The sequence below is a fragment of the Dromiciops gliroides genome, chromosome 2 (genome assembly GCF_019393635.1).
Source record: "Dromiciops gliroides isolate mDroGli1 chromosome 2, mDroGli1.pri, whole genome shotgun sequence".
In the NCBI taxonomy this organism is placed as follows: Eukaryota; Metazoa; Chordata; class Mammalia; order Microbiotheria; family Microbiotheriidae; genus Dromiciops; species Dromiciops gliroides.
This window is the reverse complement of record NC_057862.1, coordinates 120,031,146-120,175,324: the sequence shown is the minus strand read 5'-3', so window position 1 is coordinate 120,175,324 and position 144,179 is coordinate 120,031,146. Positions and strand designations below refer to the sequence as shown.

The window sequence follows — 144,179 nt, the reverse complement described above, 5'->3', positions numbered from 1 at the left end:
CATGCAGTGCACTAAACTCTGGATTGGGAAGTCAGAGGACCAAGGCTTATATCTCACCTCTACGACTATCAGATATATGATCTTTAACTACCTCCTTTTCCCCATTCCTCCATCCAATGTTTTTTTCACTTTGCAACTGTATCCAGTGGTATTCTCTGGAAAGCTGTGAAATGTTTAAATGTTCCCTTGGGATCAGGCCCAGATAGATTTTTCTCTTTCCTCATACAAGTTTGTTACTCATTTGAGTGAGTCACAGAAGAAGTTTGTAAATAATTTTCTTTGTAGTTGCTTTTTCCAACTTCCAGCTCCTGGCCCAGTCCTGGTTTGTGGGAAATTCTTATCAGTCTGAAAGATTCTTAATATCAAAGGTCCTTGCTTTTTAGACTCTAGAAACTTTCATCGATTCTTAATGGATACACTAAATCGATATGATCATTATGAATCAACTTTAATTCTCAATTTAATTTGAAGGATGGAAGCACCTACCCTTGGGTAAGAGGACACAGGAAAGACAACGATGATAATAGATTACATTTACATAATTTTGGAGTTTGCATAGAATTTTATATATTTTTAAATTGAGCCTGCAGGTTAGGAGTTCAGGTGTATCATCTCAATTTTAGAAGTAAGGAAACCTAGGCTCAGGGAATCTAAGTCATCTTGACTTCATCTGGAACTCTACTCATTGTGACCTTATAACTCTCTAGGGGTGTGTACAATTAGGTAGTAGCCAGTGGGAGATGTTAAAGTCTTTAGTGGTGTCATAGATATTTTAATTTGTACATTTTTGCATTTAAATATTTAATGTATCTTTTGATCACCATGAGAACTAAGAGAAAGGAAGAGCAATTTGAAAACAAGTGTAAATAAATACAAGGGCCCCTGCTTGGTAGTTTTGTTCACAAAAAGAACAGTGTATTCAATCCAGATTTGTCTGGAGCAGACAATAAAAATGAAGCAAAATAATTATCTGCCTGAAAAGATCAGGTTCTGTCTAGAGAGCTAATGCCAATTATTTTAAATTCAGATTCACTGTTTGGCCTAGATCAGAGCAGCATTTGCCAAGATCACAGTGTGTTGTTTGTGGAGATGTTTTAAACAAAAGCAGAAGTCAGAACATCTTATATGACAGAATGTAAACTCCTAGAGGGCAGTGACTTTGTCACTTATCTTTGTATTGAACTGATTAGTGAATATTTTAGTGAATATTCCCTACAGCACAGTTCATCCATATTTCCTCTTGCACAATTTACAGTTCATCCATGTCATTAAAAAAAAAAAAATTTAGAGCAATGAGAGTTAAGTGACTTGCCCAGGGTCACACAGCTAGTGTCAAGTGCCTGATGGCAGATTTGAACTCAGGACCTCCTGAATCCAGGACTGGTGCTTTATTCACTGCACCACCCAGCTGCTCCCCGGCCCCCCCCCCCCGCCCCCAACCATATGTCATCTTAAACAATTTTTGTCCATGATTTCCTATAGACCTTTTGTAGAGGATTGACTTGATGCACTGGGGGCCTTCTTCTTGGTTATGTCATGGGAGGATTATGGGCCCTGGTTACCTGAACAGTTCTCTGGGGGGTTCAAGGAACCTTTTCCTTGAAACCTCAGGGGTTTTCCCTTGAAATCAAGTGGGCCTCTCCTTGAACTCAATCAAGGACACACACACCCCCCCAATGGAGATAAGCGGCACCAGATTGAACTGAGCATGCTCCAGGACCACCACTGTACATTCCAGTCCTCCTAAGCACCTGGATGAGGTAATCCAGGAGAAGACCACCTGGAACCTCCCATCAGCAGACTGCATAGACCCATCAGGACAAAGTTGACACCCACCACCAGATCGGTCACTAGGGATTCCTCCTACCCCAGCACAACGCGGGAAGACCACCAGCCCCTCACCCAATAAGAGACTCTTACCCACCCCATCTAAACCCTATAAAATGGCCCTCCACAAGCTAGTCGGGGAGGAAAGCGTTTTGTTCTGGCAAAACTTTTCCTCCCGGCCGGTTTCTCTTGTATCCCAATAAACCTGTTCTCTTATTCCTAATTAGGTCTTGTGCGAGAGTGTAATTCTTTACAGAGGAATCCTAAGGACCCACATGCTTTCTCCTATCAGTTTCTCCCCCATATCAGTTAGGAGTTCCTAACCTGGGGGGCACATATCCATGGTGGGGTTGAGAATCTCAGAGAATAATGAGCAATATTTTGTTTGACTGTGTTCTGACTATTTCATGATACTAAAAATGTCGTGTATTGAATAGATTTTTCTTTCTAAAAATAAATTTCATTATTTTATTTATTTCTTCTGTGCATATGCATGAGAAATTCTACAATTGTTTTTCTTTTCACATTGAACATTGGATTCATTAACGTTTTACTAGAAACCAAGGGGCAGGGAAACTAAAAGATTGAAAACTTTATTCTAGTTTGTTTTACACCCTGAGAGGATATCACCGGGAGACTAAATCCTTACTGATGTTTTTAACTTTCCTGAATTCATTTGGCAATGATTAACCAACTTCTACCCCAGTAATTCTTAACCACTGACTGTCATTATACAAACCTCATTCTCCCCACCCCATCCCCCAAAGCCTGTTCCTTTATTCTTATCCTCCCAATGTCACATTCTAGAGCTACCTATGCCTTCCACTGTGCTCTCTGCTTGGGATAATGCTTTGAGGGTAACAAACTTCTTTTTATCTTAAATCCATTCCTTTTCCACTGCTTTCATTTGGCTCTCTCCTGATGATACAGCCTTCCTGACTACCCTTTCTCCTTGGTTGCATTTTCTCTTATTCCCCTGATTCCCTGGTTGGGATGGGAGAGTAGGAATTCTCCTTGCTTTGCATTGCCACTTCCAGGCTCTCCCTCTCCCTCCTTTATTCAGGAAGCTTTTCTCTGTTGAGGTTCACTCAATCTACATCTACCACCCAATAAAGATTCTTATAGCTGTTGTTAAAGGGCCTCTAGGACAATCCCCTTCTTTCCTCAGTAAATTCAATGCCTGGCTCACCATCTTTCTCCCTTCCCCAGTTCCTGCTCTCCTAGCAGGGTACTTCTTCTCTTGGATATTTTGGTTCCTTATCCTATTTCCAATCCTACCCTGCCAAACCTCAACCTTGGATTATTCATATGGTCTGCTGCTTTCACTTCTACTCATATACTGCTAAACAAAGCTGGAAAAAATAATGAAACTGTGCTGACTGGATTCAAATTTACAAATTGATATCATGATCTCAACTAGTCCCTCACTGCTGCAAGGCAGTCATTTCACAACTTTCTAATTGAATCACTCACCATGGAGGCTTTTCCAGACCTTTTTTTTTCTCTTCAGATTGCCTATATCTCTCTTCCCTCATCCTCTCAGCTAAGAACCTGGCCTTCACAGATCAAATTGTGAAGAGCTTTCTCTTCTCCTCAACTCACAGTGCCTTCTGCCACTATCCCCTCCTTCACCTTGTCTGATATAAAGATGAGATCCTTCTCTTTTCCAAAACAAATTTCTTTACTTGCACATGTGATCTCATTCCATCCTGTCTTTTCCTGCAGTTTGCCCCTTCTGTCATTCTCATCCTTATGCTTATCTTCAGTGTTTCCATATCTACTGAACTTTTCCCTAGTGTCTTTTCTCCAAATATGTCCATATCATTTAGTCAATAGATAGCCAATAAAAATTTCTTAAGTGCCTACTATGTGCCAGCCATTGTGCTAAGTGCTTACAATTTAATGGGGAAAGATAACACTACAAAGGAAGCTAAGAAGAGGGGAGGTGTGGAGTGGGGAAATCCCAACAGGGGACATGATAGAGAAGTTCAGATGAGAACAGCACCTGGATGGGAAATGAAGAGAGAGCCGGCTTGGGAGCCCCCCTTAAATGGAGATTGGGAGATAACTTTAATTCCTCTAAGCAGAGGGATGGAGGGTCTTCAGGGGCAGAGGGTACAGATGAGGTTTGAGTTCTAGGGCTGAAATGATCTTGTAAAATGAAGAGATTCCTGGGGCAATTCAACAAAGTGGAAAATGTCTCCCCATCCTCAAAAAAATCCTTAATCCACCCAATCTCCTCTAGTTTTAGTTCCATTTCATTTCTACCTTTTTTGTGCTTAAAATCATTGAGAAGGCTGGCTATAATAGATGCCTTCACTTCCTTTCCTCTCACTTTCTTCTTACCTCTCTTCTATCTGGCTTTTGTTCTGACCATTCAACTAAAACTCGTTTTTCCAAAGTTACTATCAGTCAGTTATCAGATCTAAAGGCCTTTTCTCAGTTCTCATCTTTCTTAACCTCTCTGTAGCCATTGACACAATCTATTACCCTCTTATCATTTATATCCCTTCTCTCTAGGTTTTTGTGATGTAATTCTCTCCTGCTTCTCCTCCTACCTTTCTTATCCCTTTCTCTCTATCTCCTTTGCTGGATCTTTAACCAGGCCATGCTCATTAACCATGGCCATCTCACAGGGCTCTGTCCTGGGATCTCTTCTTTATACTATTTTACTTGGTGATTTCATTAGCTTCCATGGATTCCTTTATCACTTCTCTGTTGATAATCCTAAAATCTACTTATCCAGAGTAAAATTCTCTCTGACCTCCATTCTCAAGTCTCCAAAGATCTATTTGGCATTTCAGACTAGATATCTGATTTAGCCAGTCATTAACTCAAGTCCAAACCAAACTCATTATCTGCCCTTTGACAACCTTCCCTTCTATCTAATTTCCCTATTTTTGTTGGGGGTACTATTATCCTCCTAGTCACCCTTGGTCACAACCTAGGTGTCATCCTTGACTCCTCATTGTGGTCCACCATATCTAATCTGTTGCCAAGGCATGTTGATCTTACCTACATATATTACCTTCATTTCTTGTGTATTCCTTCTTCTCTGACATTGCCACCAGTACAGGCCCTTATCACCCCACTCCTGCACTATTGCAATAGCATGATGATTGGTCTCTCTGCCTTAAGTCTCTCCCTACACCTCTCGATCCTCTACTCAACTGCCAAAGTGATCTTCCGAAGCACATGTCTGACCTTGTCACTCTTCTACCTCTCCCCTTTAATAAACTCCAGTGACTTACTATCACCTCCAAGTTCAAATATAAAATCCTCTATTTGTTGTTCAAAATCCTTAATAATCTACTCCTTAACCCACATTTCCAATCTTCTGTCTTATTATACCTTAAACCTTATACCTCATAGCAACCAGATTCCTTGCTGTTCTTTACATGAGGCACTCCATCTCTGGACTCCATACATTGTTTTTTGTTGTTGCAGGGCAATGAGGGTTAAGTGACTTTCCCAGGGTCACACAGCTAGTAAGTGTCTAGTGTCTGAAGCCGGATTTGAACTCAAGTCCTCCTGAATCCAGGGCTGGTGCTTTATCTTCTATACCACCTAGCTGCCCCCTGACTCCACACATTTTCACTGGCTGTCTTCCATGCCTGGAATGCTTTCTCTCCTTATTTCTGCCTCCTCTGGCTTCCCTGACATACTTTCTTCAATTGATCAACCAATGAACATTTAACCTTAAATTCTAACCTTTCACATCCCAGATAAAATTTTTCCTCTACAGGAAAACTTTCCTGTTGTCCTTTAAGTCTGGTGCCTTCGTTCTGTTTCTACATAGTTGTTTTCATGTTGTTTCTCCCATGAAACTGAGTTTCTTGAGGGCAAGAGCTGTCTTTGACCTTCCTCTGTATCCTAGTGCTTGGCACACAGTACCTGGCACAAAACAGGGACTTAGTCCCTGTTTACAGACTGGGTAGTGCATTTGAGTTATTTATCTCTTATTCTTACTTCTCACTATATAACCATGAACTTGTTCCCTTCCCCTAACCCCCAGCCTGCACAAGCCCAATGAAACTTTTTTTATACTGTTACTTTATGCTGCTTCTTATGAATAGTTAATCAATGGGCATACGCTATCACTGGCTTCTGCCCATGAAGCATTCCCATTGCCCTTTGGGTCACCTGCTGCTGTAAATATTTTTAGATTGTAGTGTTTAAAGAACTGTAACCATTCAGGATCACCAAAACTGCATTTGTGGTCAAATGATGGGGTTTTGAGCTGGGGATCAGCACTCAAGTATTTGACTGCAATTGACATTTAGGACAAAACACTGAGAATTTTTTTAAAAAATCAATGCTCTGTGTTTGAACAAAAATATTTTGAAATGGAATGCCAAAGTAGTTCTTTTAAAGTGTTTATTAGTTGAAAGTTATGTATGAGGACTGTAATTACGTTGTGACCTGTTGTCAGCCAAAACACATTTTATGGAAGCAAAGAAACGAGGTCTTATCCAGCCTTGCTCAACATTTTATTCATATTTTAAGTCCAAATATCAGTAAGTGGAAATTCAATTCAGTTCAATTCAACAAACACTTATTAAGCATACAATGTGGTTAAGACAGTGTGGCATCTAGTACATGTACATAAATGCGATACAAGGTAGGAAATTGTAATAGCAAAGGATAGATCTAAAGAAAATGTATAATTACATTTTGAGGAAGAAATGGATTAATGTTTTCATCATAGGCATATTGCAGTTATGTACACTTGCTTTGCTTTAGTGATAAAGAATTTTTTAAAAAATTACTTTCAGTGGTCTGTAGAAGAGAATTTAGAGATTTTACTTGTATAATGGTGGCTGTGGTAATAGGAATGGTTGTATGTAGTAGGAGTCATCTAATGCCAGGTAAAGTTAGATTCCAGATATAGTGCCAAAAAGTGGGCACAAGGAAAACCACACCAACCTTTAGTCCCTCTCTCTGCTCATAGGCTCATTTGTTCAATAATTTAGCAGCTGCAAGTTTCTCTTTCCATTTACCACCCTCCTCTTCCTGGTTGTTCTGAGGAAGTGAGGGAAGGGATGGAGAATTAAATTCTGGATCAAAATTTTCCTTGTGCCCTTGATTGGACTTTACTGTTATTAACTACTACAGCTCTTGGTTGAGCCTGTTTTGCTTTACCTGTTTCACTGGCATCCATCCATTTATTTATCTATCTAACTACTCATTCATTCATTCATTCATGTATCTATCTGTCTATTCATTCATTTATTTATTTATCTGTTTGTTTATTTATTTATTTACTTGGTGAGGCAATTGGGGTTAAGTGATTTGCCTGAGGTCACACAGCTGGTTAAGTGTCAAGTGTCTGAGGCTGGATCTGAACTCAGGTCCTCCTGAATCCAGGGCCAGTGCTCAATCCACTGTGCCACCTAGCTGCCCCTATCCATCCATTTATGATATATTGATGCCACTCTTGGCTCTCACTGTCCCTTTTTACATCTGCTCTTCTATGAAGACTCAACTTCACTTTCTTTTGATCTGAGGGCAGCACCACATTTCCTGTTCCTGTTCCCTGCAATTTTCATAGGAGAAGAAACATGAGAACTGGTACAATTTTCAATTGTCTTCTATTTTTCTAGGTGAATTCTTTTTTTTTGGTAAGGCAATTGGGGTTAAGTGACTTGCCCAGGGTCCCACAGCTAGTAAGTGTCAAGTGTCTGAGGCCAGATTTGAACTCAGGTACTCCTGACTCCAGGGCTGGTGCTCTATCCACTGCACCACCTAGCTGCCCCTCTACGTGAATTCTTGCTAGAAGTTTGATCTTGGTGTCAAAAAGCTTGAGAAACATGAGGGACTCTGGGTAATATGTGTATACCTGTAGTCTAGCCCATCAAATTTCTTTGACATTTGGTCTTCTTGAGTCTCTGTGGGCTACATTCATCTACATCACATTTTCAATTGCAAAATATTCATGTAATGTTTGTTTAACGTCTTGAGGTCTCTGCTATGCAATGATTCTATGTATAATTAGTTAATTATAAAATATACTAGATTTCTCTGGGAAGGAACAGATTACATCAAGCCAAAAACCCTGTTCTTAGCACATAGTAGGTACTTAATAAATACTTGTTGCTTAACTATTGCAACCAGTATCAATACATTTTTAATGAATACCCAAAGTCCCTGACCAGGTGCTAATTGTGGTTGCATCTAGACATATACATTCAGTCAACCATTTTTTTTTTTGGTAAAGGTCTTCTTTATCTGATTTCCTAGTAATTTGACTCCTTATGCAGTTTTTATATTCTAATTTGCATTTTATTTTTTCTGTGCATATTTTATCACCTTTATGGGAATGTAAGTTTTATAAATGGCTAAAGAATGAAATGAGCAGAACAATTTATGCATTAACATGACTGTAAAGACAAACAACTTTGACAGATGTAAGAACTATGATCAATATCCAAAAGATTGATGATGAAACTTGCTATCCACCTCCTGACAGAGAGGTAATAGATTTATATATATATATTTGTATTTAGCCAATGAAGGAATTTATTTTGCTTGACTATGAATATTTATTATGAGGAATTTGTTTTTCTTTTCTTTCTTTCCAATGGAGTGAGAGATGGAAGGGAGAGAAAATAGATTTCTGTTAATTAAAAAAAACACAATGAAAACAGAGAAGTTAAGGAGGTACTTCAGATGTAATGTGTATACTTTCAGATGAGGCCACTCTATTGTTATTTTTGCTAAATTGTTTTGGTTTGTTGTAAGAGAGCTCTTACAACGTGGGGTAATCTGGATACACATAATGTAAAAACAAAATACATCCATGTAACCTTAAAAATAAAAAAAAATATGATTATTTTTACTTAAAATAACATGCACATATATTTATAAATATATGTATATGTATATGTATATCTAAATATCTATCTATCTAGAATTTGTGTGATCTGAGCCAAATCACTTGATTTTTTCTGCATTTCATTTTTTCTTATCTGTAAAATGAAGAGGTTAGATCTGATGATTTATAAGATCCCTTGATCTATGATCCTAGATATTATTACCTTTCACTTATCTTCTGATGCTTACTGATGCTAACTTTCTTTGGAAGATTCTACATCTCTTGGCACCCTCTCCAAGGCTGGCTGCTCTTTCACATGAGTCCTTGACAAATGATGCCAAGAAAAGAAGTTGGCACATTCTTTGCTTCCCAATACCACTTTCAGATACTCATATTGTCACCACCACCCAGCAGCTTCTTTTTTCTTTTAAAGTTCCCTTCACTTTGTTAAGATCCTGGCTCACAATCTTCTATTCCATCCCAACTCATGTCCCCTAAAAACATCCTATCTTCCCAGTTATTCAGACTTCTCATATACCATGACTTCTATTAGTTAGTTAGTCAGTCGGTCAGTAAGTCAAAAAACATTTATTAAATGACACATAGCAGGCACTGTGCTAAGGATACAAAAAGAGGCAAAATCTAGTTTTCACCCTCAAGGAGCTTACAATCAATTATCTAGTTTACTTCTGTCTCTAGATAAACACAAATATTCATACCTTACATGATAGGTAATAAAAACAGTTCGTACTACAATACCCTATGCATACATTGACTCTTTTGATTCCTACAACAATCCTATGAGGTATGCCCTCTTATTACCTCCATTTTACAAATGAGGAACTGAGGTTCAGAGAAGGTATGACTTGCCTTGGTTTATACATCTTGTATGTGTCTGAGATGGGATTTGAACTGAGGTCTTCTTGACACCAAGTCCAGTGCTATATCCATTATAATACATTACCCTTACCTCATACTGCTCCATGTAGTTTGCCATAGATAGATATATCGAAAGTTAGATCTAGACTCCATAAGCATGGAAAGGGATCAAGAAACCAAGCAGACTAAGTCAGCTAGATGGCATAGTGGCTAGAGCTCTGGGAGTGGAGTCAGGAAGATCTGAGTTCAAATCTGACCTCAGATACTTACCAGCTGTAACCTTGGGTAAGTCACTTAACCTTGATTGCCTCAGTTTGCTCATCTGTAAAACGAACTGTAGAATGAAATGACAAACCACTCCAATAACTTTGCCAAGAAAACCCCAAAAGGGGTCATGAAGAATCAGACATGACTGAAATGACTGAACGATATCAACAATAAATTTGAGAAAGATTAGTGAACATTTTATAGTAAAATTTCTTCAGCTGAAGGTATTTTTCTTTGTTTGGTAATATAGGTACAAGATTGCATTAGACCTTCTCCCTTCAACAAGATGAAGCTTCTCCTTCTTATTCTGAGACATTCTCTAGAGTATCATTCATTTAGTTTTGGGCCTTACTAATGTATAATGTATAATGTCTAGCCAGTTGAAAGGACAGGATAAGGATAGGAATTGTGATTTCATAGATACAGATAACTCCCCCATGAGAACTCTATCTCTGATACTGATTCTCTTAGGGAGTAGCTAGAGCACTGAAGGATTCAGTGGCTTGCCAAGTGTCACTCAGCTAGTAAGAGAGGCAGGGTTTGAAGGAGACCTTCCTGGCAAGTTCTCTGACCACTATATCACACTGTCTCTCTATTTGAAAGAATAAAAGAAGAAATGAATATAACTATTTTCAATCATAGAGTCTTAGAATGAAAAGAGACTTAATAGTCCTCTAATCCAGTGGTGTCGAACTCAAATAGAAATGGATCCCTACAGTTTGCATATTGACTTAAAACCCCACAAATTAATATTATATATGTTTTGTTGTATTTTAATTTATTTTGCCAAATTTTCCACAATTACATTTTAAGTTGGGCTGAGTTCAAGCCACTGGTTGTGGTTTAACATTTCTGATTTTGCTCCTTACCTGAAGTATGAATTATCTTCATATTAAACTGATACTTTTTTCCACTAATGTTGTCAGGTTCTGTTTATTTAATCATTAATAATATTTGCTAGTCTTATAATAATAACCAAATGACAGTTTGGTAACAATGTTCTATAATATGAAGCTGTAATCTACTTCAATGATAATAAAGGAAGAAACATGTATTACTGACTTTTAAATGTTTTATTTAACAATTATATTATTTCTTTACATTTTGACACTTTTCACTTTGAACTTGTACTGATTCAATGTTGTCTTCACTACTGTTACCTTTACTCTCTCACTAGATGATTTGAAATAACAGATCATGGGCAGTAGGGTAATCATCTTTACGGTGCTTTCGCTAGGAATTTAGTGAATCTGAAATCAGGGATAATCTATAATCTAATTTAATGAAAGACAGTGATCAAAGAAAGCATGATTTTTATATAAATATAAATCTGTTAAAGGGAAAAGAAACCTGGGGTGGGTTGCATGTATGTGCTCAATATTTAGAAATTCAAAGGCCATTTCCCTAAAGAAATGCTTTTGGATGATGGGTACATAGCAACCAGACTATAGACAGAGTTTTCCTTTAGCTCATGTTTCTCCTTGAAAGGTTGTTATATGAAGCAGAAACATCACAAACTTTTGTAACCTTACAAGTCTGCTCTTGAGGACCTATAGAGTTTATTAGTAAAATTGTGGGTCACCTCTGTTAAGTACATATTTATATTTTTAAAAAGCTGGCCTTAAAATATGGCTTCATAAGTGATGTACTTGGAAGGGCTCTGAATAAATAACCATGTCTGTTCTACCTAGTTTTGCCTTCCAATATCCTAAATTCTACCATTAGAGTTTCATTTCTTTGTAACTTGGGAGCTAATAGATCTCCAAGATTCTCTGGTTGAAGAGAGACAGTGTGGTCTAATGAAAAGAATGCTGGATTTGGAGTCAGAAAATATGGGTTCAAAAGCCCCACTGCAAACAGATTCTTGCTGTGTGATCATGGGCAAATCATGTGACCTTTTAGGGTTTCCATTTTCTCATCTGTAAAACATAGATTATAATAATTGCACTATGAACTTTACAAGGTTATTGCAAGGAAAGCCCTTTGAAAATCTATAAAGGGCTATGGAGTTATTAGAAGCTAGTGAGTTATGATTAAAGTGAAAATGCTTCTTAGGAAAGATAATAACATGCATTTTGATCAGCTAACATTTTGGAGTTCTTCCTAGCTGATATAGAAATAGGACTTTCTGCACATCATTTCCAGCCTATTTATTTAGTCCTAACTTCTGTATTGATCTCTAGTCTTATATCACCAACTGTTTCTTGGGCATCTCGGACTAGACGTCTCATAGACATCTCAAACTCAATATGTCCAAAATAGAAATCATTATCTTTCCTCACAAACCCTCTATTCTTTCCTTTTCCTCTATTACTGTCAAGACCACTACAATCTACCCAATCAACCAGGCTCACAACCTAGGAGTTAAATTCAGACTTCTTTCTCTCACTCACTCACTCCACATGACATATCCAATCTGTTGTCAAGTCTTGTTGTTTCTACCTTCACATTGCCTCTCATATACATACATCCCCTTCTCTTCACTCACATAGCAAACACCCTGTTCCAGGTCTCATCACTTCTTTCTTGGACTAATGCAAGAGTCTTATAATTGCTCTCTTTGCTTCAAGTCTCTCCCCATTCCAGCTCATCCTCCATTCAGCTGCCAAAATAATCTTCCTAAAAGGCAATCTGGCTATTACTCCCCTCTTCAATAAATTCCATTTGCTTTATATAATTTCTGGGATCAAATATAACATTCTCTGTTTGGCTCTTTGAACTTTTCATAACCTAGCCCCTTCCTACCTTTCCAGTCTTCCTATACCTTACCTCTCTTGCTAGAGGTGAGTGAGCCCTAATGGAAATCTTCAATTTATGCAATGAACTCAAGGCAATCCAGCCCACATATGTCTGAGTCTAGATCTGAAGAGGATATGATCCATGGCAAAACTACAGTTTTTAACAAATGCATTCAAGAAATAAAAATTGGTTACAAGAGCACCTTTAGTGAATGTTTCTTCTATGTGAAATGTAGGGTTAAGAACAATTTTGATTTTGATTTTTCTTAATTCTTCTCACAATTTTCATTTAATGCATTGCTAGCATCAGGGCAGACATGAGCAAAGTAACCAACTGCCAGGATGGTATTTGTCTCTTTCCCTGGTACTACTATTTCTGCTTTATGAAGTTATTTGTGTATGGTCCTTATCTTTCTTAGTAGACGATAAGCTCCTTGAGGGCAGAGACTATCTTTGTTTTCTCTATATTCCCATCAACACCTAGCAGTGCAACTTGGAATATAATAGGTGCTTGTTATATTGTTGTTGGCATAGTAGTTGTGTGATTTTAAAGGCTACAAGAAAATCCCAAATGTTCTTCCTCTCCACTTTCCTGGCTACCCCTTCCAAAAGAAAAATATCTCTATTTATTGATAGAAGCCTAACATCTGATTAAAGTTTTAAGTCTTTTAATTTAAGAGTAACTTTTAAATAGTTAGCAATTATTTACATGTTCATGAAAATGAGTTTCAATATCTTTCAGAGAGTAGGTTTTGATAGGGAGAAGTATAAAAAAATTATGAGGGTGAGTGTGTGTGTGGGGTGAGGTTGGTAAGAAGAATGTACCACCAAATGTAGGAAGGGTACTGAAAGAGAACATTAGTGGCTTTGGAGAATGAGTGCATCTACTTCATAATTCAATGAAGGGTTGTTCATACTGCTCTCATGCAACACTGAGAGAGGTTCTTATTTTTTCTTATGGGTAAATGAAGTCATGTTGTAAGTTTCTTTTTTTGCCTTATTTCCTCTCCCTTCCCCCACTATAGATATGGTTACCATTAGACACAAATTGGTATATATACATGCATATATATATATTTATTCTATACAAATTTTTCTTAATGAGTTATTTCTCTATATGCAGATAATCTTTCTTCATATATCCTTTATAGTGAATTTGGATATTTATAATAGTTAAAATGATTTATTTGCTCAGTGTCATTCTAAAATAATATTGCTGTTACTGTATATGGTGTTCTCTTTGTTCTGCTCATTTTGTTCTTCATTATTTTGTACAAGTCTTTCCATGTTTTTATAAGACCATTAAGCTCATCATCTTTTATAGCATAGTTATTTTTCATCACAATCATATACCACAACTTGATCAGCCAAATTTACACAATAACTTTATTATATATTTAAGAGGAATAGCAAATTGTACATAATAGATTTGCAGTTTCATGTATGCATATTTTTATTATACTAAGTTATGGAAATGCTTGTTTTATTCCACAAATTAAAAATAAAATAAAGAAATGGGAAAAAACAAAGGCATGTTGTGATACATGTATTACCACTGCACTTTTCTAGCATGTTTCCCTTTGCCAGCTATATACTCTCCTATACCTCTTCTGGTTGGAATGCTGTTCATATTTTAAGCTCTACCTCCTTCGTGTACCCTTTATTAGCTTCTCATCACCCTAAATTGAAGTGATTTTCTCTGAATTGGCATATCATTTTTCCTGCTCCTCTCACATTAAAATATGTATCCTAACTATTTGTTCACATTGATTGCTACAAGATTATAAGTTTCTTGAGGGCAGTGACTGTATTGTGCTCTTGTGTCATTGAATCATAGAATGTTAAAGCAGGGAAGGACCTTGGAAATCATCTAGATTGATCTCCTCATTTTATAGCAGGAAAATGAGATGTCCTGATATCTCCATCCTCCCCTCTTTTCACTCTCCCCTCTTGTGCCTGGCACAGATCTTTGTTCACCTTAGGTATGTGATGTTTTTTGAATCTTGTTCAATTTGAACTAGAGTTTAGATTAGAGTTTAGACATGTTTAGACATGAGGAAATTCAGAGAGTGTAAGTGACTTGCTTGAGATTATACAACTAGTATCTGGGGCAGGACTTCACTCAAGATCACCTGGTTCTAAGTCTAATGGAGGGAGAAACACTGAATTATTAGTCAGAACATCCGAGTTTTGACTTTGCTACCAAAAGGCCATCTAATATTGAGTAAATTACTTCTTGGGGCTTTAATTTCTTTTTCTGTAAAAATTAGTGGCTTGGACTGGGTGACCTTTAAGTTTTCTTATAGTTCTAATGTTCCATGAGTTTGCCATGTGAGAAAATTGGATCCAAGTATGTCTTAACTTTGGATCATTTCATTCTAGGGAAGGAAAGATTCCATTGAGCAAGAAAGAAGGAAATGCTATGTTGTCTCTCTTTGTTGACGAAGAAATTGAGGCCTAGAAAAGGCAAATTAATCCATTCTTTAAAAATCACTCAGCTAGTGAAATTTTGCTATAATAATTTGCCAGATAATTTTCTCAATCACCCACAACACTTGAATGGCTTAGAGTAGAGCAGCTCTTTATCAGTGTGTTCAGAAAGGAGATCAGACCTGAGGATTTGAGCATCCTCAAACATAAAAATAATTTCCACAAGATTCAGAAGGGGGATCAGCTATTTTGGCTAGACAAGACAGAAATTATTCTTCTGTGTACCTCTTCATGTCTAGGTTTGCCCAACAAGAATGGGATATGTCCCAACACAATAAATCCTTCTAGGAAGGAATTTATTCTCTACTTTTTCCTAGAGCCCTTTATTTAAATCTTTCCTTTGTCCTATCACACTCTGCCTTACATTAATTCGTGAATGTCATATCACATCTTCCCCTTCAGTACTACTCCCCAATGAATATTAAGCTTCTTGAGGTGGATTTTGTTGTTTTTAATCTCAGTGTTCCCAGTACCTAGCACAATGAATAGTGTAAGGGCTTAATAAATGTTTGTCTGAATGAATGAATTCTGTTGAATGGAATACTCTTCTCCTCCCCCCAACAAAGGAACAGAATGCTCATAGATCACCATGTTTTCTCATCAGAAAACCCTTGGAGAGATGTATCATCCAGTAACTAATCATGAGCCACCTATGAAGAATCTGAACATGATTCACAACTTAATCCTTTTTTTAAAGGTAGGTACATTTTCTCTTCTCTTTCCCACTGCTTTGGATGGTCATAAGTTGATATTCCTATCTCCTTTTGGAAGGGTTATGCAACAAACTCATATAATATTAGACTGTTAGAACTAGCAGGGGGTTAAAATAATATATTCCTCAATTTATATATGAGGAAACCAAGGCTTAAAGAGGGAAAGTGACTTTCAGGTTTCTTTCTACCACATTTTCTGCATGGCCTATGTAGGTAGTGGGGGCTCAGGAGGGAGAAAGGGATAAAAATGTATTTCCCATGGTGATGCTATTACTGAAATTTCAGCAATGGAAAAAAAAGTTTCTCACTTAGCTGTCCAAATTAGAGGTAGGTTTCAAAGACATCCTGGGATGGCATTCTTTGTCCTGGGAATATGTTTCCCTTTGTATATTTTTTGTTGTCAATGTTCCTAATGACCCTTTTCCTGCTGGATCAGTATGTTCCTGACCCTATTCCTTCATGGGAAGCTACTCTCTCTCATTGAGCCTCCATCCTGATATTCACAGGGCTCTTATGATTGAAACAATTTCTTCACTGATAATTCTTCTTTTCTCTTTCTTTTTTTAAGGGAAAGACAGTATGTGATAAATGCTGGTTTTTGATTATCTTTGACAGCAGGCATCCTAGCTGTCATGCTTTAATCTATCTTCTATGATACTATTTTTAAGAATATGGGAGAAGGACCACATTTCCAAAAGCTCTTACATTTTTAATCTAGTGTCTTGGTGACCACTGTGTGTGTGTGTGTGTTTGCGTTTGTGTGTGTGTGTGTGTGTGTGTGTGTGTGTGTGTGTGTGAGAGAGAGAGAGAGAGAGAGAGAGAGAGAGAGAGAGAGAGAGAGAGAGAGAGAGAGAGAGAGAGAGAGAGAGAGAGAGAGAGAGAGAGAGAGAGAAGGAAAAAAAGAAGAAAGAAAGAATTTATTAGACATCTGGATGGTGTATGGTGGTGGTGGTTTGGGCCATTCTTTTCCTTGTTCTCAAGTATTGTGTTTCATAATTATGTAGTACTACAATAGTTCAAGTATTCAACTTTCTAACTTCTATGTCATATATGTACATATGCATTATATATACCTCATATCCTCTGTGAATTATATTGGAATTTTAACTTTTGGAAGAGATTGCTCAAAATAAATTCAATATTTGTGCTCCATTACCATTCCTTCCATCCACTTATTCATTAGACAACCAACATACTATATGTGTGGCACTATTAGTCAATGAGTCAATTAATTAGCACTTATTAAATGGCTATTATATTCCAGGCACAGTGCTAAGTGCTGGGAATACAAAGGACAAAAATAATCTCTGCCATTGAGGAGCTCACAATTTAATGGGGGAGACAATATGGAAATAACTACTTATAAACAAATTATATTTATGATAAGTAGGAAATAATCAACAGAGGTCAGGTGCTAGCATTAAGGGGTATTGGCAAAGGCTTGCTCTAGAAGGTGGGATTTAGCTAGGATTTGACAGAAGCTAGGGAAGCCAGGAGGCAGACATAAGAAGAGAGAATATTCTGGGCATGGGGATAGCCAGTAAAAATGCTCACAAATATATTAATGTTGCATGTATACCAGACTACATTTTTGTTATAGTTATGTATGAAAAAAAGCTAGTCACTTAAATGAGGAGAACTTGATTATTTAGTCTGGAAGCAAGTAATTTTTTGAAACTATGTAATGAAAAAGAATATTAGAGCCTGGATTTCTTTCTTTCTTTCTTTCTTTCTTTCTTTCTTTCTTTCTTTCTTTCTTTCTTTCTTTCTTTCTTTCTTTCTTTCTTTCTTTCTTTCTTTCTTTCTTTCTTTCTTTCTTTCTTTCTTTCTTTCTTCCTTTCTTTCTTTCTTCCTTTCTTTCTTTCTTTCTCTCTCTTTTTTTGGTGAGGCAATTGGGGTTAAGTGACTTGCCCAGGGTCCCACAGCTAGTAAGTATCAAGTGTCTGAGGCCAGATTTGAACTCAGGTCTTCCTGAGTCCAGGGCTGGTGGTCGATCCACTGTACCAACTAGCTGCCCCTAGAGCCTAAATTTCTTAAGTAATTGTAGCTCTACAGACATGGCCTGAAAAGTACTCATTGATTCAATGTTTAAGTGAACATTTGTTGTCTCCCAGGTCACTCTCCTTCCTTCCTCAAAGAGTTTGTTATCTTGTTCACAATTTTTCTCTCCTCCCCAACTCCTACCCTCATAGCAGGATACCACTCAGTTATTCAATTTACTCACTCCCTGTGAGCTAATCCTCCATCCAATCTCAGTCACACATAATGATTTTAAGTGCAAATAGAACATATTTTCCATTTAATGATAGTCATACCTTTGCTCTTGACATTACCCACAAATGTACTACCTCTATTCAAGCATTTTGAAATCCCCCAATCCAACAAAATCTTTGGGTTTTCACCTCTCCCCCTGTCTTCCCTTACAAAACCCTACTCTTACTCCACACCATGACTTCCAATAACTTGATTTCTCAATTTTTAAGGTTATCTTCCCTCATACAAACTGTTATCTCCTCTTTTCCCTGTCTTGACCCCTTGGTAAACCATTTCAGCTCTACATTTTCCAACTCTCTTGAATCTGTAGTCTCCTTATCATGTCACTGACTATACCAGGCTGAGTCTCAGCCTTGCATCACTCATCATTCTTTGCCTTCACTGCTACACATGTGCTGCTAGATAAATATGGAAAAAATCTTGGAACTTGTCTGACTGAGTCCACCATAAATTTGAGTTATACAGCCTCATCTGGGCCCTACAGAATTCTACTATTATTATTATGTTTTTTAATCAAGTAATTATTCTACTCTCCACAACAGCTCTTTTAAACCTTTTTTTAATCTCTCCTCAAATTTCCTATGGCTCCCTTCCCCCCATTTTCTCATCTGACAACCTTGCCTCATATTTTACTGATAAAATGGAGGGCATTGGCCATGAGCTCCCTTCTTTCCCCTCTTTTTCATCTCATCTTTTATCAGATACCTTCTGCCAGAATTTCCTCCTTCACCCCATCTCACATGATCAAGTATCCTTACTCCTTACCAAGTCTAAACTTTCTACTGCTTTTTTCCTGGGCAATGAGGGTTAAGTGACTTGCCCAGGGTCACACAGCTAGTAAGTGTCAAGTGTCTGAGATGAGATTTGAACTCAGGTACTCCTGAATCTAGGACTGGTGCTTTATCCACTCAGCCACCTAGGTGCCCCAAACTTTCTACTTCTTCAAGTGATCCCATTCCATCCTGTCTTCTCCAACAGATTACCCCCTCAGCCATCTCCACTCTCACTTATTTTCAATCTCTCTGTCTATTGGCTCATTTTCTTGTGTCTACAAACATGCTCATGCTTCCTTCATACTGAAAAAAAACAAAACCAAAACAAAACACACACTCATTTGATCCCTCCTTTCCCACTATCATCCAATATATATTTTCACATCTGTAGCTTAACTCCTTGAAAAGGCTGTCTACAATAGGTGATTCTACTTTTTCCACTTGCCCCACCCCCACCCCCAGCCCCACTCTTAACCTTTTACAATGTGGCTTCTGACCATAATACTCCACTGAAACTCCTCTCTCCAAAGTTTCTAATGATTTCTTAGTTGACAAATCAATGAACTTTTCTCAAACCTCATTATCTTTGACTTCTTTGTAGCCTTTGATTCTGTTGATTAGTCTTTCCTTGAAACAGTCTTCTTTCTAGGTTTTTGGGACATGTTACTTTAGACTTTTCCTTTGTCCTTATCACATTTTCACATGCATTGTATTTATTTCTAAATATGTCTCCTCCATTATAAAACTGTAATTTTACCTAAATCATTCCATCATTAGAACTTCTCAGAGAAAGCAATCTTGCCTTTTGAACTCTAAGCACCTGAGGGAAGATGGTAAAATAAGCTGGAATCCCATGAAAATACAAAGGAGGAAGTATCACATAGGAAAAAGAGTATAAGCTCTGGAGTTGAAAGCCTAGGTTCAAACCCCACCCCTATTAGGGTCACCTGTGTGACCCTAGTAAGACACTTATATTTTCTGTACTTCAAATTCCTCAACTGTCAAATGAAGAAAATTGGGTCTGAAGTTCCTTCTAGCTTTAACTCTAGGATCTTAGGATTTGATCTACTAGTTTCTCAGGGAGCTCAGAGCAAAATAACGATTCTTCAAAAGCATGAATCAGTTTGTCATGTAAGAGAAGGGGACACTGAGATGAAGGAATGGGAGAAGCAGAAAGATGCAGTGGAATGAATTATGGATTTGTTTTGCTTGACTATGAATATTTGTTACAAAAATTTTGGTTTTGTTTTCCAATGGGAGAGGGTGGGAGTTGAGAGGAAGAGAAAATATGTGCTTAATAATCTAAAATATTTAATTTAATTAAAGAATAAATATGGATTTGGAATCAGAGCAATTGAATCTGACTCCTGACAGCCACTTATTTTTGTGTGACCTTGAATAAGTCATTTAACTTTGCTAATAATGTTTCCTCACCTCAAAAGGAAAGGTGTTATGCTAGATCAAATCTTTGACGTATTTTACTTCTAAATTTTGTGACCCTAAATGTTAAAACCTATAGTCCAGTAATTTAAGAGCCTCTATCCAGACTTCAGCTCAGTGGGAGATGAGATCCCTGAAGGAATGGGGTCAGGCTGTAGAGCTAATGGAAAGTCACCCTGACTGGAAAGGTATATAGAGCAGTATTTTCCAGGAAACAACACCAATGAGGAAAATTCTGTAAACACCTAGGAAAAGTTTCCCATTGATTTTCTTTTTTTTCTTTTTAAATAATAAATTTTTTTTATGGTTTTGGGTTCCAGTTTTTATCCCTCTTTCCGTTCCTCTCTTCCCCCTCCATGAAGTGGCAAACAATCAGATATGAGTTATACATGTATGATTATGTAAAACATTACCATATTTGTCATTTTGTAAAAGCAAGCAATTAAAAGAAAAAAAAAAGAAAGAAAAGAGAAAAATAGCATGCTTTCATTTTGTTCCATCAACATCAGTTCTTTCTTTGGAGGTGGATAGTATGTTTCATCAATAGTCCTTTGGGATTGTCTTGGATCATTGTATTGTTGAGAATAGTCAAGTCGTTCACAGTTCTTCATCACACAATATTGTTGACTCTGTGTACAATATTCTCTTGGTTCTGCTCACTTCACAATATATCATTTCATATATGTCTTTCCAGGTCTTTCTGAAGTCATCCTGCTTATCATTTCTTATAGCACAATAATATTCCATCACCATCTTATACCACAGTTTGTTTAGCCATTCCCCAATTGATGGGCATTCCTTTGATTTCCAAATCTTAGCCACCACAAGAAGAGCAGCTATAAATATTTTTTGTACAAATAGGTCTTTTTCTCTTTTTGGGGATGTCTTTGGGATATAAGCCAAGCAGTGGTATTGCTGGATCAAAGGATATGCACAGTTCTATAACCCTTTGGTCATAGTTCCGAATTACTCTCCAGAATGGTTGGATCTTTTCACAACTCCACCAACAATGGATCAATGTCCCAGCTTTCCCACATCCCTTCAAATATCTAATATTTTCTGTTTTTGTTATATTTGCCACTCTTATAGGTATGAGGTGATATATCAGAGTTGTTTTAATTTGCATTTCTTGGATCAATAATGGTCTAGAGCATTTTTCATATGATTATTGATAACTTTGATTTCTTTGTCTGAAAACTTCCTGTTCATATCCTTTGACCATTTTTCAATTGGGGAATGGCTTGTATTTTTATAAATTTGACTCAGTTCTCTATATATTTGAGAAATGAGGCCTTTAAGAGAGATATTTGTTTCAAAAATTCTTTTCCAGTTTTCTAATTCCCTTGTAATCTTGGTTACATTAGTTTTGTTTGTGCAAAAACTTTTACATTTTATATAATCAAAATGATCTATTTTACATTTAATTTTATTCTCTATATCTTCTTTTTTTCTTTTGCAACAAACATTTATTTTCTTTTTTCCAGTTAAATTTAAGAGTAGTTTTCAACATTCATTTTCATAAGATTTAGAGTTCCAAATTTTTCTCCCTTCCTCCCTCCTTCCCTCCCTCCCTTTCCTCCCCCCTCCACAGCAACTAGGTTATATATGTATAATCCACAAGGGCTCTATTCTCTGTATCTTCTTTGGTCCTAAATTCTTCCCCTGACTATAAATCTTACAGATAAAACAATTCCATACTTCCTTAATTTGCTTATGGTATCATCCTTTATGTGTAAATCATGTACCCATTTTGACTTGGGTTTGTCTTGGGAGGTAGACTCCCAAGTATTTTATATTGGCCACAGTTATTTTATATGGAATTTCCCTATCTGTTGTTGCTGGACTTTATTGGTAATATATATATGATTTATGTGGATTTATTTTGTGTCCTGACACTTTGCTAAAGTTGTTAACAATTTCAAGTAGCTTTTTAGTTGATTCTCTACAATTTTCTGAGTATAACATCATATCATCAGCAAAGAGTAATAGTTTTTGTTTCCTCATTACCTATTCTAATTCCTTTTATTTCTTTTTCTTCTCTTATTGCTATAGCTAACTTTTCTAGTATTATACCAATCAAATTACCAGGAGATATTTTGTATAATTAGATAAAATAATAACAAAATTCATATAAATTAACAAAATGTTAGTAACATCAAGAAAAATAGACATGTAACTTGTGTGCTAACACATACTAAGCTCTGGGCTTATCCAAAATGGGTCCAATTTTAGGAGTTATCCCCTAATGGCTCTTATTGCTACCATCCAGAGTTTGCTTTGGGAAAAAATTCTTGATATAGGTAATTTCTAGGCCTTCATAAAGTAGGGTAAAAGAGTTTGTATAATCATATGAGGTGGCAAATGCATTTCAGAATAGGTGCCTTTTGTTTGTATATCTCATTGTGTCTATATATGACCTTCGCTTTCTATTCCCTTCTTTCTAGAGGGTCTTCTCTTGTAATAAAGATTATATTTTTAAAAAGGGAAAATACAGTTTGGCAAATCACTTACCACATCATCTGCATTTGACAGTATATGAAATATTCTATATATGACTGAAAAACAACAAATATAATACTACCCCATATCTGGAATAAATGAAAATACTTCAGTTTGTTTACTTTTTAGGTTCTTGTTTATACTTTTAAATATGTATTTTCACTTTGTACAAGTTTACACTTGTTGACACTTTTTTGGTGGTTGTTTTTATATATTATTTTTCTTGTTCTGTTTCTTTTAACCTGAAGAAATCTGTATAAATCTTCTTATGTCTCTTATGGAACATTTCATAATATTCATATACCATGATTCATTTAGCCATTCCCTTATTGATGGCCACCTACTTTTGTTTCTAGTTCTTTGCTACTTCAAAAAAGTACTTCTTTGAATATTTTGATGTATGTGGGAACTACATGTCTTTCATTTTTTGAGCAGGGTATATGCTTCTCGATCTGATCCCTAGGTTAAAGACTGTGGTTGTTTTAGTCATGTTCTTAGAAAAAATTCAAATTCCTTTCTAAAGTTGATGAACAAATTCATAGCGTCACCAAGGATATATTAGTGTTCCTATGTGTCTACAACCCTTCCAATACTGACTATTTGAATATTTTCACTACTTTTAACATTTTTTTTCCTGGGTATAAACTGAAACCTCAGAAATAATCTGGATTTTTCTTAGTATTAATGACTTGGAATAATCTTTTATTTCATTTCTAACTGTTCACAATTGATTTCTTCTTTCTGGAGAAATAGCACTTGATCTATATTTGCATTAGTCCCCTAAATATCAGATCCCAATGAGACATATTTAATGCAAAAGCTTCCCCCTATCAGATCAACTATTTTCCTTCTTATCCTACCTGGCCTGATTGTGTTAGTGCAAAAGCTTTTCAATTTCATGTAATTGAAATTATCTGTTTTCTTTTGTTACCTTGTCTATCCCTTAGTTGAATAAATGAATACATGCAAAAGCACTTTACTTACTACTACTTAGGGCAGTGCCTCATATATGGTAGCTACTTAATAGATGTTTACTGAATGACTGACTGGCTACAGGCTAAAACACTGTGCAAGGTGTTGGGGTGGGGGTGGGGAATACAAAGTAAAGAGAGTCCCTGCCCTAAAGAAGCTTAAATTCTAACAGGAGGGCACATATAGGAAAGTGGTGACCAAGGAGTGATATTTTTGCCTGAGAAGTCAGAGGAATAGTTAGCAGAGCCATAGGAGAGTTGATTCACTCATCTTTTCCAAAGCAATGGCAGTGATGATTTGATTACAATTATAGAGCTGGAAAGGAGTAGATGATATGCACATGCTAGCAGGATGGGCAGGTCAGATTTAGTGTGCTATGTTATGTACTCATCTATAAGAATGGCAATAGGCCTCAGAATGGGAATAGTTGAGCTGAGAAGGTGAAATTCCAGGGCACTTTTTTTTTCTGGTTTGGAATATATTATATAGGCTACATGATCCAGAATTTTTCCATTGGCATATTTGTGAAAGAGACATTTAGAATTTATTGTTGTATATGATGTAAGAACTCTCTCTCTGTCTCTGTCTGTTTGTCTCTGTCTCTCATACATTTGCTAATTTTCTGAAAAGCTATTCATAAATAGAAAATCCTTATTGGACAATGGGGTGCTGAATTTGATTCTTGATTAGTTCCACCAATCTACTTTGCTATTTTTAAACTAATAGCAAATATTTTTTGATGAGTGCTGCTTTATAATATGAGGTCTGGTAGGTCTGCCTAATCCATTCTCCTTTAATATTTTTCCCCCTTGAGATTCTAGATCTTATGTTCTTCCAAATGAATGTATTGTTATTTTATTTAGATGTATAAACTACCCACTAGGTAGTTTGGTATAGCACTAAAACCCTAAGTTAATTTAGATAATATTGTCATTTTTATTTTTTTGGTTTTTATACAGCCATGAGCAATATAAGTCCAGTGTGTCTTGGTAGATTGCCTTCAAGATATTTAATGCATTTTGTAGTTATTTTGAAAGATAATTGCTGCTCTATTATTTCCTCCTGATTTTTTTGGTTATGGCTCTGTAGAAATGCTGTCTTTTATCATGTATTCATTTTGTATCCTTCTTTACTGAAGCTATTAAATGTCTCAATTAGATTTTTTTTGTTGACTCTGGGGATTTCTAAGTAAATCATCATGTCATCTGCAAAAAATGATAATTATCTTTTCCTTTTGCTAATGTTTATGCATTTAATTTCTTTTTCTTGCCTTAATGTTATTGCTGACACTTTATAACTATGTCAAATTGCAGAATTGGAAGGGAGTATCTTTGTTTTACCTCTATATTTATGGGGAAAGTTTCTCATGCTTCTCTGCTGCAAGCAAGCTTAGCTTTTGATTGTAGAAACATGCTTTCATTATATTAAAATCCAATGAATATGATCTTTTAGAGAATTTTTAAAAAACATAATTCATTTTGTTTATATTTAAAAGTTCTGTGAAATTTTCCTGTATTATTTCCTGAAAATGGTATTGTGACTTTTTTATTTTTCACGTTTTTCCAAGAGATCAATGATCTTTATCCCTGTGCTTCTTGTCTTTGCTTTATTTTCTATAGAATTAAGGTGTTATTTTTTACTTTTATCATTGTCTTTTGATTGAAGTCTTATCTATCAAATTTTCTGTATTTTTACCTTCCGAATATGTCATTTTGGAATCTCTACTTTACTAGATAGATTCTCTATCACCTTTCTATTTTTTTCTATCTTATTCTCTTCAATTCTGTATTGAGATTTGATTTTTTAACTTAATTTCATCCCTAAATTCTTTGATTTTTCCCCCTCCTTTGTAAAATATCCCCTTTAGGATCAGGAAGTTTGTTTTGCTTGATGCTAGTCTTCTTGTAGTATTATTTTCTTCCTTAAACCTATGCCCACACCTCCTTTTTTCCTTATTGAATTTGATTTATTTCTACATCAACTTTGTGTTTCTGGGTGCTCAACTTTCCCCTCTTCATTTCAAATAATAATGCATTTCAAATATGTGGTGACTACACCACCTCTTTCATGTTTGCATACTCTTCCCAAGGTCCCAAGTTATAAAAATTAACAAGTTCTATCATCTTCTTCCTCCTTTCTGAACTAGTGTCTTCTTCTTCTTCTTCTTTTTTTTTTTTTGCAGGGCAATGGGGGTTAAGTGACTTGCCCAGGGTCACACAGCTAAGTAAGTGTCAAGTATCTGAGGCTGGATTTGAACTCAGGTACTCCTGAATCCAGGGCCGGTGCTTTATCCACTGTGCCACCTAGCCTCCCCCTGAACTAGTGTATTCTTATCCTCTGTTCTCTTTCCCCTCTTAAAACCCTCAGAGCAGACCCAATTCATCACCAGATCTTCTATTTTTCTTATTTATTTCCTTCAATAATCTTTGGAGACATTAAGGTTCTGAAGGGACAACTTCCTTCTTTTCCTGTATTAGAATGTTAGAATTACAGTATCATGTCTTACTAATTGTTCAAATAAATGTACCTTTGTAAGTTTTTCTTGACTCTTGAGTTTACTGTTTAAAGTTCTTACTAAGTTCTGGTCTTTTAATTAGAAATGCCTTAAAGTTCTCTATTCCATATATATATGTATATATATATATATATATATATATATATATATATATATATATATATAATTTTACTTAATTTTGCAATATTTGGTTGTATTTTTTTCCTTTTGGAATATTGTATTCCAAGTTCTCCTTTCATTAATGTGAGAAATTGACAGTTTTGTATGATCCTGAATATAGTTCATTGGTACTTGAACTGCTTCTTTCTAGATGTTTGTAGTGTTTTTCTTCTGACATGGGACTTCTGGATTTTTGCTATGATATCTCTGGGACTTCTTCTTTTGGGGTTCCATTCAGGAGATAATCAGCAGATTCCTTCAATTTTGGCCTTTGGTTCTAAACATCTGAACAATTTTTATTTGTGATTTTTTGAAATTTAGTATTCAGAATTTTTTTTTTAAATGACAGTTTTGAGGGAGTTCAATGACTCATTATTTCTCCTACACCTGTTTTCCAGGTAGATTGTTTTTGACATCAGATATCTTACATATTCTTCTTTTTTTAATCTTTTGATTTTGTTCTAATATACCTTGCTGCTCAGAGTCATTGATTTCTGTTTCATCTATTCTAGTTTTCAGAGGACTCTGTTACCTTGGGTAAGGTTTACCACTTTATCTTCTAAGCCATTTTTTCACCTTTAGAACTTTTATTTCATTTGTCATCTCTTGCTTCATTTCTCATAGGTATTCATGTAATCTTTGAAAAAAGTTCACTTTTCCCTTTTTAGTTTTTACTTAAAATTGTTACAAAATTACTTTTCCCTTCATTTGGGATATCTCTAGATTTGCAATAATTTTTACACTGTTAAGTACCTTCTTTGTTTTGCTCATATTTCCATCTTCACTTTCTGAATTTATTCCTGATAATTTTTCAAGGGTCAGGCTTCACCCTTTGGCATGCTTTTGGGTGTGATCATTGGTACTGTTTGGTCTCACCCTGGTTCACCTGGATTCCTTTGTTGGCTTCTTTCTCCTGGAGTTAGTGCCCTTGGAGCTTTGTTATTCAGAGTACTAAGTATTCTAGGACTATACAACATCTTAAAGAAGAATGCTAGGAACTTCAGAACTCTGAGGGTATCTCAGTCCAAGCCATTTTTTTTTTACTGGTCCCTGCCACATTCACACTGGTTACTGCTGCTCTATGGGTCCCCAAAGGACCCCCATCATGGCTTTACAATAACCTTGGGATTTTTCAGAGGAGCCTTCTGATCTTTTACCCTTCAAGCAGTAGTGCCTGCAGGCTACATATCTCTGACTTATCTATGGTCACCCCAGGAGGATGTAGGCTTGTTTGTTTGTTTTGGTACCAGTTTTATGGATGGACTCCTTTCTTCTTGCCTATGGGCTACTGAGTGACTTTTTAGTACAATTCCAAGGTAGGAGCTGCTTACCACATTTTCTCAGAATTTCTTGATAGAATAATTGGTCTGATGTGAATTTCAGGTATTTTCTGGAGTTGGTAACTGGGCAGGATGCCTGCAATTAGGCAGGCATGTTGGCCAGTTCTTTTAAATATTGCATTGATACTTTTTTTGTTCTTCCTTTTTTTGTAGTGTTCTTACTATATACCAATTCCCCATCCCACTCTTAACCCCCAAAGCCTTCCCCAATGCAAACAAGTCCACTCAAATCAAACAAAGCAACACAATTATTATGCTGACTGTTTCTGAAAATGTACATCTCACTGTGATCTTCTAGTGTTGGTAAACTATGACCTAGGTAATATCTGTTTTTGTATGGCCTGGGAACATAAAATGTTTTTTACTTTTTTTTTTTTGGTGGGGCAATGAGGGTTAAGTGACTTACCCAGGGTCAAATAGCTAGGACATGTCAAGTGTCTGAGGTCAGATTTGAACTCAGGTCCCCCTGAATCCAGGGCCAGTGCTTTATCCACTTCCCTACCTAGTTGCCCCTTTACATTTTTTAATATGATAAAAAGTATAAAAAACATTCATAAACTCCCAGAGGCCTTATTGAAGTTTGCTGCCCTCTGCATGGACACTCTTTTTCTTCTAGGCAAATGAGCATTGCTGTACCTTTCACCTTCCTCTAGTTTCTCTTCTTCCCCTCATGTAGATGGACAAATTGGTATCTTCTGCTTTTTGTGTTTTGTCCATCTATATAGAGTGTAAAGAAAAAAAAAGGTGGCTCATGTTGAGCCATTATAATAGAGGAAATGCCAGGGACTCCTACAGCTGTGATCTGATGTACAAGTCTGTAAGCTTTCTTGTTCTAACTAAACTTGGTATGGAGGGGGAAGGGAGGTGCTGAGTGGAGAATGAGGTATGACAGTTATCCAATATTATTTCATAAGGTTTTTACATTATGAGACTTTCTGTCTACTTATCTTACACATTCTGCTTTATTTGCTCTATATATGACCCATAATTATTTAAGATGTTTTTAGGTTGGAGAGGTTTGTAGAAAACAACTGTTTCCCCATATTATTGATCATATTATATCAGCAAATACATTTATTTGGTATAGAGCCTCCTTTATTTTAATTTATAGAAAATTTATAACAAGCAAAAGACTCAAAAGAGTCCCCAAATAATGCTAAAAACACATCAAGGATTCACAATAACTCCTTAATAATTGGAATAATTCTCCATTACAGGTAGTTCTAGTGTGACATACCATCCCAAAGTCATTAAGTGCCATTTGTGATTTAGACTCCTCTCAGAGAAACTAAACATGAAGTTGTTAGTTGGATACAAACACCCAAACACTCCACCAAATATTATTCTTGGAGGGACTGTTTAGTCTTCCCTGCCCACAGACTTGTAGTGCCATTCTATGACTTGAACTGTCCATGGAAGAGAAAAAAAAACAACCAAAACAACTTTGCTGCTATGTGATCTTCTTCCCACTGGACCAGAATCATCTAAATGACTTAAGGTAATAACCAAGGGCAGCACCCAGATCCCTTTGTCCCATATCATGGCTATAGTCCTTTGGTGTTTCTCCTCACAACACTTGTATCCACATGAACAGTTATATATTTTTTTTCTCTCTAAGAGGCATGATGCCTTATTCTCTTGCTAGAAGGCCAAACTCCTAAACTCTCAAACTTAGTATAATTTGTACAGCAATCTCTGAGGTTGTTACTTTCTAAGTAATCTTCCTTCTCTGACTGGAAGATAGTAGGACAATAAATCAATTAACAAACATTTATTAAGCACCTACTATATATCAGGCACTATGGCAAGCACTGAGTATACAAAAATAAGTAAAAGACAGTCCTTGTCCTCAAGGAGTTTATACTCTAATGACCTTCTCATAATGAGATGGGGGTCAGGAATGAGATTATCTTGGAAACTCTTTCATGGGTCTAGTAAGGGAAGTTTTGCCTGCTTCTGACAGTTGACCTTGCATTTTAACACTTTTTAGTCTGTTGCTGTGTCTTGCTGTGTTCTCAGACAATGCTTAGAAAAGGAGAAAAAAATACAAAAAGATCCCAGGAATTTAGGGTCCAGAAACTCTCCCTTCTGGTCACATGAGTAAGCAAATGTAGCAACTTAGAAAGACCTGAGTTCAAATCTAGTTTCTAATGCTAGAAAATGATCCTGGTAAATTGCTTAAATTCTTTCTGCCTCAGTTTCCTCAATTGTCAAATGAGAATAATATTAGGACCTACTCTTAGAGTGAGAATCAAATGAAATAATATTTTTAAAATACTACAGTACCCTGCACATAATAAGTGCTGAATATATGCTTGTTTCACTCTTCTCCTCCCCCTCCCCTCCCCTCCCCTCCCCTCCCCTCCCCTCCCCTTCCCCTTCCCTTCCCTTCCCTTCCCTTCCCTTCCCTTCCCTTCCCCTTCCCTTCCCTTCCCTTCCCTTCCCTTCCCTTCCCTTCCCTTCCCTTCCCTTCCCTTCCCTTCCCTTCCCTTCCCTTCCCTTCCCTTCCCTTCCCTTCCCTTCCCTTCCCTTCCCTTCCCTTCCCTTCCCTTCCCTTCCCTTCCCTTCCCTTCCCTTCCCTTCCCTTCCCTTCCCTTCCCTTCCCTTCCCAATTACATTCTCAATATCTCTCCAAAGCAAAAGATAAAAGAAAACTTGAGTCCACAATGGAGTCTCATTTATATTGGGGTGACTGCTCCAATAACATTCCATTATTCCTAAAGCACAAGCCAAAAATTGAACATAGAGGCATTTTCAGTTAATAATTCAAATTCATTTTTTTCAAAATAAAAGTATTTTATTGTTTTCCAGTTACTTGTAAGGATAGTTTTCAACATTTGTTTTCATAGGATTTTTAGTTCCAATTCCTCCCCCTCCCTTTCCTCCCCCCTCCCCCAAATAGAAAGCAATCTGATATAGGTTATATATGTAGATTCACATTAAACATATTTATGCATTAGTCATGTTGTGAAAGAAGAATCATAGCACAAGAGAAAAACCTCAAAAAAGAATGAAAAAAAACCAGCCCCAAAGTAGAAACAATATGATTCAATCTGCATTCATAATGCACAGTTCTTTTTTCTGGATGTTGAGAATATTTTCTATAATGAGTTCTTTGAACATGTTTTGGATCATTGCACTACTGAGAAGAGCCAAGTCTATCACAGTTGTTCATCACACAGTGTTGCTGTTACCTTGTACAATGTTCTTCTGGTTTTGCTCCTCTTAGTCAGCATCAGTTCATGTAAGTCCTTCCAGGGTTCTCTGAACTCCTCCTGCTCATTGTTTCTTACAGAACAATAATATTCCATTATATTCATAAACCACAACTTGTTTAGCCATTCCTCAATTGATGGATATTCACTCAATTTCCAATTCTTTGCCACCACTGAGAGCTGCAATAAATCTTTTTGTATATGTGGGTCCTTTTCCCTCTTCTATGATTTCTTTGGGATACAGTCCTAGTAGTGGTACCAATGGGTCAAAGAGTATGAACAGTCCCATAGCCCTTTGGGCATAGTTCCAAACTGTTCTCCAGAATGGTTGGATCAGTTAGTTCACAGCCCCACCAACAATGCATTAGTGTTCCAATTTTTCCACAGTTTATGAAACATTTATTATCAAATTCATCTTTGAAGAGACTCCAAAAACCCCCCCACATTTAACTATGAGATATCCTCAGTCACTGTGACAATCAGATGTCAATGGGCGTGTTCACAGCCTCTTTAAAGAGAGACACTCAAAAGTCTCCCCAAAAGGCTTGTAAACTTATCAAACTGAACCAATAAAGAGAACTTCCTTCATCTTCTTACAACACATTCTCACCAATATGAATAGTATACAAATGAATAGTATGAATTAAAGTAATCTAGTTTTATCTGATTTCAAATTATGTCATAAACCAGTATCAAAACTGTTATTGGTCAAAACAGAAAAGTGGAATAGAATAGATAAACAAGACCTAGAAGTAAATGAACACAATAATCCAGTGTTCAACAAATCCAAGACTAGAAACTGCTTGATGGTAGTGAGTTCTTATTCAGTAACAGCTACTGGAGAAAAATGAAAGATAGAATGTCAGAAAACATACTTAGAACAGCTTAATATACCACATATGATAATGAAGACCAAATAAATGGATAATCTATATAAAAAAAATTAGATCATTAAAAATGGAGAATGGAAGATTACAAGTTTCTTAACTGGGAATGAGGGAAACTTAATGACAAGACATGGGACAGAGAAGATTTAAAAAGGCGGAAATTTCTGATTTTATAAAACTTAAAGCTTTTGCATGAGCAAAATCATTTCAGCCAGAATAAAAATGAAAATACGTACTAGGAAAATAGTTCCTTCAAGAATGTCTGATAAAAAATTTTGACATTGAAAATTGATGGACAAATGACATACACATTAGATTAAGAATCATTTTTCCAATGGACTAATGGTCAAAGATTTGAATAATTAGAAAATATTTGAATAGACAATTCTGAAAAGAATAATTAGAAATTATTATTAAAAAAACAAAAATGATTTCATCAGTTCAAGGAGCTCACAGTGAGGATCTCCTGCAGATGTAGATTGACATTTGCTCAGAACCTTAGACTTTGTGTGTGTGGGTGGGGGCGCAATGAGGGTTAAGTGACTTGCCCAAGGGTCACACAGCCAATAAGTGTCAAGTGTCTGAGGTCAGATTTGAACTCAGGTCCTCCTGAATCCAGGGCCAGTGTTTTATCCACTGCGCCACCTAGCTGCCCTGCAACTTAGTCTTAAACTGTTGTCTAGGGCACTGGGAGGTTGTGACTTTCCACTGTGTTCAGAGTTAATAATAATAGAAATTAAAATTTACACAGCATCCTTGATCCAAGTCTCGTTTTTGTGGCCACATATCCTAGGGGTAAAAATGAAATCTAGGGGATGTAAATTTGTTGTATGGGGTCTGGAACCCAGCTTCTAATTTTACGTTGCCACTGCATGGCTTTGAATAAGTCATTTCATTTCTATGTAATTTGTGAAGTGAAGGGGTAGTGTGAGATCATTTTATATCTCTAAAATTTAATGATTCTTATTATTCTAAGTTACTAAGTCCAGTGCACTTTCATTATTGGGGGAGGGTGAGAGGGCAGGCAGTGTTTCTTGCTGCTGCAGGTACAGACATCCCCCACTGCTCCATCCTTCCTCTCCAGTACACCCACACATTGCTTTCTTCTGGGCTCAGGAAGCAGGAGCAGAAGCATTGCTTCTCTCTGGCGCGGGCGGCTCCACAGCAGCCTGACCAGAGGGAGAGAGGGAGGAAGGGAAGGTAGGTAACTTGGGTTGCGTTGCAGGAATCGAAGAAGAAATTTCAATTGGGGAACATTTTTCTCTTTCTACATTTTGCCTGCTCCACCTCCTAACTCCCCCACTTCTCAACATACACCTCAGTTGTGGGGAAAGGGAAGTGATTCGACGTCACTGACTCCGACATTTCATTCACCAAACGCGGGGTTGGGGGGTGGGGAGAAGAAGTTCTGGGTAAGTCCTTCTGCCTTTGCAAAGCCTCAGGGAAGCAGTTGGAAAGCGGCCGATGCTCTGCCCACTTCTGCCAGACTATGCCCCCAAGCACTGCTTAGTGATCAGCAGAGACAGTGGGGGAGGGAACGGGCTCTCCCAGCTTTTTGAGAGTCCCCCTTCCCAAACCTCCCCAGCCTGTCACAAGATTTAATATTTGGCATTGACGCTTGACTCAGGGTATGGACCAAGGCAGCCTCACCAAAAATTGCTACAAGTAAGGTAAGAGCTACCCCCGCTCCCGGGAAGTTTTTTTTCTTTTCTTCTTGTTTAGGGGTGGAGGCTAAAGGCTGGGGGTGGAGGGGGGCTTTCTGAAAGGCAAGGTAAGACTGGGTAACTGCCTTGGATATGTAGGTGGTCTCTTAGGATTCTTCCCTCTACATTTAAGACAACCCTTTGTGGCCAGAGGCTGCCTCTAGTTTAACTGTGGTCAGAGTTCATGCAGTGGGGTGGGAGACTATTTTTATATGAAATGGCTGGGAGATTCCCTAATTCTCTGGATGCACACACACACACACACACACACACACAGATGTACAGAGGCACAAACCCACACGCTCTGCCTCCTGGGAGGCATATATCAACACCCACGGTACATTAGATACCCACACAGATCCAACCAAGAGTCTGTTTCAACACTTTGAAAACCCATAGAGTATCATCAGTTACAGAGTTCAGGACCGTGGACAGGTACACAGCCTTCTCCCTTCTATGCAGAGGCTTGTAATTCCAGAAAATTTACTGGTTCTCATTTCATCAGGTTTCTCCTTCTTTAAGGGTGAGGCCCTAACCATGTAATGTCGCATTTGACTTCATGAAGAAGGACTCTACAATTGCAGGGGGAAAACACAAAGATACTCAATTTCAAAAAATTCTCAAACCCTTTGAATAAACACCCACTTACTCCTTCCTCTCTACTTCTCATCATCACATAAGGAAAAGGTTGCTCATAAAGGCACTACTAAGTTTCAGCAAGAGGGCAATTAAGGGGTTTTCTGTGTTTGTGGTTAGGTTTTCTGTGCTCTGAGTAATCTTCCTTAGCCTTGATTCATAGATTTAGAGCTGAAAGGGACTTCAAAGACTAGTCCAACCCTCTCATTAAGAAACTTAGGGATGAGAAGGTTGTGACTTGCCCAGTGTCACAAGTGGTAAATGAAATTTTGATCCAAGTCCTCTGACTCTAGAATTAGTGTTATTTCCATTTTGCCTCTTCATATTCATGCTGAATTCTGTTTTTGAAACAAATCAGCAATTCATTGAAAAGTTGAAAAATGAGTTGAAGGTTTATATTGAGTTTGGTTTTTAATCTGAAGTGTTATATAATTCTTTATGTGGAAGTTTAAATTGCTTGTTTAGGGCCACTAAAAATCCAATTAAATAACAACAACAACAACAAAAGAACAACATCAACAAAATTTTCTATTTAAATTTCTACCAGTTAATGAATGCTTATTCTCTATTATGTTGCAAATTAATGTTCAAATGAGTGAAGAGTCATGGCTAACAATTTTTTTTAGTTCATTTCTTCAAGCCATATTTGTTCTGTGGCATACTCCATTTCTTTCCAGTCAAAGCAGTTTTCTTGGGGGTGTCTGTGAATAATCTAAATAAATAATTCAACACTATTAAATAAATGTGCTATTTAATCTATCAATTAATATATCATTTTACTTTCTGTTCCAGAAATACAGTATCCATTAAAAAGTGGCAGTGAATGGACCATAAATGGAATACAAATGGGAGAATTAAGTCAGGGTTGGGTTGAGGGTTATAGATAAATATATTCTTTTAGTAAATGCCCAAGAAAGAGCAGTGTGATCAGAGTAAACTGGTTTTAGATCCAGTTCTACCACTGTAGACTTTGTGTGACTTTGGATTCAACTTCTCTCACTTTCATTTTCCTCAGGAGTGAAGAGGGGACAACATTTGTTTTACCTAGTTTGTGATGCTAATGTGAGGATAAAATGAAATGTATGTGAAAGTTTTTTTTTTAAACCTATAAAGGGCTATATAAATATATTATCACAGTTACTGAAAATAATGATGATTCATATAAATTAATCACTTTTCAACATTCTAGTGGAGGACTTTTTCCAAATGTAAATACATTCTTATCCTCATTTGAAGTAGCATCAATGTGACTATTGGTGTTGTTGAAGAACTGAGATACCTTCTGACCTACTGTGATATCATGTTAATATATGGTTCTTCTGCTGATTGTATCCACATGTGTTGGCACATATGATATGTTATTATCTGAATTGCTTTACTGTCCTCATGATAGATCAATGTAATTTTAGGGCTACACAAAATTTGCTGACTTAATCCAAGTCTTCAATTTTTTCCCAGATGTTTACAGTTTTTATTTCCCTTAGCAAGTGAACACCTTTTACTAATATCAAACTGTGTTGTCTTATAGTGATGGGAGGTTCATGAGGGCTGTGTCAATGGAGTATTTGTTCTTACCAAATTAGAAAGTTTCAACAAATTCAGGGGTATGATAGTAAATATTTAACAAACTCACTCTCTGGAAAAAATTTTATGCACAACACTTTTTAAAATTTAATTTGAATTATTAACATTTTATCCATCACTTTCCTAAATCTTGGCAATCTCTAATAAACCAAGCCCTGATTTGTAGTGTTCCTCAATTTCTGAGGTGTAAATACTCACACTGAAAATTTAACAATCAGCTCTAGGGAGCCAGTATAATCTGGCTCTAGCATGCTCCTGTGTAAAACTTTTCAGATTAAGCCATACTTGAAAATCATTGATGTTTCTTTTTTTTTAGCCTTCAAATTCTAACCCAACGTTTATTTAAGCCAATGAATTATCTGCTCTTTCTTATCATCACCCTATGAAAGAGGTTTCTAGGTTTGTAGCAGTGAGCAGTAAAGGGAAAGGACTTTATCAAACTCACATAGAAATCTCTGGAATGAGAATTCATCAGTTTCAGGCTTATGGTCTAGAAAACTAATCCCCATAGCACACTTCTCCCTACAAATAGTTTCTATCCTTTCCTCTTCTTTTATTCATGGTAATGTGAAATGCACTGAAGGCAAGTTTAAGGCAAGTTCAATAATGATGAGGGATGTGTCTTATATAATGTTTCCTTTTTATATAGCATATTTATTATGAAAAATGAAGAACCTACTGTCAATGACAAACTCAGAGAAATGGAGTACTAAAAGGAGCAACCACTCTCAGATCACATAGAAGAAGTTGAAAAACAAATGGAAAAGTTACCATGTTGTATCCTCTGGGATAATATTGTTTGCCCAGCACCAGATATGAAGTTCATTAAGGTAATTTCTTGTGATAGTAAAATGTAATACCACTCTGCCCAGCTTTTACTCTGATTTGGATTCCTATTTTTTGGTGAGACTTGTTTGAACAACAATAATAATATCAGATTTCCCAGCAGACCTATTTTAGAGATTGGCTTCATAGTTTGGTTGTTTAATGATGGATTCCATGAATTTCTGATGGTTTACACACATTAAAAACCCAAACAATTACAAAGTACCCAAACAAAACAATTATAGTCCTACCTGCAGCCCTGTAGTAAAAAAAAGTAATCTCAAGGTTTCCTAGGTAATTTTGTTTAGATTTTACATGTGCTCATCTTTCTCAGTAAAGAATTATAGTAGTGACAAGAGGAGTGAAGTTTCACTAATAAGGAAAACCTCCATAGTTTATAATTTATAGAATTCAGTTTAAACCTCACCTGACATAGAGCCCAAGGACAACATTGTAGTAAGTTTGTAGTGTAATCATTTATAGTTATCCATAGGCCCATATAATTGCAATTACTAACTGCTTATGTTAAGCATGGTGCTATGGAAAGAACACTGGTCCTAGAGTCAGAAGACCTGGTTTCAATACTCACTCTTGATGATTATTTCTAGGTAATTTTGAGCTGGTCACAACCTTCTTGAGTCTCAGTTTTTGATATGCAAGATAAGGGGGATAGATAAGATGTTTTTTGAAGTCTCTTCCATCTCCTGATCTATAATCCTACACTATTATCTTACATACACATATAATTTTAGCTTATGGAATGTTTTCACATTATTTGTAGCCAACATAACAACCTTGTGAGGGGAAGAGAAAATATTCTCATCCCTTTTTGATAGATAAGAAAACTAAAGTTCAGAAAAGGTAAATTCAGTCATTTCAAATATTGAATTGAATTTCTGTTTTCTGTCAGTTTTCTCATTGAGGATGAGAATGCTTGTCCTGACTATCTCACAGAGTGGTTATAGTATTAAATGGGGTAAGTAGGAATAAATAGGTATTTCAGTGGATAGAGCACTGGACCTGTAGTCAGGAAGACCTGAGTTCAAATCCTGCCTCAGATATTTACTGGCTGTGTAACCTCGAGTAAGTCCCTGAGCCCCTTTCTTTTATTTTTCACCTTTAAATTGGGGATAATAATATGACCTGCCTCACAAGGTTGTTGTAAGTATCAAATGAGATAGTATGGAAAGTGCTTTTAAACCTTAAAGTGCTATAAAATGCACATGTAAAGTATTTACATAAGATCCTAGATATCTAAATTGAAGGAACCTTGAAGACCATTTGGTCTAGCCATCCATTATTTTGCACTCAAAAGGTGATGTGGACGTCTGAGAGCTACATTGTAGCTGGCCAGTGGCAAAAGACAAGATCTAAACATAAGTTTCATGCCTCACAGTCCTGTTGTCATTCCATTATATCATGTAAGATTGAGAGAAAAGAATATTATCACAATGCTCATTAGTTTGAGTTGGGATATATTTTGAGATTCAGATTTTTAAAAATTAAATAAAAAGGTAACAAGACTTATGGCCATGGCCTTTCAGTTCTCTAGACCAATGGTGTCAAACTCAAGTAAAAACACGGGCTACTATACCGTTTGAAAGTATCCCTGCAGGCTGCATGTTGACATAGAAAACCACATGTTACCATTATTCCTGTTATATGGTGTTTTTATTTATTTTGTTATACATTTCCCAATTACACCTTAGTCTGGTTCTGGTGGGTTTCCTGCTGGTCCTGTGTTTGGCATCTCTGGTCTAAGGATCCCTAAAATAGTCAATGATGAAATACTTATGAAAAATCTCCAACTCTGGGGAGATAATATCCCCTTCCTCATTTCTATTGTTTCTCTATGCAGTAAAGCTAACAGAGAAAGAAACAGAAACTCAAAACCTAAGTCTCTTGGAATTCTACCAATTCTACTAAATCAAAGAAGTTTAACATGATACCACTATAACTTAAAGAATCACACTGTAGGAAGTGGTAAGAAGAAAGACTGAATTTCTAATGCAGCTAGTCTACTTAGAGGTAAGGAAAGTTATAGAGAAATTAATCCTATATAAACTCAAAGAATATTAGAACTGGAAGGAAATTTAGAGATTATGTGGATAAGTTCCCTAACTTTAGAGAGAAAGAAATTGAGACCCAGAGACATGAAATGATTTAGCTGAAGTCACAGACCTATTCAGTGGCAGAACTCTTAGAACCCAGTACTATATGATTTCCAAAGCATTTTATTTGAGGCAGCTAGGTGGTACATTGGATGGACCTGGAGTCAGGAAGTCCTGAGTTTGAATCCAGCCTCAGAAACTTACTAGCTGTATGAACATAGGCAAATAATTTAAGACTTATTTTCCTCAGTTTCTTAATTTGTAAAATGGGGGTAATAATAGCATCTATCTTCCAGGGGTTTTGTGCAGATAAAACAATATTCGTGGGGGAAGCTAGGTGGTGCAGTGGATAAAGCACTGGCCTTGGACTCAGGAAGACCTGAGTTCAAATCTATCCTCAGACACTTAACAATTACTAGCTGTGTGACTCTAGGCAAGTTATTTAACCCCAATTGCCTCACCAAAACAAAACAAAACAAAAAACAATATTTGCAAAGAATTTTGCAAAACTTAAAGTATTGTATATTTGCTAGTTATTATTGTATTTTTCCATGGTATCTCATTTAATGCTCAAAGTAACCCTTTGCAATAGGGATAATGATTTGCCCAAGATCACACAGCTATTAAAATGTAATAGCCAGAACTCAGACTGTTCAGTGCTCCATTATCTGTTTGTTTGTTTGTTTCTCTTTTTTTTGCAGGGCAATGGGGGGTTAAGTGACTTGCTCAGGGTCACACAACTAGTAAGTATCAAGTGTCTGAGGCCATATTTGAACTCAGGTCCTCCTGAATCCAGGGCTGGTGCTTTATCCACTGTGCTACTGCAAGGCAGTTTAAAAATTATATAATAATAAAATAATAAGTATATAAATAGGAGCATAGAAAACACATATTCTCCTTGCTTTAAGGGGATGTCTCTAGTTTATGGTTCCATTCCGCTATTTAGGATTCATTCCTTTGGTTGTTGAAGCCTTTTTAGTCTTTACATGCCCCAATTAAAATGCCAGTATTCTTGGGATGGATGTTGTCTTCTCTAATTAGAATATGAGCTCCTTGAGAGCAAGGACTGTCTGCCTATTCTATTTGTAGTAACAGATCTTAGCACAGTGCTAAGTATTTAATAGAATTTTCCCCATTGCATTCCATTCCTTTATAAGCTAAGATAATAAGGGGAAGTATTTTAACAAGTAGAAGGGCATTTAGGAACAGAACACAAGATAAGGATTTGTAAGGGGTAGTGGAGATTCAGGAATCAGAGCTGCAGAAGGGGTTTAGGTTAGCTCCAAATGCAAACATTGACTACTTTACAATGTTGAATGGAGCTAGAAAGGAACTGGTTTGCCGTGTCAGATCATTTGAATGTGGGGATATAGAACTCAGAGCATTTTAATTGAAAGGCTCTTCTAATGTAGATGGTATTATAAGAAATATTTTAGGAAATACTTGAGTTCTCAGCAATCAGCTGTGTGGAAATCACTTCACCTCTTTTGGCCTCATTTTCCTCAAATGTCAAATGAGTGATGGTCTAAATTACTCCTACAGGTCCATTTCATATCTAAATTTCTATGCCCTAGTTAGAATAATAATCAACAATACTAATTTATAGATATTTCTGGGTACTATCAATTATAGTAATATAGCTAAAATTTATTTAATGATTCAAAATTTAGAAAATGCTATACATATATTATCTCATATAATGTTCATGCTTCATTAGGTAGATCCTAATATTATCTCAATTTTATACATGAGGAAACTGAGGCATAGGGAAGTTAAATGACTTGTCAAGGGCTCCATGGCTAGGATTTGAAATCAGATCCTACTGACACCAAGGCTCTTGACACTGCATTCAGATTTCAAGGGACATGAAATTACAAAAGAAAAAAAAAGTAACAATTTAAGATGGTTAATTTTGATTCATTCATTTGGGCATTTGACTTATGCCTAGCTTTTGCCCTTTCAGTCTATAATTGAAGTTATTCGGATATGGAGAAAGTATGACTATCCCTTTTTAGATGTGGAGAAAACTACAGTAAATTTATCTTCTCCTTGGTACAATGATTCCTATTAGCTCAAATATATATATATATATATATTTGGTGGACAATGAGGGCTAAGTGACTTGCCTAGGGTCACAGAACTAGTGAGTGTCCAGTGTCTGAAGTTCGATTTGAACTCAGGTCCTCCTGAATCCAGGGTCAGTGTTTTATTCACTGTGCCACCTAGCTGCCCCCCAAATATATTCTTACATAAATATCAATAAGGTATTGCTGAACATCTTACAATGAACAGCACACAGAGTTCACTCCGGTAACTTTTGGAAGTGATGAAGTGATTTTAAATAGGTTTCATGTAAAAGAGGAATCTTGAGTAAATAATGATTGGATAGGGAGGGGTAATAGCTGTCTTTTTCCTTAGGCTTCTAATATATAAATAAAGAATGCTTTTCTTTAACATAACAGATTTTTTCAGATAAAAGTAGGTGCAAGTATGAAATATTTCCTCATGGTCCCTGTAGTATTTGGGGAACCAGAAAATATGGAAACTTTGATGAAGTCAGTCAAACCAGCTAGCAGAATCTTTTCAGTACTAATTGTGTCTGGGGCTATGACAAAAAGGAATTGAAGAGCTAGCAAATAAGAGAACCTCTAAAGTATATATTTAATGAAGAAATTATGCCTTTTCAAAAGAGGTTCCATTATCATATTGTGTGTGTTCCAAATTGTTTATTATGCAATGGAGTTAGGATAGGAAATCATCCACTGGTCAGGGAATAGGAGCTTGTCTGAATCCAAAAGAGCAGACAAAGACAAAAGATGAAAAAAGGCAGATCACAGCAAAGGAGAGCCTTGAAAGTATGGATAAGCAGTTAAAATTGGAAACAGAAGGGAGTGGGGAGATAGGCAGGCAGTCTCAAAGATAATAATGAATAAGGCTGTAGGAGAAAGAGGGTTGTGCTTCTGATTGAATAATCACTGAAAGAAAATCACAAAATGAATGCTATAAAACCAACAGGTAATAACATCATACAAGAAAATTTTTGTCTGAACCACTTTCAGTGTGATAAGGATTCAATTCTGCACACACGCCAAGTTTCCCCATTTTAATCAATTAAGGCATTTAAATTGGGGAGGACATAGTAAGGAAACAAATATGGGCAGTCTGCAAAATGACTCATGGACTGTGGAGAGTATTATTTCAGAAACTAAAGACTAAATAGAGATACTGAGTTTGCAGATATTTAGCAGAATGGCATCCTTCCCTACCTACCTCCTTCCCTGGCTACAGTAATTGGATGATGAATTCATATACCACAGTATGACGAATAAAAGATTTTAGGCCTGGGAAGCTCCCCATTTTACCAAGGTGGAACTTTTTTTTTTTGAAGGGCAATGGGGGTTAAGTGACTTGCCCAGGGTCACACAGCTAGTGTCAAATGTCTGAGGCAGGATTTGAACTCAGGTAGGTACTCCTGAATCCAGGACGGGTGCTTTATCCACTGTCCCACCTAGCTGCCCCCGGAACTATTTTTTTTTAACAGAAATATCTTCCCCTTTAAAATATAACTTCAAAGTGGTCTAATGTAGATGGATTTATCAAATTTCTTTGAGAAAGTATTCAAACCTAGAGTTGTCCAGAAATTAGCAAAAAACCCCAACTAAAACCAAAATTCAAAGCCATTGGTAAATATATTTACATACAATCACAAAAAACAAGCAACAGCCTCTAGCACCCACCAGCAGAAATCTTTCCTGCTTAAGAAACAATTTATGGCAAATTGGGCAAGTTTAATGGAAACATGGGAAAAAATCCAACAACTCTGAGATATATTAGAATCTGACGTTAGTGCTAGGGAATGAATAGTGAGACAAGTAGCTTATTATTTTTTTGCCCTGAGGCTACTTCTCCTTCCGACTTCTCTATTTCTATCTACAGTACTATCATGCCCCTTGTTTTCCATGTTTGAAACTCAGAAGTTATTTTAGTCTCTTTCCTCAACCTCACTTTGCAAATCTCATCAGGTAACAAGCATTGTCAATTCTTTCCTGCAATGACTCTCAGAGCCATCAGCTGCTTTCTCTTCCTACTTCCACTACTTTAACACAGGTCTTTCTTTCCTGTGACCATCATATTAATACAGCTTCCTAACTGGACTTCCGCCTGTACTCTTTCTGCCCCAGCCTTAAAGTCCTGCCACTAATACTTACATGTATAGATCTTTTCATTTCCCCATTCTGCTAAAAACCAAAATCTGCAGTGTTTCAGAATTATAGCATCTCAAAGCTGCAAAGGACCTCAGGAGCCATCTAATCCAACCCACAATGGATTGACAATCCCTTCCAAGATATCTCTAGCAAGTAGACATCCAATCTTTCACTCCTAAATCCCAATGAGGTGGTTTTTTTTTAATGCACAGCCATTCTACCTCTTGATAGATCTATTTATCTCTTTGTCAGGATATTTTTTCTTTAACTTTAAGTGAAATCTTCCTCTGCATCCTTTACCAGCTGTTCCTAATTCTTTCCTCTGTGGCCAAACAGAAGTCTAATCCCTTTTCTAAACAAAAGCTCTTCAAGTACTTAAAGACAGATATTCAATTCTTTCTTTGCCAGGTTAAATCTCCACAATTCCCTCTACTTATTCTGCTATTCCATGATCTTGAGGCAATTCTCCATGCTGATTGCTCTTTGGACATTTTCCTTAGAAAATTAGATGCTCAGGGGCAGCTAGGTGGTACAGTGGATAAAGCACCAGCTCTGGATTCAGGAGGACCTGAGTTCAAATCTGTCCTTAAACACTTGACACTTACTAGCTGTTTGACCCTGGGCAAGTCACTTGACCCTCATTGCCCTGAAAAAAAAGAAAGAAAAAGAGAAGAATATTAGATGCTCAGAACTGAACACAAGACTTCAGATGAGGTCTGAACAGGAAGGAGGATGCACAGTTCTACTACAACTTTCCTACCTTCTTCACCCTGGGCACCATGCAGCCTTAAGTGCATTGGGGATTTCCTGAATGCCATCTCTCCCTGATGACACATATGGAAACTTAATTCCATTGTAACCATTGGTTGTTTTTATATAAGCTATGTCTGGTCACTGAAGTAATCAGGAAAGACCTCATGAGGGATATGATGCTAGATCTGAGCTTTGAAGTAGAATAAGAAGTCTGAGAAGGAGAAGTGTGGAAAGAGTAAGTTCCTGGTATAAGGGACAGCCTGTGCAAAGGCATGGAGATAAGAGATAGCTTTTTGAGGAATAGCAAATAGGACATAGAGTGAAAAGCATTAAATAATTAATACACACATATATATGTATTGTGAAAATGTATGTATATGTGTGCATACATATGGAATGTGGGCTAGATCCAGATTGTTAAGGACTTTGAATATAAAACAGAGGCATTTCTATTTTATACAGAGGTGATAAGGAGGGAGTGAAGTGTTTTGAGCAGGGGAGTGATATGTTCAGATCTACATCTTAGGAACATCACTATGGGATGGCTTATTGAAGAGAAGGGGAAGGATATATTCAATAATGAACCAAGCAATCAATGAACAATCATTTATGAAGTGTTTACTATGTCTTACGTACTGTTTTAAGCACTGGGGATTCAAAGGAAAAGCAAAAAGGGCCCCTTTACAAATTACATAAATGAGAACATACTAGATGAATTAAGAATAGATGGAAGATAACATCAAAGAGGACGACTAGCAGTTGGGCTGGTGGGAGAGACCAAGAAAGGTCTCATGGCAGATGTGTGAGCTGAATGTTAAAGAAAGCCAAGGATTCTGAGTCAGAATTTGGGAGAGAGCATTCCTAGACTAGGGGATAGTCAGTACAAAGGCAGGAAATGGGAGGCAGGGTGTCATGTTTGAGGACAGGCTAGTGTGGCTGGATTGCAATGTGTTTGAAAGGAAGTAAAATGTAAAAATACTGAAAGAGTAGGAAGTATCTAGGTTTTGAAAAACTTTAAATGACAAACAAAAAGGCTTTCTGTTTGATAAGGAGTCACTGGAGTTTATTGAATGAAAAGATGACAATAGTCAGATTTTCATTTTAGGAAAATCACTTTGACAGTTAAATGGAAGATGGATTGGGGTAGGAAAGAGACTTGAGACAAGGAGACCATTTAGAAGATTATTAGTTGAAAGCAATGTTAAACCAAAAGATGTTAATATTTTTAGAGGAGGACAATTTTGAAATTTATATAGACAATGGACAAGAAAATTAAGATGCTTAAGGCAGGTAAACCAATTAGGAGGTTATTTCAATAGTCCAGGTGAGGGGATATGGGCCTACACTAGTATGAGGGCCAGATGAGTAGAGAGAAGGGGATGGATGAGAGAGATATTGTAGTGGTAGAAACAAGAAGTCAACCTTTATTGCATAGGGTAAGAGGGAGGGAGAGTTAGAAGTTATAGAGGACACTGAGATTAGGTTGTGAGTCTTGGTGACTGAAACAAAGTGATGCTTTCAACATAACTAAAAACTTTAGGAATAGGAATTTTTTTGGACAGGGAATAATGAGTTCTTATTTGGACATATGGAACTTGTGATTCTTTCAGGAAATCCATTGGAAATGTCTAGTAGGGGGGCATCAACTACAGGAGAGAAAATAACACTAAATATATAGATCTAGGAGCTATTTCATAGAGGTGACAATTGAACCCTTGGAAGTAGATAAGGTCATGGGAGAATTTAGATAAAATGAGTTTATGTACAAAAGTAAAGAACTGGGAGTAGGACATGGAAGATAAGCCATTGAAGGAGTATGAGAAGGGGAAGCCAGACACATAGGAAGAGAAGCAAAAGTGATCAATGTCAGGAAAATTCAGAGAGGATGGGGGTTGTGTGGAGAGAAGGGTAGTCAGCATTATCAAATGCTATATGATGGTCAAGAAAGATTAAGACTGAAATAAGGCCTTTGGACTTGGCAATTAAGAAATCTGTGGTTAATGATAGAGAGAACAGTTTCAGTTTAGGGATTGTAAAAATATTTTAACTAGCTTGCCTAATTTGGGGGGCTAATCTGACTGGAGGACTAATCTGGGGACTTTTGACTATTTGGCTATCTGACTGCTATTAATTTAATGTGGGCCATTTATAAAGTTCTACCACACTGCTCCCAAATTGATAAGCAAAAGATTAAGAAGCCTCTTAACTAAATAATCAAAGCAGAGTTTATTTATGAGATACTATTTAAAATTAAGAATACAGGGAAATAAAATGTACAACCTGACTCCATTGCAGCGTGGCTCTTTCCATTGCATCTCTTTCCCACCTGCTGCACCTGGAACTTCTAATCTTGTCCACCCAGTCTCTCTATCTTGTCCTTTGGCCTTTCCTCCTTGCTCCTAGTCCTTTAGCCTTCTCCTGCATCCTCGTAGTGGCCCCCCATTTCTCATCTTCCGCCCTCCCCTGTCTAACTCCCAGGTCTATATATATTTTCCTTTTCTCCACTCAAATCTTGGGGCTTTTTGCACCCACATACCAAGCTAATCCGCCAGCCAGGGCTGCGGCTGGGGCTGGGGGGGACGCTCGAGCATCGAGTGCCTCAGCACAGGCTACCAGAGCCCAGCCTGGACGAGCCCAGGATCTCCCGGATTGCTCCCCTCAGGGTGGAGGGAGCTAGCACTCCCTCCCCGCAGCTGTCTGACCTGGCATCTTGTAAAGCCCACGGGGCTTTTTGGTTCAGCTGAAGCAGAGGGGGAGGGGCACCAGCCCCTCCCACACAAATGAGATACTGAGGGTCTAAGGCTTTCTAATCTCAGTCTAAAGGTAGGGTCCCCAAATCAAAATAAATTTCCACAGGATGAAGTCAGAAGTCAGATTGCAAGGGGTTGGGAAATGAATGAGAAAAGTAAAGGCAATGAACGCAGATTTTTAAAAATGGTGGGCTTATGTTAAAATTTTAGTTTGAGGTAATGCTATAATAAAGTGATTTTTTTAAAGATAGGAGAGCCTGGAATGCATTTTCCTCTATTTACTTCCTTTTAAATTCAGCTGAAATGCCACCTCCTCCAAGAAGTCCTCTTTGACATATTTATCTATATTTATGCTTTATCCCTTTCTAATTTATAATAAGGTAGGTTTCATATATTATCTAAACTGTGTGTCCCTCTATAGAAGATATTATAAACATTCCCGTTTTACAGATGAGGAAACAGCTAAGAGACACTAAGTAACTTGCCCAAGATCACAGAGGTAGAAAATAAAAGAGCCAAGATTTGGACTTGTCTTCTTACTAGACTCTTCAGTGTGGTATGGTAGAAAGAATACTGGATTTGAAATTAGAAAGTTCCAAAGCCTATACTATTTTCCCTGTATCAGCGATAAATTTGTTGTTGGAACCTAGACTGGGACTTTATATGAGCAGTCAAATCAGACATGATTAAAATATACATTTACTCCAGTTAATAATAGCTAATATTCAAGTCTTTAAAAGATTTAGGAAGCTCAGATGCCCCAGTTCAATCATCATCATTCATGGGATGAACTGAATCTGTTGGCCATATCTGATTCTACTGTATATGTGTCAACTCAAGTATAATCTATTTTTATTGGTTATTTCACTTTTCTTTTATTTTCATCTTATTTTATTCTTTAATGACCCTCCTCCATTCTGCTTTACCTTGTTGTTCTCTAATACTATAACCCTAAGTTGCAAACTCTGGCAGATCTTATCATGAAGGAAAGGTTGTAAGCATGATTTTGATGACAGATTGCATCAGCCTGCTGAGTTCAAAAAGGTTAATCACTAGAGGCTAGTCACCATGTTAATGATTTAAAAAAAAATGTTGTTACAGCAACTTATGAAGACAATCTCCTAAGCTATGGAACTATTATGATCTGAATCACTAAAAGATATAAGCACACTGATGAAATCAGATCTTTTAAGTACTGAATTACTTGATGGTGTTTTTTGTATTGATCTACTATTGAAACAGCTGGGATAGGTGGTCAGCTAGCATTAAGTGAAAGAAACTAAATTCCCATGAAATACATAATTGAGACTTTGGGATGGCAAAGTTGAATCTTCATTATAATAAAAAGCATCAGGAATGATTTTCAAGAAGACAATATTTTTTTGTTTTTGTTTTTTAATTTTTTTTACTGAGGCAATTGGGGTTAAGTGACTTGCCCAAGGTCACACAGCTAGTAAGTGTTAAGTGTCTGAGGCCACATTTGAACTCAGGTACTCCTGACTCCAGGACCGGTGCTCTATCCACTGTGCCACCTAGCTGCCCCATATCAAGGAGACAATATTAAAGAGGGCACAGTACAAAACAGACAAAAGAGCAACAACACTTCGAAATGACACAAACTCTCTTCTTACAGTGAAAGTTGCATTAAAATAAAATATGAAGAAGGAAACAGGTCAAGGAAGTATAGAATGATATGCAGTGTAAATTAGATCAAATGCTTTGTGGTCCCATCAGGGAAGGTACCAATGAGCTTGCCTCATGAATTAGGTGGGCCCACACATCTCTCATTTTATATAAGAAGAATTTTGAGCTCAGGATTGGTAGGATGGTTGGAGAATGTTGAGCCTATGCATTGTTGGAGACAAAAGAGAGTTGAAACAGACTTACGCAGATATGATAGTCCTGTGAGGAGAAATATTGAGAGATAATGTTCCTCTTAGAAATTTGTGAATCAAAATTTATTTTCTCTTTCTTGATTTTGGGGAACCTAAAGAAAGGAGAGTTTACTGTACTGACAGCTAATCAGAGTTATATGAAACAGATGAGGATTGTGACACCTGCTGGAAAAGCAGTGAATATTACACAGAAATGGATGGATTTTTAAAAACTACTTGTGAAAAAAAACCTCTAAGCATTTCCATTTAAAAATAAAGTTTATTCTTATCTGTCATTTTTATGTCACCCATATTTTCCCCTATATCCCTCCTTATTCCTACCTTGTAGAGAATTATCTCTTATAATAAAAAATGAATAAACAAAAAGAGGAAGAGGGGGAAAATAAGTAAATCTTATCAATATATCCAAAAAAAATCTCACTTTAGGTGCAGTATTCCACCCTTATGGACTGCCCACTTCTGCAAGGTGTGGGGAGAAATGTCTTTGCTCATATTTCTTCTCTAGAGCCAAGAATTATCCCTATAACCTTTTTTGCAACATTCATTTTCAACTCTCTTGTGGTTATTTGCATTGTTATAGCCTACACACACACACACACACACACACACACACACACACACACACACACACACACACACACACACACACACACATTACAGTTTTCCCTTCCATATTGTGACTTTCCACATCAAAGTTTTGATACATCAAGGGTCAGCATAAGAAATTAAATGGAAATTTTGGGAGAATTTTGTGTGAGCTGTAGACAACATGCAAAGGCCAGCAGAAGACACAGAATTAGAAACTCAGAAATGCATAAAACATAATATTACATACTATATTTTGTGTATGTATACTAAAATATATTATACTATATAATGTTATAACATATAATATTATACCATAAAATATATTATATCATATACTATATTGTATAATATCAATGCTTTTTCTTTTAATATCATAATAACTTAGACTTCTTCTCTGGTACAATGAGAGGAACAAAAAATATTACTTGGATTTTCTAGATCATGGGGGCATCATGCCCCTAAACCTCTTATTTCGTTGTTGTTGCTGTTCTGTCATTTCAGCTATATCTGATTGTCACCCCATTTAGGGTTTTCTTGGCAAAGATACTGTATTGGTTTGCCATTTCCTTTTCCAGCTCATTTTACAGATGAGGGAACTGAGGCAAACAGGGTTAAGTGACTTGTCCAAGGTCACACAGCTAGTAAGTATCTGAGGCTGGATTTGAACTGAGGTCTGCCTGACTGCAGGTCCAGTGCTCTATCCACTAAGCCACCTAATTGCCCTGCTTATTTTCCATTGTATCAGTTCATATATGTCTTTATATGCTTTTACGCATTCATCTTGTCATTTTTTATAACACAGTAATATTTCATTACATTTTACACTCTTCCCCTTCCCCTATTTTTATCTTACCAGGTCTGGTTGCTGTCATTCTATTAATCTGGATCTGGTAAAATGGATGAGACCACAGAACTGAGGACCGATGGAAACTCACTCTTAAAGGCTGTATGGCTAGGACGGCTTAGGTTGACTAGACTCCTACTAGAAGGTGGGGCCTACATTAATGAAAGCAATGACAAGGGGGAAACGGCGCTCATGGTGGCATGCATCACTAAGCATGTAGACCAACAAAGCATCAGCAAGTCCAAAATGGTCAAATACCTACTAGACAATAGGGCAGACCCCAATATTCAAGATAAGTCAGGAAAAACTGCTCTCATCCATGCTTGCATTAGGAAAGCTGGTGGAGAGGTAGTTTCCTTGTTATTGGAAAATGGTGCTGATCCCAGTTTAGAAGACCGTTCAGGAGCTTCAGCTCTAGTTTATGCCATTAATGCTGATGACAAGGACACTCTGACACATCTCCTTAAGGCCTGCAAGGCAAAGGGAAAGGAGGTGATCATCATAACTACCGATAAATCTTCTTCAGGCACCAAAACCACTAAACAGTATCTTAACATCCCACCTTCACCAAAGTTTGAAGATAGGCAATCACCTGCTTTGTGCATGTCCCCATCTGACATTGAATTAAAGACACCAAGTCTGGGATCTCCACCCAGAGAAAAGGAAGATGATTTCTTTAGCCTTCATTCAGGGCGTTCAAGTGGATGCCATGCTATCAAGGCTCCCAGTGAAGCTTTGTCACCCACCAGGAAAGTTGGTAGCCTCAAAAGAGCTCGATTGCCCCAGCTGAAGAGGCTACAGTCAGAACCCTGGGGTTTGATTGCACCATCTGTGCTAGCAGCTTCTTCCCATCAGGAGGAGACCAAAAGCACCTGTGCAGATGATGAAATCATCATGGGTATCAATGACCTGTCCTTCTCCAAAAGGGCACCGCTCTCAAGGAATAACAGCATTGAAGGCAAAGATTCCACTCTCTTCCCCACTGTCACTGACCAAGTTTTAAAGATCCCATCCACTTCTGCACCAGCATCATGGAAAGCAGCCTATGAGAAAAATCAGCCCATTCATCAGCGACTAGCCAGAAGGGGTACTCTTCCTACTGACCAAGATAATTCAAGCATTACCACCTCGGCATCAGCCACCATCAAGGATTCGGCTTCTCTCAGAAGGTTAGAAAATGGTCACTATGATTCAGATATACAGCTCTGTGGTGACTCACCAAATCCCATGTCCCTTGATAATGGTAAAGTACCAATGGATAGAAAAAAACTCAACAGCTCTCACTTGGCTTTATTTAATGGCTCTCGGGAATCTCTTGATGGGGTGCCTAGTACTTCCCCAGGCTCAGTTCGCCGTAGGCCCCCCAATTTGTTGGAAAGAAGGGGCTCTGGAACATTTTTACTTGATCATATTTCGCATACCAGGCCTGGATTTTTGCCCCCTTTAAATGTGAATCCAAATCCACCCATTCCTGATATCAGGTCCAGCAGTAAACCTTCTTCCCCACTTGCTAGTGGCTTAAAACCTATGGTCCCTGTTGCTCCAAATTCACCAAAGAGAGTTGATTTAAGAAACAAAAAGAAACTGATCAGAAGATATTCTATGCAGGTTGAACAGATGAAGCAACTATCAGATTTTGAAGAAATCGTAACCTAGTAACTATATTTTAGAATTTTTAAAAAAAATCTAGACAATTTGCAAGGGAACTATCTTTTAGACCAGTATAATAATGTAGATTGTTGCTGCACAACAAATATATTCCTTAATGTTATTCTATTGCTGCTTCAGAATAGATACATATATGTGTATATTCATATACACACGTGAATATATCACTTACAAGTATACATACACATGTATAAACACACATATATGTATGATGCTACTCCACTACTACTTAAATCATCATTGGGTTTTAATGGTCCTCTGTAGCATGCAGTAATTTGGATTTTGAGATGATTTAAAGCTTTTGTTATGAATGAAAAACCTTTGAATTCTGAGAGCAACATTGCAAAAAATAGTCATTTGAGCCAGTTACTCCAATCATTTTCTGTTAAATAGAAAGAAAATAAGACTTTCAAAAAACTGAATGAATTATGTTATGTTTAATGAATTTATAAAGTGCCTAATAAGAAACTGAGGCTTTAATTTTGGTCAAAATGTGCAAAAAGTTGATGCAAAACTCTTATGTACTATATCCAGGTCTGTGTGTCCAAGCTAAAAAAAAGTGGAAGGTGAACTGTTTTCTCCTCAAAAAGACTCCAGCACTATAATGTTGCATGTCATTATCTTATAAGTGACAGTCATACTAGGGAAGAGGTCTTATAAAATCTCATTATTACACTGATTCAGCAATACAACAGGTCACATGAAGCCCCTAGAACATGACAAATCCAGATTCCCAAAGCCTGATGTTTCAGTTGATATATGAGGCTGGTATTAGTCCTGACTGCACTCCATACCATCCTCCCCAACAGCATTATAAAAGCATCCCTCTATTTTAATAAAACTAATAATTTTGCAGAGTCGGGGTGAAGTTCCTACAAAAACCCGACAACAAGGATTCCTTATTCAGAAAATGTCTTGGTCCAAGAAAATTTAGGGAATTATATACCTAAACCCAGAATGAGTCTTTTGTTTTGCTTTTTTGCAGGGCAATGAGGGTTAAGTGACTTGCCCAGGGTCACGCAGCTAGTAAGTGTCAAGTGTCTGAGGTCGGATTTGAACTCAGGTCCTCCTGAATCCAGGGCTGGCACTTTACCACTGCTCCATCTAGCTGCCCCTAGAATGAATCTTGATGAAGCTATGTCCTCAGCCTAATGTGTTCAGTATTTTACATGGTAATTAAGAGAAAAACTTGAAGAACAGCTCTGCATAGCACAAAATCAAATGGAGAGGTGATGATCTTTTTTTTCAATGAATGGAGTCCATGTACACAACAAATCTAGGCTCAAGGATCCCTTCTGTTATCCAGGGCATCTCAGGCAATGCCAATTTAGCTGTTTGAGTGATCTAGATACTGTGATGAAGTGGGAAACAGTCTGGAGTCCAAGGATTTGGGTTAGAACTCCAGCTGCACAGCTGTAACCTTGGGCAAGACACAGAATTTCTCTAGGGTGCATTTTTTTCTCATCTGTAGAAATGAACAGGTTGGAATAGATGACTTCTTAGGTACTTTTGAGCTAAATTTATGATTTTAAGAAGATTAGATCTTGGAAACCTATAAATCCTCCCCCTAAAACAGAATGAAATTAACAAGAGAAATGGTGCTTTGCGTCCCCCCCTTCCCCTCCCCTGCCCCCATCGCCTGCATCTCCTGGCCCCTCCGCAACTATCCCAGGTGGTGGTATAGCTGGATTTCACATGAAAAACCCTTGGTTTTCTTCCCCACTCACCTTACCACTTGGTGCTTGGACACGATTGTTTCCCAGTTTAAAAAATATGTCATGTTTAAGAAATGAGAGAAAAGGAGAAAGAAAAGCAGTTAGTTTAGTGTGTCTATAGTTCTTGAACCACTTGGTTTATCTTTAGTATTTACTACACACCTTAGAACAATAGAGGCCTCTTCTTGAAGCAACAAGTGTTCCTGTGCAACCAGGATCTTAGGCAAAGAAGCAAATGAATATTGCAAGTTAAAGTCAGAATTCTAAAGAGTGAGTGCAGATAACTATTGTCCCCAGCTCTTCTTATAACAAAACATGTTTTGTAGCACTTTAATCATTACTATTGTTAATGTCATTTAAGTACTCAAGTAATACAATCTAGCTGTAAAAATAACCAGACCCAAGCATAAAAAAATAAACAATTTTTAATAGTGAGGCAGCCCGTGGTGTCAGGGAGAGAGTGCTGTTCTAGGAGCTTTTCTAACACTTACTGGACTGTGTGACCCTGGGCAAGTCACTTAACTTCTCTGTGCCTCAGTTTCCTCATCTGTAAAATGGGGATAATAATACTTTACTACCTACTTCCAATGATTGTTATGGGGACAGCACTTTGTGAACCATAAAGCTCAATATAAATGTGAGTTATTAACAAGAATAGACATTTTAGGGAACACTCAGAAGACTATTGTAGTCTAAATATTCACCTGTCTACTTTATACTACTTAATATAGGTGAAACGTTAGACACAAATTATATGTATATTAAGAATAGATTATTCATTTCACAGATACATAGTAGGAAATATTCTCTAGTCATTCCTTTGCCTATATCAGCTGCCAAATATTCCTCTGGCCTATATTTGTAAAGCAGCCTTCACGATAAGACCTTCATATTCCATTGCTACATGAAAATGCATTAGCTGACCTAGACTGTTCCAAACCACCACCACCAAAATACCCTGGCATAGTTAATGCATAAACCAGCAGTTTTTGTCTGTGTTCAACATGGTACAAGAACATCATTTTAAAGTATATTCTAGATTTAAATATGCTTTTTAGATCAAAGGTGAGTGTCTATTTTTAGAGCCTTAAAATTGCTGTCTGCATTTCCTACATACTGTAATGTCAATATGGAATAAATACCCTTGAGGTTATAGTGAACTTCAGGCCTGTTTGTGTATCTCTCAAAGTAGATTCCAGATGATGAATAGAAATCCTAGAATCCTTAGCTTCCATTAATTTTGTAGACATTCTGAAACATTATTTTTTAAACAGACCATCAACTTATTTAGGAATTCAATAGATTAAATGGTGCCCATGCTAAATCCAGGTTGTGTTCTGGGCTTCCTACATTCTGTATTTTGGGACTTCTCATGTGCCAAGTGCTGCTTGATCTTATTCACTACTGTATGCCATTATATTATTTATTTGGGTTTTATAATGTGTGCAAAAATGATGTTTAAGTAAACCATGGAACTGGTTAGACATTTCTAGCATATTAATAAAGGGTTTAGTGCCATTCTTTGATATTAAATTTTCTTTTCCCATTTTTCTGATGAAAACCGAATTGTAAAATAATGCCCCCTTTCTTGTAAAATGAGATTGACATGCCTGACCAAAAGCAACTATTTAAAAAGCCAATATTTTGGATTTTGGTTAATCCCATCATTAGTTCTTATAGTCTAACTCCTAGCTTCTTAAACTGTGGGTCATTACCCCATACAGGGTTATGTAACTGAATGTGAGGGAGGGGTCACAAAGAATTTGGCAACAGTAAAAGGTTATGTATAGCTATTTTATGTACCTATATATCTGGGTCCATGTAAAAACTTCTCAGGAAAAAAAGAGGTCATGAGTGGAAAAATTTTAAGAAGCCCTGGTCTAAAATATAGAGTTAATATATGAATTACCATGTGAATAGCAAGTGTTATTTGGCATTTTTCAAATAAGTATACACACATGCATATACGTACAATGCCAAGTCACATAGTCACTTTAACATGGAATTGGGCAATTTTATTTACAAATATGAGTTTTATTTACCATATCTACATGGTGGAGCCAAAGAAGATTAAGAAATACCCATGATGAGAAGATACGGAGAAATTGCAGTGTACTCAGGGCTTGAGTATTTACCCTGATAGAAATCAGGAATTCTGTGTCACCTTGGGCAAGTCACTTGTCAGTCAGTCAATAAACAGTTATTAAGTGCCTACTCTGTGCTAGGCACTGTACTAAGCACAGGGACTACAAAAAAGAAGAAAAATACAGTCCCTGTCCTCAGGACCTCCCAACCTAATTATTTAACTTCTAATGAGCCTCATGTGTAAAAATGAGTGTATTGGACTAGATATCCTCTGAGTTCCCTTCCAGTTCTAGATGTATAATCATAATCACCACCAACTATTAATTTTATCTTCAAAAAGATATGAAACTTTCCTATGATTGACCAATCCCATAATTTTCTATTTGACTAGCATTCCTCTGCCTGTCATGTTTTCTCAGGACGTAGTCTACCCTTAAACAACTGGTGAAATAATTCAGAAGAAAATATTTCATAAAACCACTTTGGGAGGAGGACATTACATGATATGGGAAGAACAAAAATACTGATTGACTAAATAATTCCTAGGCAGTATAAAAACCCCTTTTATTGAACACTAACAATTTAGTTATCTTTTTGGCTACAAGTAATTTTTATGTTTCACAGAACTGACTGAATATGTTGGCATTATATAAACATGCTCTTTTTCTCCTCGTGGCATGGATGGATAGAGGTGAAGACAGTTAGCAAGGATAATGGTGTAATCTGGAGTCCCTGAGGACAATGAATACTTTTCAACCATATTCATGGGAAGTAATGACTGATTACTATTCTCTGCAGCAAAATGACTTTCTTCTGATTTGATCCTCTGTCAGGAAGCAAGAAACCTAATTGTGCTTAGCCTTTACATGCCAACAAGTTGTGGGAGCCTTGCAGAAAGATCCATAGCATCTATTACATTACCTTCTCCAATATTCTTTTCCCTTCTCCTACTTAAAATCATAAGTTCCTTGAGAACAGAGATCATGGGGTTTTTGTTTGTTTGTTTGTTTGTTTATTTGGGTGAGGCAATGAGGGTTAAGTGACTTGCCTAGGGTCACACAGCTAGTAAGTGTCAAGCACATGAGGTCGGATTTGAACTCGGGTCCCCCTGAATCCAAGGCTGGTGCTTTATCCACTGTGCCACCCAGCTGCCTCCCAGAGATCATGTTTTAATAATTTTTTGCATTCCCTGTCATGCATAGCCCATTGTAGCTGCTTAATAAATGTCTGTTGAGGGACAGCTAGATGGTGCAGTGGATAGAGCACTGGCCCTAGAGTCAGGAGTACCTGAGTTCAAATCCGGCCTCAGACACTTAACACGCACTTACTAGTTGTGTGACCCTGGGCAAGTCACTTAACCCCAAATGCCTCACTAAAAAAAACAAAAAAACAACCAAACAAACAAAATGTCTGTTGAATGAATGTGAATAACAGTGAAGGACCCAAGAGCTAGAAAAAAGTTGGGATTAAATGAGCTCAAAGGGGCTCATTCTGCATGGTTCATATTTTTATTTTTTATCCAAATTCATAACTACAAATAGCCTGATATTTTTAGACTCCCCCAAAATTTCTTTTTTTTTCAAGGCAATGAGGGTTAAGTGACTTGCCCAGGGTCACACAGCTAGTAAGTGTCAAGTGTCTGATTCTGGATTTGAACTCAGGTCCTCCTGAATCCAGGGCTGGTGCTTTATCCACTTTGCTACTTAGCTGCCCCTCCCCCAAAATTTCTTTGAGGCTCTCTGCAGGCATATTCTAATTTGTATGGAATCTTAACAGGATTGAAGCCTGCTACCGTATGGGTTGCCCATGGCTACTTTAAGGAAAGGTGTCACACTGATAAAGCATTTAGCATTTCCCCATGGAGAGATGTAGAATATAAAAAACCTATTTCAGAGAATGAAGGGAAACAAGTTTTTCCTACATACTCTAATATCTTTTTATATCAACATGGGGGACATTATTTTGCCAAACTCCACTGGGATACCATCTGGGGGAGTGATTTTGTAGTCCTCTTTTCAAACAAATGACTGTTGGATTCTTTTAGAATCACAGAACTGATGGCCCATGGAATTAGTTGTACTTTTCAGTCACTCAGGGAAGAACTGTGCCCGGAAGACTAACTCAAGAAGAAAAATTTAGATCAGAGGAAGCATTTTTTAATCTTTGTATTTTGAGATGGTAGGACGAGTCAAGAAAGACTAGACATAAGCAAGGACAAAAGTGAGACTAAAACAAACAAAAACCAACCTTTCCTGGAGAAAGAGCTACCTCTGTCGCACTCTGGTTATCTGGCCCAGCACAAGGCTGCTAGTCCTGAATTCACTCATGCAGGCAAATTTGTCAATGTCAATGCCTATTCAGATTAGCTCATTCTTCAGGATATCCATTTGCACTGTCCCCTATTCTCAGTTTAGGTTCCATGCTCCAAAGAAGTCTGGGGTCTTATTCTTATGGTAAAGTCACTGAAAGTCAAACCAACTTAAAATCCTTTTATTGTTTGAGCCCGGTTCCACTAGGGAATCGTCATATCATCACAGTCATAAGTTTGCAGTTATCATATGATCTCACTGGAACTTTTCTATCCTCCAATCATTTGTAGAAATCATCCTGACATTATATAATACTATTAATGCTTGTGGAGGCAGAAGGTCATGAAATAATCCCTGGTCTATGAAGGTCTTAGCCTTCAGTTTTCTCATCTGTAAAATGGGTTTTAATACCCGGGAGATACTTTAGAGATCATAAAACTCAAACTTATCATTTAACAAAAGAGAAAACTGAAGGCCAATGGGTTTAAATTTCTTGTTTAAGGTCACACAGACAATAAATAGCAGAACTAGAATTCAAACCCATGTGCTCTGACTCCATTTTTTTTCCTTTTCATCTACCATGAACCTTCTCATTGTACTACAACACTAAGATTTTGGACTAGTAGTAGCTGAATGAAAACCCAATTGTATTAGGAGGCAAAAGTCTTAAATTCTACTCTTAAATCACCCACTAACTCTGTATATCTTTGGGAAAGTCCCTTATTCCCTCTGACCTTCAGAGTCTCTATCTGTGTAAAAGGAAGCTGGGGGTCAATATCCTTTGACAGGGAACACATTTCCCAGCATCACTCTACTATGTAGCTCTGTGACTGATTGGGGTCAGACTGAGACTGGCAAACAAGCCTTCCTCTCTTCAGGGGAAGGATGGGCTGAAGCTACAGCCTGACATGGGACACACAAGAGCATGAACCTGGGTGTGAACTCCCTAGATGGGTTGAGCTGCCACGGCCTAGTTAAGCAAGTGACAGTATAATGAGAGAGAGAGAAAGGAAGACAAATTCTTTTTAAATGATGAAGAGGGGGAAGGGGGAATTCCCTGCTATGAGGCTCTGGGTGAACAAAGGAGAATGAACAATTCCTATTTTATAACTTCCTACAGCAGGAAGAGCATGATTCCAAATCATATGAGGCAAATGAGTTAACAGTCTTGGTGTATGTGTGGTAGCAGTGGGACAAGGGGAGTTTTGAAAAGAGGAGGCAGTCAACAGTATCAAATGCCATAAAGGATACAGACTAAGAAAAACTAAGGAATTAATTGGTAACTTTTAATTGATCAGTACAGTGCAGTTCTGGGAACAGAAAACAGATTGCAGGGGAATAAGAAGGCAATGTATAAATGGATAAGAAGCAAATATCTCAGATAAAGGTCTGATGCCCAAGATATGTGTATAGGACATTGATATGAATATATAAAAACAAGACCCATTCTCTAGTAGATAAATGGTAAAATTCTGTCACAGTCAGGGTTCAAAAAAAGAAATATAAACTTGAAACAGTCATAGGAAAGAATGTTATAAATCAATAATGACAAAAGTTCTATGTTTGTTCCTCTAACCCATCAGAAAATCAGCAAAGATGAAAAATATCAAAGTGGTAAATGTTGGAAGGGCTGTGGGAAGACAGGTACACTAATGTCCTATTGTTGCTAGAGGTGGGACTTGGTAAAGCTGTTCTGGAAAACACTACATTAGATGTCACTACATTGCATATGCTCTTTAACTTAATGATACTGCTAAGTATAACAGCCCCCCACCCCCACCCCGGAGGGCAAAGACAGAGGAAACATTCCCAAAAAGAGCAAAGGGAAGGAGACATGCATTTATTAGGTACCTTCTAGAGGCTGGGGATTGTGCTAAGAGCTTTATAAATGCTATCTCATTTGACCTACAAAAATATTTGTAGTAGTAAAGAATGAAAGGCAAGTGGGTTCCTATTGACAAGAGGATTGGCTGAATGAAACCAGGACATTTGAATGTAATGGATTATTGAATTTTAAGAAATGATGAATATGGAGTATTCAGAGAAACTTGAGATCTCTATGAAATGATGAAGACTGTATGAGCAGAACAAGAAGGACAATTTACATGATGACCCCAGTAATGTAAATGAAAATAACATTGAAAGGCCTTAGAACTCTGATCAATGAGTGGCCAATTCTGCTACCCATCTCTTCATGGACTTCAGATTTGGCCATGGTGTTGATATGATTTGCTTTGCTTAGTTTTATATATATATATATATATATATATATATATATATATATATATACATATATATATATATATATATATATATTTGCTACAATGCTGATCTCTGTTGGGAGGTTGAGTGGAAGGTTGTCAGGAAGTGAGTGTGATACAAAGAGAGGGAACATCAAAACTTTTCAAAAGAGAATCAGAGGAGTAAGTGTAGACCACAAGTTTGAGGAATTGGCAGGAAGAGCTTGCATGGTAGCTAGCAGGGGAGGTAGAAAGCTTGAAAATGCATTTCATGGCTACTTTTTAAAAAAGATATGGAATATCATTGGGGTATGATGCATTAGGAGGAGCAATGGATTTAGAGTTAGAGGACATGGGTTCAAATCCTGGCTCTGATATTTACTACCTGAGTGAGCTTTCACAAGTCAGTTTCTTTATCTATAAAGTTTTAAAAATTTAAATCTATGCTTTAAATTTCCATTTTAAATCTATGCTTCTGTGATATTGTGTGACTTAAGTATGTTTGAAGTAGACAGGTTCAGTTGTTTCTAGCAAATTAATTGTATCCAGAAATTCCCATTTTTTATTTCTGTTCTATTTTATAATTCTATTCCCCAAGGCTTAAAAAAACCCAGTGTTTCAAAGCCATCTATCTTTTATCCTAAAACTTCTACTGATCAAAACAATATTCACCATAACTTCTGCATTTGACACAGCTTCATTACTCTTCTCAACCAACATTTCATCATGGTCATTAAAACAAGTATAGGAAACTTGAATTATGCTGATGAGATAGATTTTCTAACTCAATACTTTTGGTACTTAGCTGATGAAGCTGCTTTGCTGAAGGGATGTCAAGGCTGGTTCTCTTGTCACACTGAGAGTTGCTGAGAAGCACTTGTAGACAAGGTAACAAATGAAGAAGCTTGGACATAAGCGTTATGGATCTATTGACCTTTTGGCTAAGTTTTTTTGGATTCAATAAGCCCCAAATTGAATTGATTTGGATTTCAGTTCAACAAATATTGATTAAGCACCTACTATGTGCAAGATATGCTGATAGTCACTGGGGATACAAAGACAAAAATAACCAGGCAAACAAAAAGTTCCAGCCCTGAAGGAACACGTATTGTACTGGAGGACACAAAATGTAAACAGTTAATATAGGATAATCGGAGGAAGGCCAAAGGTAGGCAACTAGCAGGGTCTGGAATGCTTTACTAAGACTCAAAGGAAGGCAAAGTGAGGAGAGAAGCATTCTAAGCTTGGGAGATAGAAGACTGATGCAAAATCATGGAGGTAAAAAATGGTTTTCTGAGTTTTGGGTACATGATAAGAAAACTGGTTTGGTCAGAACACAAAGTATATTAAGGGCAGTTCTATGAAAAGTCTGACGAGATGGCCTAGAACCAGATGATAAAGTTACCTTCGGTTACTACCTAATAGGGAGCCACTTTTGAGTACTTGAGATCATAGATAAGAAGTGTGGAAGGGATCTCACAAGATGACTAGCCCATCCTTCTTTTTTTACAGATGAGCAAACTCAGGCCCAGGGAGGTTGGCCATAGCAGGAGTAAGCATCAGGGGCAGTATTATTGTATGTTGGCCCTCTGAGAATTCTTAACCTCATATTATGGAGTCATTTGACAGTCTGAACCTGATGCCTATGAAATATATATATATATATGTATATATATATGTATATATATGTGTATATATGTGTATATATGTGTATATATATGTATATATGTATGTGTGTGTGTGTATATATATATATATATATATATATTTTGCAGGGCAATGGGGGTTAAGTGACTTGCCCAGGGTCACACAGCTAGTAAGTGTCAATTGTCTGAGGCCGGATTCGAATTTAAGTACTTCTGAATCCAGGGCCGGTGCTTTATCCACTGCGCCACCTAGCCACCCGCCTGTGAAATATTTTTAAATGCATATAATGAAATACACAGGATTACAAAGGAAATTAATCATATTGAAATTCAGTTATCAAAAAAAAATTTAAATTCACAGACCCCAGTTTAAGAGGTCTCTGATATCAAGCCAGTGTTCCTTCCTCTCTATTCATTTTTTTTTCATGTTGCTTTCCCTAAATGAATGGAAGCTCACAAGTATATAATTAGAAATCTACCCACAGCTCTTTTTAGGAACTCCTTTCTTTTTTGTCTTTGCACCCCTGATCCTAGCACAGTGCCTGACATATGGTAGATACTTAAACATGTTTGCTTTCTTAATGTGCAAAGGCAGGCGTCCCATAACAGGACAGGATTTCTGTGTTCAGGTCTACCTCAGAGCTAATAGGTTGTGACTGGTGGCTGAAAGCAGAGTAAACCATTGTGAGGCTTAATGTCTGCTTTTGCTTATTCACTTCAATTCAACTCAACAATTTATGTTAAGATGTTGTGGATGATTCAAAGATGAGTACATCTTGGCCTCTATCCCAAAGGATAGGAGAAAGAGATAAATCGAGCACTCATATCACTCTAAAATATCACACACCATTCATTGCAAATTCAAAATGAACATGGCAAAAGTTCTGAAAGAGAAGTCACTTCTATCTGGGGAATCAGGGAAAACGTGCTGGAGGTGGTTCCTGAGTTGGGTGTTGACAGATTTACGGAATTTCTATCATATAGTGAATCGGATGATAATATATCAGAACCCATGTCACTATGTCAAGTGGACCAAACTCTCATTCAGACAAATATTTAAGTGCTTACATTTACTTTTACATTTATGGGTAAAAATACACACATATGTAAAAGTTGTAAAAGTTGTAAAAGTCAATTAGGAGGGGGCAGCTAGGTGGCACAGTGGATAAAGCACCGGCCCTGGATTCAGGAGTACCTGAATTCAAATCTGGCCCCAGACACTTGACACTTACTAGTTGTGTGACCCTGGGAAAGTCAATTTAATCCCATAAACATTTGTTAAAAGCCTGCTGTGTGCCAGATGCTCTACTAAACATTGGGGGCACAAAGACAAAAAATGGCCCTGTCTTAAAAGAGCTTACATTCTATTGGGGAAAACTATACACCTAGAAAATGAAAACTATATAAAGTAATTTGAAGGGCATGTCGAGGACTTGGAGAGGATCAAGATTGGCTTTCTATAGCAGCCACTTCCTACCGAAAGCTTTTCTTTCTTTGAATCCCTGGGGCTGAGCATAGCTCATTATAGGAAAAACCAGTTGAATGGTTGAACCTATCTAGGTATTCATTAGCTAGCAAGCAAGTGCTCACAAGCTCACACCCTCACTCACACACACACACACACACACACACACACACACACACACACACACACACAAAACAACAACAACAAAACCCAAACTTAGTTGCAACTTGAATGGACTGAAGCTATTATTATAACCCCAGGCTGAGCAGACAAAGGTTGGTCCTGGCACTCAGTGGATTACATTTGCTGAAGGCACTGAACTTTTTTCAGCCCAAATTGTCCCTGGTTGCCACAGGGTGAAGAAATAATTCTGGGATTCAGGGAGAGAAAGGCCAGAACCAGAGATGGGGAGGGAAAACATAACTAGCATTTTATATAGCACTTTAAAGTTTGCAAAGAGCTTTCAAACAATATTATCTCACTTCATCCTCACTACCACTCTGGGAGGTAGGTGCTATCATTACTGCCCCCCCCCCAATTTTACAGGTGAGGAAACTGAGGCGGGTAGGGTCACACAGCTAGTGATAGACTTGAACCCAGATCTTCCTGACTGCAGATCCAGCGTTTTATCCACTGGGTCACTAGTAGGCAAGGGAAGGGATGTGGTCCCTCTCTTTCCATCCATCCCCCACACCTGTGACCAAGGGCAAATTCCTCGGTTTCCCTGAATCTCAGTTTTGATCTGTAAAAGGAAAGGGTTGGATTAGTTCTCTTTTCCCCTGAGCTACAGTCAATCACCTAACTTGGTGACTGGAAGGACAAGATGACGCCTTCTCTTGCGGGCGAACTGATTGAGCGAAGAGGGGAGGGAAAGGAAACCCTGGCCAGCTCCACAGCCAGACCAGTCCCCGCCTCCGCCAAGAGCCCAGTTCCGCCCAGAGAAAGGAGCCGGGAGCCGCCCGGAAGAGCCAGGTTCCAAGCCCTAGTGCCACGTCAGGCCAGGGAGCTGTGCGCTGCCCGGGCTGCTGCTGCAGGGAGCGGGTAGAGAGTTGGGCGCCTCTTCTCCGCCTTCCTCGCCCTCCTCGGCTCCCCAGCGTACACGGGCAGGCCAGCACCGAGTCTGGCCTGGGGGTCTTAACCGATCCCAGAAGCATGAAGTCCCGGGCCCCCGCTAGCGCTCTAGGGCAGGGGCGGCTTCAGCTGCATCCGCCGCCGCCGCCTTTGCTGCTGCTGCTGTTGCTCCTATTGCAGGCCGAGGTGCTGAGATGCTCCCAGCTGACTTTCGAACTGCCAGACAGCGCCAAGCAGTGTTTCCACGAGGAGGTGGAGCAGGGGGTGAAATTCACCATGGGTTATCAAGTAAGGCGGCGTGGGGTGCTCTCCTCTGCTTTGCTTTGTTTCGGGACTCCCCCATCTCGGCTGCTGTCTTTCTCAGGTTGCAGAGAAGAGAAAGGGAGAGCGTGTGGGGGACTGACGGGACGGGACTGGGCTTGAGACAGGTTGCCACTCCAAGCTCAAACTTGCCATTCTTTGTCCCTCCTTCTGTATTGGGACTCAGGATAGATCAGGGAACTTCCTTTGAGATTAAAGAACTTGGCCCCATCATCCAGGCTTTTGGCTGACTGTCCTTTTGCAGTAGCATCCTATGGAAAAATAGGACTACAGGATTTAGAGCTAGCAAAGTTCATTTGTTCAAAGTCCTGCATTTTGTGGAGAAAGAAACGGAAGCCTGTAAACATCAAGTGACTGCCCAACATCATGTAGTCTCTCCCCCCCCCAACCAAACTCACTCCTTTCTCAAATTCTCCCAATATTGTCAAGAATATCACCATTCTCCCAGTTACTCTGGCTTTCAGCTTCTGTGTCTTCCTCAACTCCTTACTACCTTCCTAACATATGTCGTCTTTTCTTCACTCCCAATTACTACTCTTGTACCACCCCTTGCCTAGACTAGTTCAATAGCCAATAGCCCTCTGATTAGTTGGCCTGCCTCAGGATTCTTCTCAATCCAATGCACCAGCCAAAATATTTTTTTCTTCAAGTAAAGTACTGGCTGTGCCAAGATCCCCAAGCTCGCTCTCCCTGCTAACACAAGTTAAACTCCAGTGGCTCACAATGGCACCCAGGATGAAATACAACTTCCTCTGTTGGGCATTTATATCCCTTCACAAACTGTCTTCTTATTACCTTTCTAGTCTTTTTACGTATTATTCCCATCTACATGCTCTGATCCAGCTACACCAGTTGTCTCGATGCCCTCTACATACCACAGTCTGTCTGCCCACCTGCACTTTGCACTGGTTGCCCCTCATGCTTGGAAAGCTCTGCCCCATCTAAGTAGTTTGGTTAGTCTCATATCTATTCAGACAGCTTTTGTCATCCTGAAGTTGTCTGTTCTAATCCTCCTCCCTAGCTAGATAGGCACTCAGCGGTTGACTTGCAAAACTTTTCATTGCAACAATAGTAAATGAAACTTAGGAAATAACCTGAGCGCTGAATGGGTTGTGATATTAAGCAAGTAGCTTCATTGGTCCCGAATTTCCTCATTTGTAAAATGTAGGGAATTTATTAAATGATTGCTAAGATTGCTTGTCCCATCTATCTTATGCTTAGAAACTGCACAGACCATGGGAGACCCACACTGTATAGATTATGAGCTGCAGTGATACTAAAGGCCACATGGAGGAGTCCTTGGCTCTCTCTTTGACAGGATTCTTACTCTTACAGCTCAATTGAAGGCTTCAAACACAGTGAGGAAGATTAAACTTTGTCTTTTACTGTGAAATCATTTGTTTAATGATGAAAGTTTGTGGTCCAAGAGCTTCCTAATCTACATTTCAACACTTGCCAAATGTAGATAGTTAAAAGATATAAAACCAGGACATCAAATGTATTGTGGGAAATCTGGCTGTACAGAAAGGTAAACATGGACTTACTCATTCTTTCACGTATTCTTTTTTGTCTGTCTTCTAAAGAAGACTTAAAGATGAACTGTTTAATTCTCATTTTTATGCATTAATAGCAGGAACATATGAAATGCCCAAGTAACATTTTAGGATAATGATCATTTATGTAAGTCTTAAAAGTTTGAGCCTCAGAGAAGCCTTATGAGGTATTCATTATTATCTCCATACTACTGATGAGAGAACAGGTTCAGAGAGAGTGGCTGGTTTGTAGTCACACAGCTATTGTCAGAGATCATATTTGAGGTGAGGGTTTTCTTCCTAACTCCCAAGTTCAGAATTCTGTCCACACAGAATTGCACTGTTGTTCATTGACTTGGGTGACAAAGTATCTCAGAGGAAGTAAGATGGACTCTGTTTTCTCCAAAGTCCTTTCCAACTCTAAATCTAAGAGCCTAAGAGGAACCTCATTAATCATCTGGTCAGATCTTTACTAAAGCAGCAATCTTCTCTATAAAATCTCAGGCAAGTGATTATCCAGCTCCAACTTGAATACCCCAGTCACAATTGTTAGGAATTGTTCCCTCACATTAAGTCAAAATCTATCTTTCTATAACTACTACTCTTTGGTCCTATCTCTTCTCTCTGGTGCCAGGCAGAAAAAGTCCAATCATAACAATTTTAGTTTACAAAAATCTGGGTTGCAGCTAGGTGGTTCAGTGGATAAAGCACTGACCCTGGATTCAGTAGGACCTGGGTTCAAATACAACCTCAATCACTTGACACTTACTAGCTGTGTGACTCTGGGCAAGTCATCTAACCCTCATTGCCCCATGCAAATAAATAAATACATAATAAATAAATAAATAAACAAACAAACGAATGAATGAATGAATGAATGAATGAATCTGGGAGGGACAGCAAATGTTGATGCAAAATGATCTCCATAGGCTGGAACTCTAGGCCCAATATAACTAGTTGAAATTTAACAAGTATAAAAAATGTAAAGTCCAGCATTAAGGAACTAGAGAACATCTAATCCAACCTTCTCATTTAATGGATAAAGAGCAGAGACCTGAAGAGATTAAAGGCCTACAGGTAAGAAGTAGCAGAGTTAACACTCAGACCTAGGTCCTTCTACTTCCAATTTGTAGAAAGGATTCTTACAATGTGAGCAGTCTGATTTGATAATATCTAAGGTTTCCTCTAAGACTTTATATTCTATGAAAATATGAATGGGTTTTATTCAACTGTGGTGTTCATTGGTTTGTTCAATTATTTATTTTCTTAATGAATTTCACGTACTTGAAAACATTGACTGGGCTTGATTTATCTTGCTGAGAATGACAAGTCCTGGGGAAATCTGGGTTTAAGCTTAAACTGCTTCTTTGAGGGTGTTGGCTCACGTTGCCATTTAAATCTTTATTTTATAACCTGAGACCTTATAATCTCCCCTGAGTTTCCCCGCTGAACACAGAACAAAGTGAAAGAAAGAAACAAAAAACATTAGTCATTTTGACCATGATTATTTTGAAACAAGATCTCAAACTTCTTATTCTATTGATCTTTTTTGTCTATTTCTGATCTGGGGACTTCATTCCATTGATGGACACCAACAGAACATATTCAGGGTGGCTTTTGTCTATGTATGTTTTTTTTGTAGCAAAGTGAATTTTGATGTCCTATGGTGTAACTACAAACTCTCTGGGGCCATTTGTGGTCAACAGGTCATTAATGGTGGTCACTATGACGTCGACTGCTTTATTGAAGACCCCCATGGAAAGACAATTTACAAAGAAACCAAGAAGCAGTATGACAGTTTCTTTCACCACACAGAGATCAAAGGAATCTACAAATTCTGCTTCAGTAATGAGTTTTCTACCTTTTCCCACAAAGTTGTCTTCTTTGACCTTATCATTGGAGATGAGCCACCCATCCTCCCAGAGATGGGAAACAGAGTCACTGCATTGACGCAGGTAAGTATATGTAAACATATTTGACTTTCAGCATGTCTGAATGTGACACTACTTGGGTCACTGGTCAGATAGGATCTACTTGCTTGAACTAGAATCAGAGCCAGGCCTTCTTGGTGTCTGGGTCACATTGTCTTCCCCTTTGGCTTCAAATACAGCCATTATAACTTCCTTGTGAGAGAAGCTACCCTGTCAACTATTGTTTGGATAAACATTGACACCGAAATCTTCCTTGTTCACTCAGTAGAATCCTAACTGGTCTTATTCCTAGTCTTATCCTAGGGATCTTCAGAGGTCTTTCTTGTCAACATGTAGGAGTTAGATAGGGTGACTATTTGTAGGAAATTTAGAGAGTTGTAGAAACTTATCTGTTTTAATCCCTTTGTTTTATGACTGAAATAGCCAGAAAAAATTAAAATAATGGGTTTAGTATTTTTTAAAACCACTTTACTCTGATATACTCTTGATACTCAGGCCAGTTACTGCTGGAAATGTCCTTACTTTGGAAAATTTACTAAAATTCATAATTTTATAACTGAAGAAATTTATCCTTTGGTAAATATAAAATAAATTAATGTTAAACTTTTATTATTGAAGTAGAGATGTAGTCATTCTCCATCTATACTATTTGTTTCTAAATCACTTTTTTACCAGTTCTGAATGGTTGAAAGCAACTACTACTGGTTTCAACTTATTTCCAAACAATTGAATCCAGTTCTGCTCAGTTTATGAACAACCATTGGTTATTTAACCAGTTGTTTAAACTGGTTTAACCAATTAGTTTAAATTGGGAACCAATTGGTTTAAACTGGTTCAAACTGGGTCACAGAAATTCCTACCATTTTACTGCTTATGGCTCTGTGAAAAGTTTTATGGAAGAAGAGGTTTGGGGATTGTCTGGGGATTATTGTGTTAGTTCACATCCCTTTTCCCAGAGGTGATAATATGTGGTTGATAGCAGTTCTTGGGCTTTGAAATGTCTTCAGCTTTTCCCCTTTTCTCAGATGGAATCTGCTTGTGTGACCATTCATGAAGCCTTGAAGACAGTGATTGATTCTCAGACACATTATCGACTCAGGGAAGCTCAGGACCGGAACCGGGCTGATGACTTGAATGAGCGTGTTTCTTACTGGTCTGTGGGGGAGACAGTCATACTGTTTGTGGTCAGCATCAGTCAAGTGGTGCTTCTGAAAAGCTTCTTCACAGAAAAGAGACCAACCAGTCAGGGGGTCAGCTCATAGTTCCTGGGCACAAGCTGCCTCTTGAGTCTTGCTCAACAAAAGAAGTCCAATTGATACCTTCTACTTAGGGAGTAGAGTGTGGATCTTTTCCATGTTCTTAAAACTCAAAGGAGGATTAACCTCTCTGTGTTCTGTTGACTTGTAAGGTCAGGTGATAGCATGGAGGCAATGCCACCATACATTGTAACACAGTGCCATTTTGTACGTTTCTAGTCATTTTGCTCCATGCTGTCTTATAAGTCTGATCTGGCATGCTCTATGAGAAGAAATAGAGCCAAGTAAGAAAAGAATGAATCTGGCTAACTTTGACTGGGAAGTGGACAGTGGCAATGGTTTAGGGACAGCAGCTGGCCACTTCTCAGAAATTCACAATTTAGTAACTCCCCAATGTTGACCTAAACCTCAGGGCTCTTCAGTTTTCTTCCCTCATCCCATGCTTCAGTTTTCTTTGCTGTAAAAAACAAATCAAACTTTTTCCCCCTTTTCTCCTCCTTCCTTCCCTTCCTCTTTTCCTCGCTCCCTCCTTCCTTCCTTCTTCACTCCCTTTGTCTCTTTCTCTTTCTCTCCCTTACTTTCCTCCTCCTTTCTCTCTCCATCCTTCCTTTTCTTCCTTTCTCCTTCCTATTCTTCCCTCATTCTTTCTAATTATCTTCCTTCCTTCCTCTCTTTTCACTCACTCTCTGCCTCCCTCCTTTCTCCCTTCTTCCTTTCCTTCTTCCTTCCCTTTGTCTCTTTCTCTTTCCCTCCCCTACTCCCTTATTCATTTCCTTTCTCTATTCCTCCTTTTACCCCTTTTCCTTCCTTCCTTCCTTCCTTCCTAAAATTTCAGGTTATTCTTCTTCAATGCTTCACTATTGGTCCAGTTAGGAAAATATCTCCTGACACTCTTTGAAGAGGCCAGGATATTTGAGGCCTTTATATCCAAAGAGTTATAGCAGAAGAAACATTGCAGACCCTAATCTGTAAATCAGTTTTGCCAATGGTCTTTCTCCTAGGGGCACTACAGCTTTATCCAAATTTCCTTTCATTCCTGTATTTCTCTTAAAGGACAGAAGCCTGGTTTAAAAAAAAAAAAGAAAGCTGTCTAGTACACTTCTTTTCCCCTTATTATTACAACGCAAACACAAAGTCCAAGAGAAGGATGAATTTGTTTCTTAAACTACTGAATAGAAAGCTACCAAATAACAGTGAAATCAAAGATCACTTTGGCAAGAGGCCACAGAGCTCAAACTTTTACAAAAGAATCTCTGTTCATTTTGCCTTTGTTCTTTATGATAACAAATACATAAAAATGATACTGCAAAACAGATTTCTCCTAGTGTTTGTGTGACTTTCCATGTGGGTATATTATAAATTCTTAATTTTCTTCCCTAGAGAGGTGGTAAGAGGTGGTAAGAGGGATGTTCGGGAAAACAGAAAACCAATTAGGGCTCAACACTAATTTTCAACCTTCTCTGTTATAGAGCCATTGGCTAGACCTGCTAACCAATAGTAAGAAAAAGCTCTTATGGATGAGACAGCTAAGATAATCACAGTTCACATAACTAAGATAGTCCCAGACTATACAAACAGCATCTTGTGAAACAAACTGCAGGGTGAAGTATGATGAAAAGTACATAAATTCTGAAGTCAGAGGACCTGCTCTTGGAACCCATATCTGGTGTATTATAAGCCTCCTGTGTGACTTTGGATAAGTCACTCAACTTCCTTGGGCTTTAGCTTCTTACAATTTAATATGGTAATATGGCCTCTAAGTTTCCTTCCAGCTCTATGCCTATGACCCTAAATTCTAGGCCAAGGAGCTCCTCCTCACCTCTATTCTCCAGGAATGGGGACAGCTGTGGCTTGTGATGATTGTGTTTCCCTACTTGTTTTTTGTTAACACTGAAATGATGTAATAGACATTATAAAAATAACTTATGATTGTATGGTGCTTTGCACTTTACAAAGGGTTTACACCTGTGTTATCTTAATTAGTCTGTCCTGTAAGAGGGAGCAGCTCATTAATCCTAAGATTCAGAAAAGCTGCGTGATTTGCACAGCAAGCCAGGGTACTGATGAGGTGTGAGCATCAAAGTAGAAGCATTTTCCAGTTTGAAGTCTCTGGTGATGAGTTTAAACCGAGGTGAGCAGATATGTGATCTGGGCTAACAGCAAGAGTTAGGATTTAAACTCAGATCTTCTGCCTTTCAGTCCAGCGCTCACCCTACCACCTCCTGCTTCTTCACATATTTCATAGAGTATTATGTAACCAAATATTGTTTTCCTTAATTTGGTTCACATACATCTTAATTGCCCAATGATAATGATGGTGATAGATGACATTTGTCTGACTTTCAGTTGGCCTGGTGCTTTATGTAACATCTCATTTTGGCTGGGTAAAAAAAAATGTCTTGGATTGTTTCTGGTATCCCATTTTACTTCTAATTAATTTCCTTTGTTTCTGCTTTCAGTTTTTCTGTGTTGGAAGGGGATGCTTTGGAAGCCCTCCTCAACTCCCAATTAAAAGCCAGTAGGTTTCTATAGAATAAAGAAATTAGGGGTTTGGACTCAGTTTCCCTTTACTAGGAGATTTTTTTTATGGGGCAGTGAAGGTTAAGTGACTTGCCCAGGGTCACACAGCTAGTACATGTCAAGTGTCTGAGGCTGGATTTGAACTCAGGTCTTCCTGAATCCAGGGCCAGTGCTCTATCTACTGTGACACCTATCTGCCCTTGATTTTTTTCTCCTTTCTAGGCATGTCAGAAGTTATTTGTTTTTTGAAAAGCCTCACTCTCTAGGTAGCTCTCAGAAATCTCCTTTCTGCTAATGTAATGAATAATAATTTGTTTTTCTAGTTGATTGCTATTATTTACATTTGAAACCCTTAAGGAGAACACATTTTAGGAATGAAGGTGAGATGACTTAGGGTGGATTGGGCTTGATTGACATGGATCACTCTTCTTTTCAAGATTGGACCATAAAGAGACATGTGATTAGGGTCATAAAACACTCCTGTTTGGTAGACCTTTCAATGAGGAGATAGGATAAGTATCATCTCTGCTTCTCCCAGTTACCATAGGTCATTAATTGAACTAATTTCAATATTGTGTCTCCCAGAATAAGGAGGCCCAAGGAGAGGGAAAGAGACAGGGAATGGTACACACAACATTTATTGATGGTTGTCATCTTATTTGGGTATGGTTTGTGGACCCCAAAACAAATACAATAGTAAAATCCAAGAACACCCATGACAGATCACTATAACAGATGAAATGACAAAATTAAAAAGTTTCAAATATTATGAGAATTGCCAAAATGTAACACAGAGACACGATATGAGCCCATGCTATTGGAAAAATGGCCCCAATAGGCTTACTTCATTCAGTGCTGCCACAAACCTTCAATTTGTAAAAAATGCAATATCTGCAAAATGCAATAAAGTGAAATGCAATAACAGGAAGTATGCCTATACAAGGGTTGAGGTACTAGCTATAAGAATTGTGAGACCAATGTCTGAGGTTACCTGAATAAAATTTGCAGCGAAGGGGAAATATTAAATCTAGCTTAAGTCTTAACAAGATAGAATTAAAAATCAAATTTCAATTTCACAAGCTCCAGAGCAGGAATGAGTGAGTGGATTGACTTCTCCCAGGACTAGGACATGGATTCTAGGGGCCCTTTGTGGAAGGAACAGGCTGGTTCAGGTGAGAAGAAGCTGGGCATCCCTGCCAGGGATGTCTTCAATAGGTGGCTGAGTGGGCTGGCAATTGCTGATCAAGGCACCTGATTCCTACTCTAGTGTTCTTTCTAATACCTTATGCTGCCTTTGATATATTATCTTCAAACTTTAAAATGAAATCTTCTTATGTGAAGGTATTGACATGTACTGAAATGAAAGTTCAGTGGTCATAGATTGTAAACTTGTAGTACAGGGTATGGTACTGACCTCTCCCTCTCTCAAAACTTTCCCTTCTTGGGCTAGAGCTTGCTCTATCACTTTACCCACATCCACTCTGAAGATATGGTTGGCTCCCCAAAGAGGCAGTTCCATAGCTATAATTCACACTAATGGTTTTAGGGGTAACCCTGGTGTGCGGGAAGATCTATGTCTACTACTTACAACTGGAGCTACTGAGCCTGACCTGCGTGCTTTTCATTTCAATATAACAACCAAGATGACATCACTGACAACTTCATTACCCGAGTTTTCTTTGGTCGGTTTGTTGTAATACAAAAAAGGGAAAGAATGAATGACATAAAATGTTTAGAAAATTCAAAAAGGCAAACATGATAATCATAATGTAACAGCCCACCCATTAACCTGCATCACACCCTCCCGCCAATACATGTGTCTATCAGGGAGAACAGACACAAAATTACAGAAACTTAGCAATGAGACACATTGAATATGTATGTAATGGGACAATTCACGCTCTGTACTAAAGACCATGGTATTCTTGTTCTCTTTAGTAGGCAGCTGGTGGCACAGTGAATAAAGTTCTGGACTTGGAATCAGGAAGATCTGAGTTCAAATGCAGCCACTAACTAGCTGGTCCTGGCAAGTCACTTAGCCTCTGTTTGCTTCAGTTTTCTCAACTGTAAGATGGGGACAATAATAGCAGGTACATCCCAGAATTCTTGTTAGAATCAAATGAGATAATATTTGTAAAAGTGCTTGGCACAAAAACACAAACACACACACACACACACAAACAAAAATAACAAAAAACAAAACAAAACAAAACAAGTGGTTGGCACAGTGACTAGCCCTATATAAATTCCGCCTCCCCCCCTCCCCCCACTCCGCTTTGAGGAATAGTCTTGGGAGGGACTCTTTCTCTTCTAAACCTCTTGGTTCTCCTGCTGGCTAGAAGACATTTCTCTGCTCTCCTTGGGCCACTGAAGCAGTGTTATGCTCTCCTGGCCAATGGCAGCTGTAAGCTTGGAACTTCCTAGGTTTACAGCCTTGGCTGAGTGCTGAGGTGACAGTGTACTCTCTCATCAAGAAGTAGTTCCCTTAAGCCCAGGATCTGCAAAGCTATTTGTGTCTGCTAGCTGGGCTTTGAGGGCTTTCTCCCTCTAGAGCCATCGAGGACAGGAAAGAGCTGAGGAAACTCTCTTCTCTCAACCTGTAAATGACCTTAAGGAAGAAGGCAGCTTACCCTAGCCAACTCTTAACCAAGCAGAGGATTCTCCTTTCTCCAATCAGCTCGTACATCAGTGCTTTCCTCCAATCAGATGGTTTCCCTGCATCAACTGCAGAGCCTATCTGTCCCATTTCAGCTGGGGTCAGCTTTAACAGCTTCTGTGTCCCATGTTTTGCTGTCTCAGGTTCTGTAAGCAATTTCTCTCATTGGCTTCTTAATTCCCTGTCTTCTCATTGACTCTCCAGCTTGATGGCAGGTTTCCTCGTATGAAGTGACCCACCTCTTTCTAGGTTAAGAAACCATAAATCCAGATGTCAGTCAATATGATGTGATATGATTTTCCCCACATTCCCCAAACAGTTCTTTGATTCAGAGTTTCTCAGAAATAAACTCTAAAGGCCTAAAAACATTCGTATTTGACTTAGCTAATGGGAAGCAGTCGCTGTCAGCCATCGTTACCATCACTCAGTTCCACTGTCTCTGAGGAGTCTGCAGAATGGTCTGTGTTTCTCCGCAGGTTACTTTTCTCTGTGCTTCTCACATGAATGTCTCTAGGCCTGGCACTCTATCCATTAAGCCACCTAGCAGCTTAATGAAAACTTGCTGATTTGACTCATTTTAAAGACAATATCTAATATCCAAGGGGGAGTTATAGAATCATAGATTTAGACCTAAAGTGGGATCTTAACCAGTCCAACACTTTAAGTTTGCAAATGAGAAAACTAAGAAGGGGTTTGTCTAAGATCATATTGGTACTGAGTGGCAGAACTAGGAAATGAGGCTAGACTCTATCTTTGAACACAGGGGTCTTAGCACTTTCAAAGTGACTTGACTGAATTTATACAGCTAGGAACAACTTGACCACATTGATTTTGCACTAAAAAGCAAAATAAAACCAACAAAAAAGCAAATATAATATTCACCCTTTTAAGACCAATCACCTCTTATGATCAATAGCATCAAACAGTACTTTGGACACTTCATTTGAAATATTTTAACTGACCCTTAATGATTATATAAGCCCATTATGACATGGGGTCTACAAAAATAGAAAAGAAGCCAGTTTTTCTGTCAGGATCTTTGTGATGGAGCAATTTTAATCTGTTGCAGCTAGGTGGTGCACTGGATAAAGAACCAGGCCTTGAGTAAGGAACCCAGAAAGATCTGAACTTAAATCTGACCTGAAACCTGACTAGGTTATCCAGGATAAGTCACTTAATCTACTTTGCCTCATTGTCCTCATCTGTAAAATGAGATGGATCCCCAAATGGGATCATGAAGAGTCCTACAGGATTGAACAAGAGTCTTCAGTTCTGTTTGCAGTACTTTTTTAGAAACCTAAACTCATATATGTGTCTGCTTTGCCTCATTTGTAAGCACCGTGCTTTTTCCTTCTGACAGCATTTTCCTAGTCAGTGAGACCTCCTTTTCCTATATCAAACTTAAAGACTCCATAGGACTACACAGCCTCATTATATTGTCATTAAAAAAAAATTCTTCTGCACTAGCAGCATTGATCATATCAGCAGGAGTGTTTATTACTCAGGGATCCAGAGGTCAAATTCTCATTTAGTCCTGTAATACATGAGCTTCTTACAGGGAAGGCACTCTGTCAGTGGAGGGCTAACAATAATGATGACCATAAATCTTAGGTCTGCAGAAACTCTCCCAGATTTTTACAACAAATATTAGGAATTTGGCTTCAGGTGTTTTTTTTTTTTTTTGTAGAGAGAATAGAAATGATAATAGGATGCAATCTTGAATTTATGAAGAGCATGGTGTTCAAAGATTACTATGTATATGCACATGTATATATGTGCATGTGCATACATATATGCACATATATGCACATATGTGTATATGGATATACATAAGCATGTATGCAGTTGCATATATGCATGTGCATAATTTATGTATGTGTATGCAAGTATGCATATGTGCATGCATACATGTATATCTGTATGTATATGTGTAATATGTGCTTATGTGTATATATGTGTGCATGTGCATACATGCATATGCATTCATAAGGATTTTTATATGTGTACATGGATGTATATGCACCTGTGTATGCATATGCGTATTTGCATATGCATAAATGTGTATGTGCATGTTTGTCTATGTATAAGTATATATATATATACACACATATATGTATTATATGTTTGTGTGTGTGTGAATGGGGAGGAGGGAAAATAAAAGGGAGGCAATGGTCAGAAGCAAGAGAGAAAGATAAATAGAAGAAAATGGGATGGAGGGAAACATACAGTAATCCATAAAATGGAAGCAGAAAGCAAAATGGATTAGAAATCACAATTCAATGATATATTGTTTACAAGAGACACATTGAAATAGAAAGACACACAGAGAGAAATAAAGGGCTGGAGCAGAATCTATTATGCTTCAGTTGAAGTTTAAAGAGGCAGGGGTAGCAATCATGATCTTAAAAAAGCAAAAAACAAAAGTAAAATAGACCTAATTAAAAGAGATAATCAGGGAAACTACATTTTGCTAAAAGGTATCATGGACAATGAAGTAATCAATGACTTTTAAGGGCATGTTTCTTTGACAAAGGCCTCATTTATCAAACATAGGGAACTGACTCAAATGTGTAAAAATAAGCCATTACACAATTGATAAGTGGTCAACAGATGAACAAACAGTTTTCAAAAGGAAAAGAAAAAGATCAAGGCTATCTATGATCCTATGAAAAAAAATCTAAATCACCATTGATTAGAAAAAGTAAATTAAAACAACTCTGAAGTCTCACCTTACATATATTGGAAATGACAAATGCTGGAAGGGATGAGGGAAAATAGGTACCACAATAAACTAGTCCAAAATGTTCTGGAGAACAATTTGGAGCTATGCCCAAAGAGTTATAAAAACTGTACATACCTTTTGATCCAGGAACACCACAATTAGGTCTGTGCTCCAAAGAGATCAAAGAAAAAGAAAAAGGATCTATATGTATAAAAATATTTATGGTAGTCTTTTTGTGGTGGCAAAGGATTGGAAATTGAGGGTGTGCCCAACAGTCAGGGAATGGCCAAACAAGTTGTGGCACATGATTCTGATGGAGTACTATTTTGCTATAAGAAATGACAAGACAGTTGGTTTTAGAGAAAACATGGCAAGACTTATGTAAACTGATGCAAAGTCAAGTGAGAACTGAGAGATCATTTTGCATAGTAACAGTAATGTGGTAATGATGATGATAAACTGTGAAAGACTCAACTGCTCTGATTAATACAATGATTCAGACAATTCCAAAGAACTCATGATGAAAAAATATTCTCTTCTACCTCCAAAGAGAACTGATGAACTCTGAGTGAAGACTGGAGTGCGAATCTCACTTTCTTTATATATATTTTTTTGCTTTTTTTGTTACATGTCTAAGATGGAAATATGTTTTTTCATGATTTCACACGTACAATTGATAAAATTTTGCTTGCTTTCTTAGTGGCTAGGAAAGGGATGGAAAAGAGGGTGAGAATTTGAAACTCAAAATTTTATTTATTTATTTTTTTAATTTTTATTTATTTATTTATTCATTTTAGTGAGGCAATTGGGGTTAAGTGACTTGCCCAGGGTCACACAGCTAGTAAGTGTTAAGTGTCTGAGGTTGGATTTGAATTCAGGTACTCCTGACTCCAGGGACCATGCTCTATCCACTGCGCACCTAGTTGCCCTGAAACTCAAAATTTTAAATGAAAAGAATGTTAAGAAATAAATAATTTAAAAATAATGAAAGTCTTTGAGGTCAGAAATTGAGATTAGATGACCTTTAGGATGATTGTTTTAGAGATAGAAGGATTTTTAGAGGACATCTAGTTCAACTCTGCTGAGATAGCTAGGGGGTATAGTGGAGAGAGTCAGGATGACCTCAGTTCAAATTTAGACTCAGATATATGCCTTAGTTATATGACCCTGGGCAAGTTCCTTAACTTCCGACTGCCTCAATTTCCTCAATGATAAAATGGAGAGAACACTAACACTTACCTCCCAGGATTATTTTGAGGATCAGAGGAGATATTTGTAAATTGCTTAGCACTGTACCTGAAATAAATTAGGTGATTATATATATATATATATGTATATGTATGTATATGTGTGTGTGTGTGTGTGTGTGTATTCTTTGGTTCTTCTCTCTATTATTTTACAAATGTGAATATAAAAGTGTGTCCTGCTATTATCGTAGAGGAAACTGAGGCAAACAGAGGTTAAGTGACTTGCCCAGGATCACACAGCTAGTGTCTGTGGCTAGATTTAGACTCAAGACCTCTTCCTAACTCCAGGCCCAGGACTCTATCCACTCTGCTACTTTGCTACCTGAAAGAGATATTTCAAATCCTTTAAATAGACCAGAAATATTTCATGCAGCTTCCTAAAATTCTCAGCTTAGGTTAATCAAAGGAGATCCTGGCCCATAATTCTATCTGTATCAATGATATGAGGTAGGTGGAGTAAGGATTGCTCTCTTGTGACTAAGCCATGACTGAGAGCCAAATTACCTGATTCTGATTCATTGTGTTTCCCACCAGACTACAAATGCCTAATGAAGAAAAATTCAGAGTATTTTGAAGCCTGTTTCTAAGAGGTGATATAGTTCTGTGGAAGGAGCACAGGGCTTGGGGTTGGGAGAGCAGAACTGAAGTTCTGCCTTCACCATTTACTAGCTATGTGTCTTTGGACAAGCTACTTTACTTCTCTGATACTCTGATACTTATGACAGACAAACATCTCACATCAGAAAAACTTGGTTTTCATTTTGACAGTTATCAAATTTCAATGTTACTACAAACATATTTTATCTAGACTTTAGTAAAATGTTTGAAAAAGTCTCATGCTTTCTTTGTGTACAAGAAGGAGAAATACAAACTACTTCCTAGCACAGTTGTGAGATCAGAAATAGTTGAATGTTCACAGTCACAGAGTAGTAATTAGTGATTTGATGTCAATTGTGAAAGGAGGTCTCTATTTGAATGTCCCAGGTATCTGGCACTATATTATTTGATATTTTTGTTAGCAATTTGAATGAAGGGAAAGAATCCTACATTTAGATCTGGAGGAGACAATAAAGCATACAAAAATCCTCATTCTTTTTTTTTAGCTAGCTGTCTCAGAAAGGTTAAATGACATGCCCAGAGTCACACAGTTAGTAAATGTGAGAGGCAGGCCACATCTGTCTGCCTCAGAGGCAAATTCTCCATTCACAATGCCATGCTGCCTCTCAATCAATTGAATGCTTGTCAAATTTGCCAGTGATACAGACTTGGGTTTAGTATCTTATAGGTTGGATGGTAGACAATGGATCCAAAAAACATCTTGACAGGCTTAAAAGTTTAGTCAAATCAAAGATGATGAAATTTAATAGGTATGAATGTAAGATCCTATTACTTGGATTCAAAAGATTAGCTTCCCAAGAATCAGATTCGGAAAGTATGAACAGACAACAGTCTGAAAAATAGATCTTGAAATTTTATGAGACAGCAAATTTTATGAAATAGAAGTCAACAATGCAACGTGGAAGTGAAAAAGCTAATTCAATCTATGTAGCTTCCAGAATAAAGGAAACGATAACCCTTTGTACTGTATCCTCATCAAGATCCGCTTGCAATATTGTGTTCAGTTCCAAGTACCATGTTTTAGCAAGGACAGTGATTATCTGGAGATCATCCAGAGCAAGGCAGCCAAAATTGCGAAGCACCTCAAGATCATGGCTTCTGGGTTTGATTTAAGGAATTGGAAGTACTTTGCTCGGGGAAGAGAGGACTTGGGGGTTGGGTGTAGAAAGCAAAGTAGCTTTTTCAACTATTTGAAGGTTTGTTACATGGCTAAAGAACTAGACTGTTTTTTCCTGGCTGAAAGGTCAAAACTCAGGGCAATGGATAGAAGTTGAAGAGAGGTAGATTTAGGATTAATATTTAGGCCCTGCTTCGATCCCATCCTGTTTATAATAGTGCCTCACTGGACTTCACTTTTATGATCCAGTTGACTTCTTCCCCTGGAATTTTCCTCAGCTCCAGGCCCTTTTTACACTGAAACTTCCCTTGGCCATGTAGGCCCCCTTCCCCAATGGTGAATTCTTTCTATGGGCCTTCGTTTTGGTGATGTATGAGGCTGACCATGCTTCATTCTCCTACTGACTTCTTGTCATCATGGCCTCACATAGGCACCTTTCTCTTGCTCCTTCTGCCTCTAGATGACCCTCGCTCCTTTTCAGCTCCCTTCAAATGTTGTCTCCATCCTTGAGGGCAGGGGCTTTTTCACTTGTGTTTATGTACCCAACAATTGGCACATTGCCCAGGATGTAAGTAAGTGATCTAAGGAAATTCTTGTCCAGGTTCAGATTAGACCAGATGAATTCTGAAAAACCTCGGAAATGTATATCTTATATCTAACTAACTGATTTTGTAATTCTATGATAGAGTCATCAGAGGCTAAAGATAGGAGGCATTTTAGAGATTATCTAGACCAACTTTTTCAATTTGCATATGGAGAAACTGTGGCCCGGAGAAGTAATATGACTGCCCCCCACCCCTCAATCACACAGCCAGTCAGTGACAGAGCCAGCATTAGAATATAGATTTCTGGATTTAGGGACAGATCTATTGTTTTGTTGTTGCTGTTTTTACAAGTGTCAGAAATGTCTGTGCAGGTAAATTATTTAGATATTTGGAAAGAGGAGTTAGTTCAATTTCAAGGCACATAAAACCTAAGTAAACACATTCATTGATTGATAAAAGTAATAGTTCCCAAAACTTAGGGTATAAGGGAAAAGATTTGGAAGTCCACAAAGAAAGTGTTTGATTTACAGAAATAATTAGAAAAGGGATCCAAAATATAACAATATGGAGTAAATGGTATGGCACAGTGAAGAGAGACTAGATTAAAAGGCCAGAAGCCTGAGTTCAAGTCCCAGCTCCACTGTGAAAAGCACTGTGACTTTGGACAGGTTGCTTAATGTCCCCGATGTCAATTTTTTTGTGGGAAAATGAGGGTAGAGTGACTTGCCCAGGGTCACACAGCTAGTAAGTGTCATATGTCTGAGGCCAGATTTAAACTCAGGTCTTCCTGAATCCAGGGCCGGTGCTTTATCCACTGTGCCACCTAGATGCCCCTGAGTTCAATTTTCATATCAGCAAAATGAAAGAGTTTGATCTCCAGGGTCTCACTGAAGACTAATCATAATCTATGAATGTAAAGAAAAACCCCAGAGAGACACATGAAATGAAATGAAAACACAATAGAATCTTTTGACCTAGCCTTAAAGATGGGCATAGGAAGCTGTTATTTATTTCCTGACATCACATACTTCTATTTTATTGTCAAAAGCCTAGACATGGGACAAAATAAGATGAAAATAAGGTACCCTTTTCCTGGAACTTAGATTTAAAAATAAGTTATAAGAATAGAAAGATAAGTTTGAACAGGATAATGGAGGCTTAAAGGGCTGGAACAAGAGCTTACAATTTATTCACTTGGAACTAGAAATCCAATTGAAAGTTTTTGAGTGTTGGACTGACAGCAAGGTGTATAAATTAGGAAAATTACTTGGGCAGCATGTCCAGGATGGACTAAAGAAGGAACTGATCAAGGAAATAAGTTAAGAGGCTTTAAAATAGTCTAGATGAGATGAGGTATAGACTGGGCCTATTGTCAATAGAAGGGATTCAGGTACAGGTTGACCTAGATAATCTCTGAGGTCCTATCCAACCCTGAGATTCTATGATAATATAGTTTGTTTTTTGTCTTTTACTTTCTTCTGTTTTATTGCCTTTGCTCAAGCTTTCTGCCTACACTTGTCTTCATTTCTTTCTTTCCTTATTTTAAGTTTATATTTCCCATATACTATCATAACAGTGTGTCTGTGAGTTTTTGTATAAGATGAAAAAGGTCACCCGTTGAGCAACTACAAGAAAAAGGCATAGGATACTCACTCCCTCTCCTTTGCTCTCCTCCTCCCACCCCGAATGTGAACCTCTTTTCCAGACACTCCTATTTGTCTCCCACTGGGAATGATACATTCTCTATCAACTCTCTTGGCTTCTTCCCATATAGTGCTTTCTTTCAGCATGTGTAGAGTAGGAATATGACCCAATGCGACAGTGCAGACTATAAAACAGCCACTGCTATTTTGTGTTTATGGTTTGGATTCAGGGAGCTGGATTCATGCTTTATTGATCCTGCTTTGGGAATTTTATCTATATTGTTCTTGAACATTTAACTGTAGGGCCCCAGGCCAGGATGATTCTGACTATTATAACTGGGAGTGTCTATGCTCTCTTTTTCTTTCTTTCTTATCTGTGTACTGTGACTAGCTACCATCCCTGTATCTTTTATAATTTCATATTCACAAATAATGAGGCATATAAACCAGAAGCTACTATGATCAATCACTTTATATGAGTTCGCATTCGATACTAATTAAACAGGAATTAAAAAAAAACACATTAAAGAATAGGAAAACTTTGGATTTAACATCTGTCCTCCTGGCATGGAGAGATGGTGGGGTGAGGTAAGGTAAAGATGAGTGACAAGGCATTTCAATATCTGTTATGTGTTCTTCAAGAAGTTTTGTAAAAAATCAGTCTGTTTCAGACATTCCTTTTCTCTGGGCTACAACTGCCCCATTGACTGCAACAGGTAAGGGCAGCTGCAGGGAGGCTTATGCTGATGGCTCAATGCCATCAGCACACCTTCTTTATTGAAATGAGTTGAGGCTCTTCAATCACTGCTATGTCCTGGAACATATTCCAGCTCCTTTGAGATTTTTCCAGGGCAAGAGGAAAACCATCTCTGTCCCTTTAAGATTCACTCAAATCTTATACTTCTCAGAGGCACACATAAGGCTGCAGAGAAGACTTATTTATGCCCCCAGAACCTGGTCTCCCATCCATCTTAAACTATCAGAATGAGAAAGCTTTCTTTCCTGGGCAGCTGGTGATGTAGTTAAGTCCAGAGTCAGGAACTCCTGAATTTAAGTCTATCTTCAGACATTACTAGCTGTGTGATACTGGGCAAGTTAACTGAACCACTGCCTGCCTCAGTTTCTTCAGTTGTAAAATGGGATTATAATAGCATGTCCTTCCCAGAGTTTTTGTGAGGATCAGATGAGATACTATTTGTAAAAAGTGCTTAGCACAGTGCCTGGCATATTGTAGGTTCTATATAAATGCCTATTCCGTTCCCATTTTCTTTCTTGGCCTCCTGCCCAGCACCAGCTCTTTCAAATCCCAATAGAACAGTCATTTCTGTCAAGAAGACTTGGAAGGAAGTTCCCTGTGGATCAGGATTCCCAAAAGAATAAGAAGATGAGATGTTTTAAAAAATCTATGAAAAGAGCCATTCATTTGCTTTAGATTTAAAGTGAAATATATTTGATTGAACCTTAACCCCAGGAAGGGTCAAAATTTTTGATCCTGTGATATATACTTTGCAAATCTTCAACAAGCAAAAATAACAATAAATAAACATCAGACAGGCTAACACTAGAGTGTCTGAGAATCATACTGCACCCCTACTCCAAATAGCCCCATTTTCATATATTGTCATGATGAGACTTGCATGACAGTTAGCTCAACAACTATTTTTTTCTCTTCCCAGAATTACTTATGGCAGTCATAAATTGGGATTCATAGGAGGGTTTTTCATCTGTTCAGTCTACTCTGCTTTATCACAAATAAGTCTCCCAAATTAGATAGAGATAAATAGATAGATGGATTGATTGATTGATGCTTCTTTGGTTTAGAACTTAAACTCCCTGGAAGGGGTTGACATTCTTCTTTTATGCCTTATGATCTGAATCTGGAATATATTGGGCCTCTACTTTTTGTTTCTTTTGGCTTGTGATTTCATTGTTCTAGAGAATACCCAGGGAAGAAACTCCTTCAACTAGCGTAGATTAACAACTACTTAATTTCTGGGAGCATTAAGAGTTTAAGCAACTTGACTAGGATCACACAATAAGTATGTAATGTATGAGGGGATGGACTTCAATATAGGTCTTCCTGATTCAAAGACTTTCTGTTTCTGTCTTCACTCTTCTCTACTCTCTCACTTTCTCTCTCTTTTGTTCTCCTCTGTCTTTCTCTCTCTCTCTCTCTCTTAATTTTATTCAATCTGTTCATTTTTACAAATATTATCTCTCCCTTCCACTATACTCCCCACCCCCATTGAATAATAAACTAAGGACAATTAAACCTTCATAACAAATATTTATAGACCAGCAAGACAAATTTCCATACAGGCCATTTCTTAAAAAACAACAACAAAAAAGTATGTCGTGTTCTGGTTCATTACGTCTTTGTAAGGAAGTATGCTTCATCTCTAGTCCTCTGGACTCATGGTTTTTACTTGAATTGGTCAATATTCTAGAGATTTTCAAAGTTGTTTTTCTTTATAATGTGCAAGCAATTTACTATAGGTTTTCCATGTGTAGTTATGCAAAACATATTTCCATATTTGTCATGTTGTAAAAGAAAACATGGACCAAAAAATAAAACCCCAAGAAAATAAAGGAAAAAAGTACACTTCAATCCATACTCAAATGCCATCAGTTTTTTTCCCCCATGGGGATGGATAGCATTTTTCACCATAAGTCCTTCAGAGCAGTCTTGGATCATTGTATTGCTGAGAATAGCTGTCATTAACAGTTGATGATCTTACAATATTGCTATATACAATATTCTCCTGGTTCTGTATATTTCACTTTGTATCAATTCATGTAAATCTTTCCAGGTTTTTCTGAGAGCATCTTGCTCATCATTTCTTTTTATTTTTTCCCATATAAATATTTTATTATTTTCTAGTTACATTTAGAGATAGTTTTCAACATTTGTTTTTTTTTTTTGAGATATTTTATTTTTTCCGTTACATGTAAAGATAGTTCTCAACTTTTGTTTATACATGCTTTACACTTTCAGATTTTTCTCCCTCCCTCCCTCCCTCCCCTCCCTCCCCCCTCCCCTAGACAGCAGGTAATCTGATATAGGTTATATCTATATATATCTATACATATACATATAGATATATATACACACACATATATATACACATAATAACATTAATCCTATTTCTGCATTAATCCTGTTACAAGAGAAAGAATCAGAGCAGTGATGCAAAACCTCAAAATAGAAAAAAAAAAACAGCACCCAAAACAAAAGAAATAATATGGTTCAATCAGCATCTATACTCCACAGTTCTTTCTTTCTTTTTTTTTCTTGGATTTGGAGATCCTCTTCTATCATGAGTTCCCTGGAACTCTTCTGTACCATTGCATTGGTGAGAAGAATATAGTCCATCACAGTAGGTCAACACTCAATGTTGATGATACTGTGTACAATGTTCTTCTGGTTCTGCTCATCTCACTCATCATCAGCTCACGTAAGACCCTCCAGGTTTCTCTGAACTCTTCCTGCTCATCATTTCTTACAGCACAATAGTATTCCATTGTATTCATATACCACAACTTGTCCAGCCATTCCCCAATTGATGGGCACCCCCTCAACTTCCAATTCCTTGCTACCACGTAAAGAGCAGCTATAAATATTTTTGTACATGTGGGTCCCTTTCCCCCTTCCATGATTTCTTTGGGCAAAAGACCTAAAAGTGGGATTGCTGGGTCAAAGGGTATGCACAGCTTTATCGCCCTTTGGGCATAATTCCAAATTGCTCTCCAGAATGGTTGGATCAGCTCACAGCTCCACCAACAATGCATTAGTGTTCCAATTTTCCCACAGCCTCTCCAACATTTATTATCTTCCTTTTTTGTCATTTTAGCCAATCTGATAGGTGTCAGGTGGTACCTCAGAGTTGTTTTAATTTGCATCTCTCTAATCATTAGAGATTTAGAGCATTTTTTCATATGGGAATAGATAGCTTTGGTTTCTTCATCAGAAAACTGCCTGTTCATATCCTTTGACCATTTCTCAATTGGGGAATGACTTGGATTCTTATAAATTTGATTTAATTCCCTATATATTTTAGAGATGAGGCCTTTATCAGAAGCACTGGCCTCAAAAATTGTTTCCCAGCTTTCTGCCTCCCTTCTAATTTTGGATGCATTGCTTCTGTTTGTACAAAAATTTTTTAATTTAATATAATCAAAATCATCCACTTTGCATTTTATAATATACTCTATCTCATGTTTGGTCAAAAACTGTTCTCCTTTCCAAAGATCTGATAGGTACACTATTCCTTTCTCTCCTAATTTACCTATGGTATCACCTCTTATGTCTAAATCATGTATCCATTTTGACCTTATTTTAGTATAAGGTGTAAGATGTTGGTCTAAGCCTAATTTCTGCCATACTATCTTCCAGTTTTCCCAGCAGTTTTTGTCAAATACTGAGTTCCTATCCCAGAAGCTGGAGTCTTTGGGTTTATCAAACACTACATTACTAGTGTCATTTACTACTGCATTTCCTGAGCCTAGCCTATTCCATTGATCTACCACTCTATTTTTTAGCCAGTACCAGATAGTTTTGATGACTGCCGCTTTATAGTAAAGCTCCAGGTTTGGTACCGCTAACCCACCTTCCTGTGAATTTTTTTTCATTATTTCCCTGGATATTCTTGATTTTTTGTTTTTCCAGATGAATTTTGTTATTATTTTTTCTAGCTGTATAAAATAATTTTTAGGTAGCCTGATTGGTATGGCACTGAATAAGTAAATTAATTTAGGCAGTATTGTCATTTTTACTATATTAGCTCTGCCTATCCATGAGCAATTGATATCTTTCCAATTATTTAGATCTGATTTGATTTGTGTGAAGAGTGTTTGGTAGTTGTGTTCATAGAGTTCCTGGGTTTGTCTTGGCAAGTAGACTCCCAAGTATTTTATATTACCTACCGTTACTTTAAATGGAATTTCTCTTTCTATCTCTTGCTGCTGGACTTTGTTGGTCATGTATAGAAATGCTGATGATTTATGTGGATTTATTTTATATCCTGCTACTTTGCTAAAGTTGTTAATTGTTTCATGTAATTTTTGACTTGATTCTCGAGGATTCCTTAAGTATACCATCATATCATCTGCAAAGAGTGATAGTTTTGTTTCCTCCTTGCCTATTCTAATTCCTTTAATTCCTTTCTCTTCTCTGATTGCTAAAGCTAACATTTCTAGGACAATATTAAATAATAGGGGTGATAATGGACATCCCTGTTTCACCCCTGATCTTATTGGGAAGGCCTCTAATTTATCTCCATTGCATATAATACTTGCTGATGGCTTTAGGTAGATACTGTTTATTATTCTAAGGAAAGCTCCCCCTATTCCTAAACTCTCTAGTGTTTTTATTAGGAATGGGTGCTGTACTTTGTCAAAAGCTTTCTCTGCATCTATTGAGATAATCATATGATTTTGGTTGGTTTTCTTATTGATGTGGTTGATTATGTTAATAGTTTTCCTAATGTTGAACCAGCCCTGCATTCCTGGTATAAATCCCACCTGGTCATAGTGTATTATCCTGGTGATCACTTGCTGTAATCTCCTTGCTAATATCTTATTTAAGATTTTAGCATCAATATTCATTAGGGAGATTGGTCTATAATTTTCTTTCTCTGTTTTTGCTTTGCCTGGTTTTGGTATCACCACCATATTTGTGTCATAAAACGAATTTGGTAGAACTCCTTCTTCACCTATTTTTCCAAATAATTTGTATAATATTGGAATTAATTGTTCTTTAAATGTTTGGTAAAATTCACCCGTAAACCCATCTGGCCCTGGGGATTTTTTCTTAGGGAGTTCATTAATAGCTTGTTCAATTTCTTTTTCTAATATGGGTTTATTTAAGGATTTTATTTCCTCTTCAGTTAACCTGGGCAGTTTGTATTTTTGTAAATATTCATCCATTTCATTTAGATTGTCAAATTTATTGGCATACAGTTGGGCAAAATATTTCCTAATTATTGCTTTAATTTCCACTTCATTGGTGGTAACATCACCCTTTTCATTTTTGATACTGGTAATTTGGTTTTCTTCTTTCTTTTTTTTAATCAAATTAACCAGTATTTTATCTATTTTATTGGTTTTTTCATAAAACCAGCTCTTAGTTTTATTGATTAGTTCTATAGTTTTTTTGCTTTCAATCTTATTGATTTCTCCTTTAATTTTCAGGATCTCTAATTTAGTGTCTAATTGGGGATTTCTAATTTGTTCTTTTTCTAGCTTTTTAAGTTGCATGCCCAATTCATTAATCTCCTCTTTCTCTTTTTTATTCATGTAAGCATTTAGAGCTATAAATTTTCCCCTAAGCACTGCTTTGGCTGCATCCCATAGATTTTGGTATGTTGTCTCATTATTGTCATTCTCTTGGATAAAGTTATTGATTGTTTCTATGATTTCTTGTTTGGCCCATTCATTCTTTAGAATGAAATTATTTAGTTTCCAATTGATTTTCATTCTACTTTTCCCTGGCTCTTTCTTACATGTAATTTTTATTGCATCATGATCTGAGAAGGATGCATTTACTATTTCTGCCTTTCTACATTTGACTATGATGTTTTTGTGCCCTAATACATGGTCAATTTTTGAAAATGTGCCATGTACTGCTGAGAAAAAGGTATATTCCTTTCTATCCCCATTCAATTTTCTCCAGACATCTATCATGTCTAACTTTTCTAGTAATCTATTCACCTCTTTCACTTCTTTCTTATTTATTTTTTGGCTAGATTTATCTAATTCTGAGAGGGGGAGATTCAGATCCCCCACTAGTATAGTATTACTATCTAATTCCTCTTGTAACTCATTTAACTTCTCCTCTAAGAACTTGGATGCTATACCACTTGGCGCATACATATTCAATATTGATATTACTTCATTATCTATAGTACCTTTAAGTAAGATGTAATTTCCTTCCTTATCTCTTTTAATGAGATCTATTTTTGCCTGCACTTTGTCTGAGATAAGGATTGCTACCCCTGCCTTTTTTACTTTAGCTGAGGCATAATATATTCTGCTCCAGCCTTTTACCTTTACTCTGTGTGTATCTCTCTGCTTCAAATGTGTTTCTTGTAAACAGCATATTGTAGGGTTCTGGTTTTTAATCCACTCTGCAATTCGCTTCCGTTTTATAGCAGAGTTCATCCCATTCACATTCACAGTTATTATTACTGACTGTCTATTCCCCTCCATTCTATTTACCCCCTTTGTACTTTTCCCCCCTTCTTTCACCCTATTCCTCCTCACCGACGTTTTACTTCTTACCCCTGCCTCCCCCAATCTGCCCTCCCTTTTTATCACCCCCCTCTCTTTTCTTTACCCTTTTCTCCCTTGCTTTTGTCCTCCCTTCTCAGTCCCCCCCTTTCCCTTCCCCTTTTGTTTCCCTAAAGAGTGAGTTAAGTTTCTTTATCCCAATGAACGTATATGTTATTCCCTCTTTGAGTCAAATCTAATGAGAATAGGGTTGAAACCATGTTCCCCCCTCCTTTCTTTCCCTCTATTATAATAGGTTTTTTTCCACCTCTTCATATGATATAATTCATCCCATTCCACCTCCCCTTTCCTCTCCTCCCCATAGACTCCCTTTTTATCCCCTTAATTCTTTTGTATCATCACATCAAAGACAATTTATATTTATCCCCTCTATATAAAGTCCTTCTCTCTGCCCAAATACATTTACAGTTCTTAAGAGTTATGAGTATTATCTTCCTGTGTAGGGATATAAACAGTTTAACCTAATAGGGTAACTTTTTTTTCCCCCTCTGTTTACCTTTTTAAACTTCTCTTGAGTCTTGTATGTTGAGATCAAATTTTCTATTCAGTTCTGGTCTTTTCACCAGGAAAGATTGAAAGTCCCCAATGTCATTAAATGTCCATCTTTTCCCCTGAAAGAAAATGCACATTTTTGCTGGGTAATAGATTCTCGGCTGCAATCCAATCTCCTTTGCCTTCCGGAATATCATATTCCAAGCCTTGCGGTCCTTTAATGTTGAAGCTGCCAGGTCCTGAGCAATCCTGACTGTGGCTCCATGATATTTAAATTGCTTCTTTCTGGCTGCTTGGAGTATTTTCTCCTTCACCTGATAATTCTGGAATTTGGCTACAATATTCCTTGGGGTTTTCCTTTTGGGGTCTCTTTCAGGAGGTGATCGATGGATTCTTTCAATGATGATTTTATCCTCTGATTCTATGATATCAGGGCAGTTCTCCTTAATAATTTCCTGGAATATGGTATCTAGATTCTTTTTCTGGTCATGGCTTTCAGGCAGTCCAATGATTCTCAAATTGTCTCTCCTCGATCTGTTTTCCAGATCAGTTGTCTTTCCAATGAGGTATTTCACATTTTCTTCTATTTTTTCATTTTTTTTATTCTGCTTGACCGATTCTTGGTGTCTCATGGATTCCTTTTCTTCCAACTGTCCCACTTTAATTTTTAAGGCATTGTTTTCTTCAGTGAGATTATGCACCTTTTTTTCCATTTGGCTAAGTGAATTTTTTAAGGTATTGTTTTCCTCAGTGAGATTATGTACCTTTTTTTCCGTTTGGCTAAGTGAATTTTTTAAGGTATTGTTTTCTTCAGTGAGATTATGCAGCTTTTTTTCCATTTGGCCAAATGAATTTTTTAAGGCTTTGTTTTCTTCAGCTTCCTTTTCTAAGCTGCTGATTCTTTTTTCATAGTTTTTTTGTGTTGCTTTCATTTCTCTCCCCATTTTTTCTTCTACCTCTTGCAATTGATTTTTAAAATCCTTTTTGAGCTCTTCCAGGAAGGCTTTTTGTTCTTGCGACCAATTCACCTTCCCTTGTGAGGCTTCAGATGTAGACAATTTGAGGCTATTGTCCTCATCTGAGTTTGTGTTGGCTTCTTCCCTATTGATACAGAAGCTCTCAATGGAGAGGGCTCTTTTTTGCTTCTTACTCATTATTGCAGCTTATTTATTTATTCTTTAAGTTGAGGTCTGCTCTGGGGGCACCAGGGTCCCTGTTTTGGGCTTCTTGTGCAGGTGTATAGGTGCTGTGTGACTGGGCTTTTACTCTGAGGCCTTTATGGTGTATGGAGATCCCCTGTCCTGCACTTCCTGTCTGATTGTGCTCGGCCAGCCAGGCGCCAGACCCCGGCGTCTGATCCCGCCGTTCGTGGCCCTCTCGGCCAGTACAGGTAAGTTTTTCCACTGTCCTTCTTGGCCACCAGATTTTTGAACCAGGTTCCGGGAGCCTCAGTTGTTCGGCTGTGACCCGCAGCTCCTGCTGATTTGCCCCGACCCCCTCGGCGCTGGGTTGCTGCCCTGCGCTGGGCCTCCCTTTTGCCCGAGTCAGACCGACCTTTTCCTGAAGTCTTCTAAATTATCTCTGGTTGGAGGACTGTGTCTCTTTGTCTCTTTGCAGGTTCTGTAGTTTCAGAATCCGTCCAGAGGCTTGATTTAATGTTCGTTTTGAGGGAACAGAAGGAGAGCTCAGGCAGCTTGCTGCTTCCTCTCCGCCATCTTGGCTCCGCCCAAACATTTGTTTTTATAAGATTTCTAGTTTCAAATTTTTTTCACTCCCTGACCTCCTTCCCCTCTCTTCCCCCTCCCCAAGACAGCAAGTAATCTGATGTAGGTTATATATGTACAATCACATTAAACATATTTCTGCATTAGTCATGTTATGAGAGAAGAATCAGTTGCTCATCATTTCTTATAACACAATAATATTCCATTACAATCACATACCACAACCTATTTAGTCATTCCCCAATTGATTAGCATCCCTTCAATGTCCAATTCTTTGTCACCAGAAAAGAGCTACTATAAATACTTTTGTACATTTAAGTCCTTTAATTTCCTTGTGAGAGAAAAGATTGTAAAGTGTTGTTTCCTCAGGCCACAAGACCTGTGGAAACTCTCTTCTCTTGTGGTATAGCAACAGGAAGGATCAGGAAAGTCCCTCAGTCTTCAGCCAATCAATACAGAGTAGAGACAGAGCTGCAGATCACAAAGTTCTGCTAGATTAGCAGAACTGCCCCCTAGAATTGACCTGGAGTAGACCCCTAGCTTAAACCACGCTTGCTTAATAGACCTATTAATATTAACTCACACACCCCTAGGAGGAGATTTTATATTATAATGAGACATGTGATATGTGAAGTGGGAGTATTGTATGTGGCTCGTAGATTCATGAAGTAGGATGGACGTGAAGATTGTGACTCTCTAGTACCTCACCAATGAGGAACGAGGGGAGGGCACTTGCTATAGGGACTAAGGGATAAAAGTTTGCTGGGACAAGCATAGGTGTGGTACTTCTCTGAAGTGTCTACCCACTCTTCAGACCATAAACAAAGCTTGTTTTGCTCACTACTTCTAGTTTGTGGTCCTGAGGATCATTGTGGGGGTATTTTTCTCACATTTTTTTTGGTAGGGCAATGAGGGTCACACAGCTAGTAAGTGTCAAGCATCTGAGGCTAGATTTGAACTCAGGTGCTCCTGAATCCAGGGCCAGTTCTCTATCCACTGCTCCAACTAACTGTCCCCACAATAGTTTCTAAGGCACAATGCTATTTTATTACATTTGAATACTCATTTTTTTCATGTATTCTTTTTTGTCTAAGCATTTCTAGGCCTACAGCCTAAATACTTAAAAAAAGATGTACATGGACCCATGTACACAAAAAATATTTATAACAGCTCCTTTCATAGTTATACCGAACTAGAAACTAAGGAGGCACCTAACTCTTAGGAAATGACTAAAGAAATTATAATATTTGTAATAAAATAGCATGTTCTTTAAGAAACAATGAAATAAAATTGGAGTGAAAGTGTATTTATTGAGGAAAATCAGTAGTTCTGTTTTAGGCATATTGTGTTTGAAATTCTATTGGGACAGTTGTAATCCATGACTCAGGTTCAATCTTGGAGTTGACTTTGAATGATTTTTATCTTTTGTGGCTTGTCACCACACCTAGGGATTCTGTTGTTCTCAAACTAAATGCAATAATACAATTTTGGAAGAATCAGTTTTGAGTGGAGTGGTACTGTTATCTCTTATGATCGGGGTCCTATATGATTTTAATAGCGTGACTTTTTTGGGGGGGTGAACTATACAACACCTAAAGTTCATATTGATCTTATGGTGAGCTAAGCCCTTCTTGCCTTTTTCATCTGATGTCAATTGTTGTCACCTCTTCCCTGAGGTTGTCCCCATTGTTAAAAACCTAAACATAGGATTTAATTTTTCCCATGGTAAACTTTATCTATTTACCTGTTGATATTTACTGAGAACATCTCAGATTTAAAATCACTGAATTTAAACATTTTGAGGGCATTTAAAGATAAAGTCCAACTCCATTTTTACAAATGAAGAAACTATGATTCAGAGAAGTTAAGTGACTTGTTCAAAGTCATGTAATAAATATGTGATGATACAGGGGCTTGGTCCTATGTTTTCTGGGTCTATACCATGCATCTCCAATACACACATGCATAGACATTTTTATTTAAGTGGAAAATTAATTTGGCTTAGATTAATTCTAGCTTTAATTTTTGCCTAAGAGAACCAGAAACAATTTAGGATGAATATTTTTGGTTACTAATAACTTTAATAAAGTACCTTTCTATTATCGCAGTGTTTTCAAAACACTCTCCAAATTTGTACATTTGTAATCAAACTTTAAAAAAAAATGCTTGCCATTTCTCACGTACTTCTGAAGATTCCTGCTTTCTAATTGGGTTTTAGCAAAAAAAAAATGGACTTACCTCTTAGTATTATAACACTTAGCTAAATTAATAAGGAACAAATTTAACTTTTCAGTTTTCCAAGGCTTCTTTGAAGGTGTGTTGACATTGCAATTGATGCTCTTGATGATAGTTGATGGTTAGTTACTTCAGGACTTCAAGCATTTGTCATATTGTTTGTATGAATACTCAGCTCAAAAGGGACTATAGATTAGTAGATAGTCTTTGAGAATTGCTAAGGTCAAAAAATCCATCTTCCTTGATTAAACTAGGTTCCAAATAACGAATATGCTGTGCACCAACAGGTCTGTATTTAAAGCCACTCCAATTTGATAGACCCTGAATGGTAGAAGCAATATCTATCAGGGTTCCTGCCATGTCAACTAGTTTTTTTTTCCCTTAAAGAGAAAGGAAATTATTTCTAAGCCTCTGTTGATACCGGGGGCTTAGACTAAGGCTACCCGCTAAGAGCAGTCCATAAGGAGTTATTGCCTCTTAGCTTTGACAGATGTTCCACTGTGCTGTGAGTCATCTCACCAACTCCTCAAGAGCAGACACATTTCTGTCTGGAGGTGAGAAGAGCCATGTCTATTGGAATTAGTGCTTCATCTTTGCTGAGTATCCTTCCCCTCCTATGGCTAAGTAAATTTCCTTTTTCTTAGTTATCCAAATTTTACTTGTCTCATTTTTTAATTTTATGTAATATAGTGATCTTACATAAGGAAATGAAAGATGAATGAAGTAGTACAGAGAGATAATATAAGTGAAAACAACAAAAACCTGAATTCTGTATAATTATAATCACCAACCTTTGCTCCAAATAAAAGATAAATGAATCAATCAAATGAAAAAAGAGGTATTTATGAGTTTGCAATATTTAAAAAAAGTTTGCTTTGTGCCTGATATTATGTTAAGCCCTTAAAGTGACAAGCACAAGCAAGCAATATATTTGTTTCCATATTGATTCCCCCAAAGGATTGTAAGCTCCTTGAGAGGAGGGACTATTTTCTGCTTCTTTTTGTATATCCCACCTTAGCACAAAGCCTGGTAAATAGTAGATACTTAATAAGTGTTTACTGAATTGAATCGAATGAGAAAAAATTCCTCCCTGTTCTCAAGGAACTTAAATTTGTTTTGTTTTAATTTTATTTGGAATTTTCCCCAAGTTCCATGTAAAAAAAAATAAAAAAACAATTTTTTTCATAGCAATTTTTTAAAACTTTGTGTTCTAAATTTTCTTCCTCCCTCCCTCCTCAAACTTCCTTATGAAATCAAACAATTCAATATAATTCATACATGTGAAATTATGCAAAACATCTTCACATTAGTCAGGTTGTAAAAGAAATAGACAAAATAACTTTAGAAAGATGAGCTAACAAATAAAATTATACTTCAATCTGTATTCAGATACCATCAGTTCTTCCTCTGATGGCTTGCATTTTTCATACATCCTGATATGATCCTGCTCATCATTTCTTTTATAGTTACTATTGCTAACTGTATTACCCGCCATCTTATTCCCTACCCTTGATATTTACTCTATTTTCCATCTTCCTACACCTTATCCCTCCTCAAAAGTGTTTTGCTTTTTACTGCCCCCTCCCCCAAGTTGCCCTTCTTTCCTTCACTCCCCCCCCCTTATCTCCTTCCCCTCCCACTTTCCCTCAGGGAAATGGATATTACTATATCCATTTGAGTGTGTATGGTATTCCCTCTTTGAGCCAATTCTGATGAGAACAAGGTTCACTCAGTCCCCCACTCTTTCCCCATCTTCCCCTCCACTCCATAAGCTTTTTCTTGTTTCTTTTATGTGAGCTTCTTTTCCCCAGTCTACCTCTCCCTTTCCCTTTCTTCCAGTGCATTCCTCTTACCTCTTAACTTTATTTTAAATATATCATCATAGGTCAGCTAGGTGACACAGTGGACAAAGCACCAGCCCTGGATCCAGGAGGCCCTGAGCCCAAATCTGGCCCCAGATATAAGCCACCCCACCCTGTGTGCCCCACAAAAACCAAGGATAAAGAAAAAATAAATGCTTCACAGATATCATTCCTTCATATTGAATTCACACCTGTGTCTTCTGTCTAAGTATTTTTCTATCATCTTCCCTAAATACTGAGAAAGTTCCTGTGAGTTAAAAGTATTATCTTCCTATGTAGGAATGCCAACAGTTTAATCTTTTAATAGACCTCATGATTTATTTTTCCTGTTTACCTTTTTATGCTTCTATAGGGTCTTGTAATTGAAAGTAAAATTTTCTATTCAGTTCAGGTCTTTTTATCATGAGTGCCTGAAAGTTCTCTTTTTCATTGAAGTCTAATTTATCCCCCTGAAAGATTATACACAGTTTTTCTGGGTAGGTGATTCTTGGCTGTAGTCTCAGTTCCTTTGCCCTTCAGAATATCATATTCCATGCCCTCCGGTCCTTTAATGTAGATGCTGGTAGATCTTATGTTATCCTTACAGTAGCTTCACAGTGTTTGAATCCCTTTTTTTTCTAGCTGCTTGCAATATTTTCTCCTTGACCTGGGAACTTTTGTATCTCCTTTTTCTTTGGCTTTTCAAACTGTTGACTTTTTTTCTCATGACTTTCCTGTATTGCTCTCATTTCTCTTTCTATTCTTTCCTCCATTTCTCTAAATCTTCCTTCTATATCTCCTACTTTCTCTTCAAAGTTTTTAGCGCATCCACAGCCTGAGACCAATTCATGTTTTTCTTGGAAGTTTTGGATGTTGGAGCTTTGATTTTGTTATTATCTTCTTCTGAGAGTGTATTCTGGTCTACTTTGCCCCACCAAAAAAGCTTTCTATAGTCCACTGCTTTCTTTGCCTACTCATCTCAATTTGGAAGCAGATGTTTGATTGAAATCTGATTCTCTATGGTTGGAAGCTTGGCATGCCTGTGCCCTCCCCCATTGGGCTGCCACCACTAGAGTTTGCCCACTTGATCATAACCTGGGCACTTTGCCCCAATTCCAGCAGAGGCCACAGACACTTCACTGTAGCCAACCATCCAAGCCCCTCACTGGTCAGCAAGCTAAGGCTCAGAAGAAGCTGCTGGCACCGAAGACTCTGAGGCACTGGAGTGCTGTCTGTTCTAGGCTGGGTCTGCACTGCACACTGAGCTCTTCTCTCCATCTGTGGGCTTAGTTCAAGAAGCAGCTGCTGTCACAGTTGAATTCCCAAGGCCTGGTTCTCTGGGGTTGGGTCTGGGTCTGCTCAGTTCGTTCCACTCTCACCCCAGTACAACAGCCCTTTCCTGCCAACCCTCTAAGCTGTCTTTGGCTGGAAAATTATTTCAGCCTGTCCTTTTTTGGGTTCTGCTGCTCCAGCAATTGTCCTATGGCATTATTTGAAGGTATTTTCAGGGCTTTTGGGGAAAGGTCAGGGAAGCCACTGCCTTTCTTCCTCCACCTTGGCTCTGCCCCAATCTCCTTTTATTAACAGTGAGATTACCTATGACAGATTTTATTCTAATATTGAATCTGAACTCCCAGACAGGCCTACATCTGGCCTAGCTTATAGTAACACACCAGAATTTGTGGTCCATTAACATGGCCTATAGGAAACACACTAAGATTAACTCTCTGCTACATTAAGGCATTATAATAGTTTTTATTGAAGGAGTTGCTAAGCAGGGAAGTTTCCTTTCTTTTTATTCATTAGGATTCATTATCACTTGACATGAAAGGGTGTAAATCTAACAACTACTAGAACTAATGATCCTATCATCTCACCCTTTCCATTTATGCATAAAAAAACAGACCAAAGATTTATCTCATTTAGTTTTTTTTCTCCCTCATAAGTAGTCATTTGTGGCTCTATATGATACAGATACTATATTATATTAAATAGTCAGTCATTTCCCCCTGTATTTACTATGTAATTCTCCCTATTACTTTCAGGTTCAAATATAGACCATATTGTTTGTCACCTTATTTTAAAAAATAAATTCTTATTGATGTATTCTGTTTCTTACATAATCATAGTTATCCCAAGTATCCTTCTTTTGCCCATTTGTGAAACCTAAAATTCTGTGATGTCTAAAAAATCTAATGAGTGGTACCTTAAATTAGAAATGTATATCACCAATCTTTGGGCATTAAGTATTTATTAAAGTATATTAGGAAAAAAGAGAACACATGGAGAAAGAAAGAAAAGAAACCTTACTCCCTGCACCTGAAACTGCTCTTTTCACCACTTCTAATGGAAATAACAGTTTCTTGTTTCCTTTAGCAGAATCCCTCTTCGGACCCATCCAGGAGCTGTCCCTATACACACACACACACACACACACACACACACACACACACACACACACCTCCAAGCTAATTGGCTGATAGCATTGATAGACAAGACTTACAGGCCGGATGTCAGACAGCTTCCCGATGCTTAGTCACATGTTTTCTTTTTAGGCCGGTGTCACCCTGATTCTCACAATGTCCCTCTCAGCAGGGTGATGCTGCTCTGATTCTCACACATTCCAGAGTCATCTGATATAAGAAATAGTATTTTTTAGAGGAAAATAAATCAGCACAATTGATCAATACATCAAAAAGGCTTGAAAACATATGCAATGTATAATACATGTAAACTTCTCACCTCCATGAAGGGATAGGTTGGGGATTGTCCTCTCATATCTCATATATTTGGATAACAAATTCTTATCAGATAAAAATGCTGATACAAAGAATTTTTCCCCATTCAACCACATCCCTTTTTATTCAAGGTGCATTAATTTCATCTATTCAGAAGCTTTTCAGTTTCAAGTAATTGTAGTTACCTATTTTATTTTCTGCAATTGCCTCTATTTCTTGGTTGGTTAAAAATACATTTCTTACATATAACTGTGAGAGCTATATGATTTTTCCTCTTCTAATTTTATAGTATAATCTTTAATATTAAGTATGATCTTTAATCTTTAATATAAGTATATATTTAGAATGTATTGCAGAATATTGTGTAAGTATTGGTCTAAGTGTAATTTCTGCCAGGTTGATTTACAGTTTTCTCAGGAATTTGGTTTTTTTTAAGTGTTTTCCTAGGTAACTTATGCTTTTTGCTTTATCAACTAGGTTATTGAATTCCATTGTTTCTGATTCTCCTTTGTCTTTGTTATTATTCAGTCATTTCAGTCATATCTAACTCTTCATGACCCCATTTGTGGTAAGTGTCTGAAGCCAGATTTGAACTTAAAAAGATGAGTCTTTCTGACTTCAGGCCCCTATCCATCCTATCCATTGGGACACCTAGCTGTTTGATAAAACCAAAATTCCAGGCTTTGAGGGCAAGAACTCACTATTTGACAAAAATTGCTAAGAAAACTGAACAGTAGTTTGGCAGAAACTAGGCATAAGTTCAAAATACGTAAAAAAATTAGTCATAAAGGGTGATATCCTGAGAAAATCAGGGCAGCATGGAAAATTTTACTTGTTAGATCTATGAATAAGGGAAGAGTTTATGACCAAACAAGAGATAGAGAGAATTATAGGATGTAAAATATATAATTTTAATTACATGAAATTAAAAAGGTTTTTGCATAAACAAAATGAAATAGAGGACTTTCAAGTATATCCGATGAAAAGACCAGAGCTGGACAGAAATAACTACAAGACTCAAGAGAAGCATAAAAAGAGAAACAGGAAAGAGAAAACACAAGGGATTTAATAAAGTTAAACTGTTTACATTCCTAAGGAATGTAGCTTTCTTTAAAATTATAGGTGGTATTTGTTGTTGTTCAGTTGCTTCAATTGTGTCTGATTCTTTGTGATCCCATTTTAGGTTTCTTGGAAAAGATACTGGAGTGGTTTCCCATTTCCTTCTATAGCTCATTTTACAATGAAGATCAGGTTTAAGTACATGACTTGCCTAGGGTCACACAGTTAGTAAGTGATTGAAGCAGGATTTGAACTCATGAAGATGATTCTTTCTCATTTCAAGCCCAGTCCTCTATCTACTGTGCTACCTATTTAAAACCATCAGTAAACATTATTTGAAGTGGGAATAAGCTAAAAGTTTTCCCAATAGGATCAGGAGTGAAAAAAGAATGCCCATTATCACCTGTAGTACTGAATATTTTACTAGAAATATTACCAAAGCAATGAGAAGAAAAAGAAATTGAAAGAATTAGAATAGGTAATGAGGAAACAAAACTATCACTCTTTGTAGATTATATGATGGTATACTTAGAGAATGCTAAAAAATCAACAATTAATCAATAATTAATTACTTTAGCCAATTTGCAGGATGCAAAATAAACCCACATAAATCATCAGCATATATGTGTGTGTGTGTGTGTGTGTGTGTGTGTGTGTTTGTGTATAGCCAACAAAGTCCAGCAGCAAGAGATAGAAAGAGAAATTCCATTTAAAACAACTATGGGCAATATAAAATTCTTGGGAGTCTGCTTGTCAAGACAAACCTAGAAATTATATGACACAATTACAAGACACTTCACACAAATAAAGTAAGATCTAAACAAATGGAAAAATATCACTTTCTTATGGATAGACTGAGCCAATATAATAAAAATGACAATTCTACTTGAATCAATTTACTTATTTAGTGCCATGCTAATCAAACTACCAAAAATTATTTCATAGAGCTAAAGAAAAAAAATCTAAATTCATCTGGAAGAACAAAAGGTCAAAAGTATCAAGGTAATTTATGAAAAAAAAATGTTAAGGAAGGTGACTTAGCTATACCAGATCTAAAACTGCTTTGTAAAGTGACAAACATCAGAAAATCTGGTATTGGCTAAGAAACAGAGTGATGGATCAGTGGAATAGATTAGGTACACAATACACAGTAGTAAATGACCATAGTAATCTGGTATTTGATAAATCCAAAGACCCAAGCATTTGGGATTCATTATTTCACAAAAACTCCTGGGAAAACTGAAAAAGCATTGCAGAAACTAGGTATAGACCAACATTTTATACTGTATAACAATATAAGGTCAAAATAGGTATGTGCAACCAAGATTAAAAGAAAATCAGAAAGCTGGAATAATTTTTTTACAGCAAGTATCTCTAATAAAGGCTTCCTTTCTCACATATATAAAGAACTGAGTCAAATTTATAAGAACACAAGTTATTCCCCAATTGATAAATGGTCAGAGGATATGAAGAGGCAGTTTTCAGATGAAGAAATTAAAGCTATCTATAGTCATATGAAAAAATGATTTAAATTGACTAGAGACATGTATATTAAAACAACTCTGAGGTACCACCTCACATTTATCAGATTGGCTAATATGACAAAAAAGGAAAATGATAAATGTTGGAAAGGATGTGAGAAAATTGGGACACTAATACACTGTTAGGTGGAACTATGAACTGATCTAAAAATTCTGGAGAGCAATTTGGAACAATGCCCAAAGAGCTATAAACTATGCATAAACTTTGATCCAGCAATACCACTACTAGGAATGTATCTGAAAAAGTTTTTTTTTTTTAAAAAGGAAGGAGAGGGGGCAGCTAGGTGGCACAGTGGATAAAACACTGGCCCTGGATTCAGGAGTTCCTGAGTTCAAATCCGGCCTCAGACACTTGACACTGGCTTTGTGACCCTGGGCAAGTCACTTAACCCCCATTGCCCTGAAAAAAAACAAAACAAAAAAACAAAAAAAAAAGGAAGGAGGGACTGGGCAAGTCACTTAACCCCCATTGCCCTGCAACAACAAACAAACAAAAATGAAGGAGGGGGCAGCTAAGTGGTGCAGTTGATAAAGCACCAGCTCTGGATTGAGGAGGACCTAAATTCAAATCTGGCCTAAGACACTTGACACTTACTAGCTATGTGACCCTGAGAAGGTCACTTAACCCTCATAGCCCTACAGAAAGAAAGAAAGAAAGAAAGAAAGAAAGAAAGAAAGAAAGAAAGAAAGAAAGAAAGAAAGAAAGAAAGAAAGAAAGGAAGGAAGGAAGGAAGGAAGGAAGGAAGGAAGGAAGGAAGGAAGGAAGGAAGGAAGGAAGGAAGGAAGGAAGGAAGGAAGGAAGGAAGGAAGAAAAAAGAAAAGAAAAAAAGAAAAGAAAGGAGGGGAAAGACCTATTTGTCCAAAAATATTTATAGCAGCTCTCTTTGAAGTGGCAAAGAATTAGAAGTTGAAAGGATATCCATCAACTGGGGAATGAATGGCTGAACAAGTTGTGATTTATGATTGTAATGGAATAATATTGTGCTATAAGAAATGACCAACAGTCGAGCTGTGAACTGATCCAACCACTCTGGAGAGCAATTTGGAACTATGCCCAAAGGGCTATAAAGCTGTGCATACCCTTTGACCCAGTAATACCACTATTAGGTCTTTTCCCCAGAGAGATTGTAAAAGAAGGGAAAAGGACCCACATGTACAAAAATATTTATAGCTGTTCTTTTTGTTGTGGTAAAGAATTGGAAATTGAAGGGATGCCCATCAATTGGAGAATGGCTACACAAGTTGTGGTATATGAATGTAATTGAATACTATTGTGCTGTAAGAAACAATGAGTAGGTGGATTTCAAAGAAACCTGGAAGGACTTACATGAACTGATACTGAGTGAGATGAGCAGAACCAGGAGAACATTGTACACAGTATCGACAACATTGTGTGTTGATCAACTGTGATAGATTTGACTCTTCTCAGTAATACAATGGTCCAAGGTAGGGGGCAGCTAGGTGGAGCAGTGGATAAAGCACTGACCCTGAATTCAGGAAGACCTGAGTTCAAATCCAGATTCAGACACTTGGCACTTACTAGCTGTGTGACCCTGGGCAAATCACTTAACCCTTAACTCTCATTGCCCCAGGGTAGTTCCAAAGGACTCATGATGGAAAAAGCTTTCCAAATCCAGATAAAAAGAACAGTGGAATCTAGATGCAGATTGAACCATACTATTTTTACTTTTGTTGTTTTTTGAGGTTTTTTCCCTTTTGCTCTGATTCTTCTTTCGTGGCATGACTAATGCAGAAATATGTTTAATGTGATTGTACATATATAACCTATATCAGATTGCTTGCTGTGTTGGGGAGGGTGGAGGGAGGGGAGGGAGGGAGAAAAATTTGAAACTAGAAACCTTATAAAAACAAAGATTGAAAACTATCTCTACATGTAATGAGAAAATAATAAAATGCTTTTATGATAAAATGACCAACAGAATGATTTCAGAAAAAACTGGAAAGACTCACATGCACTGATGCAAAATGAAGTGAGAAGAACCAGGAGAACTTTGTATACAGTAATAGCAATATTGTATGATGATCAACTATGAATGACTTAGCTATTCTTAGCAATACAATGATACAAGATAATTCCAAAGGACTTATGATGAAAAAAATCTACCTTCAGAGAAAGAACTGATAGAGTCTGAATATAAATTGAAGCATACTACTTTTCCACTTTATTTCATGTTTTTCTGTGTTTTCTTTCACAACATGACTAATATGGTAATACGTTTTGCATGATTGCACATGTATAATCTATATAAAATTGCTTATCACCACAGGGAGATGGGAAAGGAGGGGGAAAGGGAAGGAAAGAATTTGGAAGCCCAAATTAAAAAAATGTTTAAATTGTTTTTACATGTAATTGGGAAAAAATATTGTTTTTAAAAAGTACATTGTTGGGGAAGCTAGGTGGCACAGTGGATAGAGCCCCGGCCCTGGAGTCAGTAGTACTTGGGTTCAAATCCGGCCTCAGACACTTAACACTTACTAGCTGTGTGACCCTGGGCAAGTCACTTTACCCCAATTGCCTCACTAAAAAATAATAATAAAAAAAAAGTACATTCTTGAGAATACAGAGGTAGGCCCCATTCCCTAGAATTTTATGGCTAGTAATTATGATAACAAGTGATGATGTGTCAGTGCTAGGATGGTTGCATATTATAAGCACTAAACCTTTGTCATTTTATTCAATTCAATATCCACATTTAGGATTTTTTTTTTTTTAGTGAGGCAGTTGGGGTTAAGTGACTTGCCCAGGGTCACACAGCTAGTAAGTGTTAAGTGTCTGAGGCTGGATTTGAACTCAGGTACTCCTGACTCCAGGGCCGGTGCTCTATCCACTGCGCCACCTAGCTGCCTCAACATTTAGGATTTTTTAAATTTTAAATTTTAAATAATATATAAGAAGGAGTAGAAAGTCTAATTTGGGAGGATTCCTGAATATTTTTTTCTCCTATAATGCTTTATTAAGAGGTAATTCAGACTAATTACCCTCTGGAGGCAGAACCTACTAGGAGTATGAGGAAAAGGGTAGGGATATGAGGGTAGAGGTGAGAACTTTCTATTCTCTAATTGGCCATAGTCAGGGTAGCTCCTCCTTCTGTAATGAATGCAGAGGTATGGTACTAAATGTTTAACAATCAGCTTTCCAACAAGAAAAAAAGAATGCAGGTCATACTAGAGTTTAATCTGTATTGTTAGCATTTTGTCCACTTTATGAAGTCTAGACTAATGGTGTTAAATATCAATAGAAATGGAGAGCTGATTCTTTTTTTTCCATTAGCTTGGGACCTTTCAGGAATTGCAATATTTATGTAAGTGTTTAATGTGTATACATACAATGAGATCATGGCTCAGTTCCTATCCTTCTCTAGGAAATATCTCCCTTGCTGTCATCTCTCTTATGTTTCAAATGAAATTGTTACAAAGACAAAACTCTTTAGATATTTTAAGTTGTAATATTATAAGTTAATTTTAAAAGGAAGCCAAAAAGCTCTTGTTCTTAGTATCATCTTGTCAACTTCTACTGTGCCACGAGAGCCAAGTGGAGAAAATTGAGGCAGAAGTCCAAGTAACTAGACTGTGTTGACCAGAAAAGCCACAGGAGCACAGATGGAATGACCTTTGGTGACATATTTTTCAGAAATGTGTAAACCTTCAGGAGACATCACCCTATGAAGGACTATGCTATCTCTATCATCTCAAAAAGGACTCTTGCCATATTTGATACCTCTCTGAAAAAAGACATGCCACCTTTTAATGCAAATTCCAACTCTTGACTTTGTGCCATGGGGCTCTTGCCATTCTGGACTGATTGTTTTCTTTGTGACTAAGTGTAGCACCTGCATAATAAATCTACAACTCCTAATGCCTCTTCTAGATCTAACAATTTTTTTTGTCTTTGATTAGTAAGATATATTTGCTCTCAATCTCTTTCTAATTCTTCTTCTCCCAGTCTCTGTTACTCTGTCTGTCCCTCTTAGATTTTGGAAGGGATATTTTGGTAAGACTTACAGTTAGAAGTGCCAAAACAAAGCTTACTTCCCTTTTCTTCATAGATCATAATTTTAATAAATTTGGATTTTTTGACCATGTATTTAAAATATGCATTTTATTTTCCTTGGACTCAATTTTATTCCTGGGCATTTGTAGTTATTTAAAATTTGGAAGTTAATTTTATCCCAACCTGGATAGACTTTCCTCAGGGAACAAGATATGTGCAAAGAAATAGAGGTAGTAGGCAGTTAAAGAATTTTAACCCTCCATTCATTCTAGTATTGTGAGTTTTTAGTAAATATTCTCCCTGAAAGATAGGATGTCATTATAATTAAGTTTAAAACAATTTTATGAACTGGTCCTGGAACTTAAAAATAAATTGAAAGAGCTATGGAAAAAACTTTAAGCAACTTCCCTTTTAAATACAAGGAGAAAACTTATGCAGGGATGATTTTATCACCAATCACCTCCTCCTAGTCTTTAATGAACAAAACTCTTCCAGGAGCCCCTGCTACTGCATAAAGCAGTTAAAAGCTGAGCTACAGGCAGGGTTGCTCTGTTGAGGAGTTAAAAGGTTAGGGAAATTGTCTGAGTAATGTGCAGCTTTTGGAGCCCACAAAAGGCTGAACAAAGTGGCCTCGTAGTCTAGGGTCAAGTTGGCTCCCACAAAATCCATGGCAGAGAAATTGTGGCTGTCAAATTCTCCCTTATTCTATTTTTGTCACTAAGATTTTAATGTCTGTAAGTCAGACAAAACCACACAACTCCAGTGACCTGGGACCAGTTGGCCAGGGTTGGTCAGAAATGTCAATGCCGTTCAATAAAGGGGCTCTGCCTCTGGCAGCTAAATAGCCCTCCCTGCACTTCATTACCCTGTCTGAAGCATTCTATGTATAGAGAATCATTTTGAAAAGGGTCAACTGTGAAAAATTGAGGGCTTGAGGCCGGAAAGTATGAAAGAACCCAGGAAGTTGTATAATTCTGCTTGGTGGTATATGCACATACCATGGAGGTGATAGAAGTCTACCACTGACAATATTTTCACAACCTTTTAATGGCCAACCTCCTTGCTACTTAAGAATATAGATTTATAGCTATAAAAATGTTGCTGAGTCCAACTGCATTATTTGACAGATCAATAAAACTGAGGCATAAATAGGTTGAATGACTTGCCCAGGGTCATACTCTTATGTAAATGTGTGTGAGATAGGATTTGAACCCAAATCATCCTGACTCCAAGTTTAGTGCCTTGTCCCCAATACCACACTGCCTTCCAGTCTAGGGATCCTGAATTAACTAAAGACTGAGAATTGCCCCCTGTTTTCTCCGCCCCATCCCAAATCTGGACTGTCAAGCACTAGCTCTCTTTACTCAAAATTTTCACCCCACTTAGGAAATTTGCCCCTGTCTTCCCTTTTGTAAGAATCAGTCCTGAATTTTATGATGAAACTATCAAATAGTTCCCTAGGCCTTGAAATGGGAAATAATAATAGTTCTCACTCATATAGCACTTTGAACTTTAAAAAGTGCTTTCCTCATAAGAATCCTATTTGATTGGTAGCAAAAGCAATGTTATCCCTATTTTTATGTGATGTGATCTTAGAGCATGGGAACTTAACTTCTGCCACTTCTCACTCTCCTATTCCTTTATTGTAAATACACAGGATCCAAGGAAACTGCACATCATGTCTAATTCTGTTTATATGAAACAGGATCCAAAGAAGCAAGACTTCCCCTAACATGGACCCAAGTTCATTATCTTGAGAGGAAATTACAGACATACAGGTTCCATACAAGTAGGGGACTGAGTGAAATGGTTTACCGAAAGTCATACAGCTAAGTAAGTTGTATAGTCATATCTTGAACTCAGGCTTTTTAGATACCCTTGTTAAAAAAAGAAAACAAGTGGACTGGAGACCATGTAGGAATAGCTTTATTTGTAAGGAAGAAGTTGGGGGAAGGGCAAGGGTTAGGACAGCCTACATGCGAGTTAATAGGTTATGCCGAAAAACAAAGGTAAAGGACCTCAGGCATCATTTGGATTCTTATACTTGCAGAACACAGACAAAACATTTCTCTGTTCTAGGAAGGGATGGGAATTGTCCTCTCAGTCTATTACCATCTTTGGAGATGTTGAGCCTTCACTAAAACACACATGAGAACTTATTACAAAATAAATACTACATGCTTTTGAGAGCCAAATTTTCTGATAATAAAATCATATGCTTTTATGAAAAGTAATATTTAAAAGTATCCCTTTGTGCTTCCTATTCTCCTATGACGATTGTTTCTTTCATTGACTTCATATCGTTAGTGCTTAGAACAGTGCCTGAAATATAGTAGATAATAAATATCTGACTAATTTATATGTTGCAACCTTAATGTCTGCCTGCTCCTAATTGGCATGCTAACCTAGGACAAATGAACACTTCCTTTGGTGATACACTATACAAAGAACTGTAGGCTCTGGAACCAGAGTTCTACAAGGTAAAGAAATTTATTTTTAAAGAATTTACATATTCTTTCATTTGTTTGATTGTTTGTTTGTTTGTTTGTTTGTTGGGTGAGGCAATTGGGGTTAAGTGACTTGCCCAGGGTCACACAGCTAATAAACGTCAAGTATCTGAGGCCGGATTTGAACTCAGTTCCTCCTGACTCCAGGGCCAGTGCTCTATCTAATCGGTGTTTTCTGAAAGCACAATGGGCTATCTGGGGAATTAATAAGTTTCTAACCACTGAGGTAGTCAAGCAGAGACTGAGGAGTCAGTTATCAATTATTGTTGTGGGAGGGAGATTATTCTTCAGGAATATTCAGGAATTCCCTTCTCCAAATCCCATTGTATTCACTTTATAATATTTTTTATATATTTATGTCATACAGGCTCTGGGGCTACTATTCCAACTCTCATTTGTACTATCAGGCCTTCAGAGAATAACTGGCTACTTTTTTTTCCTTAGGGCTTCAGGGATTTATCCTGAGGTCTTGCAGGGTAGGAGATTTTTGAATTATTCTCATGGGCTCCCATTAATCTTTCCTAATGAATACCAGTTGACATCAGTCAGTCAGGCAATTAGCTTTTAATTAAAAGTATTCATTAAGATGGTACAGTAAGAGTAGTTGGTTAAAAAAAAAATGTCCTTCCAAAATCCTGTGACATTCTCTCACAAGTACATATAGGATGTGGGGGAAAGTGGTTTCAAACTTAGCACATGATAAATCAGAGGATAACTCACAGCTCTAGTAAGTCCTTTTCCTCTAAGTCCTTTCTCCTTTCCCATTTTTGGGACCTCCCAGAAACTCTTCATAAGCCTAGTGTAGCTTTCTGCTTGGCCTCTTGTAGAATTCTGAGATGTCTTTCCTTGGTGTGGTTGTGGCTAATCTGTATTTAGTTCCAGATTCAGACATTGTTACCAGTGCCTATTGCTCCAGGTATACTGCTCAGATGTTGATAAGAATTCAAACTCAGACTTTTCAATGTTTGCAAGTTCTTCTGGTCAAAGAATGGGAAAGGTATGAGGAGACAGAGGTACTCTTCTCCCCCAAGCAATTCTTTCTTAGGGGCTTTGCAGGAATGACTTCTAATATTGAACTGGCCAGACACTGCAGTTCTGAAAAGACTCGCTATTTGACCCACTGGACATGCCTGATAGATAGGTATCTCCAACTAATCCTGATACATTTCCTGTATAGTATTATTTTATTTTAACCAATAGCTTGGAGCATTTTACTCCTTCCTGATTTGATTAAGTAGGTTGGTAACTCTTGGTTCAATGCCCTTGATTTATTGATTTAATAGATATGTTCTCATCAGAAAAAAAAATTAAGGTTAGAACATTTTGTTAAATATTTTAAATGGAGTAGATTAATTGATTGTTTCAAATAACCCAAATCCTTATACTTAAATATTGTCTAACTACAGAATGTAAGCTCCTTGAGGAGAAGGGCTGTTTAATTTTTGTTTTTTTTAATTCTCAGTAACTAGAATAGTTCCTGGTTCAAAGTAGGTGCTTAATAAATGCTTGTTGATTAAGATTTATTGAGTTGGATTGGATATCTTCTAACACTGAGAATCCAAGTCAAATTCTATTTCCATTCCACTGATTTACATTTCTCTATACTCCTGGTCCTTATCTAGATAGTGCTTACAGTTTACAAAGCACTCATTCCATTCCATAACCAACCTCAGTAAAAGAGGTGTTATTAATTTCACTTGACAGAGGAGGAAATAGACTTGAAGATGCTTAAAGACTTGTCCAAGGTTACACAACTAATAAATCGCAGAAGCAAAACTTGTAGTCATTTCCTGTTTCCAAATCTAATGCTTTCTTGATCAAACTACACTGCCACATTGCATTGTCTCTGACTTTTCAATTATTTTAAACACATGGAACTTGTCTCTCCAATTAGAACAGAAATAAGCTCCTTGAGGATAAGCACTGTCTTGGGTTTCTTTTCCTTTGCTATAGGGCCCATTAGGTCAAAACACATAGCATTAAGTGCTCAGTAAATATTTGTTAAATTGAATTTACTGCTGGGAATTAGAAATGAAACAATATCATGAAGAACCACAGGGGGGAGATAGAATAACACCATTTTGTCAAGAGTTGAGAAAGTTTTGAAGTTTGATTTCTGGACTTTGGTTTAAAATTGTGAAATTTACTCATTAACAGATAAATGCACATATCTGTGAATGGCCCCATGGACCTTACTGAAGTTTGGAAAACAATTTAAAGCCATTCACATCCATTAACTTGAATTTAAGCCAAGCACTATAAATAAATCTTTTGTGGAGTCAATTCCAGTTGCCCTTCTTTGACTTTCAAAGTTATGGAAGAAAATTCTCAAAGCTTAATAGCCTCCCAAGTACCTTCTCAAATGTTTGCTTTTTTCCCTATCAAACCACATATTTTAATTAAAAAATTCTAAGGTTCCAAAGGTGGGTCTCCAATGTTCCCAGCCATGAATATTGTTACATTGAATGTCCTCTGTAAGCATGACTTACTCTCTCAGACAAATGTTTCTTTTTCAGTGTTGCATTCTAGGCATATCTTAAAAGGAAATTTTATGTTTGCATTGCTATAATACCCTTTTAAGTTTATTGCCAGGGGGCAGCTAGGTGGCAGAGTGGATAAAGCACTGGTCCTGGATTCAGGAAGACATGGGTTTAAATTCGTTCTCAGACACTTGATGAGTAATAACTGTGTGACCCTGGGCAAGTCACTTAACCCTCATTGACCTGGAAAAAAAAGTTTATTGCTACTTAAATTGATTTTGAACAACCCTGATGAGAAGCCCTCTGAATTCAAGCAGAAACTCTATGGTTCTTCACAGATAGGTATTCCTATCTGAAAATGGGTAGATTTCACCATTGAAGACAAAAATGCATATATTTAATACATTATTTCCTCAACATTTTACATGTTACCCCATGTGATCTTCAGAATAGCTTGGTTAAGTAGGTACTAAAATACTATTTCACTTTTTACTGAGGCTCAGAAAAATAAAGTTACTTGGCCAAGGTCAAAGAGCCAGTATTGGAAGTGCTTGAGCCATGACTTGAACTCAGTTCCTTTGACCTTGAGAGCAGAACTCTTTGTACTACACCAAAGCTGCTTTAAATGGTCTCTTTTTGGACAAGTTACAAAAGCAGGTAAATGATCATTTGCATTTTCTCAGGTAGGAAGGGAGGTTGTTACATAAAGGGTATAATTAGAACATGGGTCCCTGAACTAGGCCAGTGAGGCTTTAATGTTGATCTTTAATTATTTTGTCACACTTCAGTATTGGGAAGCCAGTATGCTTCCATCCTTCACCTCCCAATACTATTTTTTAAAATAAAAACAGATGAGGTTTTGACCTTGTTGAATTCCTTTCCCCTTCATCCACTAGGCCACAGATTAGAGAGATGCTGCACTCTTAATTGTGTAAAAGATGGACATAGCAGGAGCAGGAAAACACACAAGGTTGGAAAAGATAACTATTAAGATCCACCCTATCCCCCAACCCTCATCTTTCATTTTCTTTGTTCCAAATGGCAGACATTTATTGATCAATTCTGTTGTAATTACCCTCAATGCTTCTTTGTATTTGTAATGTTTTGTCAGCCAATCCCTCTATTGCACCCCTTGCTGATCCAAACCTAGTCTAGAGTGATATAATCAGTGATTGAGCACTCATCCCTATTATGGATCTAATAATAATAACAACAAGAATAATAAAGATTTCAGTTGCCATTCATGCATTTCAGTCATGTCTGATTCTTCATAATTCCATTTGGGGTTTTCTTGGCAAAGATACTGGAGAGATTTGCCATTTCTTTCTCCAGCTTATTTTACAGCTGAAAAAAGTGAAGCAGACAGAGGTTAAGTGACTTGCCCAAGGTCATACAGCTAGGCTTTTGAGTCTGGATTTGAACTCAGATCTTCCTGTCCCAATACCCAGTGATGCCAATCTTACCTAGTTGCCCAATGGTAACATAAGTTATAATTAGTAATGTACTATAATCTATTTATTCTGCCAGCATGTTTCTCTACTGCCATTTGGACCACTGAAAATTTTTATCATGAGATTATGATGTTCCATGATTTAGAGTTATATAGCATGTGAGCAACTGAAATTAGCTTTAGAAGCCCCAAATGGGCTGGTGCTCCTCCCCCTCTGCTTCAGCGGCCAAGCTAAGAAGCCCAGTGGGCCTTGGAGCCTTCCAGGCCAGCCCAGCTGGACGGCTGCGGAAAGCCCCATCTCCCTCTGCCCTGAGGGGATAGGACCTGGAGATTCTGGGCTTGCCCTGGCCAGCCCTGGGCACAGCCCATTAGGAGGCCCTGGGCATACAGTGCGGGGCATGGCTCCCTCAAGCCCTGGGCATGGTATGCACCCTTTCCTCGAGCCCCAAGCTGGCCTAGGTGTGACCTGGAAAGGCCAACAAATTAGCTTGGTGTAACTGGGCAGCTCAGCCCAAGTTTCAGGTGAGAGAGAAGGGTTCATTATTTGTAAGCACAGACTTGGAAGACGGGCTGACAGTGAAAGTGAAGGAGAGCTAGTGAAGACATAGTAGATGCTGAGGGGTTGCTACGGTGAAGTGGGGGTCGCTACAGAGAGAGAAGTTAAAGAGTGAAAGGGAGAGGACTGAGAAAGTTGCAGAGGACTGAAGGCTAACTGGTTTGAGAAAGTTGTAGCTACAGGCTGCAGCAGCAGTGGCCAGCATACCCTCAGGCGAGAAATAGCCAACTACAGGAGAGAAAGTTTAAAATACAGTCAGGTCTTACTTCTTTTCTTTGAATTTAACTATGTTTATCCATATAAATAAACTCTTGTGCTTTAATTGAAAAAAAAAAGGCTTTTCCTTATCAATTTGGGAGAAGCAGTTGTGGGAATTTGTAAATGGTCCATATTAAATTAAAAGCAGTCAGATAGCCAGCCAGGAGTTCACAGAGTAGGGCCCAGTTAAAATAATTTTTGCAAGCATCATTCATTTATGGTAAGAATATCTATTTTGGGAGGCAGAGCCAAGATGGCGGAGGAAAAGCTGTGACTCTCCCAGCTTCCAAAAAACCATCCATATACCTCCAAAAATAATGCCATAACACAACTCTTGGAACAGCATAACCCATGTAAGAACAGAGTAATATTCTTTTCCAGCCAAAGATGGATTAATTAGGTGACTGGGATCACCTGCCGTTTTGGCTGAGAGAGGATAGAGGAGCACAGTGCACAGAGCAGGGCCAGCCTCAGACAGGCAACACCTCCAGAGCCTTGGAATCTTCAGCTGCTTCTTCTGAAGTTCAGCTTGCTGACTGGTGAGGGGGTCCAGCGGTTGGGGGGAATATCTTTGGTTTCTGCTGGAACTGGGGCAGGGTGCCCATATTCTGAACCAGCAAGCAAACTCGAGGGACAGCCACCCAGTGGAGGAGGGGCACAGGCATGCCAAGCTTCTGACCATAGAGAATTAGATTTCAATCAGATTTTTGTTTCCAGGTCAAAGAGAAAGTGGGACATGGTTACTCACAGGCCAGGCAGGCTGAGAGCAAGGCCAATCACCCCCTGAGCCAAGCTATAGCTCAGAACAATGTGTCCTGGAAACAGTGCTATGCTTTAAGAAGGAGTTAAAAGCCAAGAAATAGGTGGTCAAGGTGAGTAAGCAGAGAAAACAGCAGACCATCAAAGCTTCTTTGGGGCAAGGGAGACCAGGATATACCCTCAGAAGAAGATAATAACATAGTTAACGCTCTTGCATCCAAAGCTTCCAAAAAATATGAATTGGTCTCAGGCCATGGAAGTGCTCAAAAAAGACTTTGAAGAGAAAGTAAGAGAGATAGAGGGAAGATTTTGAGAAGTAGAGGAAAAATGGAAAGAGAAATGAGAGCAATGCAGGAAAGTCATGAGAAAAAAGTCAACAGCTTGAAAAGACAAATGAAAAAGGAGATACAAAATCTCTCTGAAGAAAATAATTGCCTAAGAATTAGGACTGAACAAATGGAGGCTACTGACTTTATGAGAAACCAAGACACAATAAAGCAAATGCAAATGAATAAAAACATAGAGGGCAATATGAAATATCTCCTTGGAAAAACAGCTGACCTGGAAAATAGATCCAGGAGAGATAATTTGAAAATCAATGGACTACCCGAAAACCATGATCAAAGAAAGAGTTTAGACATCATCTTCCAAGAAATTTTCAGGGAATTTGCCCTGGTATTCTAAAGAAGCATAAAAAAGGTAAACAGGAAAGAGAAATCATGAGGGACATTAAAAGGTTAAACTGTTTACATTCTTACATGAGAAGATAATACTTCCAACTCATGAGAACTTTCTCAGTATTAGGGCAGCTGAACAAAATATACTTAGAGGGCATAGGTGTGAATTGAATATGAAGGGATGATATCTGTAAAGCATTTATCTTTATTTTTTGTGGATCAGACAAGGTGAGGTGGATTATGTCTGGGACTGGATTTGGGCTCAGGGCCTCCTGGGTCCAGGGCTGGTGCTTTGTCCACTGTGTCACCTAGCTGACCCATGATGACATCTTTTAAAATAAAGTTGAAGTAATAGGAATGCACTGGAAGAAAGGGCAAGGAGAGGTGGGAGAGTATAAAGTAGCTCACATAAAAGAAAAGATAAAAAAAAAACTTATGGAGTGGAGGGGAACATGGGGAAGGAGCAGGGGAGTGAGCCTTACTCTCATCAGAATTGGCTCAAAGAGGGAATAACATAAACACTCAAGTGGGTATAGTAATATATTTTGCCCTAAGGGAAAGTGGGAGGGGAAGGGGAAAAGGTGGGGAGAGGTGAAGGAAGGGGAGGCAGATTGGGGTAGGGGGCAGTAAAAAAGCAAAACACTTTTGAGGAGGGATAGGGTGAAAGAAGATAGAAAATAGAGTATCAAGAGGAGGGAATAGGATGGAGGGTAATACAGTTAGCAATAGTAACTGTGAAAGAAATGATGAGCAGGATGCCATCAGAAGGACATATCAAAAATGCAAACCATCAACAGAGGAAGAACTGATCGTATTTGAATTCAGATTGAAGTATAATTTTATTTGTTAGTTCTTCTTTTTAAAGTTATTCTGTTTATTTTCTTTCACAACTTGACTAATGTAAAAATGCTTGGCAAAACTGCACATGTATGACTTATATTGAATGGTTTGATTGCATAGGGAAGGTTGAGGAGGGAGGGAGGAAGAAAAGTTAGAGCACAAAGTTTTTAAAAAAATCAATGTGAAGAAATGATAAGCAGGTGGATTTCAGAGAAAACCGGAAGAACTTACATGTACTGATGTTTAGTGAGATGAACAGAACTAGGAGAACATTGTACACAGTATCAACAACATTGTGTGTTGATCAACTGTGATAGACTTGATTCTTCTCAGCAATACAATGATCCAAGATAGTTCCAAAGGACTCATGATGGAAAATGCTCTCCAAATCCAGTAAAAAAGAATTGTGGAATCTAGATCCAGATTGATCCATATAATTTCTACTTTTTTGTTTTCCTTTTTTGAGGTTTTTCCCTTTTGCTCTGATTCTTCTTTCATAGCATGACTAATGCAGAAATATGTCTAATGTGATTGTACATATATAACCTATATAAGATTGTTTGCTGTCTTGGGGAGGGGGGAGAGAGGGAGGGCAGGGAGGGAGAAAAATTTGAAACTAGAAATCTTATAAAACCAAATGTTGAAAACTAAAAAAAAGGATATATATTTTTTATCTGAAATTGAGAGGATGATCATTAATTGGGGAATGGCTAAACAAGTTGTGGTATATAATTATAATGGAATAATATTGTGCTATATGGAATGATGAGCAGGATGGTTTCAGAGAAACCTAGAAAGACTTAAGTGAATTGATGCAACATGGAATGAGCAGAACCAGGGTAATATTGTACACAGTAATAGCAATATTCTCTGATGATCAACTGACTTAGTTATTCTCAGCAATACAATGATCTAAAACTATTTTGAAGGACTTAAGATGAAAAATGCTATCCACCTCCAAGCAATAAAACAAACAAACCAGAATCTGAATGCAGATTAAAGCATACTTTTTATGCTTTCTTTATTTTTTATTTTTGTTTTTTTTCTCTGAATTTTTTTTCAATATTGCTATTATGGAACTGTTTTGTATGACTGCACATGTATAATCTATATCAAATCACTTGCCTTCTGAAGATAATGTGGATGGAGGGAGAGAATTTGAAACTCAAAATTAAAAAAAATGAATGTTAAAATATTTTGTTTACATGCAATTGAAAAAAAAAGAAAACCAAAATAAAGGTAAAAAAGAAAATCTACTTTTGTGTCAGGGAAGAATCCAGGAATTATCAAAAGTGATACAAAATTTCTCCTAACCAATCTAGCTTTATTTCATCCTGTTCATTTTGGTACTGATTCTTTGTCCACCTTTAGTATCTGCACCAGATACAAGTACCAAGGGACAAATTAATGGATTATCTAATCAATTGCATGTCACAATCTGAAAAAAAAAAGCATTATGCATCTATTTGGTTTATATTATATGTGTTCCTAAGACAATCACCAAGGGCTGTGGATTTCATTTAGGGAAACCTATAGTATTCCAGCGCTTGACATAATCAGCACAATGAAGAATATACATGAAGAAAAGAATGTGGAGAACTCTACTATCTATAAGGAATCCATTTTCCATTTGGACCATGCATCTAAAACCTCTTTGATATTTCATTTGACAAACTTATTTTTTCTATAGGAAAAACATCAATTCAGGTATTGCTTTGTTTTGTTTTCTTTTCTATAAAGAGATATTTAAGATTATTGGAGCAATGGAAAAATAACTGAGGGTGACTGCAGATATAGAACACAGTCCTATTAGGATAGTGCCAGTTCCAAATAAACTGAGGTTAACGATGAGTGCTTAAGGATATTAGCTATGTAACAGAAAAGAGGAAGATACAAAAAAGGCTAGGACTGCTTGTATGGATAGATGGGATATTGATAATGACCAGGGCTGAGAATGCTAAACTACTTGACTTTCATTTCACTTCTGTTTTCTCTTTTAAAGAGAATGATCTTTTGACAGAAAAGGATAGAACAAAATAGGTAGCAGGGAACAGAAGCCTGAATTAAGTGAAGAGATATGAAGACAGCTTCTAGTTGCCTTTAATAACTTCAAGTCAATTGATCCAGTTGAACTGCACCCTAGCATATTGAGAGAACTCACTGAGGAGATTGCTGAGTCACTGTGGGCGATCTTTGAAAGGTTTTGGAGAATGGGAGTGATGCTGCAGTGCCAGGAGAGGTCAAATGTTATTCTTATTAAAAACAATATGAAGTGAATGTAGTAGAAGGGCTAAAAGTCAATGAGTTAAATTTTGATACCTGGGAGAATTCTAGGTTATGCTATTAAAGGAATTATTTGTAAACATTTGGAAAGGGAAACAGTGATTACAAAAACAATATGACTTTAAAAAGAACAGCCTATGCAGACTAATCTAATTTTTTTGACAGGTTAATGAGACTAGTCAATCAGGTGAATGTCATAGATATTACATAAATATTGAGAAAGTGCTGAAGAACTAGCAGAGGGTAAATACTATCCTTATTTTCAAAAAAAGGCAAGATGACAAAATCTGTAAATTATAGGCAATAGAGCTTGCCTTCCATTTCTGGCTAAATCCCAGAATGTGTTATAAAAGAGATGTTTAATAAACATCTAGAAAAGGAAGCTGTGTTCACAAAGTGACAGCATAGCTACATCCACAATGAGTCCTGCCAGATTGTTTGGTTCTTTTTTAAAAAGAGGGTCACAAATTAGTACATCAGGAATGCTGTAGTCATAATTTACATAAATTTATCAAAATATTTTAGGTACTCCCCTATACTATTCTTGTAGAAAATGTGGAGAGTTCTCAAAACAAGGTGCTTCCAGAGGGGCCTGCATGGTCAAAACTATTTTCACAATAATATTAAGACTTTAATGTCTAATATGATAAATATAGATAGGTACCATCAACACAAACTAAGTTCTATGGGAGAAGGTCCTCAATAATTTTTAAGATTGTAAAGCATCTTGGGGGCAGCTGGGGGGGGGCAGCTAGGTGGCACAGTGGATAAAGCACCGGCCCTGGATTCAAGAGGACCTGAGTTCAAATGACCCTGGGCAAGTCATTTAACCCTTATTTCCCAGCCCCCCCCCAAAAAAAAGATTGTAAATCATCTTGATTTTAAAGCATCCCAACAAAAAAAAAGTTGGGAACTTCTGAGCTAGATAAGAGTATAATAGAAGAATTCAGAAATAGTTGAATTTCAGAGTAGTTGTTAATAATTTGATGCCATTTTGTTGTTGTTGTTGTTGTTTTTGCAGGGCAACGAGGGTTAAGTGACTAGCCCAGGGCCACACAGCTAGTAAGTGTCAAGTGTCTGAACTCGGATTTGAACTCAGGTCCTCCTGAATCCAGGGCCAGGGCTCTATCCACTGTGACACCTAACTGTCCCCAATTTGATGCCATTTTGTAAGGGAGGTATCTACTAGAGTGCCCCAGGGGTCTATTCCAGAAGTATGTACTGAGGAAGAAATTCAATGGGCTAACTGTTTTTTTTTTAACAAAATTTTCAGATGGCACAATACTGAGAAGGGCAGCTAACACTGAGTAATGATGTCAAGATCTCAAAAGATCCTGACACTTTTAATACTAAACTGAAATTAATGGGACAAAATTTAATAGAGAGGAATATAAAACTTTTTTTAATGTTAAAAATCAACTTGAATGGTACAAGCTAAACTGAGGGCCACTTCTGTCACAATGAAGCAACAGAAGAGGATGTTTTTTTCAGAGGCTGAGAAGTAAAAACCTGAATTATTATTATTATTTGTGGGGCCAATTCATACAATCTGCTTGTCAATTTGATTCATATTTCTATGCTAATAAAAGTTGAATCTATATCTGGAGAGCTAGAAATGAAAGATAAATTGAGAAAACACAAAAAAGGTGATGTGTATGTAGGGTATAAAATTTGAGAATGTCTTTCAGCAATAGGGAAATAAGTCTAGCAGAAATAGAAAATCCAGCTAAATAAGTGAACCATCTTAAGTGTCTACCAGCCCCAGAATGCTATCACTCTCATAGGATGGGCACATGGCTGTGTCCATTATTGTTTCTTCTTCAGGGCCAGAGGAACATTAGGAAGAGTCACAAAAATCTTGCCAGTTTTCCTACATTGTCCATTGCTGAGGTACATATCTTATGGAGCTGAGTATACCAACAGACATGGAAAGTCCCAGAAAAATCACAGATATGCTTTTGAGTCTGCAACTGAACTATTATGGTAGAAGTATACTTCTGCCCATTGAACAAAGACGCATAAACTGAGGTACAAAAACCTATCAGAGACTGACCTTTGCTTAGAAGAGAGAGCCATGCTAGCTTCAAGCACTGATTCCTCAGCCTAGGTATAAATGCTGTGTGCCTTATGATAGTGGAAGAGTTCTAATAGGACTGGACAAGGCAAAGGAATTAAAATTATATATGTATTATATGTGTGTATATATATGTGTGTATGTATATATGTATGTGTGTAAGTATATGATATAATTAGTGGTTGCAGTGCCATAAAACATCAGTGATGTTATACACACACATATATACATAAATACACACATAAAGATATACATATATATGTATGTATGTGTATGTGTATACACACACACACACACACACATATGGATAATTCTTCCTTGCTTTGCCTTTTTTGAGCTGAAAATGATTTAAGTTATTTGATTAGTGTGAGTAATGCTAAATGGGATTCATACAGTGTTTCAAGGTTTGCAAGGTGCTTTGCATATAGCTTTCTTTAATACCTCCCCCTCAACACCCCTGTGAGATAGATACTATTGCTATCCCCATTTTACAAATGAGAAAACTGAGGCTGAAAGAGGTTAAGTTACTTGCCACGAGTCACACAGCTAGCTATTAAGTGTCTGAGGCAGGATTGAAACTCAGTTCTTCTTGACTTCTAACACTTCATTCTGCCACCTAGCTGTCTATATGATGATGTGATACAATACGTAATCAAGATTGATGCCTTCATACCTCAAAGGTGCCCTTGATTGAGGTAAAGTCAAGAAGAAAAGAGTTACATGACATGGGAGGGTGGTAAATAGTTGGAGAAATAACACAAGGCCATAGTGTATGGTAGTTATTTAGTCTGTTTGGAGAGAGCCTACTGGGAAGAATGAATGTAAGTCCAGGGCTTCTTAAACTTTTTCCATTCGTGACCCTTTTCAAAAATTTTTTTGTGGGGCAATGAGGGTTAAATGACTTGCCCAAGGTCACACAGCTGGTCTCGTGTCTAAGGCTGGATTTGAACTCAGGTCCTCCTGAATCCAGGGTCTGTGCTTTATCCACTGCACCACCTAGCTGCCCCTTGTGACCCCTTTTTTATCCAAGAAATTGTTTATGTGACGGTGGATATATGGGTATATAGAATAGGTATACATAACCTTTTATTGTGGCTAAACTTTTCGTGACCACAACACTCAGTTATGTGACCCCTTATGGAGTTGTGACCCAGAGTTTAAGAAGCTAGGCATTTGTCCATATGAAAAAGTGTTTATGATGAACTTAAATGGAGATAGGGGCGAAAGGGGATCAATGCTTGAACTTAGTGAAAGTATCTTCTAAGGTGGATGCCTTGAGATGTTTCCCAAAGTCCATAAAGGTTGTTGTAGGAGCAGAACATTTGAGTCCATAGTGCTGGTGTTATTCCGCAAAGCTGTGAAGCCATGCTTTTCACAGATATGGTGCTCCTTTACAATTTTCCAGCTTGAAATTTGTACAGATCTATCCAGACTCCCTGGAGGCCTAGTATTCATACCAGAAATTTCATCTCTTCCTTGCTTTGTTACTTCCCCAACTTGGCAAATAGTTGGTGTTGGCATAGATGCTGGATGATGGCCTGGCCCAATTCTACGTGTTGGCAGGGGTCCCAGGAGTGTATGAGAATATCAACAAGACAAATGACCATCCTCCTAATCCAGCAGGTCTTCAAGTACAGCATGCATAAACCTCTGAAAAACATTCGGGCCATCACAAAACCCAAATGTCATGACCTGGTATTTAATCAATCATCAACAAACACTTAGTCATTAGTATGTGCCAAGTACTGTGCTAAAACCACCCAACATGCAGAATTTCCTCATTTGTAGTCAAAATAAAGAATGACAATTATCTCCCTCAGGACAGACCTATTAACACAGAGATCAATTCCCACAGGTCTACAGGAGTCAGCCTGATACAGTAAAGAGAACCAGCGCCGAAATCAAAGGACCAAAAGGTTGGATCTGGAATCCCTTGCGGTTGTTATTTCTTTTTAATTGTTGAGGGCTAAAGTGATTGTGGCAACTTTAACCATAACCAGGTAGGATTTAAGGTAGTTGCATTGTTGGGTCAGCTTAGGTAGTTTGATAGGTACCTTGGGAAGAGCTAATTTGTTATGAAAGGCACTCAACTGGTCAAAATAGGTTAGCAATAGACCACACCAAATTGTAACACAGGATCCTGAAGGAGATGACATGTTTTATTCCCCATGGTATCTTTCCCAAGCTGGCTACCCTAGTAGTTGACAATTTAAGATCACAAGGGGCAGTCAAAAGTTTCTCTGGGCTTGTAAGAGTACATCCTTCACATTATCTAATAGGGGTGACCTTCTGGGAAGTAGGAGATTTCCCCCAGGACAGCAAGTCTTACCACATAGTACCATTGATTTTGTTTTGTTTTTGGTTTTTGGGGGTTTTTGCAAGGCAATGAGGGTTAAGTGACTTGCCCAAGGTCACACAGCTAGTAATTGTCAAGTGTCTGAGGCTGGATTTGAACTCAGGTCCTCCTGAATCCAAGGCTGGTGCTTTATCCATTGAGCCACATAGCTGCCCCCTCATTGATTTTGAATTAGAAGAAACCTCAGAGGCTTTCTGGTACATCTCCCTCATTTTGCATGTGAAGAAACTCAAGACCCAGGAGGTCATGTTTGCCCAAGGACACAGAGGAAGTATCAGAAGCAGGATTTTAACCTTTCTTGTTTCAGTCTATGCTATGTCCACTGTACCATACTGCCTCCTTAAGGATGGTACAAAGACCACTTTGATCCGACATATGTGAAGTCCCTAAGGATGGTGACCCATTAACAGTTGGAATAGACTCAGAATACTTGGGAGGTCCTCCACCCATCCAGTGAAACATTCTGGGTGACCTACTTTGGCACTGTTGGCAGGGTAGCTGATTCCACCCACTTCTAGGACCAATTCTTTACTTCTCATGAGGCTTTGAAAGCTTTAGAGAAATATACTAAGACCTGTGTTCCTGTGATTTCATTAGTGCTAAGGAATTCCTGGTACATAAATCCCCACTTTCAAAGCATAAATTCTGTACATTAATGTATGTCCTCATCTTGTCAGTTAACTATACTGCACTACCTGTAATCTAATAAATATTATTTTCTCTGAGAAGAATTTCTCATAGGTATCCCCCAGTTCACTTGTAAATACTGAATTAATTGATCAAGGAACTTATACTCTATCACCATTAAGCAAAAACAAAATCCTTATTTTCTTGCATTAATATATGTATTATGTGTCTGTACCTATATATTTTAAAACATATACACACATATATGTATATATGCATATATATTTATTCTATTAAATACCTATTAAGTTAAATGACTGACACATGACACACATATAAATGTGTATATACACATATACACACAAATGCACACACATGTATAAATACATACATACATATACATACACAAAATTATGTACAGGGTATTCCAAAACTCAGTGCAGTTATAAGATCTAGTATTATTTATTATTTTTTGCTTTTTGCAGGGCAATGAGGGTTAAGTGACTTGCCCAGAGTCACACAGCTAGTAAATGCCAAGTGTCGGAGGCCAGATTTGAACTCAGGTCCTCCTGAATCCAGGGCCAGTGCTCTATCCACTGCACCACTTAGCTGCCCCTGCCCCTAGTATTATATTCAAATATTGCTATGTAATTCAAAGGTCATTCTGTTTCTCTATCTCTCCCTCCCCCCACCCTTGGCCCTCCCCCCTCTCTCTCTTTCTCTCTCTCCTAATGGCTCTAATTGAGATAAGTTAAGGAGGGATGCATGATGAGAATAGATAAGCAGCCACAAAGCTTTCAAAAAGATCTTAAGGAACTCATCTGATCAGGACACTACCATCATCAAACATCTTCAGTGGCCCCCTATTGCCACTGGGATAAAATGCAAATTCCTTAGCACACATTTAAGTCTCTCAGAAATTCAGCTCCAATCTACCTCTCTAGACTTGTTTCATATTTCTCTCATTTATGTACTCTATATCTTTTAAACTTTTTATTTTTTCTTGTGACCTTAATCATCACCAAACACAAACATTTCAACAAAGTACAAGAAAGAGGATTGTGTAAAAAGCTGAAGCATTTTGTTTGTTTTTTTAAAAATACATATATATGCATACAATTTTAAAAGCGAGTAACATTTCTCTATTTGTTTTGTATACCCTTCTAAGCTTTGTTTTCTTCTGTTCATTTTCAAATGTTTTATTGATGATGTCATCTGCCCTTTAGAGTCCCCCAGAGACTGAGCTGATCCCCTGTGAGGTTTGGAGAGGAAGGAAGATCTCAGGTGTAGGTGGCTATACTGATGGAACCCTGGAGGTGGTAGCCTGAGGCCAGACAAGGGAAAAGGTGGCTGGGACTTGTGAAAGACCACAAATTAAAAAGGACAGGAATAGTGAGTTATGGATCACTATGAAAAGAAAGTCCACACCCTTCAGACTTCCTCCTGGCAGGAATCATGCCCACATAAGTTGACCCCAATGACTTTGTTGTATAGAAGAGGCATGAAAACTATTTTCATGTATTGGAAAGGTTATCGTGGAAAATATGAATTAAACTTCTGATTTTTCTCTATGGGTAAAGCGAGGTACCTTTGCATCACCTGTTCCCTATTACTGAAATGAAGTTCACCCCCCCCACTCATTTGCAACCTATGAGAGTCCCTAATTTACTTCAGATTCTTCTTAAATTTCACCTTTCATATGAAGCCTTTCCTGATCATCACCCTGCTCACAAATTTCCCTTTCTTCTCTGCAGTTAGAATGCACAATATATAGATCTCTGGACTTTGAGTCAGAAAGGCTTGAATTCATACCTGACCTCAGATACTTACAGATTGTATGACCTTGGACAAGCTACTTGATCTCTCAACCTCAGTTTTCTCATCTGAAAAATGAATGAAATAGTAGCACCTATTTCTTTTTTTTTTTTTTTTTAGTGAGGCAATTGGGGTTAAGTGACTTGCCCAGAGTCACACAGCTAGTAAGTGTTAAGTGTCTGAGGCCAGATTTGAACTCAGGTCCTCCTGACTCCAGGGCCTGTGCTCTATCCACTGCGCCACCTAGCTGCCCCGTAGCACCTATTTCTAAGGGTTGTAGTAAGGATCAAATGATATAATTTTTGTGAAGTGCTTTTCAAACATTAAAGTGCTATAGACGTTCTAATTGTCATCATTATCATTATTATGATTACTATTAGTACTACCACCACTACCAATACATTACTATTACTACTACCACAGCTATTACTAGTTGTGAGAAAAGAATGAGTTTTGGGACACCCAGAGACCCCTGATCAAGAGGATAGTATTGAGATTGATTGGGTTGACTTTGCTGATTAACTCACTTAAAGTTGACTTGATTGAAACCACACCTACCTGAGAGCCTGGCCCTCAGGGGGTGTATTCTCTGAACTCTGAACTAGGCATGTTCTGCTCATGGACTGCCCTCAAGTCCAGTGAACCAATGGATTTGAGTGATGTTGGCCAATTAGCTTTGAGCAGTGTGGAAGGACTGCCTCTCCTCTGGACCCAGAGGAAGCTTACACACTCAGACAGGCTCTGAGACATGCTAGTCATGGCTAGATAGGCTTTTCTTAATTTTCTGAGTCAAATGTTTTCTCTCTTTACTAATATTTAATATACTTTAATAAATGCTTAATGCCCCAAACTGGTGCTAAAGCTTCTAATTTATAAGTAACAACTATATTAGAAACTCTAGATAATTTTCCCCAAACTTGGGACAGAAATAAGGTGACCACATATAGTTTTGCTCACCACATACTACTATCACGCCTGCCATTACTACTATAAATACTACTACCACTACTAGTAGTAGTACTACTTCCACTACCACTACTATTAGTAGTACCACCACCACTATTACCACCCCTCCTCCCCCCAACTATTATTACTACCACTACCTTACTCCTATTACTCTTATGGTGACTACTACTACTACTGCTACTACTACTACTACTGCTGCTGCTGCTACTTATATTAGCAGTATAACTACTACTACTATGACTACGACTACTATCTTGGAAATACTTATGTTATATTGAGGGCAGAGCCCATTTAATTTTTGCCTTCGTATCCCCAGCATCTAGTTGAGTTTCTGATACAGAATAGAAATTTAATAAATGATTACTGGACTGAAGTTCCAAAGAGGAAATTCTCAAGGGGAAGAAGAGAAATTTTCCATCTATTTAGATATACAAAAATTGAAAACAAACCTGCAGGAGAGAGTGAGTTCCTCCTACTTTGAGGGCTTCAAGAAGAGGCCCATGGATACCTGTTAGGGATACCACAGAGAGGAATCCTGCATCAGTTACATGTCGAACCAGACAACCTCTGAGATCTCTTCTAACACAGAAATTCTGTAACTCTGGTTTTATGAGGGTCTTGCTCACCAAGTATGATTAGATTTACTCTATTAAGCATTACCCTTACTTAGAGAATTCGAGGTTATTCACCTCCAGGTTAAAATATGGAGAGGGAGAGGGCATGCCAGTGACACTTTGCAAATTTCAAAGATCTGAATGTTAGCTTCATTTCCACTGCACAGTCAAATAAAAAAAATGATCAAAATAAGGAAGCAAATGTTTTCTCATTGCTTGTGTTGACCTTAGTTGTATATGTTAAGGGAAGGAAGCATTATTTCTCTTACATTTGGCCCTCCTGTTTCCCACCCCCATACATTATTAAATTGGTTTAGATAAGGAAATTGAACTCTGTAAAGAGAAAACAAGTCCTCTCCTTTCACTGTTGTCTAAGGAAAAGCTGTGATAAGCAGAAAAGAGAAAATTTGCAGCTCAGAAATTATAACAAATATTAAATTCCTTGGAGTTTTGCAAAGTAGAGACAAGAACAATATTCCCCAAAAGAAGGAATTCCCTGGACTATGAAAAAATTTAGAAAGGCAGCATGACAAGGTGAGGAGAGGCCTCCATACTAGCAATATCTCAATTCGAATCCTGCCTCTGATATGTACAAAGGCAGAGACTATTCATCTCTCACTGCCCCAGGTAACTATCTATGTTATAGAATAATTGCCAATTTGTGTTTGTAGAGGGAGTTTCCTCATCTTAAGTTCCTTAAACCAATGAAATCATAGATCTGCTCCCCACCCCCAAAATACCCATGAGGTAGAAAGAAAGATTACATAAATGAGCTTTATGCCAACTGTTAATGCTATTTTCCAATTGTGAAAAATCGTGAAATTTCGACTACTTTGTTACATGCCTCTTTTCCTCTTCCATTATCTGTTTTAGTTATTGTTGTTCAATCATTTCAGTCTTGTTCAACCTCACATGACCTCATTTGGGGTTTTCTTGGCAGAGATAGTAGAGTGGTTTGCCATTTTCTTCTTCACTGGACTAAGGAAAACAGGTTATATGACTTATCCAGGGTCACATAGATAATATCTGAGGCTACATTTGAACTCAGGTCTTCCTAACCTTAAGTTCAATTCTCTACTATGCCATCAGCTGCTTTTTTTAAAAATTCTTTTTATTTATTTACATATAAGGTATTTTATTTTTTCTGTTACATGTAAAGATAGTTCTCAACTTTTGTTTATACAAGCTTTACAATTTCAGATTTTTCTCCCTCCCTCCTTCCCCCCTCCCCTAGACAGCAGGTAATCTGATATAGGTTATAGCTATATATCTATATCTATATAGATATAGATACAGATATCTATACATATATATATACACATAATAACATTAATCCTATTTCTGCATTAGTCCTGTTATAAGAGAAAAAATCAGAGCAATGATGAAAAACCTCAAAATAGAAAAAAACCCAACAGCACCAAAAACAAAAGAAATAGTATGGTTCATTCAGCATCTATACTCCATAGTTCTTTTTTTTTTCCCTTGGATTTGGAGATCCTCTTCTATCATGAGTTCCCTGGAACTCTTCTGTACTATTGCATTGGTGAGAAGAATATAGTCCATCACAGCAGATCAACACTCAATGTTGATGATACTGTGTATAATGTTTTTCTGGTTCTGATCATCTCACTCATCATCACATCAGCTGCTTCTAAAATGAGTTAGACAATCTTTTATCCTTCTCCTAGAATCCTAGAGTCAGAAAATATGAGAACTGGAAGAGTCCTTAGGTCATCTAGTCTAGCTCCCTTGTTTGAAAAATGAAAAACAGAGGAGCAGAGAAATGACATGATTGTACAACTGTTGCACCTGGGGCCCTCCTTACTTGTGTATCCCTGAAGCCTAGGCCAGGTTCAAGGTCAAGGTACTTGGTGGATTGTAACCCTCCCCAAACCATATATCAATAGTCTTACCTGATCTATTTACTTTCAGTAGTAATCCAGAAGACAATATTCTAAGCAAATGTTTTACTAATAAAGTAGCAGAATAACCAATAAATAGCATAAACTAATATAAATGATCATATAATATAATAATACAACATAAATATGATACATAAATATAATATAAATAAGTAGAAGAAACTAATAAAATAGTAGTGGAAAGAGAGTTGACCTAAACAAGAACCTAGGTCTGAGTTCTGCCTCTGACATGTACTGACTGTACTGACTGTGTGACCCCAGGCAAATTCCTCACCCTCTCAGTGCCCCTAGCAAATCTCTTCCCCCCGCCCCGAGCCCCCTCCTCCCCCCATCTTTTTCTTTTTCTATCTTTTAGCAAATCTCTAAGACTAAAGGTTTCACATAAGGTATTAATTTGTATTGGTAGAGGAAGTTCCTCCTTAAGAGCTCTCCACATTGATTAAATCATGGTCTTGTAAAATAAAAATGATAAATAACTCAGCCCCTGTCCCTTGCTGACAAACCTTCAGTCTTCCATTGGAGATCCTTCTGCTCTAGTGTGTTATACTTTCTGGTTTCATCCTTTCTTTCTGGAATTTCCTCCTTTGGTGGTGGAACTTGGTGTTGAAAGCTTTGTCTTTTTTCTGTCAGTTATTGGCTACCAGCCTATTTTCCCCTGTGAAGAAGGGGCAGTACTTCTTCACAAAATAGGGCCCAAAATTAAATGTCACAGAAAGAGATGATTGAGCATGTCAAAGATAAGCCTCACATCACATTTTGTCACTTCACATAACACTTTCCTCTAGGTTTATCAGGCAAGAGCTAACTTCAAATATGCTTGGGTCAATTAAAAATTGCATACATATATTTGAAGGCAATATATTGATGCATCTATGCACAGTGGACAGGGAAGATTGGCAATGATAGAAGAAGAGGGAGGAGGAAAAGAACAGCAAAAAAAGAAAATGGTGCTAGGAGAGTTGAATACTTTTAAGCCATGAAAGCTAGGATTATTTTTCCCCTGAAAAAAAATCTCTCTAACTCACTCTGAAGATCCACTTAGCACTGGGCTTTGTGAGACAGCAGATGGTGCTTGGTGAAAGTTAAGAAAACTTTAATTATTGGGGCTTCAAAATAGATCCTCTCCCCACCTCCCCCTGTTATACATCTCTTTATAAAATGAACTGGGGAAAGATTGTACTCCAGAAACCTCCGTGGCCCACGGTTATGTGGATCCGTTGATTATACTTTCTTGGCAATCAATTGAAGTTCACTTGACCTGGCCTCACCTTTGTGATGAAAGGCTCTCTGCAGGAGGGTGCGCTTGGAAACGATTGTGCAGACTCATGTTCTTGTGCTAGGTGAACAATAATGCCTCAGCATTTCTACATGTGAGGTTTATTATAGTATTACTGAAAACAAGTTCAGCCTAACAACAGAACATTCAGTGCCCAAAGGCCAATTTTCTCTGCATTGCCCATAATATTTCAGGTGCTACAAAGATGGAGAGTCTGTGAGTGAATTATCACATTCTACATGAACTTCAGAAAACAGCTCATTAGGAAATTGAGCACAAAGTAAGCAGTGAAAATGAACTAGCAATTTTCAAAAGAGAATGAAGAATGAATGCTACGAATGAGAGGTGGGGAATCCATGGTCATAATCATGGCTTAATTTCATAATTGTAGCTGTATAAATTTCAGCTACAAGAAACTTTTCAGGGCCTTAGGAAATGGTAGGGATAATTTATATACATCAACTCTGAGACTACTTCTCGACTCTACTAAATATAGCTACTTACATATAGGTGGCATTCTGGATTGAGCATTGGTAGACATCAGTTCAAATGCAATCTTGGAAACCCAATAGGTCTACAACCCTGGCTAGTCACTTAACCTAAGTCTACTTCACTTTCCTTATCTGCAAAATAGTGATAATAATAATGCTTACCTCCCAGTATTGTTGTGAGGATAGAATGTGATATTTGTCAAATACTTTGCAAACCTTAAATCACTGTATAAATGCTAGCTATTATCAAATATTACCCTTGGAATATCCTCCTGCCAGGAGCCACGTCTGCAATGGTAGAAGATAGGGAGGTAATCTTTTTTTCGGGGGGGAGGTAATCATTTTTTTGGGGGGGAAGTAATCTTTCATGGTGGAACACCATTTTCTCTCTTAGCCCCATAGTATTCCAAGCTCTTTACAAGGCTTTGCACATATTATTATATTTAATCTTCACAACAACTCTGTAAGGTAAGTCATTCTATGTTGGTAGGATGAGGCTTGTTCTACTTGGCATCAGAGGGCAGAGCTTGTAGCAATGGTTGGAAATGTCATAGAGAAAAAATTTATACTTACTTTTCAGATATGGGCCATGGAATTCCCTTCCACTTCTAAAATTATGTGATTCTGTAATGTAAATATTTTGCAACATTTTACATATGGAGGAAACCAAGATTCAGAGACTTGTCCAAGGCCACAAACTTAGCGGTATTGAGAATTCAAACTTACTTCTTCTAATTTAAGCACAATCCCCTCTCTTTCTACTATATTATACCTTGTAACAGACTACAAAATACATAAGAACTTTAAATATTAATGTAAACCTGTCTTAGAGGGTCTCTCTTGGGAAAATAAAAGACTAGAGCATATTTTAGGAAACTTTCAATTTTTTGGCTTATTGCCCTACCAATAGGAAACCTGGCCAGTGCCCACTTCTCATTATAAGCATTCATGTACATAGGGCCCCAAACATAGAACAATTGAATTTACAAATTAGTGGACATATAAGGAAATAAAACCTGTTCTCATAAAATGAAATTCCCTGCCCCCAATGGGAAATAGGTTTGTACAAGCTATATGTTATATTACAAACATCATAGTCACAGCATGCTCTTCCTGTCATTATTCCCCTGTAGGGCCCCTTTGCTCCTAGTTGTTGCTTTCTCTCTCCCCCAACAAGTTTGGCCAAATATTGTTGGTTGCTGGTACTTATCACTCTTTGCTCAATATCTCCTATAGTTCCTTTCACTGCTGTCCAGGTAGTGGTTACTTTTTCAAGGTTCTGCTCATTGCTCTCTGTACTCATAGTTCTGGTAGTACAGATTCCAACATCACTGTAGCTCTGTCACCTATAGTTTGGCTTCTTTGCAGATAAACTCATCACTTTCCCCTTGAGATTACTAGCTCCTGAGCCTCCCATAAGTATAAAGAGACTGCTAGGCATTTATTCCAATGCCAAGTAAGTTGACAACATACATCTATCAAAGAGAGACTCCATTCTTTTGAAACCTTCTGTATAACTGAATTTGCCAGCCCCGATCCCTTTTATTTCAAACAGCTTTCAGGGGCTAGAAGAATGCTTCCTTCTTGCACATCTCAAATGAGTCTCTGTTTTCAACTCCGTGCCAGATTATGATGTTATATCTATTGTCCACCTGTCTACCTCAGCTTTCAGGCATTGTACCTCCCTATATGTCTTGGTATGTAGATGAGCATCCCCAATCTCTCTTCACTTATGTTACCCTTCTCCAACCTCCCCTGGGGCAACTGGTCCAGGTTACTGAAGTTATACTGAGGCTACTTTGTGAAAGCACTCCAAAAGGGTAGTGCTGGTTAATCATATATGTTTTAGGTTAACCACAGCAAGCTAAACCTAGACAAATTTTTTAATTAGAAAAGCCTGCCTTTGATATATCAAATCTTCCTTCCTCCTTCCTTCCTTCCTTCCTTCCTTCCTTCCTTCCTTCCTTCCTTCCTTCCTTCCTTCCTTCCTTCCTTCCTTCCTTCCTTCCTTCCTTCCTTCCTTCTTTCCTTCCTTCCTTCCTTCCTTTACTTCTTCCTCATAGTGGTTTTCTTTGCCCTGCAAGTAAAAGTAGGATGCTTTAGGCTGATATAGTATGTCTATAAAAAACAACGACAACAAACCTTTTGCCACCAACTTTCACCACTAAATTAGTGAAAAATCCTAAAAAAGAGATGAAACCAAAAGGAATGGAGACTCTTAGCAGAAGGATCTCTGCTGGCAGATTCATGTGTGCATGTGCGCATGTTCATAAAAAGGAAACAAGAAATATTGTTCTTAAATGGGTGCTTGGGTTAAGGAAGATAGAAAATTTATATCACTTAGACATAAACAGAAATAAGTCATTATAGGCCATACTACAAAACCATTTAGGATAGAACCAGATTAAGTATTTTTCATTGACTTAGTGTAGGATTGGAGTAAAGGCAGAAGAAAGAACCTGTGAAAACTCCTCAGGAACAGGAGACCTTAGTTCTCTCTGTCTCTCTGTCTCTCTCTGTCTCTCTGTCTCTGTCTCTGTCTCTGTCTCTGTCTCTCTCTCTCTCTCTCTCTCTCTCACACACACACACACACACACACACACACACTATGGAACAGAATGATACTTTTGATTTTTCTCTTGTATATTCTCTGCTTTGAATTTTAAACTTGAAAAAAATCAATTCTTTTGTACATTCTTTCCTCACAAAATAATTTTTAAAAACTTTTATGAGGTATTAAAGTATTGAAGCAATGCTAAATTTATTCCCTCCTGTCACATCCTCTTTAACCATGCTGCATATAACCATAGCCTTCAATAGAAAAATAGCTCATCCCTGTAACTTAGTCTAAAGGAAGAGTCAAGCCAATGTATAAGTTATGTTCAATATCACAAACTTAAACTGGTAAATTCATTAGAAATTCTCCATAAAAATGGAAGTTTAAACTACTCTTGTATATAAACTGATGCTTCCACCCCCACATAACCCAGTCAAAATAAAACCTCAGACCAACTTCCTACTGTTGAAGGCTGACAAATGAACAACAGCTGTGGCCCAGCCAGGTGTGAAGTGAGGTACCGACAACAGGGAGCCAGTGTGCTCTGAATGACTGCTGTGTAAACATTTCAAGTAAAACCTTTGCTTCCCAGAAAACCTTGTATGTTTTTAGTTCTTCTCCCGCTTCCCCTTCTCCCCTCCTCCCAAGTTTTCAAAGTTAATATAGCCATCTGGGCTTGGACTCAAAGGTAGCTTCAGCTCGGAAGTGCTATGATTCTGTCATTATTGCAAATGGGAAACTGGGAGTTACTGTGAGCAGGAAGATGGGAATTTGGATTTGTGGTACCCCTGGAATGCTCAACCTGAGCTCAGATGACAGCTAATAAATGAGTCTGTGCTAAAGTATTGCCATTACTCTTCTTTTAGAGTAAGGTTTTCTGTAGGAAAAAAGCAGTAACAAATAGGCAGAATTCTATGTGTTCTGTCAAGTTGTTCTTTGGGATTAGGCCCATTGGCCTAGGTGTAGGCAGGGAGGTCCTCCTGGACCTCAGTTAGGTATATTTTAAAACATTTGTTCAAAAATATTCTTTAGATGACAGTAGTCCATCCAGGTTGGGGTTAGATGCCCAAACTAATCTTATCCTCCTTGACTAAATTTAGCGACATGGGTGATATCAGCAAGATTCCTAGCAAAGACAATAAGTCAATAAATGTGGGCCCACAGGTGCAGGAAGCCATGCCAGTGTTTATTGGTGAGGCACATGGAAATCCATATTCAGTAGACACAAGTGACTTGTCAGTCTGAAATCAGGTGGAGTAAATATGCCCCTAGTTCGCCAATCTTTGGTCTGAAAGGACCAGCTTTAAAAATAAGATTTAATTCAACATTTTATACCATATACTACAATTAGCTGCACATAAACACATTAGCTAAATATTAAATGTCATCTCACAAGCACAAATGTGCACTCACATACATGCACAAATCAGAGGATGAGATTTGATACAATTTACAACTCTGGCTAGGGGGAGAATTTTATATCAGCCAGCGTTAGAAGCGATTATAAAAGATAAAATAGATCATTACCCCAAATTAGAGTGCTTTTCATGAACAAAATCAATAAAGCTAGCTTAAGAAGGAAAGCGCTGTCAGGAAAAAAAAAATTCATTGAATATCTATGGTAAGAGTGTGAAACTTGTATATAGGGAATTAGCACAGATACATGAGACTAGGAGTCATTCCCTATTGGATACATGGTCAAAGGATAAGAATAAATAGTTCTCAAAAGAATTGCAAGCCATTGAAAACCATGTAAAAGATTTCTCTAAATCATTAATAAGGATAATCAAAAGAAGTCTTAAGTGTCTCCTCATACACATAAAGTTGGTGAAGATTGTGAGAGATAGGAATAATCACTATGGGAGGGGCTATGGTAATATACATGTGGTGGAGTTTTGAATCATCTTACCATTCCATAAAGCAATTCTGAATTACGCTTAAAAACTAAAAAAAAGAAGAAATTTATGCTCTTTGAACCAGAGATTCAACTGCTAGGGATGTACCCAAGGGAAGTCAAAGACAGACAGAAAGGTCCCATGCATACCAAAATATTCACTTTTTGCAGTAAAGAACTGGCTGTGAAAAGGCTGTATAAATTGCAGTGCATGAATGTAATGAAATATTATTGAGCTATAAGAAATAACAAATACTGAGAATACAGAGAATCCACGGTATTGTGGAACTGCTTTTTTAAAAAAAATTAATCTTTGTTACAAGTGATGACTTGATGTATGGAGAGAAATGAAGGTGATTTGAAAACAAAAAGCATCCATAAAAATGAAAATTAGCTGGTGGTGCAGTGAATAAAGCATCGGCCTTGGATTCAGGAGGACCTGAGTTCAAATCCGGCCTCAGACACTTAACACTTACTAGCTGTGTGACCCTGGGCAATCACTTAACCCCAATTGCCTCACCAAAATAAAAAAAAAATTAAAATTAAAAAAAAATCAAATCAAAGCAATAGCAATTTTTTATTGTTTTTTTTAGAGTCAATGCCATTGTAGCTTTGGCACCTTCTATCTCTGTGATCTTGGACAAGTCAATTCACTTCTCCAGGACTCATTTTCCTCATCAGCAAGAAAAGGACATCATAGATATAGAATAGGAAGGGATGTTTGATCCAAACTCCTCATTTGACAGGTAAAGAAACTAAAACCTAGGCAGGTAAATGACATGACCAAGGTCATATATTTAATAACCATCTGAGGTGGAATGTGATTGCAGACCCTCTGATTCCACAGTAAGTCTTTCCACTGTAGTATGTGACCTCCTTAAAGTCCCTTCATGTCCTAAGTTTATGACTTCTGATCTGGTTCTCCCATATTAGAGATGGAAACTTCTTCCTGAGAGTGAGGTGGGGGGATGGGTTATAGAATCTATTATGAAAGAGCGTAGGTTTCTCTTAGGAAATTCAAATCCTTCCTTATTTTGGTTGGAAATGCTTCCCAATGATAATAATGTTTTTCTTCATTGGAATTTTCTTCCTTGGGTATTTTATGTCCTAGTGGCAGGGGAATCCATGGAGTGGCTCAAAAGGCATTAACATAGGTGTGACCCTACTCTAAGGCTGGTAGGTTACTCTCTGGGTGTGACAGCAGCTTCTGGCATCTGGGTTGTCCTTTTATAAATGACCACTACATTAAGAAAGAATCCTACCATCCCGAAATAATGCATCTTGCCAAATGTCTAGTTTATGACCCGCAGGCACTGACTCAAATGGCAGGATTTGGCCCTGAGTTAATAAGTTGACCTTAAAACTCTCTATCACCAAAACCCATGTTCTTTCTCACCCTGAGAGTACAACTAATAAACTCCAAAAAGAGCTGCAAATAATGCATGGCATAAATTATTGGAATATATGAACCCATAGAAGTTCATAAATTCATCCAGTTTTGCTTGTGAACAATGGAAAATAGTTTGGAGTAAATGCAGTATGTATTTCTATTCCCACAACAGGTAAAATTAATTGCCATCAGCACACACAGAAGACGTTCAGCCAGGCATGAAATATAGCAAAAGATAAAATATTGGAATCTTAGCTTCAACCTGAGGAATAATCATTACAATGGAGTGGCCTCTCTGCTGATGGATTGTCACAGTCTATTATCCATTATGGGGCAGCTCTTAGCAGCGTCGGCCTTTAAATTGGGCAGGGAAGGCCATACACAGTGTGACTTGAGAGGTGGTAAGAAGGCCCCATGCCTCCAAATTATCTATATCACCCTGGTGCTACAGGGCTGAACATTCTCTTATTAGAGATTTGTTTCTTTTGGCTAAACAAAAGATATTCTATTTTAAAATGCAAATAGTGTCAAGGTGGTAATGTCAGAACTTGGCATTCTGACACAGAAAAACAGTGATCCCTTGCACATGTACCACTTCAGGACTATTCTTCAGACCAGAGACTGGCTGGGCAGGTTAAAGGCAGGCACGGCTCCCTCCCAAACAACAGAAGCAGCAGCAGCAGTAGGATTATTATCACCATGGTATCCAGTTCCCTAGCTTTCTGGATTTTTCTAGGACTTGAGAAATGAGTGTTGAACTCTTTGAAGAAGCATTCTGCTAGTGAAATCATGTGTCTGACAGGCTTCTGCCTTTGTATTTCATTATACACTGCCCTACATTTCCTAAAAAGTGAATTTGTCTGGGGATTGGGGCTCTACTCCAGGTTCTGGATATAGCTGTTTTATCTGTGGACTTAGCTGCTCATGATTTCCTAAAAAATTGATGTTAAAATTTGTTTTTACATATATTTTGGAAAATAAAAATCTTTTTAAATAAAAAAATGTAAAAAAAAAAAAAGAAAGTTCTTCTTTTGCCCAAGCCTTATTTATCCATTATGAGATTTTGGAGGAGTGTGAGCACCTTTGTGAGCAGTGCAACAGAAGTAGAAGTAGAGGACTTTGGTTCAAATTGCACATTTGCCACTTATTACCTTGGTGATCTAGGGCAAGACACTTAGCCTCATGACCTGTTTCCTCATCTGTAAAATAAAGAAATTGATCAATGGTTTTTTTGGGTAGTGATTAATTTATTTTCTTAGCTGCATCTTGTCACAAATAAATCTTTATTTGCCTCCATGCTGATCTTAGCCTGAGTTTGTCGGTGTGGTGGCCACTGAGTCATTGGACATGAAATTAGTTAGGAAGTTCCCAGGGTTAACTTCCATGTGGAGATAAAGGGAGGAGAACTGCAGTGGTGATTTATTAAAGAGAATGTCTAAGATCTGAACCTAGGCCTGTGTGATTACAGAATTGTTTTGGAACAAAGGCCATATACTCGGTGTGATTAAAGATAATATTTGCCAAAGATAGTCAATGTGTCAAAGTTATCTGTTGCCATATGAAAAAATTCTCTAAATCACTATTGATCAGAGAAATACAGATGAAAACAACTCTGAGGTATCACCTGACACCTATCATATTGGCTAATATAACAAAAAAGGAAAATAATAAATGTTGGAGAAGCTGTGGAAAAATTGGAATGTTAATGAATGGGTGGTGGAGCTATGAACTTATCCAACCATTCTGGAGAGCAATTTGGAACTATGCCCAAAGAGCTATGGGACTGTTCATACCTTTTGACTCAGTGGTACCACTACTAGGTCTGTATCCCAAAGAGACCATAGAAAAGGGAAAAGAGCCCACATGTACAAAAATGTTAATAGCAGCTCTCTTTGTGGTGGCAAAGAATTGGAAATCAAGGGAATGCCCATCAATAGGGGAATGGCTAAAAAAATTGTGGTTTTTGAATGTAATGGAATACTGTTGTGTTGTAAGAAACGATGAGCAGGAGGAGTTCAGAGAAAACTGGAAGGACTTATATGAACTGATGCTGACTGAGAGGAACAGAGCCAGGAGAACATTGTACACAGTAATAGCAACATTGTGTGATGAACAATGGTTATAGACTTGGCTCTTCTCAGCAGTACAACAATCCAAAACAGTTTCAAAGAATTCAAGATAGAAAATGTTCTCAACATCCAGAAAAATAACTGTGAATTATGAATGCAGGTTCAACCATACTGTTTCTACATTTGGACTGTTTTTTCCCTTCTTTTTTGAGTTTTTCCCTTGTGCTCTGATCCTTTTTTCACAAGATGACTAATGTAGAAATATGTTTAATGTGAATGTACGTATACAACCTATATAAGACTGCTTTCCATCTTGGGGATGAGGGAGGGAAAGGAGGGTGGGAGAAAAATTTGGAATTAAAAATCCCATGAAAATAAATGTTGTAAACTATCCTTATATGTAACTGGAAAATAATAAAATACTTTAAAAAAAGATAGTCAACGTGTTTGAGGAGATCCATGTTTGTGACACTGTCATGCAGTCTATCTGGAAACATTGTTGGTAAATGTTAAAGGACCCAAATTTCTTTGAAAGAATTTAAGGAACTCTAATGCTCCCCATCTCCATCCTTGGACAGGGCTGGGGTCAAGCTTTGGCAGGGACTGTGAAAGTATGGGCATCATGATGCTTACAGAAGCTTTTCCCCAGTGTGAGGGAGATGGGAAGAAGTTTTGGCTTATACATTCCATTGATGTAGATAATAATAACTCACATTTATATAGTGTTTACTATCCTGAGTACTTTACAATTATTATCTCATTCGATCCTCACAACAACATTGGGAGGTAGGTGCCATTATTATTTCCACTTTGCAAATGAGTAAACTGAGGCAAACAGAGGTTAAGGCAAACAGGGTCACATATCTAGTAAGTGTCTAAGACTGAATTTGAATTCAGGTCTTCCCAACTCCAGACTTTGTGCTCCATCCACTGAGTCATCCAGCTGCCTGTGATGGGGCAAGTAGGAGAGCAAGCATAAGCCAGCATATGAGGAAGCTTGTGGATGAGGAGACAGACTTTGGAAATGAAAGGGACAGGCTTTGGTGATGCTGAAAGAGGAGCACATCTCAGAGCTAGTAAATTGGGATCATCTGTTGAGAAGCTGAATGGGTCTGAGGCAATACTGATTGTCCAAAGAGGATATCAGGCCAGAAACATAAATAGGGTTATCAAGGAGGATTAATGGTAGGTGGGAGTGAAAGTTAAGGAATCAAAGGCTTACTACTTAGTGATTACAGATAATAAATAAGAGACTCTAAAAAGGGTCAGGGACTTCAAAAATGATCTTCTCCAACCCATATCTGAATAAAAATGTCCTCTATAGCCTCCTTGGCAAGAGCTTATCCAGTATCTGCTTGAAGACATCCAGTTAAGAAGAAACTGATAGTTTCTGAAGCAACCCTTTCCACTTTGGGTCAGCCCTATCATTAGGGATTTTGTTTCCTTGGATTTGAGTAAAAAGCAGTCTCAATGAAACCTGCACCCATTGCTGCTTGATCTGTGCTCTGGAGGCAAACGGAGCAAGTTAAATCTCTCTTCTGTGTGATGGTTCCTTAATACTTTAAAGCCAGGTATCACGTCCCGCCTTGTTTTGCTTCTCCTGGCTAGAAACGCCAGTTATTTTGACTGATCCTTACATAGAATGGTGCCCAGTTATCTTACTCTCCTGGTTGTCCTTTTCTCGATGTTCTATAGCTTGTCGATTCCCTTCCAGAGATGTGGTGCCCAGAACTAAGTGTAATACTCCAATGAGTCTTAACCATGGCAGAGTACAATGGGGCCATCACCTCCTGATCCTGGACACCATGCCTCTCCAAGTGAAACCTAAGATCTACATTAACTGTCTTTTGTATAAGATTTCTCTTTCCCCCCAAAATGATAAACTTATACACACACAACAAAAAATTATATATACATATAAATAGTGCATACATATGTAATAATGTAACATATACATGTATAATGCATCTAAATATATACACATGTGTAACACACACACATATATATATCATTTTATCAGTTTATAATATTTGGGGGAAAGAGGAGTCAAACATAGGATAGTTAATGGGGATCTTACATTTCACTGAGAGAAAATTTTAAGGCTCATTGGAGTATTATGCTTCACATATATATTTATATATACATACACATATATTACATATATGTGTATGTATATATATGCATGTATGTGTGTATATATGTATGTATGTGTATATATATGTATATATGTGTGTGTGTATATATATATATATATAAATTGTATTGCTGTTGTTGTCCTTGGTATTCGTTGTCAGTCTTAGCTCATTTTTGCTTTAAGCAAGGTCTCAGGACACTATCATTAAAAGGCTTCACCACTATAGAATCAGATTTTTAGAACTGGAAAGGTCTTCAGCAGCCGCTTCAGCTAACTGAATTATTTACCCTCTATAACCTTTCTTCTTCTCCATATGTCTTTAAAAATTCTAAATTGGCCAATGGCATCCTTGTATACAGTTACACACATGCACACATATATTTGTATATGTATACATACATATATATACCTATGTATACATGTTTACATGTATGTGTCCTTTTAGACTACTTTTTAACCTGATAAGAATCATTTGTGCATGTATATTTAGATGTTAATTCCTGAGAGTTTCTCATACTTCTTAGAGCAACTTCCTCTGTATAATTTTAGGCCATGAGATCTTACTTGTTCTTTTTCTGAAGCCTTTGAAATCTGTTTTCCTGATCCATAGGATTCCTTTCAGTAATATCTCACTTTTCTTTCCCTTCCTATCAATAAAGAAGGATGGAGTGGTCACTTCTCCCTCTCCCCTCTTCCCAGCATTCTACTTCATTTATAACTTGCCGTCAGAATAACAGAATTTGCAAGTTGGAAGAACTCTTGCTGTCCATTTAGTCTGTTGCATACATGAAAATAATCCCCACTATCTCTTTTTGGTCTGAATCAGAAGGTTAGAGAGGTAGTCTGTTTAATTAACCTGATGCCGCCAAGCAGAGAACAGAACTCTAAAGGGAGGGGATTTAGGACATATTGGTGTTGATAGGAAAGAAGAGATAAGGAAAGGTACAATGCATGCTGGTAATTCATTTCATCAACTTTATCTAGCTTACCATGTGTGAAAGCACTACACTAGGTGCCACTGGGACTTGGTGATGACAACAACAAAAAGGAGACAAATTCTCTTCTCAATGAGTTTGCTATATATAGGGAAGATAAGATGTATACAAATCAATACGTTATAAGGCTGCATATGCTACGTTCTATATGAGTCATGCAAAGAATATGCTATAGAAAGTCAGAGTTGGGAGAAATCACATCTAGGATGGAAGATCTGGGAAGGTTTCCTTGAGAAGGTTACATTTTGACTGAGTCTTGAATGATGGGTAGGATTTCAATAGGCAGAGATGCTAGATGGGCAAGGACATTCCACATTCCATATCTACAGTGCACTTATTATGCACAGGATGCTGTTTGAGATGCTGAAGAGCAGATCAGTTGTAAGGCATATATATAGTGAACAATGCATAGGTCAGTTTAATTGGGGTATTAAGTACATATGGGGAAGAGAAAGAGATAATGTAGAAGATTAGAGTCAGATTGCAGAGACCTTGAATTCCAGGGTGAGGAGCTGGGGTAGAGGAGAGTTGGGAGAACTGGGTACTTACTTGTAGCAATTCCCTCTGTGGACAGAGGGCCACAAAAAAGAGGATAAGGGTTTTCTGAATAGAAATGTTGCCTATTATAGAGCTTTACTTGAGGATACTACCCAGTGATTTCAGAATCCCTGATTTGGGCCCGTAGTAATTAATTCTATTGTTCCAAGACCAGTTAGGACAGGATATAAAAATGATTTCAGTTTAGGGTTGGCCTTAGGAGCACTGTGCCTTTAGAAGAAAACTGTGTTCCGTATGATATACAGCAAGGAATAAGGTGTATAGTACTGCAAATTGACCTTGAAATTGGTTGAGATTTTTCATCTAGTTCACCCCAAGGTAATCACTTTATGGAAACCCTTCTTCCCAGTATGAACTTCAATGCAATCTGTAGGTTCTGCAGAATTGTATTTGGAAAAGTCTGCTCTAGAATTATAATCACCTGTATTTCAATCAGCTAGCCTCCTATGGCAGCTCAAAGAGCTCAGACAACCTCATTGCAATTCCCCACTCCTTTTCCTTTGTTCTCAGCATTCTACATCAGAGTAAAACTTCATTTCCCTATCCTTTTGCCAAAGGCTGCTAGTGTATAACAAAATAGAATCTTAATATCAAACATAATGAAAAAGAAAACAAAGGGTAAATTAGCAAAGGAACTTCCTAAGAGTCTCCTATTGGGCTAACATATTTCTTTGTTTTAAGAGAAATCTAGATGCTCGGCTCCCAATATTTTCATAGTATCTACTGTATTAATGTCGCTCTGATTAACTCTAAAAGGCAAGGCATCAGAAAGAGTCAAGAAATTTCCAGCCCATGGTACTGAGGTAGTACTCATAGTCTCAGTTATGGTAGAATGGAGAGGACCCTAGGTTTGGAGTAAAGAGAACATGAGTTTGAATCCTACTTCATTTTCTTACTAGTTGTATGACACTGAAAAAGTCATTTTTCATTCATCTGTAAAATAAGAAAACTGCACATAATTATCCCTGAGGTTCCTTTCAGCTCTCAAGCCAATTATCTGTAACTAGATGAATAGTCCCTGTTACTTCTGGAATAAGAGACTGAAATTTTCATACTACTCTTTGATCTGGTCCCAACCTCTAGAGGAGATTGGTGTGTTGAAAAAGGCCTAGCCTGGAATAAAGAAAACTCAGATTCTAGTCCCAGCCCTATCACTGGATGACCTTGGATAAATCATATCATTTCTCTGAACCTTAATTTCCTCATCTATAAAATGCAGGGTTTGAACTAGTTGGTCTTTAAGGTACCTTCCAACAATTACCTGTTCAAAGGCTAACTTAGCTTTTTACTCACCACTCTTTAATGTATACAAAATGCTCTTAGTAAACTGAAATATTCACTTTGTGCCACACAGTCTGTGCTTTCCTGCTTGAGTCTTTGATTATGTCATTCCCACCACCTGAAAAGTTCTTTTAAGTACCCCATCTGCTGAAATACTTATTCTTTGAGACGTAGTTCCAATTCTTAATGAAGCCTTCCTGATCCCTTCAATTAGAAATAATCTTTCCAGGGGCAGCTAGGTGGCACAGTGGATAGAGCACCTGCCCTAGAGTCAGGAGTACCTGAGTTCAAATCCAGACTCAGACACTTAACACTTACTAGCTGTGTGACCCTGAGCAAGTCACAACCCCAGTTGCCTCACTTAAAAAAAAAAAAAAGAAATAATCTTTCCATCTTTAGTCCAGAAACAGAAGATAATACCTCTCATACTCTGATATAGCAATGTGGCTGGATCTGTGATCTCACTGGTATGCAAATTCTCTTCAACAATGTACATCACAGGCCTTTCATGTATGCCCACCCTATATAATTCTTGTCCAGGTCCTTCCGTAAGTTCCCCACTCCCCTGCCAAAGGATTTTAGAGTTGGTAGGGATGTGAACATCAATCTAAGCTAACTCATACCCACAAAAGGTTATCCATTATAACACACCTGACAAATGGGTATCCAGTCTTTGCCTGAAGACCTCTAATGCAGGTCTTTCCATAATACATTTCTTTGGTAACATCTTTTAGTCTCATATTCTATTTCACACAATTATTTGTGTATGTCAAAGCCCCTACGGTATTCATTACATAGTAGGTGCTTAATAACCCATTTGTTGAATAGAACTGAATTGGACATTAGGTATTCATGAAGAAAATGGGTTATTTTGGAAGTTTTATTTTTCTTCTTCTAGTTTTACATACTGCTGATGGAGGAATAGTGGCAAAAGCACTGGACAGAGAGTCAGGAGACCTGGGACCTGGGTTTGGGTCCCTGCCCTGAGGTAAGTACATTGTGTGATTTTGGTCAAGTTATGTTACTTCTATATGACTTGGTTCTAACATCTGTAAAATGAAACTATTACAATGAATAGTCTCACTATCAATCTCACAGAATTGTTGTGAGTATAAAAAGATAGTGTAGGAGGGGAATCTAATTTGTCATCCTGAAGCATTATATGAATGTAAGTAATTTATATCATCATCTTCATCATCTCTGTTGTCTTTGCTCTCCTCCTCCACCTTTGCCTCCTCCTCCTCCTTTTCCTCCTCCTTCTCTTGCCCACTCCTCTCAGATACCTTTTAGCTTCAAAATAAAATGATTTAAGTACAGTAGAATTTTTCCTTAAGCCATAAAATTCTTAAACTGCTGTAACTGCACAAATTATCTCTGGATTTCTTATCTGATTATGGTGTGCAAGATGTGAGGGCTGTTCATGAACATACACATAACTTTTTATAAGAAGAAATTAATTTTTTCTTTCTTAAGTATAAAAACCACCTTCTTTCATGATCCCTTCCTAACCCTCTTAAAAATGTGAACTCCTTGAAGATAGGGTCTATATTTTTACTTTTTTCTTTTCACATTTGATTTGTATCCCCAGACTAGCATTATATCCTATGCATAATAGCCACTTAATAAATGCTGGTTGAATAAATGAGAAATCCTTTATAAACAAGAGCACTGTCCCTGTAAACAGGATTACTATTGCTCTGGGAGATGTAGATATGTAGAAAGAGCAGAGAGAAGTTGCGGGCAATTATTAGGGATTCCTTCACCTTGAATGGACAGTTAATATTCAAGTATTGATTCCCTATTGATAAATGGAAAATACTCTTCTCTTCTATTTTCTAAATATCTCTTCCCTTTCTCCTTTTTTTCAGGGGAATTAGGGTTAAGTGACATGACCAGGGTGACAAGTCAAGTAAGTGTCAAGTGTCTGAGTCTGGATTTGAACTCAGGTCCTCCTGAATCCAGGGCCGTTGCTTTATCCACTGCATCACTTAGTTCCCCCCCACCCCTCCCCTTTGCCTTACCATTTGCCTGCCATTAAAAAGGCAGCTGAGAGAACTGAGGAGCAGAATCTTTCATGGAGACCTCTCTGATTTATTCCTCTACAATCCCACTGAGTATCATTTTCCTTGGACCTCCTTCCTACATGAAACATTAAGCCAATTCTTCATATGATTGAATGAAGGGAAAAGTTGGGTATCCCTGTGAAATTTGGATCTGCTTTCATGGCAGATTTGGATAATTCCCAACAAAACAGATTCCTAATGATGGGAAAATGGTCTAATATTTACTTGTCCTTCAATTTCTGGTTAACTCCTCCATTTTACACATATTATATAGTTTAGGGGAAATATTCTATCTAGTCTTGACTGTGTTATGATCTTGGTATGTGTCTTTGGGAAATCTACTTCACCTTTCTGG

At 37.6% G+C, this 144,179-nt stretch overlaps 2 protein-coding genes across 3 annotated transcripts; both read left to right on the top strand.

Moving 5' to 3' along the window:
• The first annotated feature begins 32,901 nt into the window (after positions 1–32,901).
• On the top strand, positions 32,902–54,875 carry ANKRD34C (ankyrin repeat domain 34C). Of its 2 annotated transcripts, none has more exons than XM_043987563.1 (3): positions 32,902–33,002; positions 36,375–36,555; positions 49,709–54,875. In XM_043987563.1, the coding sequence occupies exon 3, from the start codon at positions 49,748–49,750 to the stop codon at positions 51,350–51,352; it is 1,605 nt and encodes a 534-aa protein (XP_043843498.1). In that variant the 5' UTR covers positions 32,902–33,002; positions 36,375–36,555; positions 49,709–49,747; the 3' UTR covers positions 51,353–54,875. The 2 variants fall into 2 exon arrangements, with proteins under 2 accessions (XP_043843498.1, XP_043843497.1); XM_043987562.1 differs by having other exon boundaries at positions 32,910–33,472.
• Positions 54,876–63,798: 8,923 nt separating this feature from the next.
• Positions 63,799–69,499, top strand: TMED3 (transmembrane p24 trafficking protein 3). Its single transcript, XM_043987565.1, has 3 exons — positions 63,799–64,183; positions 67,455–67,703; positions 68,705–69,499. The coding sequence occupies exons 1-3, from the start codon at positions 63,977–63,979 to the stop codon at positions 68,939–68,941; spliced, it is 693 nt and encodes a 230-aa protein (XP_043843500.1). The 5' UTR covers positions 63,799–63,976; the 3' UTR covers positions 68,942–69,499.
• The last annotated feature ends 74,680 nt before the right edge of the window (positions 69,500–144,179 follow it).

Excerpts from the sequence above, each read along its gene's own strand:
- TMED3 (XM_043987565.1), top strand. The coding sequence starts at position 63,977 with ATGAAGTCCCGGGCCCCCGCTAGCGCTCTAGGGCAGGGGCGGCTTCAG. Across the intron at positions 64,184-67,454 it reads AATTCACCATGGGTTATCAA|GTCATTAATGGTGGTCACTA; the intron begins GTAAGGCGGCGT and ends TGTGGTCAACAG. Across the intron at positions 67,704-68,704 it reads GAGTCACTGCATTGACGCAG|ATGGAATCTGCTTGTGTGAC; the intron begins GTAAGTATATGT and ends CCCTTTTCTCAG.
- ANKRD34C (XM_043987563.1), top strand. The coding sequence starts at position 49,748 with ATGGATGAGACCACAGAACTGAGGACCGATGGAAACTCACTCTTAAAG.